Raw genomic sequence first — 144,163 nt, forward strand, 5'->3', positions numbered from 1 at the left:
ATAATTATTTAATATATAGGATAGTTACATATTAGCCATTAACTATAATAAAATTTATTATAATTAATTACATAATATAATTTGAGGATCACTCTCATATAATTGTAGTTTCATGTACAATCCTGCCTTATTGTTTGGCAGTTACGACTGCTAAATAAAATCAATTTAAAAAGGGTTAGAAAAAGACAAAAAGTGTTTTTTGTTTTTTTTCACTGATTTCCAAATCTCAGTTATGTCTGTTTCTAAATAGTTTAAATATATGAGAGATCCAATCGGCATCAATAATAAATCTGAGGCACAAAAGTCAAATTTCCACTGCTTTTGTGTTCAGGGCAGGGCGAGCAGTATCTCAAATTAAAAAAATTAATTGAATCGAATTGGTTTGGAAATTTGATTTAATTTTTTATATATTTCAGTTCGATTTGATTTTTAATTTTAAAAATTTTGATTATTTCGATTTGATTTGATTTTAATAAAAAAATTGAAAAAAATTAAATCGAACCGATTAGTAATAATAATATATTTTTTTAATAATATAGAGAAATTAAATTATATTAAAATTAAAATATTTTAATTAAATTTTAAAATATTAAAAATAAAGTGTAAAAAATAAAAAAATTATTAAAAATCGAAACTGATCAAATCGAACCGAATCGAATCAAACCGGTTTGGTTTGATTCGATTTCTGACCAAAATCGGTTCGATTCGATTTTCATAAATATTAAAATTTTAATTTTTGGTTTATTTGGTTCGGTTCGATTTTGAACCGAACCGACCGAATGCTCACCCCTAATTTTGGGTAGAGAGAAATTAGTGTATGATCATGATTTTAGACAGACAGTCTTGCATAGAATGACCAGTAAACACAAATAAAAATACACCTTATAAATAAATAAGTAAAGTTTAAAATGATTAAACTACTAATTTGTAGTATTTTTTAAAGAAAATAACTATTTGATATAAATATTTTATTTTTATTTTAATATATAATTTCTTTTGTACGAGTGTTGATGAAGTTGGTTTTGATTAGTTGGATGGGATTAGAATTTTGAAATTTTCTATTCCACCACTGATCACAACTACCGATTTCGGAAGGGGGATGACTTGAAAGGGAAAATGACGATTAAACTAATGATATTCATATATAATTAGACAACTTTAAAAAAAAAATTTTTTTAAAAAGTTAAGTTGCCTCTAAATAGAGTGATTTCGCTGATAAATCCAATTTGGAATACTCATTTTTCTAATTCCCTATATATTGTTGGACATAAATCAGTTTCACAACTAACCTTTGACCCACAAGCTAACAGTTAAGGAAGGTGGTAGATAAGCAGATTCCTACATCTTCCATATTTTCTTGACAAAATGTACTCATGCCGTGAAGAATTCATTCTTCACACAACTATTAAGGTTCTCCAACTTTGTTGGGCCACATGCATACCTACTCCTTCAAAAGAAACTCACCCAACTTTTCTCAATTTCCATATATAGAAGATGATAAAATTATTTTATAATTTAATTTATTAGTATTGAAATCGTTTTTAGAATTATAAAATCTAAAATAAAATAATGTGGATAACTTTTATAAAAATTCTTATCTTAAATCTAAAGGCACTATATTATGATTTTTCCTAATAATGTTGTCCCAATGAAAATTATCATTTACTTTATAATATTCAACAAATCTTATTTATTACTGGTATATTTCTCTTGCAACGATTGTATTCTTTTAAATTAGATTTATTATGTATCAAGAGAGAAAACATGTGTGATTTATATTTAAAATAGATTAATTTATAATACCTGTTTTTTAACAATTCAAACACGCGCACACGCGAATTGTAATAAAATTATAACATAAGTTAAAACTATGGTAATTAGTTCACGATACACTTATCTTTTTATCCATAATAAATTAAGTCTACAAAAAAAATCCACTTACATATGCTTGATTCAAAGCAAGTAATGACAAGAGAATAATAAAAAAAAGGCATATATGAGAAGTCATCACTAGGTCAATGAATAGTCAAGATTTCACCTTGCTTCTCACCTTAGGTAAATTTAGTGTTGGATGAGAGAAATCAAACTTGAATTTGACAATTTAACTTCCCATCTTGGATTTGTATTTGGAAGCAAATATCAAAGGGATTTGGTTAAATATCATCTTTCACATTATTGAAATAATAATATATAGAAATTGATGATGGCTCCATGCGCTCGAACCTTGATAAAGCTCATATTAGAAAGATTAGATTTAAATTCGATTAAAATTCAAAGCGCGACTTTATACCTTATATAAGTTTGGAGTCTATTCAGGCTCTAACCCAGAATATTTATTAGCACACGTGGAATAATAAATTCTATAATGTCCGAAATCGCATTCAAGTTGTATCAAATGAAATTAAATGACCACCTAATAAAAGTAAATAATGCAGTAACTCCTTACACACGATTAGTGTTAATATGACAGAAAAGTACTAATATAGAATGATGATTATACGTCAGAAAAAATTTAAAGGAAAAGAAAAATAAAAGGAAACTAAAGAAATAAACAAACCAAACTTATAAAAAATATGCTATAAGCCTAATCTATTATTAGATCTCATAGGGTAAAATCATTTTCATAATGAAGCAACAACTTAGTTGATTTTTTGAATTAGTCATTACCCACATAAGCTAATTTAATTTAGAGTAATCAATTGCATTTGGTATGGGCAATCACATCCAAAAATGTGTTTAATATTTTTCAAAGATTCCAAAATGATCATTACCATCATAATTTCAAGTTGTTATAAACACAACATTTCAACAAATGGCCTGAGATTGGACACATTACCATCTGAGTTAGATAAGCTTGTCCCACTATTTGAAGAACTTGATTCTGTCTGGAGCGGCAGAATAATTTTTCTAACAGTAATATTATTCTCAATTTCCATTGTTTATACCCCAACAATCTTTCAGATTTAAAAACATAATTAAGAATAGACAGATGTAACTAAATATTTCATAATCATGGCTAATTCACATAACTTCTTATTCAAACCAGCCAACTGAAACAGGTTAACAAGAGTAGTAATTATATCATCAATTATTATTAAATTACCTGTTTCAAGCAAGGCATCTAATGAGTAACAACAAATAATTTTTTCATAAATTTTAATTTTAAAAATATCTCGTAACACATCTAAACTATTTAAAAATAAAATTAAAATAACATCGCAATCCTAATTAAAATAAAGGTGAATTTTGTAAAATTTTTTAAGAATAATTTGAATCCAAAGAGGAAAATTTTTTCAGGGTAGAAAATATAGACTGAATTTTAATTTCAAAAATTGTATTTATGTTTTTTTTTTTTTTTCCAATAACACTTCATACAATTGAAATAATTTTGCTATCTGCAAAAATATTTTTCTTCAACTGGGCCTGAGCCCAAAGGGACATGGAAAGAAGTTGCATAGAGGGGTTAGCAATTCTTGGGCCATGGTTATCCAGAATTTCCTCACCCAGAAAATGGACTGTGGGCGGCATGAATATTCTCGACTCAGAGTGCAGCCCATTAAAAGACTGGTTTAGAGATATGTATAGTTTAACGGTGGATGATGTTCAGTGGAGGATATGATCTAGATTATAGATCAACCGGGCCCCATAAGATCAACACTCTCAAGCCTGGCCCCACACCACTACCACTAAGGAACAAAAACAGAAACAACATCAGTCAAAGAGTGACCCACCAATCTTCCTTTATATGTCATCGCATACGTCACTGATCCCGGATCCTTTCTCCCCTTCCACGATTTTTTTTGGCCTAGCACACGTCGCTTGGATAAATAAGACATATTTAAAATTCGGATAAGACATATTTTAAAATTTTATAATGGCTAAAATTGGATTCCTCTAGCATTATTAATTTATATTTTTTATAATTTTTATTTATTTTATTTTTCACACATATTAAAAAAATTATTTTTTATTAATTTTTTAATTATATTTATATTAAAATATTAAATTTTATTAAATATTAAAATATATTTTAAAAATAAAATAAAGTTATAATAGTTATATATTATTATAATATAAAAAATAAATAATAATTTTAAAATAAGTTGATAAAATATAAAAATTTAATCGTTGTTGTGATTAATTAATTAACTATCACAGTCATTGTCTGTTTTCATTTGAAAAACTAGAAGCTCCTTTAAGATTTCATCTCTTTTTCTAATTTCTATATAAGATATGGTTATTGAATTCTATTTTGGTTTTTAGCTTGCCGTCATATGTTATGTAGTGTGACGTATCAATTACAAAACTTTTCTTTTTCATGAAAAAAAAATTATGAATGATGAGTGGAGATTTTTTAAAATTTCAATTACTATGAAATTTTAAAAATAATCAAAATATGGGAAAGACCTCTTTTACGAAAAGTGATGGAAAATATTTTCACATTAATACTTGAACAAACAATGCATGATCTGAATACTTTCAAATCAAATCAGCTAAATTTTATAAGATTTCATAAACTAATTTGAATACGTTAAGCATTTCGATAATAATGAAAAAAAGAGAAAACACCAATCCTTCACAAATATTACAAGTAGAATAAATAACAAGATAGAGATTAACTCATGATAATACATAAAAAATAGAGACACGTATACATAGGATAGGTAAAGTTTCTATAAGTCGGACAATTCGATCTAAACAGTAGAAAAGTTCAAACAATGGAATATAAAAATCAAACTTCCAACTCTATTTCACTTATGTCCGAAATATCCAAACTGATCATTTCAAGATTCATACCACAAACGAGATAATTGAACACAAAAATAGTCGACCTCAATAACCAGAAGGAACTTGCCTTTATATAGGTCAGATAAGTCGAGCATAAACTTGACGAAATCAGGGCAAGACACCGACCTCTCACGCGATGATCAACCCTTTTAGCCCTCTCAGAGATATTAAATGCATGTGTGGAAAGATTGTCCAGCTATCTGACACACCTGCCAAAAGGTGCGAGTTAGGCCTATTCCATAATTATGAGCCGCCTGACACACCTGTCAAAAAATACGGGAGAAACGGTTATGCATTAATTAGTCTATTGTTAGTCGTCTGACATACTTGCCGCAACACGTCACCATTCGATCTGATGGGACATAGAGTAAAAAATTCGAGTGTTCACGTCTAGACACCTCTGAATCTCATGCCATCAATTTATAAAAATATTTCTCTTATTGATTAAAATATAATCAATTATGATGTTCTGAGATTGGAATAGGGTTTATAGTGGTTGTGTAAATTTAATCCATGAGAATGGTCTCTTTTTCCTTTTATTCTTCTTACATGCTAGTGACGTCTAACGGACTCTCTGCTACAGTGACACCCGTCTCTGTCGAGCAGGCCCGTACGTACAATAGCGTCAGTTTCCTTACCTATGTCAGGTGGCCATTTAATTTTTTCCAGTACGCATGCGAGTGGGGCTGCGAGGGGACTAGGCCTGCTTGTTCCTCACTACGTCCCATCATCAGGCCCGCTTCCTTCTTACCGGGCTTGGGCTCGCGGGCGACCTAGCCTGCCATGCATGTTGGGCCTATGGGCCCAAACTTAAGCTGTTAGGTAGGTCTGTCTAGGGGCGTTTCGACCTTTGAGCCTAATTTGCTTTCGTGGATCCTGACTCGACCCTGGTGGATACGAGACCCAACGATTATCAAATTAGATTATGAATTTTGAAAAAAAAAAAACCTTTAAAAAAAATCGCGATATCAACATGTACCCTTAATAAATAAGGCTAAGGACCCATTAACTAATGCTTAATTTTGCTTTTTTTACATTTTATCAATATCAGAATCTATATTTCATTCTCTATAAGTCTTCAATTGACATATTTATAAATTTACCTGTTAATTGTTACTTCCAATATTGAATTTAATTAATAAGGTATATTGAAATAAATAATTTTCTTCTGAAAATTACAGGGTTAAATAGTATCAATACCTACTTACAAATACTTTAAAGCATCCTCAATTAAATTTGTATATATAAGTAGGTATTAGGAGGTCCAATTATTTTACACCTAAGTTTAATTTAGGATTATAATGAAGTTGAGGTGGAGTGGCTTGATGCCCATATTTCATTTTTATATATTGTTTAAATATATAAATATTTGCAGTCAGTGACGAAATTATTTAGTTTTTATATTAATTCTTATATTATGAAAAAATTTATTAGTTAAAGTTTTAATTTAAAAAATACATTAAAACAGTTTTAACATTTTAAAAAATTTATTAATTAATTTTTTTATTAATTTTAATTATTTTATTATTTAATTTTTATAATTTAAAAAAAATTCTTAATTGATCCATTGTTTTTTTAAAAATTAATTAATTAATTTTTTATACTATTTATTGATTAAAATTAATAAAATGACTAATTAATAATTTTTTAAAATATAAATATTTAATATATTTTTTAAAATTATAATATAAGAAATAAATACTCAATTTTCCAAACAAATATTTGCATAGAGATGCATGTTTCACAGATAAAACAAACATTCTTATCCTAAAAACAAGATAGAAGATCATAAAAATAATCAGATGGCTCGGACAATGCTATCATTGCAGATGATTCATAAATTCATTTTTCTTTTTAAAAAGAAAGAAAACACGAATACCTATAGAAAAATAATTCTAGTGGGTATTGCTAAGATGACAAGAAGAACCATCAAAGTCTGAAATTGGGTATTCAGAATGCTCATATATCTATATTTAGCTTAACACACTAAAAAGGTTAAAAAGATTACATTTAAAAAAAAAAAGAAAGTAAGATAAACATACCGCATTTTCCTTTGTGCTTGATATCGGTTACAACCCTTTCTCTCTCCAATCAATTGATTCAGGAACATCGCCGCCAACAAAATCAAGCGTCTGTGGATTGGGCCGGTGATGGTCAAGATTCTCAGGGACTAAGCAGCAGTTGAAAGCATTGAACTCATCGTCGGCAAGATCACAAAAGCCATTAAGAGCAACGGTGTAAGAAGAATTGCCCTTGCTATTATGTCTCATGACGAAGTCATAGCTTTCCTGGAAGATCTTAAGTCTATATAGCTTTCCCTGTAAAGAAGCATATGTCTTGCCATGTTGCGAGCACCAAGTTTCAAATAGCTGGAGATGTGGGAAGAAACTAGTCACTATTTCAAACTAGTCAACTAAAAAATTTTGTATTTTATTAAATCAAATTGATTTTATTTAAATTTAAATTTATTCATAAATTAAATTTAATTAACTGAACTTATCAAAATTCAAATGTAATTATATATTTACTTTTATATAATAGTGTTAATAAATTAATTTTTTAAATTAATTTTTTTTTAAAATGAAAATGAATTTTTTTTAAATAAAAATCAAAAATTAAAATCTCTTATTTATTTTAATGCACTAATTATAAAGTTTAAAATTTTTTAAATTTATTTTAATACATGTTAATGCGAAAATTTAAATTCTTTTAAAAGTGGTTTTTTTGCTATAAAATAATTCTTATTGATTAATTGTTTAATGGTCAAGGATCGATTTATTTGTGAAAATAATTTATTTTTATTGTTTTTTTTTCGTCGAGGGTAAAATATCTCGTTAAAATGGAAAGAGTACAGTTTAGATCATTTTCCATTTCCTCCTGGCCTGTGCCAAGTGTGATGTTTTATTAAGTTTAATAATTTTTTAAATAATATAATTTGAGTTAATAAAAAATAATATATTTGATAATTTTTATAATTTTTATTTTTTAATGTCAAATTTAAATTAATTAAGAAAAAAATAGTTAATACTTACAATTTTAAGTTGATAATAATTTTATAAATATAAAAACACCAAAAAATTTTATAATTTTCTTATTTAAAATTATAGTTTCTATTTTTTTTAATAATTTCAACTGTTTTTAATTTAATATAAATTTAAAAAATCCTTTTATTTTTTATTTTTAAGTATATATAATTTGTAAAATATATTTAAAAACTTTATTTGTAAACACAAATTACACAGTCAGCAAAGCGTGTGATACAACGTGACCATAAGCGAGTGACTTGATTTTTTACTTGCTGATGTGACACGTGTAACATTTTTGGAGACACGAATGTAAAGTGGCTTCATCTTCTTCAAGTATCTCTGCTTTGTGCCTTTCAAAAACCATTTCTCATCTGAAGTAGCGGTGGAAACTTCCTCTGTATTATTTTGCTTCTGTGAGTACTGGTGCTTTACTGATCTCGCTAGTGAAGAGAGAAACTATAGGAACCATCTCCTCGACCTAATTTGACAGTGAAGAACTTGCTCTATTTGGTCGCTTCCTCTCCTTTCTCCGTTGTTGCAGTTTCGAAGTAGGAGAAGTGGTATATTCATTAACCTCAATTGCTTTGTCACGCTGCATTCATTTTTCAGTTCTTGAACCCCAATATGCATACTTTTAACTTGGTGACTGATTTCAAGAAAGAAACATAGAATTGAGGCTTCGAATTAGGCTCTTAAGACATTAAGAACAAGGAATGGAGAACTGAGACTTGTAGCATGCTTATGATGATCTGAGATCCAGAGAAAATAGGATTCACAATGGTTGGATAAGTTTAGGTGAGGAGAAGGTGCCCTCTCCCCTTTATTCACTTCTTTTTTGTCTGTTAGTGACGCCTAACAGCTCCTCAGCTATTGTGTTATCTGTCTCTGTCATACAGGACCGTATGTACGGAACTGTCAGACGCTCTCTCTATGCCAGGCGGCCATTTAATTCTCCCGGTGCGCGTGTAGACAGGGCTGCGAGGTGACTGGGTCTGCTGTCCTTTCTCCTGTCACGTTCTAGGGCCGAGCTTGGTGTTGAAAGGACTGAAGCCCACGGGAGGCCCGACTTCAAGGTTGGGTGGTCCAGATCGGCTCATTGAAGAGGCTCCAGGACCTTTGGATCAGGACCGCTATCATGGGCCAGGCTTTATACCGGGGTGGTGAAGTCTAGCGGTCATCAATTGCCCCTTTACCTTCTCAGTCCTTTTACCTTCCCGTCAGTTATTACATAAATGATGAGGGGATAAATATCGAGAATCATTATGACTGCGCGGCCCGAGGACTGTTTCCCTTAAAACATCTCTTCTTCTCTCTTCTTCTCTTTGTTATTTCGAAATTCGAATTCTCTCAGTCTTTCCGAAACTCTCACTCTTCTCTGCTCTCTGCGCGTATTGCTAACTCTGTCCTCCTGCCCCGCCGTTTTCAAGGTACGTTCTTCATTCATCCATGGATAGCCCAAAAATCCCTAATGTCATTAATCAAGAGTCCAGTGTCACGCCATCCACCCTGAAAAATTTCTTTTCTTGGGAGTATTTGGATACCCCCCTTTTTCATATCCGGACTCCCTCCCGGAATGAGAGGATTGTTCTTCCCGATCCTCCTCCCTCTAGTCTAATCGACCCACAGAGGGACCTTAGTTTGGTCTTTTTTGTCAAACAAAGAGAGTATGATTTAACCTTTCCCTTCTCTCCTTTTTTCCTCGAGGTCTTCCGGTATTTCGGGATAATCCCTCGGATGTTGGCTCCTAATTCCATTTTGTTTATGTGCTCCTTCGAGTCTGTCTGCCTGAGCTGGGGGTTTACACACACAGCGCGTCTGTTTGTCACTTTCTTCCGGTTAGTTAGGGCGAGTAAGGGCTTTTATTATTTTGCCCCTCGCGGAGGATTATCCATCTTTTCGGGTCACAAGGACTCGATAAAAGGCTGGGTAGAGGGGTTCGCAGTGGTGGAGCTGAAGAAGGACTCCGGGCTATCTTGAGAGGTGGAGCTCTCCTGGGAGGATATCCCTCTAGGCTGCAACAATCTACCCCAACTAAGCCTTTCCAAGCAGGTTGAATACCTTCGACTGACTTCTGTTGAGAAGAAGTATGATGTCGAAAAGTGTATATTTGTGTCCAGTCTCCAAGACTGCCGGAAAGCGGGTATTTTGCTTCCTTTAGCTGTTTTGCCTTTCTTTGTGATTTTCCTTGAATGTTTTTCTAATTCATCTTGGTTTTGGATTTTTTGTAGCTTCCCAAGTACCTATGGATCAGATCAAGCCCTCGAAGAACTTTACCTTATCTCGGGAGAGTATGAACGCCGCCCTGGATGCCTTCCGAGCTGGGCGTTCGGTGGGCGAGGCTACTCAGGAGGTGGCTCAGGTCATTTCCTCTAGGTCGGGGGGCCGATCTGCTGCCCCAGCTCTAGCCCCATCTCGGGCGCCTAAGCCGAGCTCCAAAGGCGCACACTCGAGGGCTTCCAAGCCTTCTAGTCAAAGCAAGGCCAGGGCTGCCTCTCGAGCTCCTGCAATTTCCAAGTCCAGACAATCTTCAGCGCCAACCTCACCAGAGCTTGCTATTATCAAAGAACAATCCGAGGTCGTGCTGCCTGCAAGGGCCGAGGTCACTCCTGCTTCCCCTGACGCTCCTCCAAAGGGTGCTGAGGCCCTCCCCTCTGAAGGTGTGATATCCGGGGATAGAGGGGCGGTTGCCCTGGCTAGCGGGGTTGTTCCCGCCATGAAGGATGGAGCAGCGCCCATTGGTGGAGTTATTTCAAAAGGTGAGGCCAAGTCCAGACTAGCTCCTGCTGCTTCTCGTCCCCTGGAGGCCGCCGCTGGCAAACAAGTCCTTCCTTTCGATGCTCCTGCTGCAGCTCCTGTCCCTAAGAGGGCTCACGTGTCGAAATGGCCAGCTCCAGCTCTGCCCCCTCTCGAGAAGGGGAAAACTCCAGTGGTGCCACTACTCTCTGCTCCGGACAACGAGGTTTTGAAAGCAGAAGACATTACCCATCAATCCCCCGCTAGCGCTGTTGTCGAAATACTGAGAGAGCGGATGTTTGGTGGGGATACTGATGCTTCAAACCCTCGTCTTCTGGCTCTTACTGGGCTCCTGGCGAGCTCTACCAAGGAGCAGGTGGCGCTTCGCTCCCGTACTCGAGAGCAGCTCGGTGATACTGTCAGAGAGATGCTCCTGATGGTAATTTATGTTTGTCCCTTTTCTGTTTTTAATTTATTTCTATCTTCCTTCGTCTTCTGACTTCACTGATTCTCCTTCTTGCCAGGCGATGGGCATTTTCATGGAGATTGACGCCCGGGATCGTTCTCTCAGGGACTCTATGGACCGCCGGATTGAAGAGGCGCGCCTTGAAGAGAATCTGTCTGCCACCAGTGATGCCCGGGGCAATCTTGTGGCGGCCCAGGAGCACTCAAAATCCCTGCAGGCGGAATTGTCCTATACCCTGGATGCTCTCAAGAGAGCTGAAGGGAGGGCGGCTGCGGCACAAATTTGCCACGATGAAGCTTTAAAGCAGCTGTCCTCCCTGGAGGAGATCCGGCAGGAGAAAGACGAGGCCGTGAGACAGAGGGATGAGGTCTGGTATCAGCATTAATCGCTGAAGGCAGATTATGAGGGGGTTCAGGCCCTCTACGGCACTGTTATGGCTCAAAGAGATGAGGCCTTGGCTCGGATGGTTGTGCTCGAGCAGGAGTTGGGCAAGCGTGCTGACAATGTTACAGACCTGACCCTGGCAGTAGATGCATCCAAACTTCAAAACCAGTATCTCTGCCAGGAAATCGAGGCTCTAAAAAAGAGGTGTTCAGCCCTGCTCGAGGATGCCAAGCATGTTGAAGACAGAGTCCAGTTGGCGTGTGAGGAGCGCCTGCAGGAATACAAGGGGTCTGCAGAGCTGAAAGTAGAGATCGATCAGGCCTGTGAAGATCGTCTCCAACGCTATAAGGATTCCCCCGAGCTGAAAGCCAGGATAGAGGAGGCCTGTGAGGCGCGGCTTGCGGACTTCAAAGCTTCAGATGAGCTGAAGCACGAGATATGGAGCAGGGGCTTCTGCATGTTCGCGTTCGGGTTTAATCGAGGCCTGAGAGAAGCCAGGGCTGCTCCTTCTACCCCATTAGGTCAACTCCGAGCCCCCGAAGTAGATTCAGACGGCGAAGAGGTAGTCTATGGGGAGGATGAAAATCCTCTTCCCAAAGGGGCTTCTCGCACTGCCACTGGACCTCTAGAAGAGGATGCTGAGCTAGGGGAGGAAGACGAGCAAGAAGGCAGCCAGTTTGCAGAAGATGATGCCAGGCCTCAAGGGGAAGATGTTGGGCCCTAAGGAGGGGAAGTAGTGCCCTTCGTGGGCTCTGAGGGGCCAGAGCAAGAGGGTGCTGGGCTCCCTAAGGGTGGTAGTGTAGATGATAGTGTAATTAGCGATGTAAGTCCTTTACGGATAATTTTTTCTCCTATAATTGTAGATGATTAGGTGGAGTTGTAACTTTCTTTCTTTTTAATTAATGATACATAGCTCTGTTTTTATTTATACTTGAATTATTTTTATTGCATTTACTTTTTCTAATTCTACAGAGCTGCTCATCTTATTAAAAGTCTAACTGCTAAAGGCCTAATTTGCTTAATCTGTCAATCTGTTAAGGATAAAAAACTTTTAAGCCGGATAAAAAACTTTTAAGCCAGATATTTATTCTATAATTTTCCAAGGAAATCAGCCACATTAAACTGACCAGCCCGGTTACCAATTTTCTCGTCCTCGAGTTAATCTGGGCTGAAACTCTAGCAATTGATTGAACTTCTAACTTATGAATTTTCTAACCTTGGGAAAGCATTCCTGTTTTTATCTTGTCGGTTTATCAAGGACGCAAACTCAGACGCATAATTTTTGTATAACCAAAGCAAGTTAGGTAATGTACCTTCTTAGAATGATGAACCCGTCTTTTTGGATTTGTTTTCTGTTCTGTGTTGAGTGGATTTAAGTTTGCGGCATTGTTCGTCTGTTTATGCCTTTGATTTGGCCCTTGGTTTAAGGGGATAGACTTGAAATTTGTTGGGCTCCCTGAGTTTGGCTCTCTTTCCGCTTGGTTTTTCCCAGCTTAGATTTGTATATCGTAGTTTGGGATTCAACCTTCATTGTCCTGAGTCAGATTCGGGGCACTTTTGGCCTTACTGTTGCTTCATCCTTTGGGGTGTCGGGGTCGCTTAGGGAGCCCGGTCTCCTACTTTACTGGGGTCCCTTAGCAAAGTTCAGGCTTTTTTGGCCTACCTCACTAAGGTCTTAAACTAGATTCAGGCTCTATGGCCTTACTGTCACTTCATCATCTCAGCCGGTTTTATGGTGCCGGAGGCGCTTGGGGAGCCCGGTCACCTACCTCACTAAGGTCTTGAACTAGATTCAGGCTCTATGGCCTTACTGTCGCTTTATCATCTCAGCCGGTTTTATGGTGCCGGGGGCACTTGGGGAGCCCGGTCACCTACCTCACTGAGGTTTTGAACTAGATTCAGGCTCTATGGCCTTACTGTCGCTTCATCATCTCAGTCGGTTTTATGGTGCCGGGGGCGCTTGGGGAGCCCGGTCACCTACCTCACTAAGGTCTTGAACTAGATTCAGGCTCTATGGCCTTACTGTCACTTCATCATCTCAGCCGATTTTATGGTGCCGGGGGCGCTTGGGGAGTCCGGTCACCTACCTCACTGAGGTCTTGAACTTTCGCACCTATTTTCTTTTTCTTTTTCCTTTTAAAGAGGGCGAAAATAATAATGGCAAACAACATAATTTGATAATGATACTTATTTTATTTGCATTTTTCAAAATACAACCGTTCTTTTACATTTGTTGGAATTTTAAGGGAAGTACCTCTTCAAGTGCTGGATATTCCAAGCATGAGGCTCTGGGTTCCCCTACATATCCTCAATCCGATACACCCCTGGTTTGACCACTTTGATTATTGTGAATGGGCCCTCCCAGGTTGTTGCCAGCTTTCCCACGGCAGCTCTTTTTTCCAGTGGCTTCCAGGTTTCTCAATGCTAGGTCTCCCACCTTTAGATTCCTTTCCCTGACTCGTTGGTTGTAGTAACGAGCTGCCCTCTGTTGATATGCGGCCGTGCGGACTTGAGCTTCTTCTCTTATTTCTTCCAGGGCATCTAAGTTACTTCTCAACTTATCGTCGTTGGTGCTCTCGCTATTGAATTGGACTCAATGGGTAGGGATTTGCAGCTCTATTGGAACTACTGCTTCGGTGCCAAACGCAAGTGCGAAAGGTGTCTCTTTGGTTGATGTCCTGGGTGCCGTTCTGAAGGCCCACAGGATGCCGTTGAGCTCGTCTATCCAATTTCCCTTCGCCCCATCTAATCGCTTCTTCAGGCCCTGGAGAATAGCTCTGTTGGTGACTTCTGTTTGACCGTTGGTTTGGGGATGGGCCACTGAGGAGAATTTATGCCATATGCCCATGTTTCTTGTGAACTCCTTAAAAGCATTGCAGTCGAACTGCCTGCCATTATCTGATATGAGCACCCTCGGTATGCCGAACCTGCATATAATGTTCCCCCAGACAAAATCTATCATTTTTCTGGCTGTGATTGTAGGGACTGCCTCTGCCTCTGGCCACTTTGAAAAGTACTCCACACCTACTATTACGAACACCTACTATTACGAACTTCTTTGTCCCGTGGTCTTGGGGAAAGGCCCCAGGATGTCTATGCCCCACTATGAGAACGGCCACGGGCTGGATATACTAGATTGAGGTGTGGCCGGGATATTGATGGCGTTGGCAAACCTTTGGCATACATCACATCTTTGTACGAACTCCTCGGCCTCCTTTTTGACGGTGGGCCAGTAGTACCCCTGCCTGAAGACTTTGTTTGCCAATGTTCCTGCCCCCTCATGGGCCCCACAGATTCCCTGATGTATTTATTCTATCACCCTTGTAGCTTCTTCTGGGCTCAAGCATCGGAGCCATGGGCTAGACTTCCCTCTTCTGTACAGGGTCCCTCTCACTGCTTGGTAATTAGCAGCTCGGGCTGCAATTTTCCTTGCCTCGGCTTTGTCTTTGGGGAGCTTTCCCTTCTCCAAATATTTCAGGTACGGAGTCATCCAGTTCTGAGCTTCTTCGACTTCCATCACGGTATTGGCTTTATCGAAGGCAGGAATGTTAATGTGTTGTATGTACACCTCATCTGGGAGCTGCTCCAACTCTTCTCTGGTCAATCGGCTTAGCATGTCTGCCTCCTCGTTTTCTTCCCGAGGTATTCTCTGGTATTTTACCATGATCCCTTGGTTCTTGAGTTTGGCCTCTATAGCTTTTGCTTTCATTAAATAGTTCTGCATGGTCGGATCTCTCGCCTGGTATGCCCCCTTTATCTGATTGATCACTAGCTGGGAGTCGCTATTTACCTCGAGGTCAGTTGTCCCTACCTCCATTGTAATCAGCATCCCGTTGATTAGGGCCTCATATTCTGCCGTGTTATTGGAGGCATTGAATTCCAGGCGTAAGGCATAACAAACTTTAAACTCTTCCGGTCCCTTCAGTGTTATCCCTGCACCGCTGCCCCCAACCCTGGATGCCCCGTCCACATATAACTTCCAGCTGAATTCTCGTGGGGGCTGCCTTTCTCTTTCACTCTCTATTGTTTCGGCAGGTGTCTCATCCAGTTCTAATTTTTTTTCGCTGAAAGAGCATTCTGCTATAAAGTCAACGAGAGCTTGAGATTTTATAGTGGTCCGAGGTCGGTATTCTAAGCAGTAAGGGTTAATCTCGATGGACCAAGCAAGCATCCGACTTGAAGTTTCTGGTCTGTGGAGGATCTTCTTCAATGGCTGGTCTGTCATCACTACTCCTTGATGGCTTTCTAGATAAACCCTGAACTTTCTGACCTCTAGTAACAGGGCATACGCTATTTTTTCGATGTTCAAATATCTAGTCTCAGCATCTTTGAGCACCTTACTGACATAGAAAACCGGCTCTGCTCTCCTTCTTCCACTCTCACCAGTACGGCGCTGACAGTTTGTTCTGAGGCTGATAAGTAGATTAAAAGTTCTTGCCCTTCCCTCGGACTACTAAGCACATGTGGAGAACTGAGATAGGCTTTGAGCTCTTTGAAAGCTTCTCGACAGTCCTCAGTCCATTCGAAATTCAGAACTTTCCTCAACTTTCTGAAAAACGGCAAGCATCTCTCTGACGACCTCGACATGAAGCGATTGAGCGCTACCACCCTTCCAGTAAGTCTCTGGACGTCCCTCACACAGGTCAGCTCGAGCATTTTTCAGGATGGCTTTCACCTTTTCGGGATTAGGCTCGATGCCTTTTCCACTCACCAAGCACACTTTGCTGGATTCAGCCTCATTCTATATTGTTCCAATACCTCGAACACCTCCCTCAAGTCTATCAAGTGTTGCTGAAAGGTTGGGCTTTTCACCACCATGTCGTCCACGTACACTTCGACATTCCTACCAATCTGGTCTTTGAAGATTTTATTCATTAGTCGCTGGTATGTCGCCCCGGCATTCTTTAGCCTAAAAGGCATGGCTTTATAACAATAGGTCCCATCTTCTGTTATGAACGAGGTCTTCTCCTCATCCGACCTGTTCATTGGAATTTGGTGATAACCCGACATTGCATCCATAGACGACATATAATCAAAACCGGCTGTAGAATCGACCATTTTATTAATATCAAGGATGGGATAACAATCTTTGGGGCATGCTTGGTTGAGGTCAGTAAAATCTATACACATCCTATATTTGCCATTGGCTTTTTTGACTAATACAGGATTTGCTAGCCATTGTGGGTACATTACTTCCCTGATAAACCCTGCTTCCTCAAGCTTTTGTACCTACTCTCTAGTGGCTTGCTGCTTCTCTCTTCCCACCACTCTCTTCTTTTGTTTTATCGGCTTGACTTCTGGGAGGACGTTCAACTTATGAGTCATCACCTCAGGGTCTATCCCAGGCATGTCAGACGGCTTCCAGGCGAAGCTTGATGCATGACCTCGGATCAGGGCTATTACTTCAGTTTTCTGCTCTTCAGTTAGGCCGGCATTAAGACTGAAAACCTTATCTGTCTCTACTTCTGATAAGGGAAAAGTTTTCAGCTCTCCAACCGGTTCTGTTTTGGCTTCTTTCTTCTCATCTCGGACCTCCAGGACTTCCGAGTCAAATTTTTCCCCTACTGAGCTCGGTTCTGATACTGTGGCCAGGTATACCGCTCTCGCCTCTTCTTGGCATCCTCTGACCACTCCCACTCCCACTCCTGCTTCAGTTGGGAACTTCATAGCCAGGTACCTTATGCTGGTCACCACCTCAAAATCGTATAGGACCGGCCTTCCCAGTATGGCGTTGTAATTTAGGGGAAGCTTTACTACCAAGAACACTACATAGTGAGTTCTAGCTAGAGGGGCTTCCCCGAGGGTCAGGGCCAACTTCACCTTTCCTTCCACAGGTACGGGGACTCCTCCTATCCCCTTCACCGGGGCCTGATCCCGAACCAGCTGCTCCTCAGGGATCCCCATTTGCTGGAAAACCCTGTACAATAATAAGTTCACCTTGCTTCCATCGTCCACCAGGATTTTCCTGACTCGGAAATTATGAATGATGGCCTCAACAACAAGAGCGTCATCGTGCGGCATCTGAACACCGAGGGCATCTTCCAAGGAGAAAGAGATGGTCATCGGGGAATGTTCTACTACTTGCATGACTTCAGTACTGCAGCCTTCCCCATCTCGCCCTTTTTTTTCTCCCTCTCCTGCTCATCCGACCTCCAGTCCCTCCGACTATCATATTGATGGTTCCACTGGAACCGTCATTCACTGGTCCTGTCCCTGGTCTCCGAGGTCTTTCTGCAATAGGGTTTTGCTGAGACCTTTCTCCTTCTGGTTTCTTCACAAAGTTTCGCAAGTGCCTCCTTTTAATCAGCCTTTCGATCTCACTGATCAGCTGGTAGCAGTTATTAGTGTCATGGCCGTGTGTACGATGGTATTGGCAGTATTTGTCAAGATCTCCCTGGCTTGCTTCAGCCCTCATTGGTTTCGGCCATTGGAGGAATTCTTTGTTTTGGACCACCATGAGCACCTCGGCTCGGGAGGCGGTGAGAGGGGTCAGGGTCTCCGGAACTCATGGAGGAAATGGTCTTTGGTCTGGAATTCGAGGGGGGAGTAGTCTTTGGTCCCTTCGGTCCCAAGGTTGTCTATACGCCTCAGGCCTTTTGTTTTGCCTTTTTTCGTGCCTTTCCGGCTTCCTTTCCTTTGGGTCTTTCCCCTTGTTTGCCACTTTTTTGGCGAACCTGCTCGTCACTAAGGCATCATCCTGCCTTATGTACTTTTCCGCCCTTTTCATCAGTTCCGCCAGCGAGGTGGGGGGCTTTCTACTTAACGAGCCAAAAAACTATGGGGAGGTCATCCCTTTCTGCATGGCTTCTACTGCTCTGCTTTCGTCCAACTTGGGAATCTGCAGGGCCTCCATATTGAAACGGGCTACATACTCCCTTAGCGATTCATTTCTTCCCTGCCTGACTGTTTCCAAATAGCTGGTTTTCCTGTCAGCTAGCACTCCGGCTATGAACCGGCTAATTCATTCATTTCAGTTATTTCACAAGAAGAAAAAGACGAAAACAAGGGATCTGTTGAATTTCAAATAGTAAGTTTCACTAATAAGATACGAAGACTTACTTCACATTTTGTAAGCGAAGAAATATACCATCCTTTTGTATCTATAACCGAATAAAAACATTGGATTGATTAATGATAAATTGTATTTAACAAAATTTTGAATTATTAACAAAGTAAAGATTTTTGTGTATACCAAATTAAAATGAACTGACATTATTTTATTTAATACATTTTTTATTATTACTGATCGATAAAAAATATGAAGACGTTGGCTAAATCTCCAAAACTTCTAATACTTCCGGCCTCCAGGCTGTTGAACCACGCCCATGCTGGCCCCGTGAGCGTCGTTGGGAATACCTTGCACATCAAGGCATCCGATAGGGTCTGCAGCTCCATGAAGGTCTTGTAGTTAAGGACATGCTCCCTTGGGTTTCCAGCTCCGTCGTATGCTGCCATAAGTGGCATCATGAACTTTTTGGGGATGGTCTCTTGCTGCACCCATCTTGAGAACCGCGAGGATGCAGGCAAGAGGGTCTGACTACGATCTTTTGCTCCCAACTCGACCAGGAGCTATTCTCTCATCTTCTGCAGTTTCTGATCTACACCCTCTTCTTCTTGCCTAGGTCTCTTCCCCACGCGACATTCCTCCTTCCATTCATCGTCCTCCGTTCTCCTGGCAGTTCTAGCAGAGTAACTGTCTGCCTCGTCATTTTCTATCAACTCCCTCACCCTTCTTCCGTGAACTATGGCTTCCGGTTCTTCTTCTTCACCAACTCTTCTGCCTCTTTCTCCAGTTTCTTTGCTGTTTGTTTGAGGATGGTTGAAGGTAGGCTGGGGTTCATTGGTTCGGGGCTCTTCTACCACAGACAACACGTTCGCTGGGATATTGAGGCCCCTCCGCTGCATTATCTGTCCTAGCCAATGAGCGGTGTTTTGTAGTTGAAGGGCCATGGCTTGGAGGTCCTGGTTGGATAAGGTAGCTCCGAGCACATTCCCTGCCGAGTTCGGTGATGGGTTAAAAGGGATTGGTGGTTGGTTGTTGGGAGTTGTGGGACTAGAAAAAGAGAACTGTTGTCCCTCCTGGGCAGAGCTCAGGTCATTGGGGGTATTAGCAATGTTGTGTTCGTTATGGTTGGCCATTTGTGGATCTCAGTGGGTTTTGTAAGAGTGAAACTCCGGCAATGAAAAGATTTCCTTCGCTTCCCACAGACGGCGCCAGTTGATGATCTGAGATCCAGAGAAAATAGGGTTCACAATGGTTGGGTAAGCTTAGGTGAGGAGAAGGTGCCCTCTCCCCTTTATTCCTTTCCTTTTTGTCTGTTAGCGACGCCTAACGGCCCCTCAGTTACAGTGTCATCTGCCTCTATCATACAGGCCCGTACGTACGGAACTGTCAGACGCCCTCTCCATGCCAGACAACCATTTAATTCCCCCCGGCGTGCGTGTAGACAGGGCTGCGAGGTGACTGGGCCTGCTGTTCTTTCTCCTATCACGTTCCAGGGCCGAGCTTGGTGTTGAAAGGACTGAAGCCCACGAGAGGTCCGACCTCAAGGTTGGGTGGTCCAGACCGACTCGTTGAAGAGGCCCCAGGACCTCTGGATCAGGACCGCTATCATGGGCCATACTTTATACCGGGGTGGTGAAGCCAAGCGGTCATCAGCTTCCATCCCAATTTGTGATTTATCCAAACACCTCTTTCAATTTTTTTCTTGCCCATGTTGAATCATTTTGGAGTGTATATGGCAAAAATGGACTAGCCAGAGCTAAACAAAAGAATTAAATTCTCCGCTTTATATTCCCTTGATTCGCTTCCAAATCTTAATTAACCTCCGATGTTGGCATTCTCACTTCAGCAATTGCTTCCATTGAAAAACCTTCCAAAACTTTAAAAGGAAAAAGCACGTGTGGAGAGAGAGAAGCTGAGAGCCTATCAAAGAAACCATAAAGCCAACTTCTTACGATGGCTACAAAGTTTAGGTTCGGTTCTTGTTTGAAATGCTTCTCATGTGCATGTGGCTTATAGTAACCTCAACTCCTTCATCCATAGTGTCCCTGAAAGAACCAACAAAATAGGAACTTTACAGCTCGACGACAAAACCAAAAGCTATTTGATGAAAGTTGATTGAGCTAACCTTAAGGTGGAAGCTTTCTGAAATGCCTCCATCAATGGGATAGATAGTGCCTTGAAAAGGTCAGACTCAAATGCATGAATCACTAATTGAAAAAGAGGACATGTTTGGTTAGACTGAAGCCACAAGTCGATGCAAAGGACATGCAACTGAGCGGTGCAATGGTAGTGGTGATGCTCAATGGAATTTCAATGGATCAATAGGTAAGCATGGAATAATCTGATTAAGCAGAAGTAGTTGTTCATGGAATAATTTGATTAAGCAAAAGTGAGTTGTTTTTTAGGTATAGTGCCATATTAGATTATTTTTTAAACATTTGGCATAAAAGACACATCACAGCGTGTGCATTACACATATAATTTAAATAAATTAAGGTGTTTGGTGGGTCACGATATTAATTTATGAGTGTGAGGGGTAAAAATCTAATAGTTTAGACGTTTAAGTATAAAAGAAATATGCTAATATTGACAGTGAAATAACCGTAGGAATTCAACTCAATCGGTTAAAAATAGTGAATAAAAAAGAGTGAAAAGTTGTAAAAGAGATAAAGGAATAACTAGTGGGAAGCTAATTCAATCGGATAAAAGTAGCAAGAAAAAACAAAGAGTGAAAAGTTGTAAAGGAGAAAAAGGTCATTGGTGCTCAAGGATTTAGTTTGTTTTTCATATGATTTATAATTTTCTTTCGGTTGCTTTGCTTTCTCTTTAATACTTTTATTTTATTTTCATATAAGAGCGATATCTCATTTTTTCGTGATTGTCTCTTATTACAAAGAGCGTGATGGTTTTTATTGTGTTTTGTTTTGTTTCTTTCTTTTAATTTCTCTTTTAGGTCTTTAACGGTTTCTGAAATGAGTTTTTCACTGCAAATTTATTTTGAGAGTCGATGATTTTGATATATATTTTTTTAAAAAATTTTATTAATGCAATGTCTACAACATGAGACCGCATCGATATGTCAATGGCTCGTGGTTGGCTGAGTCTCAGCATCGTCTCCTCTTTCCGCGATTAATTTTCTTTTGAACTTTCCTATCTGTTCATGAGAGCTTTCTTCTCTATTTTGGCACATGCATGACTGGTTCTTCAGTTCTTATTGTATTTTACTGTGGAAAGCAGTGTTGGATCATTTGTTGTGCGTTGTTTTGGCGGACGTGGTTACTCTATTTTTCGATGACGGTGGCGGTGGGCAGTGCTCTGGTAAAATGGTACATTGGGGTAGGGTGTGTTGGTTGGTTAGTTGGCTGAGCTGTGCTTCTGGATTTTGGATTTTGGATTTTGGGTTCTGCAAGTTTATGCCTTTTAGGTTGTAAGCCTAAGGGCTTTTGGGGTGGGGTGTGAATTGTCATATAGATTATATTGGGATGATGATGTATTTAGTTTCTTGGGTTGGACTTAACTCTCTTTAGCTCTATGTCTAGTCCGTCTGACCATGCAAAATGTAATATACTGCATTGTTAAAAAATATATATATATATATTTAGTGGGAGAGAGAGAAAGAGAGCGCGTGGAACTCGTGCAAAGCATTCAATAGAAAAGGTAATGAATGGAAGACAGCTGCCGGCTAGGCCAGTCTATTAGGTTGACTTGTTGACTCCTCTTTCCCTTCTCCACTGCTCACAAACAGATTAGCCTTTGGACCGTTTTCATAAAAGTAAACAAATAACATAACATAACATAAACTATTTTGTTTTCTTTTTAATTCATCCGTTACATAATTTTTACTTAATTTACTTTTTCATATATATTAAAGAATAATTTTTTAATTATATTTATTTTAAATAAATAAATTTTTTAAACATGCATTTAAAAAATAATAATTAATAAAAAGTTATTTAAAAATAAAATAAAATAATATAATAGTTATTTATATATTATTATAATATAAAAAAGAATGACATAGTGAGGATGAGAGCAAGAGGAAGTGGGGTAGGGGGCAATACCAAGTGTGTTAGTAAAGTTGTAACTGCCTTTTAAGCATTATGATTTAATTACGAATTCACATGTGAACTAACAACAAAGCCATCTTCTCTTTCTTTCTTCTGTGGCTCTGTGTGCTGCTGCTGCTTTCTATTCTATATAAGCCCACCTTCCACTCGCCTCTCGCACTCAACACAACACAACCTAGCTATTATGAAGCAAAACTCTCTTGTGTTGCTCATCTTCCTCAGTTTTCTTCTTCTTTCCTCGACTTCTGCTCGTATCCTACCACCTAAACAAGGTAACTTTTAGTTTTCTTTCCTTACTTCTCAGCTCGCTCTCTCTCTCTCTCTCTATCTATCTATCTATCCATCTCTTTATCTATACATATGTGTGTGTAAGCAGTGGAACTTTGATCTAATGATTGATGCATGCTACAGTTGGAAAAGAGAGAAGGGGTCATGGGATTACTCAGTTACCAGGAACTTCATTCACAGAGAAAAAGGATGATGTTTCCCATGTAAGAATATGTTTCTTCTTTACTTTAATTTTTTTTGTTTTCAAATTTCTTTTTGATTTGGTGAATATATTAATATCTTTTTCCTATTTTGCTTGTTAATTTTTATTATCAGCTCATGGGGTCAGAGGTAGATGAATGTGTAGAAGGAGATGAAGAATGCTTCCAAAGAAGGATGGTAGCAGAGGCTCACTTGGATTACATCTACACCCAACACCATAACAAGCCATAACTATAACTATATGTCTACATACATGAAACAAATATCGAATCATAATTTGTAAAAAGTATTACACCATATATAGTTTGAGATACCAATATTATATATGCAGCTAAGCTCATACCCTCCTTGTAACAGAAGAAAAGTTGTTAAATGAATATCCTTTTTCCGGATGAATACAAACTAATTTAGTTGTTGATTCTGTCATTTATGCGTTTCAATTTGTAATAATTTCCATAATAAATTTCAAGTTCCACCTCCCAAAGCCTGACAAAAAGGGGGGCAAAAGTAAGGGAATACAAGAGCGCTATTAAACTAGCAGAGGAAACATCATACAATATAAAATAAGTATCCTATATAAAATTAAAAATATATATATCAAACTCTTCAAAAACACACGAAAAATCTTTCCTGAAATCATCACATGGACACATGTGAATTCCATAATCAACATGTATTTTTGTGTAATAGCAACATCTGAAAATGATCAATGGTGTGAAAAACTTCAAACCCCCTCCACTTTTTTCTTCCTGATGTGCACTTTACAGAAGTTCCACGAGTAAATCCAAATTCTTGACAGATTGAAAGCAATTTAGAAAGCCGACCTTATTTTTGCCCACCCTAATTTCTAATCAATATCAGACGACCCTTCCAAGTTTCAACACTCAAAAGGGTTCATGATTTGATCGATTGATTTGTCCCCACGGTGGGACCATTCTATCAATTCATCTTCAATTCAGAATTGTTTGTTGGACTTCCGCACAGAACCCAAAAGGATCTTTTATGCCCATAGAGTTCTAAATTCAATTGCCTTGTGATCAGATTCAAAGCTAATCATCCTGTTCTTTTTGTCCAAGTTGAATATTAAATTCAAACGGTTTAAAAAACCCAGATCAATAGAACAATACCCAGAAACAATTCTAATGTTCAGGGAAAAAAATTACACCAAGAGGCAGGTAAGGACAAAGCAATTTTCATAGAGAAAAAATGCATACCACATTATTGTCTCAAGCGACCCATAGAAGAAATGATGCAGTAAATAATGCAGTAAATAGCCATACCGGATTTACAAAAGGGAATGGTAAAAGAAACAAGAAAATAGAATATAAGGCAGCAGCTTCATTCATATTCTAGTAATTTGATCAAAGCGAATTGCAAAGCTGAATGAGAAACTGTTTGCCTTTTGTTGCTGACATCGGATGATGGTATTGAGTGCAGAATGCAGACCCGCTTCCATAAATTAAAAAAGACAAACAACACAGCCACGTTAGTGAAGAAAGTTTAGGTGTGAAGTTAAACCATCTGGCATCTATATGTATTTCTATTGGAATATGAAAATCAGGGAGGAAAGGATTTAAAAAATACAAAAACAAGCAGGAATATTACAACGGCACTCAGCACCACTTTGATGCACTATAAAATTAGCATCATATGCCCATTCATAAAACTCATGTATGGTAAACATGAAATTCCTCGAGTCAGCTTCTACCTGCCGATCAGTCACCGTGTCTCATTTTCAAATTTGAGACGTTATCCATCCTTGTTCTACCAACAAAAACAAAGTAAGAGATTCCGTCAATCATCCAGCAGAACACATTAACGAGTCCAAATAGGAAAAACAAGGACAGAACAAATGCTGGACATGGAATCACTTCAATAGTGATAATATCAGTAGCAATTTAACATTATGATACTGATAGTAAAGAATTTTACGCCTGCTAGCAGGGGTTGTCTTGATACAACATTTGAAACCAACTGGATCAGAATAGGGACATGAATATAGTGTATATTCTAATGACCCAAAAAAGATATATATGGTGTATAGAATTTTTTTAAAATGGTGTGCAATCCTATCACAAATCAGAATTTAGTGATGGGAGGGAGTAGGCGCACAGACCAAACCTAAAAAGAGAAAACAATGAATTGATAGAGTGACTTCTGCCAGACTCGGAAAGTAACAGAAATTATGTTAAGTGAAGCAAGTGCTTCCAACATTACATTGTAAGTCTAAAATGAAATGCGATTAAAAAAGAACCTTAGTATTCATTCCAATTATGGTTTTGCCAATCAATCACCCTGATCAAAACTTTGCACAGGCATTGTGCTCAATATCGGAACAGCTAAACCATTGAACCATCAAATTTAAGCACAATAAGCAAAACCACATAAAATGCAAAATTACAGAATGAGAGAGAAGAATCACAGGGTATCAGAGAATGACCCAAATGCTATCTAGCAGGTAGGAGAAAACAAATTTTATGTCTAATCTTTCAAAAGACACAGGTATTAGATGTTTGCAAGGCCAGACTTGCTAAGACTACAAAGCTTCTTTAGAGATGAAGTGCCTTACCATTTCATTATCACTAGCAAGTCGTAAATCATAAACTGAACTTTCTGATATACAGTTCACATGCACAATGGGACCCTCAACATTCTCACTAGTAGTTCCTATCCTGCCATCCCTCAAGGTAAGTGACAAGTGCATTGCTGCTTTAAACATCCATTTCTTCCTTTCATGACTATAGTAATCTTCAAACAGCTCACCACACAAAACACATAGACATTGATCTCCGTCTGCAGGAACCATAGGTTCATTCTCATCCATTGTCCTCACCAACTCATCAGTGAAAACAGAAGACTCAATTCTAAGTGGTAGCTCTGTTTTTCCAGTAACCCAGTCCCCTGAACATGCATACCATCTCCTTGTAACCTTATTTCTACCATCTGGTTCTGACTTCCTCCAAGTGTACCACTCCAAGTGCCTATCAAGCCTTTCTTTAAGCTTGAGTTTTAGTCCACATACGCTGCATTGATGCAGAAGATCATCAAAGAGTGAACAAATCACAAGAGGATGTAATACTCGAATTATATCTGATTTGAACTCCAATCCTATAAGAGTTCTTATCTCTGCTGAAGTGGATTGGGGCAACACAACAGACTTTATAGCATCAGGCACAGGCAATAAAACTTCATCATCGGTGGATGAATGGGGAATGACAGAGGAAACTGGAAGAGAAGTTGATGTGTTGCTAGAGTTGGTAATGCTTGGGTTCTTTGACTCTGATTGAGTAGGCATATGAGGAGGTAAGGAAGATGATGTCTCCGACTTCGATGCTGATATCAAACCCTTGGCAATTAATGAGCTCAAAAGGTTTGATATTGGATCATCTACCTTATTCACTGCACTTGAAGTTTGAACAGATGAAGGTGGAGAACCAGGAGGCTGCTCTACTTTCCTCTGAGAAATATTTGAGGTGACTGATGTGACATCAAGTGACAGAGGACCTGATGGGGATGTAATCCTTGGCCAAGAAGATGTAATTTGGGAAGGAGAAGCTCCACTTGGAAGAGGAGGATGAATTTTCGAGTCAACTGGATTTTGCCCGTTATCCTGAGAACTTTTGTTAGTGAAGCCAACAGTGGTTATATTGGAGAGAATTCCACTACTCATAACGGCAGCCAACAAACTACTCGTGCTTGACTCGCCTGAAACTTCTGCACTAAGTGGAGTTGAATGATCTGGTGCAGAACTTCCCAGTGTTGATGGAGTAAGAATTTTGGAAACTAGACCAGAAGGTTCAACTCGTTTGGAGTCTGCTTGTCGTGGCTGCAAAATAGGATGCCGGCGGCTCCGCTGAAAAGAAGGTAGTGAAGGAGATGATGATGGCAAGTCTTCAGGCTGCAGTTTTTGCAAGTTGCCAAGCTGAACATTTGACTGCAGCAAATTCACTGACAAATGATGTGCCTTATAATCAGGACGAGAAAGGTCTTGCTCCATGGAATTTTGCAATTGATGGTGTGAGCGCGCTGGAAATGAAGGTGCAGGTGGATTGCCAAACCTAGATACAACCTCATGTGCATCTTCCTGTTTCCTAAGTTGATTCTCAAACTCCTGCACAGGTGTAAAAGAAAGAAAAAAAAAATTCATAACAAGGTCTTGCATTGCATCAGCCAAAATTCACAAACTGTTGGGAAGAAAAATCTGTTTCAATAATTACAAAATTAGGTTGCCTTGTGAACACTGCAGCGATATCAGTTAAGAAATTCTCGTAGCAATATTTACCAAAAAATTTCATTTCTATTTTCCTCTTCCAGCATATGCACAAATGATAATCCAATTAATCCAATCAAGGCATAAGTGCAAAGTATCAAAAGTCAGCTAAGAATCTTAGGTTCCTAATCATTTGGCCTTACCATTTTCTTTGCATCATCAGCTGTCCAAAGCTCTTTCCTGGACTTATTAGAAAGATTAACTGCATCCTGATCTGATAACCTAGAGTGCATATTCCACATAAACTCCTCTTCCTCGGTGTTTTTCCAGCTATCCAACACAGCACTGCTGCTTTTACTTGTAACGCCCTGTGTTGGCTGTCGATGCAAATCAACATTAGCAGCCTTTCTCATTGAGAAATTTGGAAATCCATGCTTCATACTGAAACCATTTGTTTGGCCAACTATTGTTTCTGTGACACTGTTGCCAGCTCCATACTGAGCTTTTTCATATCCTTGTTCAGCAACCTTTCTACTGATTCTTCCAATACCCGAGCCTGAGTTCCTTGAAATGTCAGAAGTATGCTCAAGATCTCCATACATTGCATTGATTTTCTTCTCATGAACAGGTTCATTTGGTGTTTCTCTATGAAAACGTTGAATGTTCTGAAAATTAACTATATTATGAGCCAAAGACAAACAGAAATAGCAGCATGAATTCTATCAAATTAAGGGGAAGTGGGAAAGCTTCACTTGCATGTATTTTAACAGGAGGATCTACCAATGAGCGTCCAGGACCAATACCAGCTACTCTTTCCGGTCTTTCCAGACTTTCCGCATCCTCAGTTGAGTTGGTTATAGGAACAGTCAAGTCATTAGCAAGTCCTTTTGCCTTCATCCCATAGAAACAAGCAGGAAAGACAACAAGCAGGATAAACATCCAGTATAAATACGACAGTTTTCTTTCAAATACAGAGAATTAATCAGTCGCTCATAATTTTTACTGGAATATCAGCATCAGAATATATCACAGGCACAAACATCATTAGCAGCAATAAATTTTTATTGGAATCGGCATCAGGGTATATCATAGGCACAAACATAAAAGCAGCAAAAGCGAACCAATGTAAAATCAGCATAAAAATTTCAAAAACTTGGTGAATTTCTTATAAAATTGTTACAAATATGATTGATAAATATCCTTATTAGTTGGAACCTACAGGCTAGAGTAACTAACTGGAAGGCATCAAATAGTTTACTATAGCCACTGAGACATGTCCAAAAGGTAAAAGGAAAAAACTATCAAATTGGTTGGTGAATTCCACTGACCCTGCCTGATTGCTGAAGACTCTGTATTTCCAAATACTTGGGGTTAACATGAATGCTATGTTGTGGGTGCCTTGACTGTGAATCAGGCCTAGATGTTGCAGTACCAGAAGATGAACCATTTGCTGCAGAAGCAAAGCCAAGTTCCTTCTCAATCATCTGAAGTGACAGAGGAGGGAACACTCCTTTCCAAGTTCCAAAAAGATGTCGCATACTCAAATGCACAGAAGGATCTACCTGTCTATACACCTTGCAGAATACCTATAGTGCAGAAAGAACTACAAAATAATGCCATTTGGAAAAGCATGCATATAGCATCAGAAGAACATAGGTTGAGTAATCATAATGACAAAGAAACGATCTGTATTTAGCAGGAGATATGAACTAGGATGGTGAATGCACAAACATAAAAAAGATTGTAAACTAAAAAATTTGACACAACTTTCTGGTATTAAATATCTATGACATAGCAGTCTCAAGTATTCTTGTGATTAACACTTCTTTTAAATCACATATCAAATTATCAAAAGGACATGCCTACGTAATAAGATGTGACACATGACAAAAGGCTAACCTGAGGTAGTCTGGCAGCAAAGTATTTAATGTAATCTCTCCCAATGTTCTTTACAATGCAATCTAAAAGATACAGTGATGGCAGCTTTTGTTCACTGGGAACCTGCAAGTTATTTTTATGATCAGATATGATATGAAGAGACAGAGTTACACAGCATGAATTATGGCGTAGAACCAACCAGAAGGGAGAAAATGGCTCTTTAGGTTCATTTACTCAAAGCATGTACAAGAAGTTCAATGCAACTGCGGATACCATCCATACTTTTTTTTCCTTTACATTACTAGAGTGACATTAAAGAACAGGAATGCCTCCAGAAAGATGATAATATAACCAACAAAGGACGAATGAAGTTCTGAATTCTGACGGTAAGGGCACCTGTATTCATTAATAAGAACCTAAGCTTTCATTATTCTATAAAAAGTTTCAAGCAGAATCCAACTCCAGACTAGTTAGGTAAATTGAAACATTCCTCCACTTCTGTTTTATCCAATTCCAGTTCTGTTGTATTTCTTGCTACACCTTAACTAGATTACTGAATAACAACTCCTCCCAAAAATTTGGCTTCCCTGCAGGACTATATCAAAGTCTCACCCACTTCAGCAGAGCTCTAATAAATATTAAATCCTCACATAATAATAAAAAAAGGTTTATAATGCATTTTCAATATATCTATTACGGACTATTGCATTCAACTCAAAGGAATAAGACCAACGTCTTATGTATATTTTAATAAAAATGCACAAGGGTATATGTGGCTGCAAACCAAACAATTTTTTTTACAACGTCCATCTTTTCACCGGAAGCTGGCTTTCTTTGCATGTAAACTTCAATAAACCTGTATGGACTGCTCAATTTCAACTCCAGAACATATTTTATGGAAACGAGTTGCGCACAGATAACGAACTTTATTGGCTAAATAGTAGTTGAAGGGATCTCTATAACCCGAAGTTGGACGGTTGGCAATCCAATGAGACGACTGGTTTAATTCGCGTCTAAGGTATCACCCCATGTTAACGCTTAAGATAATTCTCATAACACATTAGAAAAATGCAAGGTTGTATCATAAGAAGTTGTCATTAATCTGTAATTACAAGGTCACCGTTATTCTTCTTTTGGATCTATAGAATAATTGCACTTTACAATCGATTCAAACAACAATCGGGCGCCATAACCAAAAGAAACAAAACTGGGGATCACCTCAAGGATGTTAGCGCAGACAGTAGCAGCAATCGCCTTCGCTGCATGGAGATTCTCGCCAGCAATTATAGTCAAGTTACTGATTATCGGCTTTGAATTGAAAGTGAGCTCTGACAGAGCTGCCTTGTACCGGCTCACGAGCTCCTGATATTGCTGTGGTTGTGGCTGGTACGCACCGGTACGGCTCGAATTATTGCTCCCCGATTCTCTATCACTGGTATCCCTATACCTCGCAGCAGAAGACGGTGCTGGCACTGCTGTAGCTGGCCTCCGACTCTGAGGGAAAGGGCGAGCGTCAATGTTTGTTTGCTCCTCAGCCAGTCGAGGCTTCTTCAAGCCCGGTTCTCTTGATCTATCGAAGGATCTACGAGTATTCTCCATTTCCATTAGAGTACCAAAAAAAAAAAACCCTAACACCTCCAAATCCCCAATCTACTATCTATTACATGGCAGAGACCATCAAAATTGAAACCCATACAATTTATTAAAATAAAAAAAGAGAATGACAATACAAGGATTTTACAATTACAAGCTTATAACAAGCTGAAACAAAAATAAGAAAAAGATAAAACCCTAGCCCTAATCTGTATAGAAAATTAAGCCACTAGAAGAATTAGCTATTGTACATATAGAAAGAAAAAACAAAATTGAAAAATAGCGTGCTGGGAAAAATCGATACACAGAAAGAGAGAAAGAGAATGGTAGGGGAACAGAGAGTGAAAGCTTCTTTCAAACGAATGGCGCCCTTTTATTCCAGCAAAATGCTCAGGTTGTTTTTTTTATTAATCCCTAAGGTACGCAGAATTCATGCATGAATCCACGGATTATATTTTTAAAAATTTATTAATTAATTTCTCAATTAATTTTATTATTAAATATTTTATTTTTAATTTTTATAATTTTAAAAATATTATTAATTAATTTTTTATATTAAATTTAATAATTAAAATTAATGAGAATTAATTAATAATTTTTTTAAAATATTAAAAAGTCTCGATTTATTTTTTAAACTTAAAAAATTAATTAGTAAATTTTTTTATATTATAAAAATTAAAGAATAAGTTTTTGGACCGATTCAGTTGCTTAATCAAAACCCGATACTTGTTTGATATCGATTTTTATCATGGTGTGTCATGGTGGGTGGGGTGGAAGACTTGAGAAGTTGTCGATTTTCACGTAAATTAAGATTTTTGGATGTGATAAATTTTTAAAAAAATTTTAATTGAAAATAACTTTTTTGTGACTGTTTTCTTTGATATCATGCATTAATTTTTTAAAAATTAAATTTGGGAGATTTTGATATTTATTATTATTTTATTTTACTTTATTTTAAAAAATCCATTTCATTAAAAACACAATAGTATTGATTTTATTTAAATTTATTTTGTAAAATAATTTCTTTCAAATTAAAATAGAAGATTTTATATTTTTACGTTATTTGTCCAAACATACGAATATGACTTTGATTTTATAATACGATTTGTTTTAATAGATCTCTTAATTACATTTATGATTTTTTAAAAGTTTTTTAAAAGATACGCATTATAAATTAATTTTTTAAAATTTCACGTTAATTATGAATAAATATATATGTAAATTTATATACTAATAAGAGTCTTATTAAAATTACATGATTTATGCAAGGTAGAACTAGGAAAGAGTACTGATAGAGCATGGATCTGATCTATGCAGGTTTAGGAAAACTTGAACCTTACTAGTTTGAACCATGCATATCTTATTTGTAATTGTTATTTTTGTAATTTTATTGATAATATTAAATTTATAATTATTATTCTACTAAAATAAATTATATTTTAAATATTTTTATTTTATTTAAACATAAACGGAATAAGAATCGTCATATATAATATTTTTTATATATTTTTAAATTAAATTATATATTTAATATGTATAAAAATTATTATTTAATTTTTATAGTATATAGATATTTACTGGTTGAGAATTCAGTTTTAAAAAATATATTAAAATATTTTTTATATTTAAAATAATTTATTCATTAATATTAACCGTTAAATATTATAAAAAAAAATTTAAAATATTTTTTATACAGATAAATTAATTAATAATTTTTTAAAAAATTTTAAAAATTAATAATAAATTTTTTAAAATTATAGTGATTATATAATAAAATATTTAATGATAAAATTAACAGAATGATTAGACATTAATAATATTTTAATATATTTTTTAAAATTAAAAAAATTTTTAGAATTATAAAAATTAAATAATAATTTTTTTAAATATAATTATTAAATTATTAAATGTATTTTTGAGACCTCGATGAAATAAAGGAAATCTATTAAATTTTTTAGTTTAAAATCTTTTACATTTAATTTATTCACATCACAAATATAATTATATATATATATAAATATTCACATCATAATTTTTATTTATTTTTTTAAATTATTTTAAAATTACTATTTATTTTTTATAATATAATAATATATAAATTAAATATAATTAAATAATCAATAAAAAATTATATTTTTAATATATAAAAAATAAAATAAATAAAAATTATGTCACATATATTATAATAAATTTTCAGTAAGTGAACTTTACTTTTACCGGCCAGAAGTTATAATTCACTTTTTTGTCTTTTATAAAAACATCCTTGACTATTAATCATCATTATTAATAAATGTTAAGTTTTGATCATTTTATCCATTTTTTTAATTATATTTCAGAATATTTTATTAGTTCATCTTTAAATTAATAGCAATTTAATCTTTAAATTTTATTATTATTATCGTTTTCCTCTTTATCTATTTTTAAAAAATATAATAAAATATCATTTATTACATTAAAATATCCAATAAAATAAAATTAACCTAACAATAAAAGCATTTGAATAAATTTAAAAAATCTCAAATTCTATTTTTCTATTTTTCATTTAAAAAAATAAATATCTAATGAAATAAAAACTTAAAAATATAATTAATGAGCTTTTAAATTAATGGCATTACCCTGAAACTTCTTTATAATTACGCGTCACGCGAGGAACGAAGAAAAAATTGCAAGAATGTGCTACCAGAAATACTGAGCAAGAGCTGATTATGTTAGAGATGTAGTCATTAATACATAATAGAAATAATACCTCAAGGGAGAAAGTAAGAAGAAATAGTACAGCCAAATAAGCTTCCTCCCCTATCAACTATGCCCTCCATTCTCCAAGATCAAACAGAGTAAAGGGTATATGATCCCTAGAAATTAAGGTATCCCCTATGAAATCTGACTAATGCATTAGTAACTGCAGCCCAAAATTTGGCACTTCAGTTTTGGCTGAGCGACAGATTCAGAAACCTCCAATTCAGCCAAAACACTTGCTCTGCTCCAAAAACTACTTCATGGCAAGAATTTGTTAACATCTGCAATAAGCCAATAAGTAAATATATTCAGTACTTGGAACACAGGTTGCTGAGGCAATGCTAACAGCAGAAGACTTGGATGTTAGCAAACACAGCATCACATAGCAGCACCATAGCTTTCACAACTTTTCTGCACATTCAGTACTTCATAGAGCAGCTGACCAAGAAAATATGTCCATATAGTCCTAAGATGTGTGCAACAATTTAAGAACATGAAGATGTTGTAAATACTTCAGAGAGTACATTTAATATGACACCTCAGATTTTTTCCAAGTTGGATCATGCGTAAATCTAATTGATAATGCATAAATTAAAGAGTCACTAAGTCGTCTCTCTCTCTCTCTCTCTCTCTCTCTTAACTAATAAAACACTAAGTCGCCTCTCTCTCTCTCTCTCACAAAATTACTAGTCATTTTTGCACGAGGAGAACAACTACGCCTGCTTGAGGTTCTTCCATTTCAAAGGATCATTTTCACATTTGGGGAAAGCTCATTTTATTGTTAAATTTTTGCTCTACAAAGAAGCTAAACATCACATCCAAGCTCCTTCAGTGGCTCTGCAAAGATCATAACCATATCTGCCAGCATAATTAGAGAAAAGATGTGTAGAAGACAGGATGGACGTGTAGACAGATGCAGTAGGCAACAACCCAACACTTCAGCGATAGTCCTCGTCCACTTATTGATGCCACTAATTAAAACAAGAAATCCACAGAATAAGAGTAACTATCAAAACTTACCAGAAGCATTCATGCCAGGACATCTAGAATACAGCACCAACCCAACAGGAGTATGATGCTCCATCCCAATGATTGCACCTGCAATGTTTATAACTCAAAAAGCATATATTAGCAAGAACTGCAAATCTGAAAAACTATTCACATAATTCAATCCATTGGCATAAACTAGAGGCATAAAATTGGCTGATAAATAAAGCTCATTGATCCCAAGAAAAAAATGAAACTTGAAAATCTAGAAAGAATAGAAGTTGGTATTCAAACAAATAATATGCACGTAATGTCCAACTGATAGACCCTATATAGAACGAATAATATGCACGCAATGTCCAACTGATAGACCCTATATAAGTGATAATCCACAAAGCCACCATGTGTTGATGCGAATGAAGCCCTATGGATCTATGTTCTTTGATTTATCATATTTTGGCTGGCCAGCATGACTCTCAGGTCCATCAACAGGGTTTTCATCTGCCGGCCACTTATGAGCACCTGAACTTCCTGCTACCTGTGCCAAACCTAAATCCCAGATATCTGAGAAACCACCAGTTAGTCCTATCTTTGGCACATCATAGTTGGCCAGATTACTCCATAACTCTTGGCTAGAACTACACATACCAGCTTGGTTCTCAAATTCCATGCTCCATACATCCTCTTGTTTTACAATGCTGTCAATCCCAGTAGATGAGAATTCTGGAAAATTCTTCCGAACTGCCAAATCCTCGAGGAAAGGAGCGAAATATTCTGGAGCAACTTCTTGTTCTGTATAGGCAACATTCTCTCCTTTAATTTGGGGATCTTCATTTCCCATGTTTAATGTGCCTTCTTGAAACTTCTCCGGGTTTTTGAAAAGTCCTTGCATCATTGCTAGTTCATCTGATATGGCAAACTCATCAGGCAAAACATTCTCAATTTGAAAAGCCACGCCTTCAGCATCTTGGCCCATTTCTACAATCTCTTGTAAGATGTAGCCAGGAGATTGGTCAACAGGTGCAGGGTTTACAGCTGGCACTACAATGGAAGATGAAACGTTTATACACTTGGGTCTGTACTTCCCAGTCTGCCCTTCCATAGGTGATTCAGATTGACCAGGCTCATGTTGCTTGTGCTTGACAAACTTCCTCTTCATCCTTGATGAACCAATACCTCGCTGTTGCTTATTTTGCCTAAGGAAGACCAAGAACGCTGGATTCTGGAACAACTTTGCCAGGAAAGAAATCATCTGCTTCTGCCTCTGCTCTGCTTTCTGAAGCCTTTGTTTCACTGCTTCTATATGATGAGTAGATCCATGAAGCTGCTGCTGTAGTTCTACAACCTCTCGCATCATCATTCTCCTCTCTTTCCTCAATCTTTCTACCTCACTTTCCAGCTCTGACTTTCTTGCTTCAGTAGAAGGTCCAGTGTAGTAGCTACCCACCTGCTGGGATTGGGGTGACTTGCGCCTCTGTATATTCTTCAACAGATGCCTCTCACCTCGACGGAAAGCTTTGTTGGCAAATTCCCACTTATCAGTATCAATCTTGTGGAATCCCTGAATACATTGTCCAAAGTTCTTCAAGAATGAATGGGCAAAAAAACAGAAGTCCATAAAACGAAGTATAGATGCATTTGATTCAAATAATAAATTTGTGCCTCATGCAAGGAAACCTGAAGCTGTCACTTTCATAAACAAAAGAGCTACCATGCATTAGTTGGATGGCACAGAACTGGATTTTCATAACAAGCAGAAAAATAGAAGAGTTTAAACAAACAGCCAGAGCATTAAGTTCTACCTGCGCAAGATGTAACTAACCACTCCAATGTACACGCTCAGAGGGGAAGTATGTCCTTTTCGTTGGCACTATGAAGATCAAACCCTTAAAGCGGAACCCGTCTTAAATCTACCATATTCATTTCATAATAGAATCCAAGCATACAAGCCTAACCCATTGGTGATTATTCTTTTAACATACAATTCTAAAGGTAACCTCCGGTGACCATTACAATTTGCTCGGATAGAAATCAACCTCATTACAATTACATGGAAAATTACAAGAAAATTAACCTACACAACAACAAAAGTTTACAAAATTCCATATTTCCAATGCAAAATGATACATTTCAATACATTCAATTAGAGCCCCTCCACAGCGTAGTACTGACAAAATTATCACACGTAGAGGATACAGCAATCAAAGGTCAGCAACCTCAGATATGAATTTACATTGCCAGAACGTTAGTACAATTTTCCTCAGCTACATCTACAGTGGTGAACAAATGTTAGATATAATTACAATTTAACCATCAACTGACAAAAATAAATATTTCCATAGAAGGTTAACAAAAAGAATACAAGAGAAGAAACAAATATCCAAGCAAGCAAAGAACACTACAGCTAATGGAGGCTGTTGTGGTACTGCAATACCCACATAAGTATTGAGTTGCCGGACAAAACTGGAGAAATTGTTGTGCTTGAAATTCCGAGGCAGTATGACTCTAGCGAACTCCACCGGGTCCCAAACCACGAAGCTCTCCCCTGTGTTTCCCCACGAGATAATCGGGTCCAGCGACTGATCATTCACGAGATCATAAGTTTTAGAGAGAAATGGCGGTATTGGATTTTCCTGTAACATCGCAAGAGGCTGAGGCACTCCAATGTTCTCCTCCGAGTCATCAACTGTACCTCCTCCATAAGATGGTCCATTAGAAGCTGATTCAGATATAGGATTTGCTTCAAATTCATACATCTCTGAAAGAGAATAAACTGATTGTTCTATGACAGAAAATGCTCCAAATTCAAAAGGAAATGACGCAGATAAAGGAGACCCACAGTAGTTAATATCCTCCATACTCAACGACCCAGGTGGGAACAGTTGAGAACCCATCAATGGTTGTAACAAAGACGACTTGGTGTTCGTCTCCGGCTCCGATGGATAAGATGAATGGGGAAGTTGATGAGGCGATTTTGGGAAATTTTCGTTTTCTGGGTTCATTTATTCAGGTACGATACAAGGATCAACGTGTACTGGTTCACGTTTCGAAAGAGAGGAGGAGACAACGTAAGGTTTGGACGGTGGAAAATGTGGGGCTAAAAGGGGGATTTTAAAGGTTTCGCCGACAAACTGTTTGAGAAAAAATCTCAGAAGAGGCGGTGAAAGATGGAGTCTTCGTCGGTCACGGCCATAATTTTGGGTAGCCATTTGGAGTTTCTCAGGACGGGTGGGGTTCACTGCAACTGTTAGAGACTAGAGAGTGCCTGCTCGAGCTAAAAACTGGTACTTTCCTGACAGTTACACCCGTTGCATGAGATAATAATTTGCGGTTCACACAGATGAAGAGACAAGTGGACCCACTTGAGAAAGTAGATATTTATTTATTCTATAATTTTTGTAATTAAATCATATTGTATTTAATTTTAAATTAATTTAATTTTAAAAAAGTATCATTTAATTCATATAAATGATAAAATTAATTAACTGTGTATGTTTTAAAAAGAAATTAAATTAATTCAAATGTTTTACTTTAATTTCTTTTAAAAGTAATTTTATTTTGTTATATTCTAAATTATGAGTTACTTTTAGTTTTAATATATTTTTATTTCATAGATATATATATTAAAAGTAAAATATTAACTTAATCATAATTGCATAATTAATAAATATAAATGAAAAGTTTATTAAAAAGTTAAACAAATTTTATTGTTTAAATTATAGTAATTACATATTTTAATTTTATAAAATAATTAAAATATCTTAATAATAATTTATTCGGTAACAGTAATACTTAGTGGCTAAGATAAGTCACTGACCATAAGATTTTAACGAGTCATGTCCAAATTTTAATGAGTCATGTCGAAAGATTATGGCCACGCAATGGCTCCCTGGTTATAGCTGGCTGTTTGGGCTAAGATAATTATTTAGTTTATTTCAATTTGCTCAGTTTTATATGATAATAAAAATAGTTTATTATATACAATGCGTTAAGAACTTAGCATAGAGTGAAAAACTAAGAGAATTGATGTAGAAAACTGATTGATATTATTAAATGAGAAATAGCTTTCAAATAGGCAAACAAAACAATTAAATCAGAGAAATACAAGGAGCACTGCTAAGCACTACTGCATAATCAGATGTGCATAAAATAAATGAATAAATCCCTACAAACTAGGATATATTCTAACTGAATTCTGACTCATTATTCAACAAACCCTCCTTTAAACTAATGTTTGCAAACATCCAGTTTAAGTGAAAGTTTGATCAACTGAACACACTCCTAGAAGTCCTCTCAACTTCACAAATACTGCTTGCTTAAGTGGCTTTGTCATAATGTCAGCTACTTGATCTTCACTCCTGCAAAATAATAAATCAACTGTACTATCATTGCAGAGATCACGCAAAAAATGGTAACGAACATCTATATGTTTGCTCCTGCCGTGCAGAACAGGGTTTTTTGAAATCTTGATAGCTGAAACATTATCACAGAACACTTTTGTTGGACCTTGCTGCTGGCATTGAAGCATCTCTAGCAACCTTCTCAACCAAATGACTTGACAAGAACATGTTGCTGCTGAAATGAATTCAGCTTCTGTGGTGGACAAAGTAACAATTTGTTGTTTCTTTGAAGACCACGAAATAGCTCCTGAACTCATTATAAAAACAAAACCCGATGTACTTTTCCAATCATCAACATCTCCTGCATAATTGCTATCACAAAAGCCAAACAAATTTTCTTTTACTCCCCTTTTATAAATAATTCCAAAATCAACCGTTCCTCTCAAATAACGGAGAATTCTTTTTGCCGCTAACAAATGTGATTTAGTCGGGTTCTCCATATAGCGACTTATCATACTAACACCATGCATGATGTCAGGTCTTGTTGAGGTTAAATACATTAGACTCCCTACCATTTGCTTGTAAAGAGTTGCATTTATTTTTTTCCCTTCATCATTTCTCCTCAACTTCAAGCCACATTCAACGGGGGTAAAAATTGCGTTGCTGTAATACCCGGCTAGATTCCGGCATCGGAATCCCTACCTTCCGGCGGAATCTCCGTTGGAATATGGAATTTTGATGATGCCAGAGTCTTCTAGAGGGGTAAAATGTGATTTCTAAAATGATTTTTACTGATTTCATGGTTTTAAATGAAAAAGAAGTGAGTTTTGAAAAGAAAAGACTAAGGAGGTTTTTGCCAGGTTCGGCCGCCGAACCTCAAGTTCGGCCGCCGAACCTCAAGTTCGGCCGCCGAACATGGGGGTGTTTTGCATGCACGTTAGGCCGCCGAAGGAGGTTTGGCTGGCCACCTATAAAAGCCCCTTAGACCGAAAATGGGCGAGTTTTCTCCCCATTCTCGAGCTCAGGTGTGTTCATGTCCTCCTTTGGTCATTTTCATGTTTTCTCTTCATCTCCTTCATATTTTTATGAGTTCCATGGTTGTTTTGAAGATTTTTCAAGCTTAGATCGAGTTTTGGAAGCTTGGAGACCCAAGGAGTAGTTTCCTCCCATCTCCAAGTTAGAGCTCGCACAGACCCTCGATCTTCAAGAGGTAAGTGTGGATCTATGCTTTCTTTTACGTTTCATGAAGTTTTAAGTGAGTTTTAAGAGGTTTTGATGGTTGAGCATGGGTAGATATGCATGTTAGGGTTTATGTGGGTTTTATGCCCAATGTATGATAATGTATGTTCATGTGATGTTTGTGTTGGGGTTTAAGCTAGTTTTCAAGCCCCTTGAGCATATGGGAGAGAGTATGCATGATTGGGAGAGAGTATGTGAGGTTTGGTTTGTTTTGATGGTTTTGGCCTATGTGGGTCATAAACTATCTATGTATGCTTTAGATGTTGTTTTTGGGAGTTTAAGCTTGTTTGAGCTCCCTTGTGCATGGTTAAGGATGTATGCATGTGTTTGAGAAGTTGGGTGCTTGTTTTGGGGTGTATGGAAGGTTTGGGAGGCTTGAAATGCACAAAGGCTGAGTTCTGGATGAACTCAGGTTCGGCCGCCGAAGGTGGTTTCGGCCGCCGAAGGTGGTTTCGGCCGCCGAACCTGCCAGAGGACGCATGGATTGGCCGCCTAACCTTGCCCCCGAAAGTTGAGTTTTGGCTTGAAAGCAGACTTTCGACCGCCGAAGGTAATGTTCGGCCGCCGAAAGTGCCTGACTTTCGTCTCTGGAGAGAGAGTTCGGCCGCCAAAGGTGCCGCCGAACCTGCCTGACTTTCGTCTCTGGAAGGGACCTTCGGCCGCCGAAAGTGCCCTGTCCAGCCTTTTCTTGGGTGTTTTCTATGCATGTTTAAGTAATGCTTTAGGGGGTTTTTGGGGAGTTGTTTATGAGTTGTTTAGAGTATGTTTGGCACCTCACTAGAGTCCACCTGTGTAGGATTGGACCCGAGGAACCGAGGTGTTTAGCAGTGTTAGCTGCTTCAGAGTTTGTCCAGAGCTAGCCAGAGGTGAGTGGAACTAACCCTTATGTTTTAAATCAAATGTTTTCAGCATGTTCAAGCATGTTCATGCATCATGAATACCATGTTATGCAATAGGTTGTTTGCATTAGAATTCACGAATATGATGCATTGCATAATACGATGATAATGATGTGGATGGATACTGGATGATCCTCTAGCCCTCAGTATGTTATGACATGATGTGGAATGATATGATATGGCATGTACGATATGATATGAGATGAGAAGTCCAGGTGTGGCCGTATCGCCCCTGGCATAGAGCATGAGAAGTCCAGGTGTGGCCGTATCGCCCCTGGCATAGAGTATGTGAAGTCCAGGCGTGGCCGTATCGCCCCTGGCATAGAGTATTGTTGACTTGTTATGGTACGAGATTGATATGTAGAGGGCTATTGGTGACAGATTCATCCTTGAAGTGATATATTTGTGATGTGACGCATTCCATGATAGCATATGTTAAAAATGAACTGTTTTCTTTTATGGTTTCTGCTCACTGGGCTTTTTAGCTCACCCCTCTCCCCTAACCCCAGGCTTGCAGGGTCAGAGGTAGTTCAGGAAGACGACAAGATATGGTCATGGTCAGGACATGTAATAGAATAGCAGTGGACATGATGTAATGTAAAGTTATGTAAGGATGTAAAAGAGTTATATTGTAATATGACTTTATGTTATATGTTCAGAGTTATAGTATTGTGCTTGGCCCGAGTTGGATAATCCCCTTGTACATGAGTTTTATTTTATGTTGTTTCATGTGATGGACCGAGTTTGACATAGGGTATGCTGACCCTAAGGGTTCTATGAGTTCAGTCATAGTGCATACACAGGTCAAACGGGTTAAAGAAAAAGTTTACAGTTTTATGTTTTAAAGTTTATGCTTATGTTTGATCATGTTTGGGATTATACCAGATGTACAGGACATATGTTAGGCTTGCTACGGGTCCCGGCGGCCTTAAGCCGATCTGGATCCTAGCGCCGGTAGCGGTCCGGATTTCCGGGTCGTTACAGTTGCAATCCTTCATTTTGAACGTGTCCAAAATCTCAAGAGCATATTTTTTTTGTGAAATAAAAATACCAACAGATGACTGCTTAACTTCAATACCAAGGAAAAAATGCATTAACCCCAAATCAGACATTTCAAATTCATTCATCATTTTCCGTTTAAAATCTTCAACCATTCCTTCATCATTCCCGGTATAAATAAGGTCATCAACATAAAGACACAAAATGAGCATTTTTCCATTTTCTAGCTTTAAAAATAGAGTGTGTTCATGAGGACATTTATGAAAACCTTCTTTCGCCAAATAAGAGTCTATACGGCTATACCAGGCTCTAAGTGTCTGCTTTAGACCGTATAAAGCCTTTTTGAGTTTATATACCTTGTCCTCCTCGCCTTTCCACACATACCCAAGAGGTTGATCGACATATACCTCTTCTTTCAATTCGCCGTGTAAGAAAGCGGACTTCACATCTAATTGATAAATGAACCAAAAGTTTTGAGCAGCCATGGCTAAGACTAGCCGAATTGTGTCAAGCCTTGCAACAGAAGCAAACACCTCCTTGTAATCAACTCCAAATTCTTGATTGTATCCCTTCACGACAAGGCGAGCTTTATATTTGTCAACTCCACCATCTTTGTTCAACTTTGTTTTATAAATCCATGTAATACCCGGCTAGACTCCGGTATCGAAATTCCTACCGTCCGGTGGAAACTCGGATGTCGGAGGCCTCTAGTAGGGTAGAAACATGTTTTCATAAAATGTTTTAAAGTATTTCATGGTTTTAAGTATGAAAATTTAATGAGTTTTACATGAAAAGTCTTTGGAGGAAAACCCAGGTTCGGCCGCCGAAAGTCAAGTTCGGCCGCCGAACGTACATGCGTTTTGGAGGCACGTTAGGCCCCCGAAAGCATGAGTGAGGGCAGTCCAGGTTCGGCCGCCGAAAGTCAAGTTCGGCCGCCGAACATTGCATGGATGCGGAGGCACATTCGGCCCCCGAACGTGGCCTGGCCAGCCACCTATAAAAGGGGCACTTAGCCGAAATGGGCGAGCTTTCTCCCATTTTCGGCCACAGCTAGCTTCCGACCGCCCTCTTCCAAATCTAGTGTTCTTCCTTCAAATCCCCACCATTTTTCTTGAGTTTTAAGCTTGCATTGAAGGTTTTGAACTTTTGAAACAAGTTTTGGAGCTTTGGGAACTCAGGAGCTCACTTTCTTGGATCTCCAAGTTTAGGTCGTCTCTCTCTCGATCTTCAAGAGGTAAGAGCCGATCTTAAGCTCAATGCATGTTTTAAGTAAGTTTTAAGTGATTTTATGGGGTAGAATGGCAAGTATAGGGTTGTATGAGTTTTTAAGCAAATGTTAGGTTTTATGTGATTTTTGAACAATGTGGCATGTTTGAGTATGCTTGAAGTGTTGTAGTTGGGGTATTTGTTTGTTTGAGGCCCCTAGGAGCTTGTATGCATGTTTTGGTTGAGGTTATGCATGATTTGAGAGTTGGGAGGCGAAAATGCACAAAGGAGCCAAGTTTCTGCCCTTTTGCGGAAACCAGGTTCGGCAGCCGAAGGCACTTTCGGCCGCCGAACATGGCTGGGGAGGCAGGCCTTTCGGCTGCCGAAGTTGCCCCCGAAAAGAGACTTTCGTCTCTGTCTGGGAGTTTCGGCCGCCGAAGGTGCCGCCGAACCTGTCTGACTTTCGGCTCTGGAGGGACTTTCGGCCGCCGAACCTGCCGCCGAAAGTGCCCTGTTCAGCCATTTCTTGCATGTTTTTATGTGATGTTTTCCCGATGTTTTAGGGGGTTTTTGGGGAGTATATTAGAGTTATGTTTATGTATGTTTGGTCCCTCATTGGAGTCCACCTGTGTAGGTTCGGACCCGAGGAACCGAGGACCCCAGCAGTGAGCCAGCTGCTACAGAGTTTGTCAGAGCTAGCCAGAGGTGAGTGGAATAAACCTTAAGTTTTAAAATAAATGAAATATGAATTTTGAGCATGATCCATGCATCATGAATGCCATGAGATATAGTAGGTTGTTGCATTAGTATTCACGAATATGTTGCATTGCATTTATGATGATGATGTGGATTGGTTATTGGATGATCCTTTAGTCCTCATATGATATGATGATGTTATGGCATGATATGGTATGGAAGTCCAGGTTGTACCCATTCTACGTCCCTGGCACGATGTAAGAGAAAGTCCAGGTTGTACCCATTCTACGTCCCTGGCACAGTTGGACTGTATGATATGTTATGTTAAGAGAAAGACCGGTTGTACCCATTCTACGTCCCGGCACAGTTGGACTATGTAGAGGACTATAGGTGACAATACCATCCGAGATGTGATTTGTTGTGATGTGTTGCATTCCATGAAAGCATGAAATTTTAATATATTGTTTCCACTATTCTGCTCACTGGGCTTTGTAGCTCACCCCTCTCCCCTAACCCCAGATGTGCAGGTACAGGGTAGACCAGAAGGTTAGCCAGAGTTTTTGAAGTATGTTGATGTAATAGTTAGATTGTGGACATGACAATTGTATTATGATGTAATGTAGGAGATTACAGTATGTTATATAATGAGGCATTTTGAGGTTATAGATGTGCTTGACCCTATGAGTATTGTAATCCCTTGTTGATGCATGATCTTAGATATTTATGATATAGATGTAAGCCAACTCATCTCATGTTGTATCGCCCGTTGGGGCATTAATGAGATCCCACAGAGGGATCATGATTATGATCATGACTATGTACATGTATGTTCAGGTTGAGTTGGATGTTTAAAAGAAAAGTTTAAAATTTTTATGCATGTTGTTGATCATGTATGGGATTATACAGGTTTACAGATTATATGTCAGGCTTGCTACGGGTCCCGGCGGCCTTAAGTCGACCCGGATCCTAGCGCCGGTAGCGGTCCGATTTTCGGGTCGTTACAATCCATTTCACCCCAATGGACTTTTGCCCTTTCGGAAGCTCTACCAAATCCCAAGTGTTGTTTTTCTCTATTGATTTTATCTCCTCATCCATAGTATGTTGCCATTTTGAATCTTTAATAGCATCATGAAATGTGAGGGGATCACAATCTGCAAAAAAAAACAAAATGAGCAAGTGAATCGTCATCCGATAGTTCACCTCCACTTACATAATCTTCCATCCAGGTTGGTCTCCTTCTAGTACGGGGCTGGTCAACAATTACAGCAGTAGAAGTGTCAACGGAATGCTGTAATTGTTGCTCCATTGAAGAAATTTCTTGCTGCACCGAATTTTCTTCAATTTCATCAAAGCTTATAGGTGTAGGTGTGAGTTGCTGCTTTTTATCACTCCAATTCCAAGCATTCTCCTCATCAAATACTACATCTCTGCTAATCACAATTTTATTAGTGAGAGGATTAAACAATTTATATGCTTTGAAATTTTCACTTACACCCATAAAAATACATTTTTCACTTTTATCATCCAGTTTCTTCCTTTTCTCATCTGGAACATGTGCATATGCAATGCATCCGAAAACTCTAAAGTGATCAACAGATGGTTTTCACCCATTGAAAGCTTCCTCCGGTGTCATGTTCCGAACAGCAAAAGTTGGACTTCTATTCAACACATGAACAGCCCAATTTACAGCTTCTGGCCAAAAAGTTTTTGGAACATTCCCTTTGTTAGTAAGCTTCTCACCACATTAAGAACTGTTATGTTCTTGCGTTCGGATACACCATTCTGCTGAGGTGTAAATGCTGCTGTGAGTTCCCTTCGAATGCCATTTTCAACACAAAAACTTTCAAATTCTTTGGAGCAATACTCTCAACCACGGTCCGTTCGAAGCGTTTTGATTGACTTCTCTGTTTCATTTTCAACTCGTGCTTTGAAATTTTTGAACACATCAAGAGCTTCGGATTTTTTCTGCAAAAAATAAACCCAGATTTTCGGGTGAAATCATCAATAAAAGTTATCAAGTACCTTTTACCTCCATTTGAAGTGGGTTTAATTAGACCGCAAATGTCTGAATGCAGCAGCTCTAGCACTTTCTTTGCTCTCCATGACTGGCCTTTTGGAAATTGTGAGCGAGGTTGTTTGCTAACAATACACTCTTCACAAACTTCAGCAGGAATATTAATTTGAGGAAGGCCTGTCACCATATTTCTGTTTTGCAGAGTTTTTAAGCCACTGAAATTCAAATGACCATAACGAAAATGCCATAGCCATGAAGGATCTTTTATTCTAGCAATTAAGCATGTTTCAACATCTTGAATCTTTAATGGAAATAGTCTATTTGAACTCATCTTAATGCTAGCAATTACTCCCCTTTTTGGGTCATATATCTCACAAATTTTATTACAAAAGGTTAATTCATAACCCGTTTCCTGTAACTGTCCAACACTCAACAAGTTACACTTCAAGTTAGGAGCATAATAAACATCCGAAATTATCTCAGTAAAGCCATTCAACATTTTGATAGAGATATCACCTTTACCCATCACATTTACAATGGACTTATCACCAAAACTCACAGTAGTAAAAAAATCTTCATTTAAATTTAAAAAGGAAGACTTACTACCGCTCATGTGATTACTGCAAGCTGAATCCACATACCAAACATCAGATGGTGTTCCTTGGTCCGCTTGATAAGCCATCAACAGCATTTCGGTTTCAGTTTCAGCAACAAAATTTGACTTGTCTTCTGTTCTTTTGTCTTCTGGCAATTTTGTGCGACACTTGGAACGATAATGCCCATATTTATGACACCTGAAGCATTCAATATTAGACTTATCACGGGGCTCACCTTTGCTTTGCGCTTGATCGGATTGGAAATTCTGCCGATTTCCTCTCCCTCTGCCTCTGCCTCTCCCTCTTCCTCTCCCTCTGCCTCTCCCCCTTGAATTCGAGAAAGAAGAGGGAAGAGTTGAGGCCTTCAAAGCTAACTCTTCAATATTTGAACTTCTGTTCATCTTTTGCTCATGCACCAATAACGAGCTTTGCAATTCATCAATAGATAAAGAATCTATGTCCTTTGATTCTTCAATTGAGCAAACAATATAGTCGAATTTGGGCGTCAGAGAACGTAATATCTTTTCCACAATAGTTATATCTTCTATTTTCTCACCAATAAATCGCATCTTGTTGCATATTTCCATGGTTCTAGCAAAATAGCTGGTAACGGATTCACCGTCTCTCATCTGCAGAGTTTCAAAATCTCTCCTCAAAGTTTGAAGCTGTGCTCGCTTAACTCTGGCTGAGCCTGCATATTTTTTCTTCATAGAATCCCATATATCCTTGGAAGTATCTTTGCAAAGAATTGTTTCCAGGATAGAACGCTCAATAGATTGAAAAAGGTAATTTTTTGCCTTCAAATCTTTGAGCTTTGTAGCTTCAAAATCTGTCTTTTGAGCATCTGTTAATGTTTCTCCTGCTGCTGGAGCGCCGACTCCGTTTTCGACTATCGCCCAGTAATCTTTGGAACGCAAGAAGTTCTCCATTAACATGCTCCAATGGTCATAGTAACCAACAAAACGTGGGATTGCTGCTTGCACAAAATTTGACTCTGCAGCCATGGAAATAATAGCTGCTGCTCTCTCTCTTTTTTTTCACGTGTTTAACTCTCTACAACTATTTTTAGCTCTGATACCACTGTTAAGAACTTAGCATAGAGTGAAAAACTAAGAGAATTGATGTAGAAAACTGATTGATATTATTGAATGAGAAATAACCTTTAAATAGGCGAATAAAACAACTAAATCAGAGAAATAAAAGGAGCACTACTAAGCACTACTGCATAATCAGATGTGCAGAAAATAAATGAATAAATTCCTACAAACTAGAACATATTCTAACTGAATTCTGACTCATTATTCAACAGAATGTTGGGTTTATAATGATGGTAACTTCTTCAAATAATTTTTAAATTTTATTTAACATTTATTTTAATTTACTATATATTACGGCATTTATAATTAAAATTTTGTTATTGCAGCATTTAAATACTTTTTTTTTTTGCATAATGTAAAGGAATTATTTGTTAAATTTAAACTAAATTTTAAATTGCACTCCAAGGCTTAACCTGGTGGAAAGTGCATCCTGTAGCCTTGAAAGGTCTAAGATTCGACTCCCCCAACCCCTATTTCAAAAAAAAAAAAAACTAAATTTAAATCATTTCATAAACTAATTCACCAAAGAAAATATCTAAAATTCTGATAATAAATGCATTATTTTATTTTAATTTAATGTGAGATTCAACACATTTTTATAAAATATTTAAGATTAAATTGAACGGTAAAATATTTAATGACTTTTCAATATAATAAAAATTTATAATATTATATTAAATTTATAACAGTTTTAATTGATTAAAAAATTAGCTTGAGTAAAGGGTGTTTAAAATTTTTATTGGAGGATATTACTGTATTAAACCCTACATCCATTTGGATAGAGATGTATCTTTTATAAGAATTTTAAAATCTCTTTTTTAGCTCATTTTTTAGATAAATTAGACTGATCAAATTTAATATTATTTATTATTAATTTTATATTATTAATGGAAGAAATGCTATAATATAATTATATCTTTAGCAATAAATAAACGTATTACAAAATTTTTCATATTACTAATGCAAAATTAACAATAAATAACTCTATTTAATGAATTTTACTAAGTGCAATATTGCACTTGTCAAAAAAAATAAAGTAATAATAAATTTATTAATTTATTAAAATATAGTTTATCTCTTTTAATTATTTTTTTAATAAAAAAAAGTAAATTTTACTAAACTTTATGAACTATAACTTATAAATACAATCAGGAGGTGAGAAAAAAATTTCAATCAGACTCAGACTCGGAATATCATGGCTAGTTCGAGCAAGCGCATGAGTTACACTATTAGCACATTTATGAATAAAGTTAATAGAAATAGAATTCATCTTGGAAATAAAAAGACTTATAATAAAAAAAACTACCAAATGATGACAAATCCTAATAATTAAGATCAGTTATAGCTCCAATCAAAAGTTGATTGTATGACTCACAATAATCGAATACCAACCACCATTCTTAAGTCAGGTTAAAATCTTTCTAAAAATCATGATCTCAGCCGTAGAAACATCAAAATTACCAAGAATTTCTTATTGACATACTACAATAAACTCACTATTTCCTTCCCTTAAGACACAGCCCACTCCTATAGCCAGATATAAATATAATGCAATATCAACATTTAGTTTAAAATTTTCAATATGTGACTTTTTTTATTGGATGTAATCCGGAGTATTAACAAACCAATTTTGAAGAAGAGAATTTACACGCTTAATCACAATACAAGGTGAACACATTTTCTGCTTTCATACCACATCGTTTTTATTCTCTCGTAAAATTCAAATTATCATAAACATCATGTGTAAAGTAGAAATATAAATTGAATTGCATACCCGAACCAACCAATTACTAAATGATTATATGTGAGTTTATAATGTGTAAAGTAGAAATATAAACTGAATTGCATACCTGAACAAACCAATCACTAAATGACTGCATGTGAAAAAGAGCCAATCAAATTCAGTCATTATCTAACTATCACGAGTAAAAAAATAAATAATCATAGCATATATTATTGTTTTAAATATTAAAGTAATTTGATAATAATAATAATAATAATAATAATAATAATAATAATAATAATAATAAAATATCTTAAAAAACTATAAAATAATTATAATATTTAGTGAAGAAAATAGTAGTGTATAACTTATTGTAAATAATTTTAACTATAAATATATTAAATTACTTTCATTTCCAATTATAGATATATCAGTATTGTATAAATTTAATAATATATGTCCTACGACCTACGAATTATATATTTTAAAAAAATTAAAGATATGAGATATTGTGAAATAGCAATTAATTTTAAACTAAAATAATATTTTGATAATAATAATGATAATAATATAAAATTATTGTAATTTAAATCGCTTTTGGTAAAATTTTAAATTGGAATTAAATACGCATTACCCTAACTGCCATGGCCTGTGATGCAACTTACCTAAAAAATGCAGAACTGAAATTATTTCCTTAAAGAGAATTGTTTTGTCTTTTTCCATGACATCAGCATGTGACATCCACCTACGCTCGTCGCTCTATGCTCTCAAATCTAAGCCAAAATACATCGTCTACGCCCGAAATTCTTGTTTGTTTTTTTTAGTGACAAATTAGTTTAATGCCATCGTTTAATATTTGTTTGATATTATAATTACAATTATTATCAAGTATTTTTAAATATATTAATTAATTAATATTAGAAATTCTATAAAAAAATTATTAATTATTAATATATATAAATATTAAAAAAAAACAGTATGAAAAACTATACGATGATACCGTTATAAATACAATATTTTAGATCAAAAAATATTTAGTAGTTTCTTGAGGATTTACTTTTATATTTATGATCCACCTTTGTTCATATATTTTATATTCATTAATTTGTCATATCATAAATAAATTTTCATTTAATATATAATCTTTCACCGATATTTTTTTTCTTCTTAAAAATAGTGATTAATTTAAAATTTTAACTAAAATTATTTTTAATTAATGCAAAATTTATTATATTTTTTAAAATCTATGAAGTAGAGTGATACAAAATTATATATCAAGATATAAACTCACAAAAATATAGAGATATAATTTAAAAAAATAACTCAGTCAAATTAATTCAACTCTAAAATAAAATAAAATAAAATAAAATAAAATATACTGAATCAAACATTTTTCGTCCGAAGATGAAGAGTGTCGATATCGTTCTCTTCTCAAATGCCTGACTCTTCTTTAGCTACCATTGTCTTTCTCTTTCGCCCTCTCTCTTAAACTTTTTAAATTTAAATTGAAACCATTCAATTTAATTTTTATTAATTTATTATTTAAAATAGTATTTAATTTTAAAATTTTATCTATTTAAGAGAATGAGAGATTGAGATATTAAATATGATAGTTTCAAAAATTCAACTATAATTTTTAATTCTAAATCTTATATATTCAAAATTAAATTGATAAAAATATTTTTTCATATCCCCTCATTTAATTTTAGAACTTTACTAAATATCACTTCATTATTTAAATAAATTATTTACTGAATCTAAAAATTATTTCCATCTTTTTAATAAAATATTTATTTATTTTAACTTATTTTATATTATAATTAAAATATATTTGATATAAGTATAGTCATAATGAGTTAATAGTTGATCAACTTCCGAATAATAATATCTGGTAATTTTAATTTGAATTTTTTTTTCAACTTATGAGACTTTATCTCTTACTTTTACCATATTATTCTTTTAGAATCTATTATTATAAAATTTTCATTTTAAAAAAACTATTTATATTTATAAAATAAATATAAATGTAAGTCCAATTAAATGAATAAATCCAAATAAATTCAACTTAAATTTTTAAACAAAATTAAGTCTATACGATTATTAAGAGCCACATAAATTATCATCTAGTATAATATTATTTATTTAATAATAAATATCTTTTATTTGATAAAGCTTCATTTTTATAATTGTAAAAATTATTTATCATATTTATATATATTTTTTAAATTTTAATGTTAATTAAAATAACATTTTATTATTAAAAAATAATATTATATTATATTAAAACTTATTTAAAATAAAAAATAGAGACATAATTAACTCAAAATTTTAAATTGATCTTATTTGGATCTTCAGTAAAATTATATAGACTTAATTTTAGACTTATTTCCAAATAAATATAGATATTATAAACATAATTACATTTCTTTTGAAGGATAAAAATAACAATATTTATTATATATATTACATAATAATTATTAATTTTACATATATTTTAAAATGCAATTATTCAGTGAACAGGACTAGACAATTTAATACATAATTAATGCATTTTTAGTTTTAAAAAAAGAACTAGATAGTAAATTTATTTATTTTTTTTAAGTATATATCCTACACAGCGTTCCAGGCCTTCTCTTCTGACAGATTTTTAGGATAATTCAAACAACCAAATTAAGAATGAGCACTAACAGAAATTTTAAACTGCTATTCATCTTTCCAACAATTTGATGGTATCTACATTAGAATAGATTTACTTTTGGCAGCAGCAACTATGTTAAAGAAAAAGTTGAAGTTAGAAAGGTGCGCCTGAGAGTATCAAAAAATACCACTCTTCCATAAGTAATGGCATTTCTGCATGACCAGTTGGAGGTTTGATCAACAGCCTTAAAGATTCCATGATATTGGTAAAGGAAGGCCGCTTCCAAGTCTCACTGCAGCAAAGACACTTGCATTGACAAAAATGTCATGAGGCAAATCCTGTAATCAGTTGTTATAGAGTTAAAAACTTGAACAAACTTTGCCCAGCAAGCCTCAATTATGATGGCAACTTGAGGATTTAAATCCCGTGGAATATCAAGTCTCTTGCCTTTAAATCCAACAGCGGCTACAACCTAAAATTGCAAACAAGTAAGCAGGTATGAATTGATAAATTATAATAAATATAAAGAGAAGGGTATTTCAAAAGACAAGAAAATTCTCATTTAAAGTGCCAACATATATAATGTCAGCCATAATATATATATATAGCATCCATTTTCCAACCAGTGTAGATGAGCAATCAATCAGTTCTGTTCAAATTGAACAGATTCAATCAACCCAAATAGACTGAACCTTCCTAAATTCTAAACCAAACTGCAGTAATTCGGTTTTGATGCAAGAGTAGAACAATGCACATAAATTAATCTCCACAGAACCCAAAGTCTTTGCCCAATTTATATAAAAATCCCATTCTGGCAATCAATGAAAATTTGAAATAAAAAACTTCAATAGCAAACAATCTATTATCTCATCAACAAAACAAGTTTCAACAGAACAAAAAATTACAAAGAAAAAAAATCAGATTGCTTTGTAAGAAGGGCCAAAGAAAAGAATTGATGCTCATTGCTAACAGCATGACTATGAGATGAGGGCCGACTGAGGAAGGATGAAGAGTGAAGAGGCAGCACTCGAGACATTGTTCTGGCATCTAATCTGTCTTGCTTCATATGTCTACCCCCACCTTTGTTTGCCTCCATGGGCTTCAATACCTTCTTGAGTTCCTCGTAGAACTTGTCTTGAAATTCAGGCCCAGGATGTGGTTGCTACGGCTCTGAGAGAGATTTAATTGCCTTTGCTTGATGAAAAAGAGAGAGCGAAAATGAAGGAAAAGGTGAGAGAATAAAGTCTCATTGATCTGGTCAGTGTATGTTTGGTTGGTGAGGAAGTAAGAGGGGAAGAGAAGGAAGAGGAAGATGAAACTTGAAGGAACAAAGAAAAGAGAGAATTACTACTTGGTCTCTATAGTATGGAGAAACTCACTAGTTATTCCATCGATTTTGAAAAATGCATTAAAACGTTTCTAACATTTTAAAAAAATATACTAGTTAGTCCCTTCGTTAGTTTTAACTATTAAATATTACAAAAAAATCTAAAATGCCCCTAATATAGAAAGACTAATTAATAAACTTTTTAAAAATTTGAGAGACCAACTAATAAGTTTTTCAAAACCATTGGGACTAAATAGTAAAATATTTAACGGACAAATTAATAAAGGGATTAATTAATAGATTTTTTAAAATGTCAGGAACGTTTTAATGTATTTTTCAATATTGATGGATTAACGGTAAGTTTTCTTATACCATAGGAATTAAGTAGTATTTTTTCCTTAAAAAAAGGCTGGAATGTAGAGTGAGGCAGAGAATGGAGAAGGGCAGACATGAATTAGAGAGGGAAAGAACCTCTAATAACCCTAAATTAAACTTCAACAACGACAATGTTTCATGAAATAGGTTCTTTTTTATTTTTACAAATCAAACTGAATTAAATAGATAAAAACATCTATCTATCTATCTATCTATTAAACAATCTATCTATCCACATATATATATATACAAGCATGTTTCTCTATATTATGCTACATAGGATATTACAAGTTTATGCAAGGGGTAACTTCATTAAAAGATATACTTACTTTGATTACGCCATATAGGATTATAATTTATTTCACACTTGGACACAAAAGGCCAAGCCTTTGTGGTTTTTCACGATTATAGCATCGCCTTTTAATTTTCGACAACAAATTGAAAATTAAAAATTATAAAAAATTATCTATAATCATGAAAAAGTGCAAAGATTTTGCCTTCTTTATCCAATAATTTTCGACATATTTTCGACAACAAACTTGATTTTACAGATTAGCTGTTATAGTGAAAAAAATTGAAAGAATGAGCTTTGTTGTACAAAATTAAAAGGTGAAGCTATAATCATGAAAAAGTGCAAAGATTTTTCCTTCTTTATCCAATACGCCTTCATATAATTATGCGTAACAAACATAAGTAATTAGGGTACCATGAAAGCATTTATAAGTTTATTCATCATTACTTAAAATTTTGAATAAGAATAACGATAATGGACCCCCAATTTCTTAATAGGATATTTAGGTGTGATCAAACAATAGTGCTTTATACCAAATTCTTCTCAAGAAAGCTTTAGCATAGGGAGTCCTGCAAATTGGAGTCATTTCAAATGGAAACAGCTTTTCATTGTCTCAACCAGTACAGCTCCACTCTTTTACAACAATTTCATAAAATAAATTTTTTTAAAATAATTTCTCCCACCCTTTTGCATAAGCTAAATTGGAGGGGAAGAAAACACCTATTTGTGTTTCATACTTCAAGTTCAATAATACAAACTTCAGAAAACAAACCTGTGCAGGATTTAAATTGTTCCATGGTTGTTGCAGTGTTGCAAGCTCCCACAATATCACACCAAAACTGAACACGTCCGACTTTTCATTTGACGGTCCATCGCGGAGAACTTCTGGTGCCATCCACTCAGGCTGGAAGAGATATTATTAAGCTTATATTCCAATAAATAGTGTTGCCACCACAAAATAAAGACCCAGTCAGGTTGCTAATTTTAACAGCACTTACAGTCCCTGCTGCTGACTTTGATGAAAGAAATGTGTTTGCTTTCAGACGAGATAGCCCGAAATCACAAACCTAAATAAAGGAGAAAGCATGAGCAAAGGAGAACGGAAGGAAACCAATTAGTACAAAATGACAACTGTGTGAAGGGACCAGGGGAGGAGGTGGCGAAGTCGACATTTGCGTGCACAAGAGAGAGATTGGAAACCCTACATACAGATTACAGAAGACAACAGATGAAATATATTTGGGCGCTTAACTGCATCCTCTTGGATTATACAAAGTTTAGATATTACTTAAATGGTGAAGAATTTTGGAATGAATTTTTAATTTTATTCAATTGAATTGATCTCCACAATTTGAGTATTTATACACAAATAATCAACCTAAATTAAGAATATTTACAATAAAAATAAAACCCTTACAATCAAGCCGTCAACAATAGGTTTGGAACAGGTGTGGATTTAGTACATCAGGAAGTTACTACTTGGACGTTTGAAAAATCTTGATACATAAATTACTATTAAATACACAATAATATATTTTTGTAGCATTATGATTTATGAATAAACTTTTTGGAGTATTACATCAGATGAAAATTGACTTAAATACTTATATAGAAGTACTAGGTTAAAAAAAATTTACCAACTATAACTTAGAAAATTTAATGGTTTTAGAGGGGTCTGGATACTTGAAATAGGTTCAGCTAACTAAACTAGATTCAATAATGGGTAAAGCAGATCAACGGATAATATACCCTGTTAACATATTAGCCACAAACACAAGCTTTCACAGTTATATTGTTCCAAATGAGATGCTAAAAATATATTTTCTCCAAATAGAATTGGTCAACAGATGTACACTGGTGTTACAATAACAATGGATCCATTTGCCATTATTGTTACAGCTGCAGTTGAAATAAATACTTTGTTAAATATATTAGATATAGCATATTAAAAATTGAAAAAAAATAAATTGATATGATTTAGCTGTGAGAACACTAACACAATGTTTGAATGGAGCATATAGGAATCTTTTAAAGATACTGTAATAGTGGATAAAGTATCAAAGCCTCCTCAACTCCCTAATTTGGTCGGTTGAAAAGTTCGGCTTAAAACTTTTGAAGCCTCCAAAAACTCTTATCTCCCTCAAAACTTTTCTCCCAAACAGACATATTAATTTAAGAACTCATTACCTTTCCTACAAAAACTTCCTTCCAAACATATTGTAAAATATCCACACAGTTTTTCTCATACAGTTTTTTCAATAGCATCTAAAATGGTACTTTCTGAGAAGTTCTTTTTTTTAGTCTGAAACTTGATGCCAAACAAGGCTAATATCCACTCTCCAACCCCACTAAACAGATTCAATCAGGAACAGTCAAGCTTACATAGGGTATGGCCAATATAATGTACCACATACACAAGGCAGCCAATTAAACTGAACATGACGGCTATAATTGGGCAAAGCCACCAAGAATCAAGTAAAATACATAAGGTGAGAACATCAGCAGTGTACACCAGACGTTATTAAATTCAGATTTCTCTCAAATGAATAGTTTCAACTTAGCAAGGCTTCATGTCCAACAAATGAAATTGATGACTGTAGGAGGGAATCATGAAAACTCATTCCTACTCATCAATAAACTGGAAATTAGTAACCTGTTTGCTCAAATATAAGGAGTTATTAGTCCTACCTTCACTGTATATTTTTTGTCAACCAATAGATTTGGAGACTTTAGTTCTCTATGAACAATTGGAGGATTGCGTTTGTGAAGATAACTCATACCCTTTGCCTGAGAAAAGCAATAGCACCTCAATTAGCCTGATATAAATCATGATTTTAGCCAATAGCAAGCTGAAAACAAAAGGAAAAGGGAAATTTTTTTTCCCTTAAAAGAAAAAAGAAATTTCCATATGCATACCACTTCATAGGCCATACTTAACCGGCGCCCTTCATCCAATACCTCTCTTACACCAGACTTATGCAAAAGTCTATACAAGCTACCTCTACAGTGAAAACCCAAGAATTCAGTTTCTTTTAACTTCTTAAAGAAATAAACATAGGCACATATGAATAGACACAATAAATTAAGCCTTAATCCCCAAATTAGACAGAAGTATTTCAAAAATAATAAGCAAATACTTCCAACACATTTCACATTATAAAAGAAATAGAGAAAGCAGGGGTATTTCCAAGCAGACAATGAAGGACCTTGATAAATATTCTGTCACTATGGATAAGTTTGGTGGCTGAGTAACCGCACCCATGAAAAGAACTATGTTTGGATGTCGTAAGCGTTTCATTATTGCAACCTAACAAATAGAGGACAAGAAACTAAACAAATCAAATCAAATTAAAACCAAGAAGAGCAATCTCAAAACTCTGGCCAGCACATACCTCCCTTAAAAATTCCTTGATGCGTTCAGTATCAAAATCTTGCTCTACAAGAATTTTCACAGCAACTTCCTATAAATGATGAAAATACTTTTAGAAACATACAACATATATGTAAGGAGACAGAAGAAACAGGAGGAGAAAAGATATTAACACCAAATCTACTTTTTAAACACAGATATGGTTGAATTCTAAAGTTCCAGTCAACAAAACACCAAAAATAAATTCAAAACAGACTTCAAAAGAACTGATTTAAGGGAAAACAGTGGAAAACAAAAATCCAAATACAGACATATGCATGCACAAGCATATTTTTACCCACACCTCCATACATTGGTGAGGATACACAGAGAAACTTTGCTGCCACAAAGTACAAAAATTGGGAAAAAAGGCACCTCCTTGCAAAAATAACAATTTAATAAGTTAATGATTAATTAGATATCAAAGCTACATCAGTTTCGGAGTGAACAATTAGAGTAGGGTCTACATTATTGTCTGAACAAGTAGCATTAATTAAATATCACATACTATAGTGGATATTGTGAAGTAAAATGCAGGATAACCATACACGTGTTACTTTCTGCTCGGCGTCATTAAGGTATTAATATTCATTTGGACATGGATCTAACCAAAACTAAAACCACTCCAATTAAGTTTCTCAGCCAAAGCTACAAAAGCTTATACATCCATATAACTTCAGAAAGCCATTAAATTATCAAGTAAATTACTGGTTAAATAAGTCACAATTCCACATTCACACAAATGATCACAAAAATTATTATAATTGCACAGTTCAGAATTCCAGAATAAGAAATTAGAATGCTTTAAATTCTGCACCATTGATATGGTAACAGAAATATGCACAATTATAAAGCTTACCGAGCCATGCCAATCCGCACGGTAAACAGTTCCAAATGAACCTGACAATAGACAATGCATCCTTCAGTACAGTAGAACAACCTCCAATGCATTATAGAAAGATAGAAAATAATCCGTCTGAGCTATTAATGTTGTGTTTTCCCTCCAAAATGTGGCACAGATATGAGTGAAAATACCTGCTCCAATTCTCTCCTTCAGAACAAGATCACTCCATGGAATGTCCAAATCTTCCACATTAAGTGAAAGCTCATTACTAGTTTTATTAGAAACCAGTTGACCACCTTCAGAAAACCTTGAAATTTTACTAGTATCCACTCTGTGTTAGCCAATGCAAGAACTGGTTGAACATCTTTATGCCCCATAGTTGGGATGTGCTTTAAATGGATGGCATCTTTCACCCCGTTTGTTGACTGTTTAACATTCTGGGAAGGATTATATGGTCCAAAAATTTGAACACTTCCATCTTGGGCAATTGTTCGATCAACTTTCACTTGTAGAGGTAACTGAGTAATTTCACTACCATTGGTTGGGATTTGCAAAAGGTTATTTTTATCTGCATTTGTTCTCTCATTTTGCTTAGGATACATAGAGAATTTAGGAGCTTCTTCATCAAGAACGGTAGCTGCCGTAACAATAGTCAACAGCACATAAAGAACATTATAAACATGATTGATATCAAAATACAGGTCTAATAAACAAGACAGCCACATCAACAAGGAATCAAACATTAATAAAGGGCAAAAGATAATTAAGCTGCAACTCAGCTTGGAATTTTTTGTCTACTTGAGCAAAACATTTATGCATCAGTTGATGTCTCATTATTAGTAGCAGCCGCACCCACAACTTTTCATCTCAATTTTACAGAGGGGTATGAACTTCAAAATAAGCAGATTTCACTTGTCTAAAGGAAAGTATCAGCCAATGTATCTAAATTTTTCATTAGCAATGTAAACCACAAAAATAAGCAGATTTCACCTTTTTCCAAAGGATTTCAATAATTAGCTTTTGTATTACAGATGGAGGCAGAAATCTAGAAAAGTTATTGCATTTTCATCAAGTCTTTAACATTGTAAATGAGTTAAAAAAAAAAATCACACCGGATAACATAGAGAAGCTCCAGATCCAAAGGATCAAAGAACAGAGAACAGTGCATAATCATTCCAAGTATAACACACAAATAAATAACATATACCAAGTATCATCTGTCATGATTACATGACAAGTGCAAGATAACACAATTGCCCTTCACCACGACTACAAAGAATAAATCAATATCACACATTCATGAACGAGATAATCATCCCAATTTCAGTTAATATGAAATCAACAAGAATTATGTTCAATCAGCTAAAATATCAGTACCTCCATGAAATAGAGGGTTATATGAAACAACATAAAAGCGCACACAAACATATACCAGCAAGCAGCAGGTAAATTGTACTCCACAATAAATTCTAATACAAGCTTAGGGGAGGCGTTAATATACATAAATTTACATTTAATAGGGTAACTTCGAAATTATATGTATTCATTTAAAAAAAAAAGAGAATGCTAGCTTGACATCTTCTACTATCTCTTTGTTTAGTAATGATTTCCAAAATAACGAAATACTTTGGGATAACCAAAAAAGCAAAGAATGGCTAATGATTTCAAAATTGAGGGAAAAATGTGGGATGTTATAAATAAGTAGACATTCTCATAAAAAATGATCATTTATCAGACTCCAAGCACAGAATTCGAATAAAAGTAACCATTTCATGCAATAAATTCAATTTGCCATAAAGACATATAATATAGGCAATTGCTAATATGAATGACATGGTCAACACTGCAAGATAAGCAGCTCATTAGAGAGAGAGACTTGAGAGACTGCATTCAAAATGTAAAATGACAATATCCACTCTCCTGAGACAAGTCATAGCAACAGGAACGTGCATACTTATATAAAAGTGGTTTTTAGCATTACCTGCCAAAGCATCATCGAAGACAAGATTACGTGATTGGCTATCTGAAAAGTACTGTTTGGCAAAAGACCTGAAATCAACAGTAGGTTTATTTGATTTCATTCGGGGAAAGTGCAATGGTGAAGAAATTGTGATGGAAGAAGAGCCATTGAGCAGTGAATCAGGCTCACATAAACAACCTGGCTTCCCTACCAAGTCAACTAGATACCCCTGAAATGAAAAAAAAAAAAGTATATTAATTGAAAGATGTTGCTCAAGTATTGCTGCGTAAAAGGGAAAAATTAATACACCTTTATTTCTGATCCCTTATAAAAACCATAATAAAAAAATCTAGTCCCTTAATTTATTATTTCTTACTAATAAACTGAAATTATAAGTTTAAAAAAATGTAAATAATAAACTGTCATTTTATTTTAGAATTAATAACTTTGACTTGTTTATAAATTCAGATACACGCTCTCTTACTTCTATAATGTTGTAATTGGGTTTTAATGCATTTTACTTTTTGTAAAGATAAAAAAAAGAGTTTCTATTTGCAATATTGGGGCAATCCCTAGTTGCGTAGGTAAGCCCAAGTGGTGCCAGGCCACATACAGTTTTTTGGCGCCGGCCCATCATGAATGTGTCTAATGGCTTCCAGCAAACTTTCCCTACTTAGTGGTTTGCACAGATGGTAATCCATTCCTGCGTTCCTCATCTTCTCCCATTCTTCACCTGAAGTATGCGCTGTTAATGCTACAATGGGTATGTGAATGTTGTAAGACCTCTCTTCCTCCCTTATTTGTCTTGTTGCTTCATAACCATTCATCACTGGCATCTGGAGGAATATTGGTATGCAATTCAAATTATAAGCACTCGATTCACTTTGATTGTATGTGTGGTAATAGCTGTAGCTTCAAAGAGAAGAAAATTATAGTGTTTACCTCACAGTCCATTAGTATATAATCATATGGAGGATAAGGAGAAGTGGAGTAAGCTTCATGTTTCCTTTGTTCTTGTAAACCAAGAAGGACTAGTTGTACAGCTTCCTCTCCATTTTGACAAAGCTCAACAGATGCACCGAGTCTCGATAGATTAACCATGGCCACATTACGTAAAAATGAATTATCTTCAGCAACCATGAATCTCAACCCACTCAAGGGTTTATCATTGCTTTGGTTACCATGAAATTCTTCTACTTTCTCTTCTTCTTGTTCTACTTCCATCTCTGAAGATCCAACTGAATATCTTCTGGCTAGATAATGTCTTTGTTTCCTGTGTTTTCCCCTCCTTGAGCTGCCTTCTCCAAGCGGAAGCGAGTGTCCATAATATTGCAAAGTTGATGATCTTTTTCGGCTACGAGAATGCATTGCTAATGAAGTTCCGGGATCTCTAACAAATTTTCCACCATGATATGTAAATTCTCTCTTGGTTTTGGCCGATGGAACTCTATGGTGCAAGGTACTCCCAAATTCTGGTAAAAGTTTAATTACCTGATACAAGCGAGACCCATGAAAAGGTTTCAGCAAAATGTCATCGTCTGGATGGATCATGTCCTCTTCAAGGCTTCCAGGGTTGATGCTACGGGAGGTTGGTTTATCTAACCAGACAACTTTGCAATAAGATCTTCGAAGGCCTCTTCTAAATTCAGTTACAGCTCCATAGAGTTCTTGAAATGGTCCAGCACTAGTATCAATAACGAGCAATATAAAGCTTCGAGAATGTCTAAAATTGCCTCCACCTCTTTGAGAAGGTAGTCTTTCTTCTATACCATCCAAGGCACTTAAAGGAACATCTTTTGATTTGCTACTAGAAATTTCACTCCTGGAACCAAAATCTGATCTTTCTGAAGATTTGTAAGGTGAAACATTCTGCTCAGATTTTATCTTTGTTAATGTAGAATGAAGGCATTCCCATTTTCTCACAACCGATGCTTCTATTCCCAAGCTCTCCATAAACTTGTGTACAATTCTTCGCCTCTCAGCAGTTTGAATCATGAGAACAACATGGGATCCTTCAGTCTTGGGACTAGAACTAAGTTTCGACAGTCGAGGACTGAAGCCACAGATTTTAAGTTTAGGAGTAGAAACTGAATAATACTGATGTGCGTTACAAAATCCAGTCTCAATATCACACATTGTATTACTGGTTGAAGGACTCCCAGCTGATGCAATAAGGAAAGTGTTGAACCTGAAGCAAGTTCCCTTCTCTCTGTTCTCTTTATCCACAATTTTTATATCTCCACCCATCAAACGTACCTAAGACAGATTTAGATGTTAGATATCAATATGTATCCAAATTGGATAAAAAAGACTAAGCACAAAATTGATTCAAAATTTTGCTTAGGCCCTGCAATATAACGTACCAAAGACTGAACTATTCCAAGTCCTAGGCCAGTGCCTCCTTGCCCAAGTGTTGTTTCTTTAACTTGAACAAAATTTTCAAAGACCGATCTTTGTTTCTCCTTAGGAATTCCTTTACCTGTGTCATCCACCTCAAGCACAAACTCCATACAATTTGGATTTTGCTTCACTGAATTCATGGCTTCCACCTCATTATCTTCTTTGTTTTCAGTAAACCTGCAAGAAAGGTGTTTCCAGAAACCATTCCGATTGGAAGCAATTATATTGTTTTCTATACCAGGCTTTCGGGCCCATGCTCGAACTAATACATGCCCTTCAGAAGTAAACTTAACAGCATTGCTGAGTAAATTGCAAAGGACTTGTCTCAACTTTCCCCTATCTCCTTTTACTTGGGAAAATTTAAGAATAGATCCATCACAGGGATCTAGCACAACATCTACACCTTTTCTCATACCCACAGGATGAAACAAATCTACTACATCTTCAAGAAGGTGGGCTAAATCAAATTCTTCTGAATCAACCTGCATCTTTCCAGCTTCCATCTTGCTCGTATCGAGAATAGAATTCAATAAACCTGAACATGTAATGTTTAATACTATATCAAGGAGATTTCTAAAAGAATCCATCAATATATAATGGTGCTTTCAGTGAACTTACCTACTAGGTCCTTTGCACAACCGTCCATTTGATGTAAATTTGTTTCTAATTCAGAACCTGGACAAGCTTCTTCACAGCTTATCTCTATCAATCCAGTAATACCTGCTAGGGCAGCACGAATATCATGGCTAGCTCTAGCAAAGGCTAGACTCTTGTTCATGCTCTTTCTCTCTGCTTGTTGAGTTGCTTCCATTTGTTTTATCAATGCTGAACACAAGTATATCTCTCTGGTTGCAGCCCTAACCATCAACAATACAAAACTAAGTATAGAGATGAAGACTGCAGCTATCATTACCATCAATAGAATGAGAGCAATTTTGGTGATCCTATGAACGTTACTTGCAAATCCATTATATGGGAAAGCCAATGCATATACCTGAAATCCAAATACTATAGTGTTAGGCATATGCTTGTAACAATGGTAATAATAACTCTTTCCATGCATATACAATGCATTTAAATTTCTTTAATGTTTGTTGCCCGCTTTGATTATTATGCTTTCATGAGAAAGAAATTAAATCTTTTATGCCATCTAAAGAACAAAAAAAAATTCACATGCCAACAAGTTAAATGTTAGAGAGTATCAGAAGAATTATACTTTGGTAATTAATATCCAGTATCATGTTACATTTAGAGAGAGTATTGCATAATTACAGTTAAATTCATTTTAATAGAAGCTTATAGGAGTGATTAAGTTACACATCAAAACAAATAGTTAATGAAAAAATTGTTATTTACTCTGTGTAATATATGTAAACTTAATAGGTAGTTTCTCAATTTTAAAAAATACATTAAAACATCTTATAAAAAATCTACTAATTAGTTTCTCTGTTAAATTTAACCTTTAAATATTTTAGAAAATTCTAAAATGCTCTCATTAAGTAAGGACTAATTAGTAAACACTTTTCCAAAACTAAGGGACCAACTAATAATTTTTTTCCATATATAGGGACTAAATAGCATAACACTTAATGGTTTAAAACTAACAAAAATATTAATTAAATAATAGTAAATTTCCTGTAGTTAATTTAATGTTATAATCAACCATTTATAGTTTGTCTTTTAAATTTCCTACATATCCAATGTAGAAAAAAACTGGTTATCTTTTGAAGAAATGAATCATACCGATTGCACTCCCACAATTTGAAGCCGAGAACAGAAAATTCTATACTTCATCTCCCCGATATTCAAAATTGAAGGTCTTAGCACCCCATTGTTGGGCACGCAAGAAACATCTCCAACAATAATTTGATCTCCATTAGGCTTAAATAAATTGAAGGAAACTGATTTTCCAATTACCACAATTTGAGTGTTTGGCAACCCATTTGCAAGCACTTCCCCATTTTGTGCAGCCAAGTACAGGCTTCCGCCATAAAGATCAATATCCATGAAGAAACTGATGAGTGCTTTTACTGGAAACCCTAAGGAGATAACACCTTGTCCATGTATAGTAACTGAATTAAGCAAGAGAAGATCATGGGCAGTGTTCCAACCATTTCCTAACGAGGCATATCCATTAGAACTTGCTAAAGCTTCTTGAATCCAGCTTGCATTAGCCAAAATGTTAAACCAGGATTCAGAGGCATCTCCATATAGCCTTCCTGTGTCTGTGTCTACAGGTTGCTTATAGCAAGTGTATTTGACTGGCTCGTTTGTGAAACTTGAATTGGAAGAAGCTGTAGAGTTAGAGTACATTGCAAATGTCTGGTTACCTTCGACATAGTACGCAAAAATGTTTCCTTCCAATCCAATATATGAAATCTGCGATATGTGAGGAATTATTGAAATTGTTTGAAATAATATTGGAGTAACCTGCATGCAATGGAAAAATTGAAAAATTTTAAAACAATTTTTCTTGTTGGAATTAGGTCATGAATCCTTGGTGAAAGAAAATAGATACAAGATACTGAACCTTATTTTGGAGGTCAAACTGCGAGAGATCACTTCCATTGAGAGATGAACTCAAAATTCTTGCTAAATTTGCTGCAGACGAGTTTATTGGCTGCAACAGTTTAGCTGTATTTTCTATTTGAAATAGCAATCCAGAGCGTAATATGTTAGCGTTCAAATCAACTTTTTCTTTCATGTGCTGAACGATCTTGTACCAACTTGGGATCACTATACATGGAAGAAGCAACGCGCTAATTGCCTGCATGCAAGAAATTGAAAACGAACAAAGAAAAAATAACAGAAAAGCTTAATTAGTAAATATATATATATACACATACACAAACAGGAGTCAATATTAGTTCAGAGCAGTAGAGATCACCAGAAGGATGAAGATGAAAAGCTGGGATGCAATGAGTGAGCTGAACTTCATTGGATCTTCTTGTTGTGATCAAACAATGCCAAATCTTCTTCTTTTCCTTCTTCATTTGTGGAAAGCATAGCAATGAATATCAGTAGATGAGTAGTGCATTCCTTCACATGCATGATAATAGGAGAAAATCTCTCTTTGCAACCTCAAAGAAGTTAATTTGTTTGATGGGCATAAAATTTATCAACTATTTTACTGGGAAGTTAAATCTAATTGCCTTTTTTTCTTTTCATTTTTCCAATTATGTTTAGGAAAGTTAAATTAAGAATCCAGAAAATTTATTGATTCTAATTTTCAGTTTTTTATTACTATTCACAAAAAACTCGCTAAAACTTCCATCAATAAAAATTAAAGTTTCAACGGTCCCTATCTTATTCGTCACTAAAATATTAGTCAATACAAAGTGGGATCAGTATTCTAATACCTTATGATTTTGTAACTAATTTCATTAGTTAAAAGTTTGCGCTTGACGAAATAGCAGACACCCAAGCGTAAATTCCCAATGGCAATGTCACATTAGTTATTTTATCAATGTGAATTTTTCTTCAAGTTGCTTTCTTTCCCATTAACTTTTTGGGCAAAACGGTTGCTTAAATATTAACATGGCAACAAAACAAGAAAATCTCACACTAGACCCATCAATCTTAAAAATGTTTGGTATTTGGATAATATATCTATGAATGATTTGACCAATTATAAATAATTGGCCATAAAAACAAGTAAATCAAAATGATTCGTAAATGATGAATGGATAATAAAAAAATTCATTTATTTCTATTATGAAATGATCATAAAAATTGAGTATTTGAGTATTCAACTTCCTTAATGATTTCGTCTAGAAAGGAAATGAGTTTTAGATGTATACATAGGAAAAGGCATGTAGAGCAAAAAATGCAAGCACCATTTGAAGAGGAATTATTTTACCTATTTACAAAATTTTCTATTCTATCCGACTAGTTCTAAGTTCAAGTCCCACACAACCCGTTGTAATTATCATATCAAAATCACATGAAATTCTATATTCAAAAAAATTCTGATGAATTTAGATAGATAAGATCATAATGAGATCTCCATGAATGTTGGTATTGGTTGATATGGCTAAATAAGTCATATTATACTGATGAATAATAAGCCCTCAATTATCTATTTCGATTTATAGAGAATTTGTATGTTTGGAGTTCCTAATGATTAAATAAACCAAGATTTTATCCCAACTGTAATCGTTTTTTTGTAACAACTCGATCCAAACTGATTCGAATAATTTTTAGACCCATTTTGCACTTGAGCCATTTTCTCGCAAGCCCACTAACTCCGCTCTGATACCAATTATAACAACCTGACCCAAACTAATCCAAATAACTTTTGTACACATTTTTCACTTGGTCCAAAATGATTAACCCAAAATTATTTAGTAGTTTTTAAGCTAACATTTATTATTACCAACTTAATTGGTAATTTGCCGATGTGGGAATCTTTCCCACATCAAGTTGCTACATATTACATTTCTGTAACTGGATAACCAACACTGAAAATGTCTTTACATTGTATGGTTTGGTAATCCCTACTTTATAGACTGCACACTTCTATATTTATTATTGCTTTCATCACTGCTCCCCCAATAAATATTAATGGTATTTTTGAACCTGTTTTTAGATCTCTACTTTATGCAAATAATATTATTTCTAGTATTATTATTCCTACTTCTGCAGCTATAGGTTGGCATTTTAACTCAATTTGGGTCTATTGATGAATGGTTATACAAAGACAATGCTTATGAACTAATTGTTCAACACTTTTAACTTAGTGTAGCTTGTTACATGGGTCGTGAGTGGGAACTTAATTTTCGACTAAGTATGTGTCCTTGGATTTTTGTTGCATATTCAGCTCATGTTGCAACTGCTATTATGGTTTTCTTGATCTATCCAATTGGTTAGGGAAGCTTTTCTAATAGCATGCCCCTAGGAACCTTTAATATTTTCAACTTTATAATTGTATTCTAGGCTGAGCACAACATCCTTATGCACCCATTTCACATATTAGGCGTAATTGGTGTATATGACAACTCCAATAAATCTGCTAATGAAAGTTATAGATTCAGTTAAAGAGGAAAAAAAAAACTTATAATATTGTAGCTGCTCATGGTTATTTTGGCCGATTGAACTTTCAATATATTTCAACAACTCTCATTCTTTACATTTTTTCCTAGTTGCTTGGCCTACGGTAGATATTTAGTTTACTATTTTAGATATTAGCATTATGTCTTTTAACCTAAATGATTTTAATTTCAACCATAGCCACTTGCTCAAAATCATAACGATAAATTATTATTTAATCATTATGTCTTTGTCCTATTATATGAATACTCACTGATATGAATGGCATGAACATGGAAATTTAATTGGATTGAACTTCTTGCACATTCTTTATTAGTTCTTGCAAGTGTTTTCCAACCTCATAATTTTGTCGTCCTCTTCTATTTTCTTCATGACGACTAGCGTGGTTTGGCTATTCCAATTGCACATTGGAAGACTTGAGTAAGACGATCCTCTGGCCAATTTGAGCCACCACTCGAACCAGAATGTTTTATATTTTTTTAGCTTAAAAAAATGAAGAATTTATTCCTATCTACACATGAGAGTTCCCAAATATTGATGATGTGATTCTCCTATTTATCTTCTGAGGTTGGGAAACTAACAACTATGTGACTGAGTTGTTGTTATAATGCTGTGGAAATTAAAGGTTGAATCTCATCATTATGATTTTGTCGTTCAATATTTTCTTGCCAAATGGTGTTACATTAGATTATTTTGGAACATATTCTTTTATGAAGATGAATATAAAGTTTAATCTCTGAATTTTGGTGTTTATATTTGGAATGGAATTGCAAAATTTTTCATATTACATGCATCTATCAGTTATGTTTTGAACCTTCTGCCTGCAGAATGCACATTCCACAGGCAGAAGGCAGCAGACCTGCAGAATGCATTCTGCAGACAGAAACTTTTATATATAGTTTATGTATTTATTTTAGTTAAAATAATTTAAAAAGTAATTTAATTTGTTAAAATATTGAAACAAAATATGATTAAAAATAGTAGTTGTTAAAATGAGTATAATTAATCCAATTCAATCATCCTAGTTCCATGATTTTCCTAAATCTGCATGTAAATAATTTTGAATCTCCTAAAAAGTTCAGGCTGGAAAGAAAACAATAAATTATTCTAAATTTTCTCAAACTCTTCATATTCTACAAATAAAGTCATAATCAGAAGAAAAAGAGCAAGAATAGATCACCAAATCAAAATCAAAATCCTAAAATTCAATGAGAAATCTGATTAGAAAGAAAACTAACCTGTAAGTGACAGCAGCAAAGGAACGAGAGCTTCTAAACCAGGCTGGAAATCACAGCAACAATTGGAAGGGCTTCACAATCCAGTTGCCGGCAGCAAACTAATCAGCAACGGAATGAGTTTCCCATAATTGGCCAGAGTTTATTCTTTAGAACTAGTTTGATATGGTAAACCAGCAATGGAGGAGTTGCTCCAGTAACCCAGAATCGACCTCCAGCAACTGGAAGAGGACCTCCAATCAGACTGGCAATGGCAACTAAGCAACAATGGCAGACTCTCCCTAAACGCACAGTCGATTTCTTTGGAACGAGAAACTTAAATCACGCCAGCAATTGGAATGGAGAATTCTACCTAACAAAATTGGAGACAATCATATTTGGAAACCGAGTATTGATTCTGATATGGAAGTTACTAGAAAAAAATGCATACCAAGAAACAATTCTAATGTTCAGGGAAAAAAATTACACCAAGAGGCAGGTAAGGACAAAGCAATTTTCATAGAGAAAGCATACCACATTATTGTCTCAAGCGACCCATAGAAAAAATGATGCAGTAAATAATGCAGTAAATAGCCATGCCGGATTTACAAAAGGGAAATGGAAAAAGAAACAAGAAAATAGAATATAAAAGGCAGCAGCTTCATTCATATTCGAGTAATTTGATCAAAGCGAATTGCAAAGCTGAATGAGAAACTTAAAAAGACAAACAACACAGCCACATTAGTGAAGAAAGTTGAGGTGTAAAGTTAAACTATCTGGCATCTATATGTATTTCTATTGGAATATGAAAATCAGGGAGGAAAGGATTTAAAAAATACAAAAACAAGCAGTAATATTGCAACGGCACTCAGCACCACTTTGATGCACTATAAAATTAGCATCATATGCCCATTCGCAAAACTCATGTATGGTAAACCTGAAATTCCTCGAGTCAGCTTCTACCTGCCAATCAGTCACGGTGTCTCATTTTCAAATTTGAGACGTTATCCATCCTTGTCCTACCAACAAAAAAAAAAGTAAGAGATTCCGTCAATCATCCAGAAGAACACATTAACGAGTCCAAAATAGGAAAAACAAGGACAGAATAAATACTGGACATGGAATCACTTTAATAGTGATAATATCAGTAGTAATTTAACATTATGATACTGATAGTAAAGAATTTTACGCCTGCTAGCAGGAGTTGTCTTGATACAACATTTGAAACCAACTGGATCAGAATAGGGACATGAATATAGTGTATATTCTAATGACCCAAAAAAGATATATATGGTGTATAGAATATTTTAAAAATGGTATGCAATCCTATCACAAATCAGAATTTAGTGATGGGAGTAGGCGCACAGAGCAAACCTAAAAAGAGAAAACAATGATGGTGTGATCATCACCGTCTGATTCTGAATAAGGGTCATGTCGATCACACGGAGGGCAGTCTGGGGAGTTGTAAAACTGGGGAGCTTCTTTGAATTGTTGAGGAACGGCGGAGGCATTGGCGGCGAAAGTGAGGGAGAAGAGGAGGAGTATAAGAGTTGGGAGTGTTAACTCTAAGCATTGGAGAGTTTTGGTTTTGCAGTGAAGAAGAGAAGAGGATTGTGAAGTGTTTTGGTTTTTATCATGGGGATGAGGCTAAAGAGACTCGTTATTGAGAGAGTAAACACAGGGTTTCGATTTAGTTTTTCTTATTATATAAAGGTAGAGGGCGGATGGGCTGCAGGGGAGCTTTGGTCAGGATTCACAAAGGGGTGAGCAATGCCCCGAATAAATAGAGAATAGAAATTTTATTATTTATAAAAATTAAATCAAATTAATTTTAATTAAATGTGGAATTGAATGAAATTAATTTAATTCAATTTAGTATAATTATTTAAATTTTTAATAAATTTTTTATTTTTTATTATTTATTTTTAATATTTTAAAATTTAATTAAAATATTTTAATTTTAATACAATATAATCTTTTATATTGTTAAAAATAATATATTATTATCACTAATTATTTTAATTTAATTTTTTAATTAAAATTAAACCAAATTGAAATAATTAAAATTTTTAAAATTAAAAATTAAAATAAATAAAAAATTAAATTAAATTTTAAATTAATCCAATTTAATGAATTTTTTTAATTTAAACTAAATATTCCTCGTCCTAACATTGCTTGGAATTATAGAGGGTGGAGCCTTTTTAATTTTTTGGCAAATGGGTATATACGGAAAATTATTACAATGGGTGGATTCCTTTTTATAATTTAAATTATAAAATTAACTTTTTATTGAGTAAAAATACTTATATTTTCTATTTGTTTTGAAACTTTTAAGAGAATTTAACAATGAAAAATATTTTTTGAATAGAAAAATATTAAACCATCTTTAAAAAAAAGTGACTTTTTCTTCTCAACAAAGAAAATTATTTTCTTACACTTCAAAAATATTATTAATACCATTATTTATAGTTTTATTGATATCTTTAATTTTTTAAATTAAAATAAAAAATAGAAAATAAATTATTCTGTTGGAAAATTTTTTCATCCAAAATATTTTAAATATAAAATATATTTGCAAATACAATTTATTTTTTACAAAAAAATAGAAATTAAATTATTTTTAATTTCAATATTAATTATTAAATTTAGAATTATTTTTACACTCCGTTTATTCGTAAAAAATAATTTATTTATAAAAAATATTTTTTTGTAAAAATATTTTCTAGATAAATAATTTTTTTATTCTTTTATTATAGTTTAAAAAATAAAAATTATTAATAAATTTATAAGTAATAGTGTTAATAAGGTTTATAAGTATAGAAAATGATTTTTTTTTCTTTTTAAAATTGAAGATCATTTAGTAAAGGTCAAATTTTTAAAAAATAAGTATCTTTTATTTCTAATAAAAAATATTTTTTATTAATTAAGTTTTTTTGAATACATTGAAATTTGACATATGAAAAAAAATATAATAAACAGAGACTTAATCACCATTTGTTTTTTTTTTACCCCAATATCACCATTTAATTGAAGAGACAGAAATCTGTAACGCAGAGTTTTTAACACTACTTTTAACTAAGAGTAAAACATTGATGTAATGATTAATAATTGAAAAAAAAAAAGAATTGTTAAAACGAAAATGGGAGGGGAAACTAATTATTCTAATTATACGAAAAAGAAGATAAATTAAAAATAAAAGAATGTTAATTGATGGTTCATGGTCTAAGACGATCTATACTTCCATTTCAAATGAGTTAACCGTCCCTTTCTGAGAAAACTAAGCTTAAGCAACCAACTTTAAAAAAAATTCATGCTTTAAACCCAAGTCTTTATTTCATTTCTAGGTTTCATATATATATTCATTAATTAGTATAAACTATTATCAATTTTCCATTCAACTACAAAATACTTATTTAAACTAAATTTATATATATCCATAATATAAATAAATAATAAAATCCGTTAAAATGGACATAATTATAAACTAATTAATTGATAGAAAGTTATTAAAAATTACCTTAATAAAATTTTATAATCTATATATATACCCACTTATTCTAATAAAAAAAATATTATAATGAAATTATTCAATTATTCTTCATTTTATTACAAAATCCACATAAAATCTTTATATTTAAATTACAAATTCATATAAATTCGATCTACCACGAATTGCTGCACAATTGAACCTTTCACTGCCGGCCAACCTAGATTTTTGTATCACAGAAATATCTGCATTGTCTTGGCTTGTCGTTATTTGTTTGAACCTAAAACTGCTTGTGTATCTGTAAAATTTAGCCAAAAATATCCCACGCCAATCGGGTAAACCTTATTCTAAAATATGTATATATATATATAATTATATTATTTTGGACCTAGTTGAACAATTCTAAAAGTTAAAGGATTAAATAGTAATTCTATTTAAGACGCGTCACATGCCACATTGTCGACTGAGCCGATGATTGATGAAGCAGCACTTTACTGATGCATGAAATAACTAAACTCAAGAGTACTTCTGAAATTTTTTTGTAGGTGATAAATAATTTTAAATAAATAGTATATACAATTTGCTTAATTTTTAAAATATTTAATTTAAAAATAAATCATTTTAATTAAATTCAATAATTTATTTGTAGTTTCCAACTATTGAAACATTGATTAGCTTCAACTCCAAATGCGTGCCGTGAAACAGCACAAAAATTGGGCTCTCCATGTCTGTGAATAACCAGAGAGTCCTACGTTATCCGCTCAAGTAACTCAATCCCTCACTCTTCGCGTCTATGAAGAGAAAAACACCAACTTCTTATTTTGTCTGCGAAAAAAATTACACCAAAAGGCAGGTAAGGACAAAGCAATTTTCATAGAGAAAAAATGCATACCATATTATTGTCTCAAGCGACCCATAGAAGAAATGATGCAGTAAATAGCCGTGCCGGATTTACAAAAGGGAAATGGAAAAAGAAACAAGAAAATAGAATATAAGGCAGCAGCTTCATTCATATTCGAGTAATTTGATCAAAGCGAATTGCAAAGCTGAATGAGAAACTGTTTGCCTTTTGTTGCTGACATCGGATGATGGTATTGAGTGCAGAATGCAGACCCGCTTCCATAAATTAAAAAAGACAAACAACACAGCCACATTAGTGAAGAAAGTTTAGGTGTAAAGTTAAACTATCTGGTATCTATATGTATTTCTATTGGAATATGAAAATCAGGGAGGAAAGGATTTAAAAAATACAAAAACAAGCAGGAATATTACAACGGCACTCAGCACCACTTTGATGCACTATAAAATTAGCATCATATGCCCATTCATAAAACTCATGTATGGTAAACCTGAAACTCCTCGAGTCAGCTTCTACCTGCCAATCAGTCACGGTGTCTCGTTTTCAAATTTGAGACGTTATCCATCCTTGTCCGACCAACAAAAACAAAGTAAGAGATTCCGTCAATCATCCAGCAGAACACATTAACGAGTCCAAAATAGGAAAAACAAGGACAGAACATATGCAGGACATGGAATCACTTTAATAGTGATAATATCAGTAGTAATTTAACATTATGATTCTGATAGTAAAGAATTTTACGCCTGCTAGCAGGAGTTGTCTTGATACAACATTTGAAACCAACTGGATCAGAATAGGGACATGAATATAGTGTATATTCTAATGACCCAAAAAAGATATATATGGTGTATAGAATTTTTTTTAAAATGGTATGCAATCCTATCACAAATCAGAATTTAGTGATGGGACTAGGCGCACAGAGCAAACCTAAAAACAGAAAACAATGAATTGATAGAGTGACTTCTGCCAGACTCGGAAAGTAACAGAAGTTATGTTAAGTGAAGCAAGTGCTTCCAAGATTACATTGTAAGTCTAAAATGAAATGCGATTAAAACAAAACCTTAGTATTCATTCCAATTATGGTTTTGCTAATCAATCACGCTGATCAAAACTTTGCACAGGCATCGTGCTCAATATCGGAACAGCTAAACCATTGAACCATCAAATTTAAGCACAATAAGCAAAACCACATAAAATGTCAAAATAACAGAATGAGAGAGAAGAATCACAGGGTATCAGAGAATGACCCAAATGCTATCTAGCAGGTAGGAGAAAACAAATTTTATGTCTAATCTTTCAAAAGACACAGGTATTAGATGTTTGCAAGACCGGACTTGCTAAGACTACAAAGCTTCTTTAGAGATGAAGTGCCTTACCATTTCATTATCACTAGCAAGTCCTAAATCATAAACTGAACTTTCTGATATACAGTTCACATGCACAATGGGACCCTCAGCATTCTCACTAGTAGTTCCTATCCTGCCATCCCTCAAGGTAAGTGACAAGTGCATTGCTGCTTTAAACATCCATTTCTTCCTTTCATGACTATAGTAATCTTCAAACAGCTCACCACACAAAACACATAGACATTGATCTCCGTCTGCAGGAACCATAGGTTCATTCTCATCCATTGTCCTCACCAACTCATCAGTGAAAACAGAAGACTCAATTCTAAGTGGTAGCTCTGTTTTTCCAGTAACCCAGTCCCCTGAACATGCATACCATCTCCTTGTAACCTTATTTCTACCATCTGGTTCTGACTTCCTCCAAGTGTGCCACTCCAAGTGCCTATCAAGCCTTTCTTTAAGCTTGAGTTTTAGTCCACATACGCTGCACTGATGCGGAAGATCATCAAAGAGTGAACAAATCACAAGAGGATGTAATACTCGAATTATATCTGATTTGAACTCCAATCCTATAAGAGTTCTTATCTCTGCTGAAGTGGATTGGGGCAACACAACAGACTTTTTAGCATCAGGCACATGCAATAAAACTTCATCTTTGGTGGATGAATGGGGAATGACAGAGGAAACTGGAAGAGAAGAAGTTGATGTGTTGCTAGAGTTGGTAATGCTTGGGTTCTTTGTCTCTGATTGAGTAGGCATCTGAGGAGGTAAGGAAGATGATGTCTCCGACTTCGATGCTGATATCAAACCCTTGGCAATTAATGAGCTCCAAAGGTTTGATATTGGATCATCTACCTTATTCACTGCACTTGAAGTCTGAACATATGAAGGTGGAGAACCAGGAGGCTGCTCTACTTTCCTCTGAGAAATATTTGAGGTGACTGATGTGACATCAAGTGACAGAGGACCTGATGGGGATGTAACCCTTGGCCAAGAAGATGTAATTTGGGAAGGAGAAGTTCCACTTGAAAGAGGAGGATGAATTTTCGAGTCAACTGGATTTTGCCCGTTATCCTGAGAACTTTTGTTAGCGAAGCCAACAGTGGTTATATTGGAGAGAATTCCACTACTCATAACGGCAGCCAACAAACCACTCGTGCTTGACTCGCCTGAAACTTCTGCACTAAGTGGAGTTGAATGACCTGGTGCAGAACTTCCCAGTGTTGGAGTAAGAATTTTGGAAACTAGACCAGAAGGTTCAACTCGTTTGGAGTCTGCTTGTCGTGGCTGCAAAATAGGATGCCGGCAGCTCCGCTGAAAAGAAGGTAGTGAAGGAGATGATGATGGCAAGTCTTCAGGCTGCAGTTTTTGCAAGTTGCCAAGCTGAACATTTGACTGCAGCACATTCACTGACAAATGATGTGCCTTGTAATCAGGACGAGAAAGGTCTTGCTCCATGGAATTTTGCAATTGTTGGTGTGAGCGCGCTGGAAATGAAGGTGCAGGTGGATTGCCAAACCTAGATACAACCTCATGTGCATCTTCCTGTTTCCTAAGTTGATACTCAAACTCCTGCACAGGAATAAAAGAAAGAAAAAAAAAAAAAAACAAAAAAAATTCATAACAAGGTCTTGCATTGCATCAGCAAAATTCACAAACTGTTGGGAAGAAAAATCTGTTTGAATAATTACAAAATTAGGTTGCCTTGTGGACACTGCAGCGATCTCAGTTATGAAATTCTCATAGCAATATTTACCAAAAAATTTCATTTCTATTTTCCTCTTCCAGCATATGCACAAATGATAATCCAATTAATCCAATCAAGGCATAAGTGCAAAGTATCAAAAGTCAGTTAAGAATCTTAGGTTCCTAATCATTTGGCCTTACCATTTTCTTTCCATCATCACATGTCCAAAGTTCTTTCTTGGACTTATTAGAAAGATTAACTGCATCCTGATCTGATAACCTAGAGTGCATATTCCACATAAACTCCTCTTCCTCGGTGTTTTTCCAGCTATCCGACACAGCACTGCTGCTTTTACTTGTAACGCTCTGTGTTGGCTGTCGATGCAAATCAACATTAGCAGCCTTTCTCATTGAGAAATTTGGAAATCCATGCTTCATACTGAAACCATTTGTTTGGTCAACTATTGTTTCGGTGACACTGTTGCCAGCTCCATACTGAGGTTTTTCATATCCTTGTTCAGCAACCTTTCTACTGATTCTTCCAATACCTGAGCCTGAGTTCCTTGAAATGTCAGAAGTATGCTCAAGATCTCCATACATTGCATTGATTTTCTTCTCATGAACAGGTTCATTTGGTGTTTCTCTATGAGAACGTTGAATGTTCTGAAAATTAACTATATTATGAGCCAAAGACAAACAGAAATAGCAGCATGAATTCTATCAAATTAAGGGGACGTGGGAAAGCTTCACTTGCATGTATTTTAACAGGAGGATCTACCAATAAGCGTCCAGGACCAATACCAGCTACTCTTTCCGGTCTTTCCAGACTTTCCGCATCCTCAGTTGAGTTGGTTATAGGAACAGTCAAGTCATTAGCAAGTCCTTTTGCCTTCATCCCATAGAAACAAGCAGGAAAGACAACAAGCAGGATAAACATCCAGTATAAATACAACAGTTTTCTCTTTCAAATACAGAGAATTAATCAGTCGCTCATAATTTTTACTGGAATATCAGCATCAGAATATATCACAGGCACAAACATCATTAGCAGCAATAAATTTTTATTGGAATCGGCATCAGGGTATATCATAGGCACAAACATAAAAGCAGCAAAAGCGAACCAATGTAAAATCAGCATAAAAATTTCAAAAACTTTGTGAATTTCTTATAAAATTGTTACAAATATGATTGATAAATATCCTTATTAGTTGGAACCTACAGGCTAGAGTAACTAACTGGAAGGCATCAAATAGTTTACTATAGCCACTGAGACATGTCCAAAAGGTAAAAGGAAAAAACTATCAAATTGGTTGGTGAATTCCACTGACCCTGCCTGATTGCTGAAGACTCTGTATTTCCAAATACTTGGGGTTAACATGAATTCTATGTTGTCGGTGCCTTGACTGTGAATCAGGCTTAGAAGTTGCAGTACCAGAAGATGAACCATTTGCTGCAGAAGCAAAGCCAAGTTCCTTCTCAATCATCTGAAGTGACAGAGGAGGGAACACTCCTTTCCAAGTTCCAAAAAGATGTCGCATACTCAAATGCACAGAAGGATCTACCTGTCTATACACCTTGCAGAATACCTATAGTGCAGAAAGAACTACAAAATAATGCCATTTGGAAAAGCATGCATATAGCATCAGAAGAACATAGGTTGAGTAATCCTAATGACAAAGAAACGATCTGTATTTAGCAGGAGATATGAACTAGGATGGTGAATGCACAAACATAAAAAATATTGTAAACTAAAAAATTTGACACAACTTTCTGGTATTAAATTTCTATGACATAGCAGTCTCAAGTATTCTTGTGATTAACACTTCTTTTAAATCACATATCAAATTATCAAAAGGACATGTCTACGTAATAAGATGTGACACATGACAAAAGGCTAACCTGAGGTAGTCTGGCAGCAAAGTATTTAATGTAATCTCTCCCAATGTTCTTTACAATGCAATCTAAAAGATATAGTGATGGCAGCTTTTGCTCACTGGGAACCTGCAAGTTATTTTTATGATCAGATATGATATGAAGAGACAGAGTTACACAGCATGAATGATGGCGTAGAACCAACCAGAAGGGAGAAAATGGCTCTTTAGGTTCATTTACTTAAAGCATGTACAAGAAGTTCAATGCAACTGCGGATACCATCCATACTTTTTTTTTCCTTTACATTACTAGAGTGACATTAAAGAACAGGAATGCCTCCAGAAAGATGAAAATATAACCAACAAAGGACGAATGAAGTTCTGAATTCTGATGGTAAGGGCACCTGTATTCATTAATAAGAACCTAAGCTTTCATTATTCTATAAAAAGTTTCAAGCAGAATCCAACTCCAGACTAGTTAGGTAAATTGAAACATTCCTCCACTTCTGTTTTATCCAATTCCAGTTCTGTTGTATTTCTTGCTACACCTTAACTAGATTACTGAATAACAACTCCTCCCAAAAATTTGGCTTCCCTGCAGGACTATATCAAAGTCTCACCCATTTCAGCAGAGCTCTAATAAATATTAAATCCTCACATAATAATTAAAAAAGGTTTATAATGCATTTTCAATATATCTATTACGGACTATTGCATTCAACTCAAAGGAATAAGACCAACGTCTTATGTATATTTTAATAAAAATGCACAAGGGTATATGTGGCTGCAAACCAAACAATTTTTTTTTACAACGTCCATCTTTTCACCGGAAGCTGGCTTTCTTTGCATGTAAACTTCAATAAACCTGTATGGACTGCTCAATTTCAACTCCAGAACATATTTTATGGAAACGAGTTGCGCACAGATAACGAACTTTATTGGCTAAATAGTAGTTGAAGGGATCTCTATAACCCGAAGTTGGACGGTTGGCAATCCAATGAGACGACTGGTATAATTCGCGTCTAAGGTATCACCCCATGTTAACGCTTAAGATAATTCTCATAACACATTAGAAAAATACAAAAGGTTGTATCATAAGAAGTTGTCATTAATCTGTAATTACAAGGTCACCATTATTCTTCTTTTGGATCTATAGAATAATTGCACTTTACAATCGATTCAAACAACAATCGGGCGCCATAACCAAAAGAAACAAAACTGGGGATCACCTCAAGGATGTTAGCGCAGACAGTAGCAGCAATCGCCTTCGCTGCATGGAGATTCTCGCCAGCAATTATAGTCAAGTTACTGATTATCGGCTTTGAATTGAAATTGAGCTCTGACAGAGCTGTCTTGTACCGGCTCACGAGATCCTGATATTGCTGTGGTTGTGGCTGGTACGCACCGGTACGGCTCGAAATATTGCTCCCCGATTCTCTATCACTGGTAGCCCTATACCTCGCAGCAGAAGACGTTGCTGGCACTGCTGTAGCTGGCCTCCGACTCTGAGGGAAATGGCGAGAGTCAATGTTTGTTTGCTCCTCAGACAGTCGAGGCTTCTTCAAGCCCGGTTCTCTTGATCTATCGAAGGATCTACGAGTATTCTCCATTTCCATTAGAGTACCCAAAACCCTAACACCTAGTTCCAAATCCCCAATCTACTATCTACCATCAAAATTGAAACCCATACAATTTATTAAAATAAAAAAAGAGAATGACAATACAAGGATTTTACAATTACAAGCTTATAACAAGCTGAAAAAAAATAAGAAAAAGATAAAAACCCTAGCCCTAATCTGTATAGAAAATTAAGCTACTAGAAGAATTAGCTATTGTACATAGAGAAAGAAAACAAAACTGAAAAATAGCGTGCTGGGAAAAATCGATACACAGAGAAAGAGAAGGAAAGGGTAGGGGAACAGAGAGTGAAAGCTTTTTTCAAACGAATGGCGTCCTTTTATTCCAGCAAAATGCTCGGGTTGTTTTTTTTTTATCCCTAAGGTACGAAGAATTCATGCATGAATCCACGTATTTTAAAAAATGCATTGTGACTTATATTTAAAAATTTTATTGATTAATTTTATTATTAAATATTTTATTTTTAATTTTTATAATTTTAAAAATATTATTAATTATTTTTTAAAAATTTATTAATTAATTCTCTATATTAAATTTAATAATTAAAATTAATGAAAAAATAATTAATAATTTTTTTAAAATATTAAAAATATCTTAATTTTTTTTTTAAAATTAAAAAAAATAATATTATAAAAACTAAATAATAACTTTTTGGATGGTTTTTAGTTGCTTAATCAAAACCTGATACTTATTTGATATCGATTTTTATCATCTTGTGTCAGTGGGTGGAGTGGGAGACTTGAGAAGTTGTCGATTTTCACGTAAATTAAGATTTTTGGATGTGATAAATTTTTTAAAAAAAGTTTAATTGAAAATGTCTTTTTGTGACTGTTTTCTTTGATATCATGCATTAATGTTTTAAAAATTAAATTTGGGAGATTTTGATATTTATTATTATTATTTTATTTTACTTTATTTTAAAAAATCCATTTCATTAAAAACACACTACTATTGATTTTATTCGATTTTTTTTTTAAATTATTTCTTTCAAATTAAGATATAAGATTTTATTTTTACATTATTTTTCCAAACATACGAATATGACTCTGGTTTTATAGTATGGTTTTTTGTAATATATCTTTTAATCACATTTATGATTTTGCAGAAGTTTTTTGAGGATATGTATTATAAATTAATTTTTTAAAATTTCACATTAATTAATTGTGAATGAGTATATATGTAAATTTATATACTAATAAGAATCTTATTAAAATTACATGATTTTAACTTGATCTTAGTAGTTATAATTCATAAAATAAATTAAACAAAAAAGCAGCGGTTGAAAATTTCAGCATTTACATATGACAAGAAATTAGCTCCACTTGTAGGTTGTAAACCTTTCATTGGTTTCTTGGAGAAGGATTTGGAAGTACAAAAACATTTGAAGGAGGTTACGCTTGATTTTCTCTGCAAGCTTTTGCACTTTCAGTGTACAACTCTATCAAATTTTTTAGTTTAAAATCTTTTATATTTAATATTTTAAAATAAATATAATTAAAAATCAATAAAATAATATTATAATTTTTCATATATAAAAAAATAAAATAAATAAAAATTATAGGACGTCTATTATAATAAAATTTCAGTAAGTGAACTTTACTTTTCCCGGTTAGAAGTTATAATTCACTTTTTTGTCATTTATAAAAACATCTTTATAATTACGCGTCAAGCGTGGAACCAAAAAAAAAATAGCAAGAATGTGCTACCAGAAATACTGAGCCTTCACGTTAAATTAACTAGGATTAACAAGAGCTGATTATGTTAGAGATGTAGTCATTAATACATAATAGAAATAATACCTCAAGGGAGAAAGTATGAAGAATTAGTACAGCCAAATAAGCTTCCTCCCCTATCAACTATGCCCTCCATTCTCCAAGATCAAACAGAGTAAAGGGTATATGATCCCTAGAAATTAAGGTATCCCCTATGAAATCTGACTAATGCATTAGTAACTGCAGCCCAAAATTTGGCACTTCAGTGTTGGCTGAGCGACAGATTCAGAAACCTCCAATTCAGCCAAAACACTTGCTCTGCTCCAAAAACTACTTCATGGCAAGAATTTGTTAACATCTGCAATAAGCCAATAAGTAAATATATTCAGTACTTGGAACACAGGTTGCTGAGGCAATGCTAACAGCAGAAGACTTGGATGTTAGCAAACACAGCATCACATAGCAGCACCATAACTTTCACAACTTTTCTGCACATTCAGTACTTCATAGAGCAACTGACCGAGAAAATATGTCCATACGCTCCTAAGACGTGTGCAACAATTTAAGAACATGAAGATGTTGTAAATACTTCAGAGAGTACATTTGATATGACACCTCAGATTTTTTCTAAGTTGGATCATGCGTAAATCTAATTGATAATGCATAAATTAAACAGTCACTAACTCGTCTCTCTTAACTAATAATCCACTACGTTTTCGTCATACCATTTTCAAATGCGATGCTCACCCTTTTTCTAAAGCTATTCTCTCTCTCTCCCCGTCTGTCTCTAATCAAATCATCCACGGAATCCAGAAGTTGTTGATGTTTGCCTACACTACACTAGCAAAATTACTAGTAATTTTTGCACAGGAGAGCCTGATTGAGGTTCTTCCATTTCAAAGGATCATTTTCACATTTGAGGAAAGCTCATTTTATTGTTCTATTTTTGCTCTACAAAGAAGCTAAACATCACATCCAAGCTCCTTCAGTGGCTCTACAAAGATCATAACCATATCTGCCAGCATAATTAGAGAAAAGATGGGTAGAAGACAGAATGGCCGTGTAGACAGATGCAGTAGGCAACAACCCAACACTTCAGCGGCATAGATCATAGTCCTCGTCCACTTATTGATGCCACTAATTAAAACAAGAAATCCACAGAATAAGAGTAACTATCAAAACTTACCAGAAGCATTCATGCCAGGACATCTAGAATACAGCACCAACCCAACAGGAGTATGATGCTCCATCCCAATGATTGCACCTGCAATGTTTATAACTCAAAAAGCATATATTAGCAAGAACTGCAAATCTGAAAAACTATTCACATAATTCAATCCATTGACATAAACTAGATGCATAAAATTGGCTGATAAATAAAGCTCATTGATCCCAAGAAAAAAATGAAACCTGAAAATCTAGAAAGAATAGAAGTTGGTATTCAAACAAATAATATGCACGTAATGTCCAACTGATAGACCCTATATAGAACGAATAATAACAAGGCTAATATCCACTCTCCAACCCCACTAAACAGATTCAATCAGGAACAGTCAAGCTTACACAGCGTATGGCCAATATAATGTACCACATACACAAGGCAGCCAATTAAACTGAACATGATCGCTATAATTGGGCAAAGCCACCAAGAATCAAGTAAAATACACAAGGTGAGAACAACAGTAGCGTACACTAGACGTTATTAAATTCAGATTTCTCTCAAATGAATAGTTTCAACTTAGCAAGCTTCATGTCCAACAAATGAAATTCATGACTGTAGGAGGGAATGAAGAAAACTCATTCCCACTCATCAATAAACTGGAAATTAGTAACCTGTTTGTTCAAATATAAGGAGTTATTAGTCCTACCTTCATTGTATATTTTTGTCAACCAATAGATTTGAAGATTTTAGATCTCTATGAACAATTGGAGGAATGCGTTTGTGAAGACAATTCATACCCTTTGCCTGAGAAAAGCAATAGCACCTCAATTAGCCTGATATAAATCATGATTTTAGCCAATAGCGAGCTGAAAACAAAAGAAAAGGGGAAACTTTTTTTCCTTAAAAGAAAAAAGAAATTTCCATATCCATACCACATCATAGGCCATACATAACCGGCACCATTCATCCAATACCTCTCTTGCACCAGACTTATGCAAAAGCCCCTATACAAGCTACCTCTACTGTGAAAACCCAAGAATTCATTTTCTTTTAACTTCTTAAAGAAAAAAACATAGGCACATACGAATAGACACAATAAATTAAGCCTTAATACCAAATTAGACAGAAGTATTTCAAAAATAATAAGCAAATACTTCCAACACATTCCACACTATAAAAGAAATAGAGAAAGGGTATTTCCAAGCAGACAATGATGAACCTTGATAAATATTCTGTCACTATGGATAAGTTTGGTGGCTGAGTAACCGCACCCATGAAAAGAACTATGTTTGGATGTCGAAAGAGTTTCATTATTGCAACCTAACAAATAGAGGAAAAGAAACTAAACAAATCAAATCAAATTAAAACCAAGAAGAGCAATCTCAAAACTCTGGCCAACACATACCTCCCTTAAAAATTCCTTGATGCGTTCAGTATCAAAATCTTGCTCCATGAGAATTTTCACAGCAACTTCCTATAAATGGTGAAAATTTTATTAGAAACATACAACATATATGTAAGGAGACAGAAGAAACAGGATGAGAAAAGATATTAACACCAAATCTACTTTTTAAACACAGATATAGTTGAATTCTAAAGTTCCCGTCAACAAAACACCAAAAATAAATTCAGAACAGAGTTCAAAAGAACTGATTTAAGGGAAAACAGTGGAAAACGAAAAATCCAAATATAGACATTTGCATGCACAAGCGTATTTTTACCCACACCTCTATACAGTGGTGAAGCTACATAGAGAAACTTTGCTGCCTCAAAGTACAAAAATTGGGAAAAAAGGCACCTCCTTGCAAAACTGACAATTTAATAAGTTAATGATTAATTTGATATCAAAGGTACATCAGTTTCGAAGTGAACAGTTAGAGCAGGGTCTACATTATTGTCTGAACAAGTAGCATTAATTAAATATCACATACTATAGTGGATATTGTAAAGTAAAGTGCAGGATAACCATACACATCTTATTTGAACTTTCCGCTCAGCGTCATTAAGGTATTAATATTCATTTGGACATGGATCTGACCAAAACTAAAACCACTCCAATTAAGATTCTCAGCCAAAGCTACAAAAGCTTATGCATCCATATAACTTCAGAAAGCCATTAAATTATCAAGTAAATTACTGCTTAAATAAGTCACAATTCCACATTCACAAAAATGATCACAAAAATCATTATAATTGCACAGTTCAGAATTCTAGAATAAGAAATTAGAATGCTTTAAATTCTGCACCATTGATACATGGTAACTGAAATATGCACAATTATAAAGCTTACTGAGCCATGCCAATCCGCATGGTGAACAGTTCCAAATGAACCTGACAATAGACAATGCATCCTTCAGCACAGTAGAACATCTTTATGCCCCATAGATGGGATGTGCTTTAAATGGATGGTATCTTTCACCACGTTTGTTGACTGTTTAACATTCTGGGAAGGATTATATGGTCTAAAATTTTGAACACTTCCATTTTGGTCAATTGTTCCATCAACTTTCACTTGTAGAGGTAACTGAGTAATTTCACTACCATTGGTTGGGATTTGCACAAGGTTATTTTTATCTCCATTTGTTCTCTCATTTTGCTTAGGATACATAGGGAATTTAGGAGCTTCTTCATCAGAAACAGTAGCTGCAGTAACAATAGTCAACAGAACATAAAGAACAGTATAATTATGATTGATATCAAAATACAGGTCTAATAAACAAGACAGCCACATCAACAAGGAATCAAGCATTAATAAAGGGCAAAAGATAATTAAGCTGCAACTCAGCTTGGAATTTTTTCTGTCTACTTGAGCAAAACATTAATGCATAAATTGATGTCTCATTATTAGTAGCAGCCACACCCACAACTTTTCATCTCAATTTGACAGAGGGATATGAACTTCAAAATAAGCAGATTTCACTTGTCTAAAGGAAAGTATAAACTGATGTATCTCAATTTTTCATTAGCAATGTAAACTACAAAAATAAGCAGATTTCACCTTTTTTCAAAGGATTTCAATAATTAGATTGTGTATTACAGATGGAGGCAGAAATCTAGAAAAGTTTAGTGCATATTTGCATCAAGTCTTTAACATTGTAAATGAGTTAAAAAAAATCATATTGGATAACATAGAGAAGCTCCAGAGCCAAAGAGATCGAAGTACAGAGAACAGTGCATAATCATTCCAAAACACACAAATAAATAACATATACCAAGTATCGTCTGTCATGACTACATGACAAGTGCAAGATGACAAAATTGCCCTTCACCGAGACTACAAAGAATAAATCAATATCACATGTTCATGAACGAGATAATCATCCCAATTCCGGTTAATATGAAATCAACAAGAATTATGTTCAATCAACTAAAATATGATTACCACCATGAAATAGAGGATTATATGTAACAACATAAAAGCGCACACAAATATATACCAGCATGCAGCAGGTAAATTGTACTCCGCAATAAATTCTAATACAAGCTTAGGGGAAGCGTCAATTAATATACATAAATTTACATGTAATACTGCAACTTTGAAATTATATGTATTCATTTTTTTTTAAAAAAAAAAACAATGAGAATGCTAGCTTGACATGTTCTACTATCTCTTTCTTTAGTAATGATTTCCAAAATAACAAAATATTTTGGGATAACCAAAAAAGCAAAGAATGGCTAATGATTTCAAAATTGAAGGAAAAATATGGGACGTTATAAATAAGTAGACATTCTCATAAAAAATTATCATTTATCAGACTCCAAGCACAGAATTCAAATAAAAGTAACCATTTCATGCAATAAATTCAATTTGCCATAAAGGCATATAATATAGGCAATTGTTAATATGAATGACATGGTCAACACTGCAAGATAAGCAACTCATTAGAGAGAGGGACTTGAGAGACTGCATTCAAAAGGTAAAATGACAGTATACACTCTCCTGAGACAAGTCATAGCAACAGAAACGCGCATGCTTACATAAAAATGGTTTTTAGCATTCCCTGCAAAAGCATCATCGAAGACAAGATTAAGTGATTGGCTATCTGAGAAGTACTGTTTGGCAAAAGACCTGAAATCAACAGTAGGTTTATTTGATTTCATTCGGGGAAAGCGCAATGGTGAAGAAATTGTGATGAAAGAAGGACCATTGAGCAGTGAATCAGGCTCACATAAACAACCTGGCTTCCCTACCAAGTCAACTAGATACTCCCTGAAATGAAAAAAAAATGTATATTAATTGAAAGATGTTGCTCAAGTATTGCTGCGTAAAAGGGAAAAATTAATACACCTTTATTTCTGATCCCTTGTAAAAAACAATAATAAAAAAATCTAGTCCCTTAGTTTATTATTTTTTACTAATAAACTGAAATTATAACTTTAAAAAAAAATGTAATAAATAAACTGTCATTTCATTTTTAGAATTTATAACTTTATTTGACTTGTTTATAAATTCAGACACAGTGACACTCTCTTACTTCTACAATGTTGTAACTGGGTTTTAATGCATTTCACTTTTTGTAAAGAAAAAAAAAAAGAGTTTCTATTTGCAATATTGGGGCAATCCCTAGTTGCGTAGGTAAGCCCAAGTGGTGCCGGGCCACATACAATTTTCTGGGCCACTTGGGGCCGGTCCATCATGAATGTGTCTAATGGCTTCAAGCAAACTTTCCCTCCTTAGTGGTTTGCACAAATGGTAATCCATTCCTGCGTTCCTCATCTTCTCCCAATCTTCGCCTGAAGTATGCGCCGTTAATGCAACTATCGGTATGTGAATGTTGTAAGATCTCTCTTCCTCCCTTATTTGTCTTGTTGCTTCATACCCATTCATCACTGGCATCTGTTAGGAGGAATATTGGCGTGCAATACAAATTATAAGCACTCGAATCACTTTGATTGTATGTGTGGTAATAGTTGTAGCTTCAAAGAGAAGAAAATTATAGTGTTTACCTCGCAGTCCATTAGTATATAATCATATGGACAATAAGGAGAAGTGGAGTAAGCTTCATGTTTCCTTTGTTCTTGTAAACCAAGAAGAACTAGTTGTAGAGCTTCCTCCCCATTTTGACAAAGCTCAACAGATGCACCGAGTCTCGAAAGATTAATCATGGCCACATTACGTAAAAATGAATTATCTTCAGCAACCATGAATCTCAACCCACTCAAGGGTTTATCATTGCTTTGGTTACAATGAAATTCTTCTACTTTCTCTTCTTCTTGTTTTACTTCTATCTCTGAAGATCCAACTGAATATCTTCTGGCTAGATAATGTCTTGGTTTCCTGTGTTTTCCCCTCCTTGAGCTGCCTTCTCCAAGCGGAAGCGAGTGTCCATAATATTGCACAGTTGATGATCTTTTTCGGCTACGAGAATGCATTGTTGATGATGTTCCGGGATCTCTAACAAATTTTCCACCATGATATGTAAATTCTCCCTTGGTTATGGCCGATGAAACTCTATGGTGCATGGTACCCCCAAATTCTGGTAAAAGTTTAATTGCCTGAAACAAGCGAGACCCATGAAAAGGTTTCAGCAAAATGTCATCATGTGGATGGATCATGTACTCTTCAAGGCTTCCAGGGTTGATGCTACGGGAGGTTGGTTTATCTAACCAGACAACTTTGCAATAACATCTGCGAAGGCCTCTTCTAAATTCAGTTACAGCTCCATAGAGTTCTTGAAATGGTCCAGCACTAGTATCAATGACAAGCAATATAAAGCTTGGAGAACGTCTAAAATTGCCTGCACTTCTTTGAGAAGGTAGTCTTTCTTCTATACCATCCAAGGCACTTAAAGGAACATCTTTTGATGTGCTACTAGAAATTTCACTTCTGGAACCAAAATCTGATCTTTCTGAAGAATTGTAAGGTGAAACATTTTGCTCAGATTTTATCTTTGTTAATGCAGAATGAAGCCATTCCCATTTTCTCACAACCGATGCTTCTATCCCCAAGCTCTCCATAAACTTGTGTACAATTCTTCGCCTCTCAGCAGTTTGAATCATGAGAACAACATGGGATCTTTCAGTCTTAGGACTAGAACCAAGTTTCGACAGCCAAGGACTGGAGCCCCAGATTTTAAGTCTAGGAGTAGAAACTGAATACTGATGTGTGTTACAAAATCCAGTTTCAATATCACCCATTGTATTACTGGTTGAACGACTCCCAGCTGATGCAATAAGGAAAGTGTTGAACCTGAAGCAAGTTCCCTTCTCTCTGTTCTCTTTATCCACAATTTTTATATCTCCACCCATCAAACGTACCTAAGACAGATTTAGATGTTAGATATCAACATGTATCCAAATTGGATAAAAAAGACTATGCAGGAAATTGATTCAAAATTTTGATTAGGCCCTACAATATAACGTACCAAAGACTGAACTATTCCGAGTCCTAGGCCAGTGCCTCCTTGCCCAAGTGTTGTTTCTTTAACTTGAACAAAATTTTCAAAGACTGATCTTTGTTTCTCCTTAGGAATTCCTTTACCTGTGTCATCCACCTCAAACACAAACTCCATACAATTTGGATTTTGCTTCACTGAATTCATGGCTTCCACATCATTATCTTCTTTGTTTTCAGTAAACTTGCAAGAAAGGTGTTTCCAGAAACCATTCCGATTGGAAGCAATTATCTTGTTTTCTATACCAGGCTTTCGTGCCCATGCTCGAACTAACACATGCCCTTCAGAAGTAAACTTAACAGCATTGCTGAGTAAATTGCAAAGGACTTGTCTGAGCTTTCCCCTATCTCCTTTTACTTGAGAAAATTTAAGAACAGTTCCATCATAGGGATCTAACACAACATCCACACCACTTCTCATACCCACAGGATGAAACAAATCTACTACATCTTCAAGAAGGTGGGCTAAATCAAATTCCTCTGAATCAACCTGCATCTTTCCGGCTTCCATCTTGCTCGTATCGAGAATAGAATTCAATAAATCTGAACATGTAATGTTTAACACTATATCAAGGAGATTTCTAAAAGAATCCATCAATATATAATAGTGCTTTCAGTGAACTTACCTACTAGGTCCTTTGCACAATCGTCCATTTGATGTAAATTTATTTCTAATTCAGAACCTGGACAAGCTTCTTCATAGCTCATCTCTATCAATCCAGTAATGCCTGCTAGGGCAGCACGAATATCATGGCTAGCTCTAGCAAAGGCAAGACTCTTGTTCATGCTCTTTCTCTCTGCTTGTTGAGTTGCTTCCATTTGTTTTATCAATGCTGAACACAAGTATATCTCTCTGGTTGCAGCCCTAACCATCAACAATACAAAACTAAGTATAGAGATGAAGACTGCAGCTATCATTACCATCAATAGAATGAGAGCAATTTTGGTGCTCCTATGAACGTTACTTGCAAATCCATTATATGGGAAAGCCAATGCATATACCTGAAATCCAAATACTATAGTGTTAGACATATGCTTGTAACAATGGTAATAATAACTTTTTCCATGCATATGCAACGCATTTAGATTTCTTTAATGTCTGTTACCCGCTTTGATTATTATGCTTTCATGAGAAAGAAAAATCTTTTATGCCATCTAAAGAACAAAAAAAAATTCACATGCTAACAACTTAAATGTTAGAGAGTGTAAGACGAATTATACTTTGATAATTAATATCTAGTATCATGTTAAATTTAGAGAGAGTATTGCATAAGTTACAGTTAAATTCATTTTAATAGAAGCTTATAGGAGTGATTAAGTTACACATCAAAACAAATAGTTAATGGAAAAATTATTATTTGGTCGTAAACTTAATAGGTAGTCTCTCAATTGAAAAAAATACATTAGAACGTCTTAAAGTTTTAAAAAGTCTACTAATTAGTTTCTCTCTGTTAATTTTAGCCTTTAAATATTTTAGAAAATTCTAAAATACTCTCATTACGTAAGAACTAATTAGTAAATATTTTTCTAAAACTAAGGGACCAACTAATAATTTTTTTTTCCATATAAAGGGACTAAACGATATAATATTTAATGGTTAAAACTAACAAAAATATTAATTAATTAATTAAAAGTAAATTTTCTGTAGTTAATTTAATGTTATAATCAACCATTTACAGTTTGTCTTTTAAATTTCCTACATATCCAATGTAGAAAAAAAAAACTAGTAATCTTTTGAAGAAATGAATCATACCGATTGCACTCCCACAATTTGAAGCGGAGAACAGAAAACTCTATACTTCGTCTCCCCAATGTTCAAAATTGAAGGTCTTAGCACGCCATTGTTGGGCACACAGGAAACATCTCCAACAATAATTTGATCTCCATTCGGCTTAAATAAACTGAAGAAAACTGATTTTCCAATTACCACAATTTCAGTGTTTGGTAACCCATTTGCAAGCACTTCCCCATTTTGTGCAACCAAGTATAAGCTTCCACCATAAAGATCAATATCCAAGAAGAAACTGATGAGTGCTTTTACTGGAAACCCTAAGGAGATAACACCTTGTCCATGTATAGTAATTGAATTAAGAAAGAGAAGATCATGGGCAGTGTTCCAACCATTTCCTAACGAGGCATATCCATTAGAACTTGCTAAAGCTTCTTGAATCCAGCTTGCATTAGCCAAAATGTTAAACCAAGATTCAGAGGCATCTCCATATAGCCTTCCTGTGTCTGTGTCTACAGGTTGCTTATAGCAAGTGTATTTCATTGGCTTGTTTGTGGAACTTGAATTGGAAGAAGCTGTAGAGTTAGAGTACATTGCAAAAGTCTGGTTACCTTCAACATAGTACGCAAAAATGTTTCCTTCCAATCCAATATATGAAATCTGCGATATGTGAGGAATTATTGAAATTGTTTGAAATAATATTGGAGCAACCTGCATGCAATGGAAAAATTGAAAAATTTTAAAATATTCTTTCTTGTTGGGATTAGGTGATGAATCCTTGGTGAAAGGAAATAGATAGAAGATACTGAACCTTATTTTGGAGGTCAAACTGCGAGAGATCACTTCCATTGAGAGATGAACTCAAAGTTCTTGCTAAATTTGCTGTAGACGAGTTTATTGGCAGCAACAGTTTAGCTGTATTTTCGATTTGAAATAACAATCCAGAGCGTAACATGCTAGCGTTCAAATCAACTTTTTCTTTCATATGCTGAACGATCTTATACCAACTTGGGATCACTATACATGGAAGAAGCAACGCTCCAATTGCCTGCATGCAAGAAATTGAAAACAAACAAAGAAGAAGAATAGAAAAGCTTAATTAGTAAAGATATATATATACACATACACAAACAGGAGTGAATATTAGTTCAGAGCAGTAGAGATCACCAGAAGGATGAAGATGAAAAGCTGGGATGCAATGAGTGAGCTGAACTTCATTGGATCTTCTAGTTGTGATCAAACAAGGCCAAATCTTCTTCTTCTCCTTCTTCTTCATTTGCGGAAAGCATAGGAATGAATATCAGTAGATGAGTAGTGCATTTCTTCACATGCATGATGATAGGAGAAAATCTCTCTTTGTGACCTCAAAGAAGTTAATTTCTTTGATGGGCATGAAATTTATCAACTACTTTACAGGGAAGTCAAATCTAATTGCCTTTTTTTCTTTTCATTTTCCAATTATATTTAGGACCTTTAAATCAAGAATCCAGAAAATTTACTGATTCTAATTTTCAGTTTTCTATTACTATTCACAAAAAACTCACAAAAACTTCCGTCAATAAAAATTAAAGTTTCAACGGTAATTAATTATATGGGAGAGCTTTTAATGACAATATAATATATACTCATGCCTATTTTACTCATCACTAAATAATTAGTCAATACAATGTGGGATAAGTATTTTTACCGATGAAAAAACTTCACGACTAATACCTTATGATTTTGTCGCTAATTTCATCAGTTAAAAGTTTGCGCTTGACGAAATAGCCTACACCTACGCGCAAATTCGATGGCAATGTCACGTCTATTATTTTATCAATGTGAATTTTTCTTCACGTTGCTTTCTTTCCCATTAACTTTTTATTCAAAACAGTTGCTTAAATATTAACACAGTAATAAAACAAGAAAATCTGACACTAGACCCATCAATTCTAAGAATGTTTGGTATTTGGATAATTATTCTATGAATGATTTGACCAATTATAAATAATTGGCTATAAAAACAAGTAAATCGAAATGATTCGTAAATGATGAATGGATAATAAAAAAATTCATTTATTCCTATTATGCAATGATCATAAAAATTGAGTATTTGAGTATTCAACTTCGTTAATGATTTCGTCTAGAAAGGAAATTGAGTTTTAGATGTATACATAGGAAAAGCCATGCAAAGCAAAAAATGCAAGCACCATTTGAAGAGGAATTCTTTTACCTATTTAAGAAAATTTATATTATATCCGACTAGTTCTAAGTTCGAGTCCCACACAACCCGTTATAATTATCATATCAAAATCAGATGAAATTCTATATTCAAAAAAATTCTGATGAAAGTCATCAAACTGATCAATAATAAGCCCTCAATTATCTATTTTGGTTTATAGAGAATTTGTATGTTTGGAGTTCCTAATGATTAAATAAACCAAGGTTTTATCTCAACTGTAATCGTTTTTCGTAACAAGTCGATCCAAACTGACTCAAATAATTTTTAAACCTATTTTGCACTCGAGTCATTTTCTCTTAAGCCCACTAGCTCCGCTCTATACCAATTCTAACAATCCGGCCTAAACTAATCCAAATAACTTTTGGACCCATTTTCCACTTGGTCCAAAATAATTAACTCAAATTATATAGTAGTTTTTAAGCTAAGATTCATATATTACCAACTTAATTGGTAATTTGCCGACGTGGGAATCTTTCTCACATCAAGTTGCTAGTTATTACATTTCTGTAACTGGATAACCAACACTGAAAACGCCTTCTACATTGTATGGTTTGGTATTTTGATGATCCCTACTTTATAGACCGCACAACTTCTATATTTATTATTGCATTCATTAATGCTCCCCCGATAAACATTAATGGTATTCGTGAACCTGTTTTTAGATCTCTACTTTATGCAAATAATATTATTTCTAGTATTATTATTCCTACTTCTGCTTCTGCAGCTATAGGTTGGCATTTTTACTCAATCTAGGTCTGTTGATGAATGGTTATACAATGACGATCCTTAAGAACTAATTGTTCAATTCTTTTTACTTAGTGTAGCTTGTTACATAGGTGGTGAGTGGCAACTTAATTTTTGACTGAGTATGTGTCCTTGGATTTTTGTTGCATATTCAGCTCGTGTTGCAACTACTATTATTGTTTTCTTGATCTATCCAATTGGCTAGGGAAGTTTTTCTTATAGTATGCCTCTAGGAAGCTTTGGTATTTTCAACTTTAGGATTGTATTCTAGACTGAGCACAACATCCTTATACACCCATTTCACATATCAGGCGTAATTACACCAACTTCTTATTCAGTGCTATGCATCGTTCCTTGATAACCTCTAGTTTGATAAAGGAAACCACATAAAATAAATCCGCTAATGAAAGTTACAGATTCAGTTAAAGAGGAAAAAACTTATAATATCATAGCTGCTCATGGTTATTTTGGCCGATTGAACTTCCAATATATTTCAACAACTCTCATTCTTTACATTTTTTCCTAGTTGCTTGGCCTATAGTAGGTATTTAGTTTACTATTTTCGATATTAGCATTATGTCTTTTAGCCTAAATGATTTTGATTTCAACCATAGCCACTTGCTCAAAATCATAACAATAAATTATTATTTAATCATCATGCCTTTGTCCCATTATATGACTACTCACTGATATGAATGGCATGAACAGAGAAATTTAATTGGATTGAACTTCTTGCACATTCTTTATTAGTTCTTGCAAGTGTTTTCCATCCTCATAAATTTTCTTCGTGACCAACTTGCATGGTTTGGATATTCCAATTGCACATTGGAAGACTTGAGTAAGACGATCATTTGCCCAATTTGAACAACCACTCAAACCAGAATGTTTTATGTTTTTTTAGCAAAAAAAATGAAGAATTATTCCTGTCTACACTTGACAATTCCCAAATATTGATGATGTGATTCTCCTATTTATTTTCTGAGGTTGGGAAACTAACAACTATGTGACTGAGTTGTTATAATGCTGTGGAAATTAAAGGTTGAATCTCATCATTATGATTTTGTCGTTCAATGTTTTTCTTGCCAAATGGTGTTACATTAGATTATTTTGGAACATATTCTTTTATGAACATGAATATAAAGTTTAATCTCTGAATTTTTGGTGTTTATATCTGGAATGGAATTGCAAAATTTTTCATATTACCCGCATCCATTAGTTATGTTTTGAACCTTCTGCCCGCTGAATGCACATTTTGCAGGCAGAAGGTAGCAGACCTGCAGAAGAAACTTTTATATGTAGTTTATGTATTTATTTTAGTTAAAATAATTTAAAAAGTAATTTAATTTGTTAAAATATTGAAACAACATATGATTAAATATAGTAGTTGTTAAAATGAGTATAATTAATCCAATTCAATCATCCTAGTTCCATGATTTGCCTAAATTTGCATGTAAATAATTTTGAATCTCCAGTTCAGGCTGGAAAGAAAACAATAAATTATTCTAAATCTTCTCAAACTCTTCATATTCTACAAATAAAGCCACAATCAGAAGAAAAAGAGCAAGAATAGAACACCAAATCCAAATCAAAATACTGGAATTCAATGAGAAATCTGATTAGAAAGAAAACTAACCTGTAAGTGACAGCAGCAAAGGAACGAGAGCTACTAATCCGGGCTGGAAATCACGGCAACAATTGGAAGGGCTTCACAATCCAGTCGCTGGCAGCAAACTAATCAGCAATGGAACGAGTTTCCCGTAATTGCTAGACTTGATTCAAGTTTGATATGGTAAACCAGCAATGGAGAAGTTGCTCCCGTAACCTAGACTCGATCGGCAGCAACCGGAAGGGGACCTCCAATCAGACAGGAAAACACGGTAGCAATTGGAAGGCCGCGACCGGCAGTGGCAATTAAGCAACAATGGCAGACTCCTCCCTAAACGCAGAGTCGATTTCTTTGGAACGAGAAACTTAAATCACGCCAGCAATTGGAATGGAGAATACTACCTAACAAAATTGGAGACCATCATATTTGGAAACAGAGTATCTATTCTGATATGGAAGTTACTGGAAAAAATGTTAGATACAATTACAATTTAACCATCAATTGAAAAAAAATAAATATTTCCATAGAAGGTTAACAAAAAGAATACAAGAGAAGGAACAAATATCCAAGCAAGTAAAGAACACTGCAGCTAATGGAGGCTGTTGTGGTACTGCAATACCCACATAAGTATTGAGTTGCCGGACAAAACTGGAGAAATTGTTGTGCTTGAAATTCCGAGGCAGTATGACTCTAGCAAACTCCACCGGGTCCCAAACCACGAAGCTCTCCCCTGTGTTTCCCCACGAGATAATCTGGTCCAGCGACTGATCATTCACGAGATCATGAGTTTTCGAGAGAAATGGCGGTATTGGATTCTCCTGTAAGCTCGCAAGAGGCTGAGGCACTCCAATGTTCTCCTCCGATCATCAACTGTACCTCCTCCATAAGAAGGTCCATTAGGAGCTGATTCAGATGTAGGATTTGCTTCAAATTCATACATCAGAGAATAAACTGATTGTCCTATGACAGAAAATGCTCCAAATTCAAAAGGAAATGACGAAGATAAAGGAGACCCACAGTAGCTAATATCCTCCATACTCAACGACCCAAGTGGGAACAGTTGAGAACCCATCAATGGTTGTAACAAAGACGTCTTGGTGTTCGTCTCCGGCTCCGGCTCCGATGGATAAGATGAATGGGGAAGTTGATGAGGCGATTTTGGGAACTTTTCGTCTTCTGGGTTCATTTATTAAGGTACGATACAAGGATCAACGTGTACTGGTTCACAGTCCGAAAGAGAGGAGGAAACAAGGTAAGGTTTGGACGGTGGGAAATGTGGGGCTAAAAGGAAAATTTTAAAAGTTTCGCGGACAAACTGTTTGAGAAAAAATCTCAGAAGAGGCGGTGAAAGATGGAGTCTTCGTCGGCCACGGCCATAATTTTGGATAGCCATTTAGAGTTTCTCAGGACGGGTTGCATAAGATAATGATTTGTGGATCAGACAGAAGAGGAGACAACTTGAGAAGGTAGATATTTATTTATTCTACAATTTTTTAATTAAATCATATTGCATTTAATTTTAAATTAATTTAATTTTAAAAAATTATTATTTAATTCATGTAAATGATAAAATTAATTAACGGTGTATGTTTTAAAAAGAAATTAAATTAATTCAAATGTTTTACTTTAATTTCTTTTAAAAGTAATTTTATTTTGTTATATTCTAAACTATGAGTTACTTTTAGTTTTAATATAAATATATTTTTATTTCATAGATATATATATTAAAAATAAAATATTAACTTAATAATAATTGCATAATTAATAAATATAAATGAAAAGTTTATTAAAAAGTTAAACAAAATTTATTGTTTAAACTATATTAATTACCATTTTCTTATTTTTTAAAATAATTAAAATATTTTAATAATAATTTAATCGGTGACAGTAATTACTTGGTGGCTAAGCTAAGTCAGTGACCAGTAAAATTTTAACGAGTCATGTCAAAAGATAATGGCCAGACAATGGCTCCCTGGTTGTAGCCTGGCTGTTTGGGCTATGATATTTATTTAGTTTATTGCAATTTGCTCAGTTTTATATAATAATAAACTTAGTTTATTATATATAATGTTGGATTATAATGATTGTAACGTCTTCAAATAATTTTTAAATGTTAGTTTTGTTAGTATAGTTAATCGAGTTCGGGTAACGGGTATCCGATTATCTAATCCCGAACCCTACCCGAATCCGAGACGGGTAAAATTTTTCAAATCCGAATTCGCCCAAATTCATTTTGTAAAAATTCAAATCCGTCCTAATAGGGTTTGGGCGAATCTGGTACCCGTGAAAACCCGTCCGCCTGCCATCCCTAATTTAAATACTTACTTTTTTTTTGCATAAAGTAAGTTTTTCTTTTTTACTCGTGGATAAGGCAGTAATTAAATTATCTAAATTGTAATGAATGTCAGTGTAATTTTATGCTTATTAAAATTTATTAAATAAAATTATTTATTAAATTTAGCTCAAAACTGTATTAAACTGGAAAATATTTAATAACTCTCTAATATAATAAAAATCTATAATAATATATTAAATTTGAATCAAATTTAATTGATTTCAAAAATTAATTTAAACTAGTGTTTAAAATTTTCATAGGCAGTATATTACTGGTAAATTTGATATTGATTTGAAATAGAAATAAGGTATTTTTTATAAGAATTTTAAATTTTTTTTAAACTACTGTTTTAAATAAATTAGAGCGAATAAAATTTAATATTATTTATTATTAATTTTATATTGATAAAGTAATAAATTTTATAATATGATCATATCCTATGTTAAAATTAGCAATAAATAAACGTATTACAAAATTTTTCATATTGCTAATGCAAAATTAACAACAAATATCTCTATTTAATGAATTTTACTTAATAACTGAATTAAAATTATATAAAAAAATAAACTAAAATCATATTAAATTTCTATTGAATTACAAATCAAGTTTATATTTAAATATATTATATACCTCAAATATAATTATATATACAAGTAATTACAATGATAATATATACTATGTTATATTACATTGTGCATAACTTATTGTAAATAATTTTAATTATAAATATATTAAATTATTTTCATTTCCAATTATAAATATATCAGTATTGTATAAACTTAATAATATGTGTCCTACAACCTACGAATTATACATATTTAAAAAAAAATTAAAGATATGATATATTGTGAAATAGCAATTAATTTTAAACTGAAATAATATTTTGATAATAATAATAATATAAAATTATTATAATTTAAATCAATTTTGATAAAATTTTAAATTAGAATTAAATGCCCCATGGCCTGTGATGCAACTTACCTAAAAACATGCAGAACTGAAATTATTTCCTTAAAAAGAATTGTTTTGTCTTTTTCCATGAGATCAGCATACGATATCCACCTACGCTCTTCGCTTTGTGCTCTCAAATCTAAGCCAAAATACATCATCTACGCCCGAAATTTTTGTTATTTTTTTCCTAGTGAGAAATTAGTTTAATGCCGTCGTTTAATATTTTTTTTGATGTTATTATTATAAATATAATTATTATCAAGTATTTTTAAATATATTAATTAATTAAAATTATAAATTCTATAAAATATTATTTATTATTAATATATATAAATATTAGAAAAAGCAGTATGAAAAACTATACGATAATACCGTTATTCAATGTAAAGTACAGAAATAATAAATACAATATTTTATATATATGATCCATCTTCATTCATATATTTTATATTCATTAGGTTGGAGGATTCGAATCTGAGATCTATCAGGTTTTTATTCGGATGCACTTACCACCAGACTAACTCTGTGAGTGCATATTTATTAATTTATTATATCATAAATAAATTTCCATTTAACATATAATTATTCATATTCGTAGTAAGGTAATTTATTTTTTTTAAATACCGATTAATTTAAGATTTTTTTTTAAATTGGGATTAATCTAAGACTTTAACTGAAACTATTTTTAATTAATGTAGAATTTATTATATTTTATAAGGTCATCTCTAATCTTATGCACCATTTTTTACACTATTTTAATGATTTGCATTAAAATGGTGCAATATTATCTCCAACCTTCTGTACCAATTTTAACACAAAAAAGAATATTCTATTTATATTTTTCTCTCTCTTTAATATTATATTATTTATTTTTTTTTAATTTTATTTATATATTTCACTCAAAAAATTCATATAATTTTATATATTCACCCTAAATATTTATATATTTATATTTTCATCCAATATTTAAATATTTAATTATTTTATAAATAAACTTAATTGAAAATATATACATATAAAAAATTAAACTTAATGAAAATATATATAAATTTTAAATTATATTATAATTTAAAAAAATAGAAAAAAAATTTTTTAATTATATTATAAATAAAATAAAAAATAAAAAATAGCGCTGCTACAGTGTCACGCCACACCGTAACGAGCGTCAAAGTTCCGTTGAATTTTGGTGCAGCATTGGAGGACGGTCTCCAACGCCTAAAAACTATTATCTAAAACATATTACAATAGACAAATAAAAAAAAACGTATGCAAGAAACCACAACCTCTTAACCAACTAATAAATACCATAAGCAAATAAAAAACTTGCATCAATTGAGAAGGGAATCCCTGAAATAGAAGGTCCATCCATGATATTTCAGTCTAGTTTAACCATGGAGCTATCCAGTGGAATCAAATCAAAGACCCCACACCAATTATCACTAATCTCAACATTCCAATAATCACCGTAACATAACGAGTCAAAATTCTCTAACAAAACAAATCCCTCGACAAATACAAACCAAAAAAACTCTTCACAAATATAACGTACATAAAATAGAAAATAAAAATAAAGAAACAAAATAAACTGAGTCAAACAGTTTGTGCCTGAAGGCAAAGAATGCCAACATCCTTCTCTTCTCCAATATCCGACCCTTCTCTAGCTATGATCGCCTTTCTCTCTTGCTCTCTCTCTCAAGCTCTTCAAGTTTAAATTAAAACTATTTAATTTAACTTTTATTAGTTTATTATTTTAAAGTTTTATCTCTTTTAAGAGAATGAGAAATTGAGATATTAAATTTGATAGTTTCAAAAATTCAACTATAATTATATAAAGTTAATTCTAAATCTTATATATTTATAATTAAATTGACAAAAATATTTTTTCATATCCCCTCATTTGATTTTAGAATTTTACTAAATATCACTACATTATTTAAATAAATTATTTACTGAATCTAAAAATTATTTCCATCTTTTTAATAAAATATTTACTTATTTATTTATTTTAACTTATTTTATATTATAATTGAAATATATTTGATATATATAATCACAATGAACTGATAATTGATCAACTTCGAAACAATAATATTTGGCATTTTAAATTTTAAATTTTTTTCTCATCAGCGTATAACTTATAAGACTTTATCTCTTATTTTGACTATATTATTTTTTTAGTATCTGTTATATAAAATTTTTATATTAACATAAATTTTAATATATTAATAAACTATTTATAATATGTGATAAAAAAACTATTTAAATTTATAAAATAAATACAAATATAAATCCAATTAAATTTATATATCTTTACTCAAAAATCAAATAAATTCAATTTAAACTTTTAACAAATTAAGTCTCCACAATTATTAAGAACCACAGAAGCTATCATCTAGTATAACATTATTTATATAATAATAAATATTTTTTATTTGATAAAACTTCATTTTTATAATTTTAAAAATTATTTATATCTATATATTTTTTAAAATTTTAATATTAATTAAAATATTAATTTTTTATATTTTAAATTATTAAAATAATATTTTATTATTAAAAAATAATACTATATTATATTAAAATTTATTTAAAATTACAAATACAGAGATATAATTAACTCAAAATTTTAAATTGATCTTTTTTAGCTCTTCAATAAAATTATACGGACATTATTTTATACTTGTTTTCAAGTAAATATAGATATTAAAAAAATAATTATATTTCTTTTAAAGGATAAAAATAATAATATTAATAATATATATATAAATAAATATATACATATATATAACATAATAAATTATTAATTTTACACGTATTTTAATAATACATAAATTATATAATATATATCCTTATTCATCATTTTACTACGAACCAAATTATTTGTTTCAATTGCAATTAACAATTAGCCAAACCAAAAGCGACTTAGTCCTATCATTTTAAAACATAACCAATCAGTTTTGCAATTTAAAAATGCAATTATTCAGTGAATAGGACTAGACAATTTAATACATAATTAATGTGTTTTCAGTTTTAAAAAAAGAACTAGATAGTATTTTTTTTTTTTTTTAAAGTATATATCCTACACAGCGTTCCACATCTCAAAGTAAAACAAATCTCCCTGTTTCTCCATATAACTTCGCAGAATGAAATTCTATGAAAAACAAATTAAGATAATCAACTGAAGTCAATTATTATCACTGCAACAAGGTAATCACTAAAAAATTTAAAAACGGGAGTGGGACATAACTCCTGCTGCATTACCGTTCAGGAACTCTTTGTTACTTACAATGGCAATTCAACGGTATTTCACCTGCAAAAATAGATTTGAGCACGCCTTCTCTTTCGGCAGATTCTTCATCACTAGTATGCATCAAGGGGGAAATTTTTGACCTGATCAGCAATTCAATACTTTTCATAACTTGCACAATTGGTTCTTGCGAAACACATGGTAGTCTGGTGTGCAGTGCCAGGAAGCTGCTTCTCACTAAGCTAGTTCCAGTTACAAAATTACATACAAAATTATGAGAGAAAACTTTATACAACTTTCCCATCACAGTAAACAATATTTTTTTGGCAGCAGAGGAAGGGTAATGCAAGTATTGGTGCAATTCCTGAGGTTGAGCTAAAAATTAGAATTCTCAATTGGCAAGGAGAACAGACAAGTACAACAGGGATTCTGCAATGAAAATAGAAAAAAAAAAAAAAAAAAGGCAAGCATCAGAATTTTGGAGCTAAGCACATAGATATATAAGAACTTCGCTTGACTCATGAAAGTAACATGCAGGGAGATGTCACTTAACAGATGCTATACATGGGTATGCTTTGTGCATCGCTTGTGATCCTAAATTGCCAAGATTTCTAGGATAATTCAAACATCAAAACTAAGAATGAACACTAACAAAAAATTTAAACTGCTATTCATCTTTCCAACAATTTGATGGTATCTACATTAGAATAGATTTACTTTTGGCAGCAGCAACTATGTTAAAGAAAAGTTGAAGTTAGAAAGGTGCACCTGAGAGTATCAAAAAATACCACTCTTCCATTTGTCAAATGTCAAAAGAATGTTCATCTGTGTACAAAAGAAGACTTCACTGGTGTTCAACCTTACTCAGGTAAGTAATGGCATTTCTGCATGACCAGTTGGAGGTGTCGGAGGTTTGATCAACAGCCTTAAAGATTCCATGATATTTGTAAAGGAAGGCCGCTTCCAAGGCTCACTGCAACAAAGACACTTGCATTAACAAAAATGTCATGAGGCAAATCCTGTAATCAGTTGTTATAGAGTTAAAAACATGAACAAACTTTGCCCAGCAAGCCTCAATCATGATGGCAACTTGAGGATTTAAATCCCGTGGAATATCAAGTCTCTTGCCTTTAAATCCAACAGCGGCTACAACCTAAATTGCAAACAAGTAAGCAGGTATGAATTGATAAATTATAATAAATATAAAGAGAATGGTATTGCAAAAGACAAGAAAATTCTTATTTAAATTATAATAATGTTGGCCATAATATATATATAACATCCATTTTCCAAACAGTATAGATGAGCAATCAATCAGTTCTGTTCAAATTGAACAGATTCAATCAAACCAAATAGACTGAACCTTCCTAAATTCTAAGCCAAACTGCAGTAATTCGGTTTTGATGCAAGAGTAGAACAATGCACATAAATTAATCCCCACAGAACCCAAAGTCTTTGCCCAATTTATATAAAAATCTCATTCTGGCAGTCAATGAAAAATTGAAATAAAAAACTTCAATAGCAAACAATCTATTATCTCATCAACAAAACAAGTTTCAACAGAACAAAAAATTACAAAGAAAAAAAAATCAGATTGCTTTGTAAGAAGGGCCAAAGAAGAAGAATTGATGGTCATTGCTAACAGCATGACTATGAGATAAGGGCTGACTGAGGAAGGATGAAGAGTGAAGAGGCAGCAGCAGAGACATTGTTCTGGCATCTAATCTGTCTTGCTTCATATGTCTACCCCCACCTTTGTTTGCCTCCACGAGCTTCAATCACTTCTTGAGTTCCTTGTAGAACTTGTCTTGAAATTCAGTCCAGGATGTGGTTGCTAAGGCTCTGAGAGAGATCTAATTGTCTTTGCTTGATGAAAAAGAAAGAGGAAAATGAAGGAAAAGGTGAGAGAATAAAGTCTCATTGATCTGGTCAGTGTATGTTCACTTGGTGAGGAAGTAAGAGGGGAAGAGAAGGAAGAAGAAGAAGAAACGTGAAGGAACAAAGAAAAGGGAGAATTATTACTTAGTCTCTATGGTATGGAAGAAGAAACATGAAGGAACAAAGAATAGGGAGAATTATTACTTAGTCTCTATGGTATGGAGAAACTCACTAGTTAGTCTATCGATTTTGAAAAATGCATTAAAATGTTGTTGACGTTTTAAAAAAGTCTACTAGATAGTCACTCCGTTAGTTTTAACCATTAAATATTATAAAAAAGTCTAAAATGTCTTTGATACAGAGATATTAATTAATAAACTTCTTAAAACTCTGAGAGACTAACTAATAAATTTTCAAAACCACAGGGAATTAAATGGAGAGATTAACTAGTAGACTTTTTAAAATGCTAGAAACGTTTTAATGCATTTTTCAATATCGAGGAACTAACTAGTAAGTTTTCCCATACCATATAGAGTAAGTAGTAATTTTCCTAAAGAAAAAAGGGCTGGAATGTAGAGTGAGGTAGAGAATGGAGAAAGGCAGACATGACTTAGAGAAGGAAAGAACCTCTAATAACCCTAAATTAAACTTAAACAACAACAGTGTTTCATGAAATAGGTTCTTTTTTATTTTTAAAAATCAAACTGAATTAAATAGATAAAAACATCTATCTATCTATCTATCTATTAAACAATCCATCTATCCACACACATACATATAGGCATGTTTCTCTATATTATGCTACATAGGATATTACAAGTTTATGCAAGGGGTAACTTCATTAAAAGATATACTTACTTTGATTATGCCATATAGGATTATAATTTATTTCACACTTGGACAAAAAAGGCTAAGCCTTTGCGGTTTTTCACGATTATAGCATCGTCTTTTAATTTTCGACAACAAATTCAAAATTAAAATTATAAAAGAAAATCTATGTGGACATAACACGTTGCTTTGATCAAAATTGATTTTAGAGATTAGCTGTTATAGTGAAAAAAATTGAAAGAATGAGCTTTATAGTACAAAATTAAAAGGTGAAGCTATAATCATGAAAAAGTCCAAAAATTTTGCCTTTTCTATCCAACAGGCCTTTATATAATTATGCGTAACAAACATAAGTAATTAGGGTACCATGAAAGCATTTATAAGTTTATTCATCATTACTTAAAATTTTTAATAAGAATAACGATAATGGACCCCCAATTTCTTAATAGGATATTTAGGTTTCATCAAACAATAGTGCTTTATACCAAATTCTTCCCAAGAAAGCTTTAGCATAGGGAGTCCTGCAAATTGGAGTCATTTCAAATGGAAACAGCTTTCCATTGTCTCAACCTACTCACTACTTGGACAGCTCCACTCTTTTGCAACAATTTCATAAAATAAATTTTTCTAAAATAATTTCTCCCACCCTTTTGCATGAGCTAAGAGGGGAAGAAAACACCTATTTGTGTTTCATACTTCAAATTCAATAATACAAACTTCAGAAAACAAACCTGTGCAGGATTTAAATTGCTCCATGGTTGTTGCAGTGTTGCAAGCTCCCACAATATGACACCAAAACTGTACACGTCTGACTTTTCATTTGACGGTTCATCACGGAGAACTTCTGGTGCCATCCACTCAGGCTGAAAGAGATATTATTAAGCTTATATTCCAATAAATAGTGTAGCCACCTCAAAATAAAGACCCAGTCAGGTTGCTGATTTTAAAAGCACTTACAGTCCCTGCTGCTGACTTTGATGAAAGAAATGTGTTTGCTTTCAGACGAGATAGCCCGAAATCACAAACCTAAATAAAGGAGAAAGCACGAGCAAAGGAGAAATGGAAGGAAACCAATTAGTACAAAATGACAACTGTGTGAAGGGACCAGGGGAGGAGGTGGTGAAGGCGCCATTTGCATGCGTAGGAGAGAGATTGGAAACGCTACATACAGATTACAGAAGGCAACACAGATCAAATATATTTGGGCGCTTAACTGCACTTTCTTGGATTATACAAAGTTTAGATATTACTTGATAGGTTTGGAACAGTTGTGCATTTAGTACATCAGGTAGTTACTACTTGGACGTATGAAAAATCATGATACATAAATTACTAGTGAATACACAATTATGTATTTTTGTAGCATTATGATTTTTGAATCAACTTTTTGGAGTATTACATCAGATAAAAAGGGACTTAAATACTTATATAGAAGTACTAAGTTAAAAAAAATTACTAACTATAACTTAGAAAATTTAATGGTTTTGGATGTGCCTGGATACTTAAACTAGGTTCAGCTAACTAAACTAGATTCAAGAATGGGTAAAGCAAATCAGTGGATAGTATACCCTGTTAACATACTAGCCACAAACACAAGCTTACACAGTTATATTGTTCCAAATGAGATGCTAAAAATATATTTTCTCCAAATAGAATTGGTCAACAGATGGACACTGGTGTTACAATAACAATGGATCCATTTGCCATTATTGTTACAGCTGCAGTTGAAATAAATACTTTGTTAAATATATTAGATATAGCATATTAAAAATTGAAAAAAAATAAATTGATATGATTTAGCTGTGAGAACACTAACACAATGTTTGAATGGAGCATATAGGAATCTTTTAAAGATACTGTAATAGTGGATAAAGTATCAAAGCCTCCTCAACTCCCTAATTTGGTCGGTTGAAAAGTTCGGCTTAAAACTTTCGAAGCCTCCAAAAACTCTTATCTCCCTCAAAACTTTTCTCCCAAACAGACATATTAATTTAAGAACTCATTATCTTTCCTCCAAAAACTTCCTTCCAAACATATTGTAAAACATATTGTAAAATATCCAAACAGTTTTTCTCATACTGTTTTTTCAATAGCATCTAAAATGGTACTTTCTGAGAAGTTCTTTTTTTTAGTCTGAAACTTGATGCCAAACAAGGCCAATATCCACTCTCCAACCCCACTAAACAGATTCAATCAGGAACAGTCAAGTTTACATAGGGTATGGCCAATATAATGTACCACATACACAAGGCAGCCAATTAAACTGAACATGATCGCTGTAATTGGGCAAAGCCACCAAGAATCAAGTAAAACACACAAGGTGAGAACAATGCTAGTGTTCACCAGACTTTATTAAATTCAGATTTCTCTCAAATGAATAGTTTCAACTTAGCAAGGCTTCATGTCCAACAAATGAAATTCATGACTGTAGGAGGGAATGATGAGAACTCATTCCTACTCATCAATAAACTGGAAATTAGTAACCTGTTTGTTCAAATATAAGGAGTTATTAGTCCTACCTTCACTGTATATTTTTTGTCAACCAATAGATTTGGAGATTTTAGATCTCTATGAACAATTGGAGGATTGCGTTTGTGAAGATAATTCATACCCTTTGCCTGAGAAAAGCAATAGCACCTCAATTAGCTTGATATAAACCATGATTTTAGCCAATAGCAAGCTGAAAAGAAAAGAAAAGGGGAAATTTTTTTTTTTCTCTGAAAAGAAAAAAGAAATTTCCATATGCATACCACATCATAGGCCATACTTAACCGGCGCCGTTCATCCAATACCTCTCTTGCACCAGACTTATGCAAAAGCCTATACAAGCTACCTCTACAGTGAAAACCCAAGAATTCAGTTTCTTTTAACTTCTTAAAGAAATAAACATTCTTTTAACTTCATAAAGAAATAAACATAGGCACATAAGGCACAATAAATTATGCCTTAATATCAAATTAGACAGAAGTATTTCAAAAATAATAAGCAAATACTTCCAACACATTCCACATTATAAAAGAAATAGAGAAAGCAGGGGTATTTCCAAGCAGACGATGAAGAACCTTGACAAGTATTCTGTCACTATGGATAAGTTTGGTGGCTGAGTAACCGCACCCATGAAAAGAACTATGTTTGGATGTCGTAAGCGTTTCATTATTGCAACCTAACAAATAGAGGACAAGAAACTAAACAAATCAAATCAAATTTAAAACCAAGAAGAGCAATACCAAAACACTGGCCAACACATACCTCCCTTAAAAATTCCTTGATGCGTTCAGTATCAAAATCTTGCTCCATGAGAATTTTCACAGCAACTTCCTATAAATGATGAAAATATTTTTAGAAACATACAACATATATGTAAGGAGACAGAAGAAACAGGAGGAGAAAATATATTAACACCAAATCTACTTTTTAAACACAGATATAGTTGAATTCTAAAGTTCCAATCAACAAAATACCAAAAATAAATTCAGAACAGAGTTCAAAAGAACTGATTTAAGGGCAAACAGTGGAAAACGAAAATCCAAATACAGACATATGCATGCACAAGCATATTTTTACCCACACCTCAATAAAGTGGTGAGGATACACAGAGAAACTTTGCTGCCACAAAGTACAAAAATTGGGAAAAAAGGCACCTCCTTGCAAAAATGACAGTTTAATAAGTTAATGATTAATTAGATATCAAAGGTACATCAGTTTCGGAGTGAACAATTAGAGTAGGGTCTACTTTATTGTCTGAACAAGTAGCATTAATTAAATATCACATACAATAGTGGATATTGTGAAGTAAAATGCAGGATAACCATACACGTGTTATTTGAACTTTTTGCTCAGCGTCATTAAGGTATTAATATTCATTTGGACATGGATCTTACCAAAACTAAAACCACTCCAATATTCCAGCCAAAGCTACAAAAGCTTATACATCCACATAACTTTAGAAAGCCATTAAATTATCAAGTAAATTACTGCTTAAATAAGTCACAATTCCATATTCACACAAATGACCACAAAAATTATTATAATTGCACAGTTCAGAATTCCAGAATAAGAAATTAGAATGCTTTAAATTCTGCACCATTGATACAAGGTAACAGAAATATGCACAATTATAAAGCTTACCGAGCCATGCCAATCTGCACGGTGAACAGTTCCAAATGAACCTGACAATAGACAATGCATCCTTCAGTACAGTAGAACAGCCTCCAATGCATTATAGAAAGAAAGAAAATAATCTGTCCGAGCTATTAATGCTGTGTTTTCCCTCCAAGATGTGGCACAGATATGAGTGGAAATACCTGCTCCAATTCTCTCCTTCAGAACAAGATCACTCCATGGAATGTCCAAATCTTCCACATCAAGTGAAAGCTCATTACTAGTTTTATTAGAAACCAGTTGACCACCTTCAGAAAACCTTGAAATTTTACTAGTATCCACTCTCTGGTTAGCCAATGCTAGAACTGGTTGCACATCTCTATGCCCCACAGTTGGGATGTGCTTTAAATGGATGGCATCTTTCACCACGTTTGTTGACTGTTTAACATTCTGGGAAGGATTATATGGTCTAAAATTTTGAGCACTTCCATCTTGGGCAATTGTTCGATCAACTTTCACTTGTAGAGGTAACTGAGTAATTTCACTACCATTGGTTGGGATTTGCACAAGGTTATTTTTATCTGCATTTGTTCTCTCATTTTGCTTAGGATACATAGAGAATTTAGGAGCTTCTTCATCAAGAACAGTAGCTGCAGTAACAATAGTCAAGAGCACATGAAGAACATTATAAACATGATTGATATCAAAATACAGGTCTAATAAACAAGACAGCCACATCAACAAAGAATCAAACATTAATAAAGAGCAAAAGATAATTAAGCTGCAACTCAGCTTGGAATTTTTTCTGTCTACTTGAACACAACACTAATGCATCAATTGATGTCTCATTATTAGTAGCAGCCACACCCACAACTTTTCATCTCAATTTTATAGAGGGATATGAACTTCAAAATAAGCATATGTCACTTGTCTAAAGGAAAGTATCAACCAATGTATCTCAATTTTTCATTAGCAATGTAAACTACAAAAGCATATTTCACCTTTTTCCAAATGATTTCAATAATTAGATTGTGTATTACAGATGGAGGCAGAAATCTAGAAAAGTTTAATGCATATTTTCATCAAGTCTTTGACATTGTGAATGAGTTAAAAAAAAAAATCATACTGGATAACGTAGAGAAGTTCCAGAGCCAAAGAGATCAAAGAACAGAGAACAGTGCATAATCATTCCAAGTATAACACACAAATAAATAACATATACCAAGTATCATCTGTCATGACTACATGACAAGTGCCAGATGACAAAATTGCCCTTCACCAAGACTACAAAGAATAAATCAATATCACATATTCATGAACAAGATAATCATCCCAATTTCAGTTAATATGAAATCAACAAGAATTATGTTCAATCAGCTAAGATATTAGTACCACCATGAAATAGAGGATTATATGTAACAACATAAAAGCACACACAAATATATACCAGCAAGCAGCACGTAAATTGTACTCCGCAATAAATTCTAATACAAGCTTAGGGGAGGCATCAATTAATATACATAAATTTATATGTAATAGGATAACTTTGAAATTATGTATCCATTTTAAAGAAAAAAAAAAAAAAACAATGAGAATGCTAGCTGGACATCTTCTACTATCTCTTTGTTTAGTAATGATTTCCAAAATAACAACATACTTTGGGATAACCAAAAAATGGCTAATGATTTCAAAATTGAAGGAAAAATATGGGACATTATAAATAAGTAGACATTCTCGTAAAAAATGATCATTTATCAGACTCCAAGTACAGAATTCGAATAAAAGTAACCATTTCATGCAATAAATTCAATTTGCCATAAAGGCATATAATATAGGCAATTGCTAATATGAATGACATGGTCAACACTGCAAGATAATCAGCTCATTAGAGAGAGAGACTTGAGAGACTGCATTCAAAAGGTAAAATGACAGTATCCACTCTCCTGAGACAAGTCATAGCAACAGGAACGTGCATACTTATATAAAAATGGTTTTTAGCATTACCTCCCAAAGCATCATCGAAGACAAGATTAAGTGATTGGCTATCTGAAAAGTACTGTTTGGCAAAAGACCTGAAATCAACAGTAGGTTTATTTGATTTCATTCGGGGAAAGCGCAATGGTGAAGAAATTGTGATGGAAGAAGGGCCATTGAGCAGTGAATCAGGCTCACATAAACAACCTGGCTTCCCTACCAAGTCAACTAGATACTCCCTGAAATGAAAAAAAAAAGTATATTAATTGAAAGATGTTGCTCAGGTATTGCTGCATAAAAGGAAAAAATGAAGTCTAGAATACAGCTATTTCTAAAAAATACAACAATGTAGAAAATAGTACTTGACTAATATGGTTCGGCGGAAAACAAAAAGGATGGGCACAGGAAACAAAGAACCATAATAGAAGATATCCCCAAGAGCCCCAAAATATATTAATTTAGAGAGCTTGCATTCAGATTTTCAAATTGTGTAAAACAACCATCAAGTGTTTAATTCTATTGTATTTACCGATAAAATACACTTGACAATTTTCTCCTGTGCTCTAAGGATTAACATGATCAGAGTTTCAAAAGATATTCAGCTTAAATGCCACACTACAAGATAATGCTGCACACCTCAAGATGCCACTTATATTAAATTCAAGAGTTGTCTGTTCTTTTATCTCTCAAGACAACCAAAGAAAAATATTGCAACATATATAGGACGTCAGTACTTTTGACCAAGCGTAGTGTACTGTAAATAGCTAGATCACACATAAATTAAATGAGCCTACATCAGCTAATATTCATATTCTAGTATACATTATAAACAGACCATGAGAACCTACAAGACTACCTGTCAAGCCCAAATCGCACAAGACAAGAGGAAGCATCATCTCTATTACAGTATTTGCAGCCTCTTGCAATTCGACATGGCAAATCAATTGTGTCTGCAAGCACCTACACAGGTTTCATGTAGTGAACATAAATCCCTTTCTCCTTCCGAAGAGAAGTTACAAAATATGTATAGAGATCTTGTTATACTTAAAGATGAATTATAAAATATTGCAACTCCTTGAGTTGCAAGAGAAATTCAGCATATGAAATCAGGACCATGCAGTATTGAGACCTTACCTTGAATAATAATGCTCGATGCCTGCATTGACCAATAGACAGGCTGCCTATAGGAACCACAATGGATCCCAAGCAATCTTTTAGATCAGCACTACATTCCCTCCAGATGGAGATTAAATCATCTTCTGCTGCATTGGTTGAACCCCTTATGATGACAATAAAACTTCATTAACAATGGATTATAGGGAGAGAAATAGATTTTTGGTTAAATAAGAAGTAGGACTCACCCCATGCGATTGCAAACAAGCTTTGCCAACTGATCAACTACCTCTTTTGTAGTTATACAGTTGCAAGAAATGCTGTGGACCCTATTTTGGAGTTCCTTCAAGCTTGGATCACTTCGTCTATCTATTAAAACCACTTCCAACGAAGGATCACCACTAGTATCAGCAGACTTTAATGACTCGATAGAGGGAATACGACCATTCTCTTGCAAATCAGTGCACACAGTCCACACATATGGATCCATTCCATGAATTTGGTAAAACCCATCAGGAATTTTGTCAAAGTATGATAAGCAACCATTCACCTGATGCACAAAGAAACTAATGAGGTGAGTTTGCAACCACAAAGAGTCAAAGGCCAACAAGAAATGTAGATGAATGACATTTACCATACGTACTGTATTACAATTAGATTGAAAGAAAAAACAGAAAGTGAGAAAGGACTCGGAATACATGAGCTCTCCATTTTCTAAGCTCAACAAACGGACACATAAGGTATTAATAAAGTAGGAAAATTCCAACATTTTGCACACTCTATTAAGCTATTCAAAGCTGGATGACATTTTGACGGCCATATATCAATCTGAACATCCAGGTCATCAGTGATGCACCATTGTTCACAACATGTGGAACATGTCATTGAAGCAATAGAGAGAGAGAAAGAAGAAATCCCTGGATACAAAGTCAAACTAGTAGCCTCTATCAAAGAGACTATATGATATTGAGGTAAAAGCTGGAAGCTGCTTTTTTGGAAAAAAACACCCTCTTTGATGCTATTGAACAAAGTAAGTTGAAAAAATTGTTTTACTGTTTCAATGTTACTATGATTATAATATGTTGAATTTAAATTAAATCAAATGTTAATGGTCTCTAATAAACATATTCAAGATCATGTTTCCTAAATTGCAGCTCAGAAAACAATGCCATACAACCCAGAGTCCATGGAAACTGGAACATAAATTTACCTCTACCCCTTTATGACATGATAAGAACTGATAGTTAATGATTGAGGAAACTTCTCTATCTCCTCCATATTGCTAGTAACAAGCAGAGAATAAGAGAGACCATGATGATGGCCCTGATCCATCTAAGTCGATCATTTTCAAAAGAATGCCAACGACAAGCACGTGATAAGAGAAGGATGGATAACACTAGCACTAAAGTAAGAGTCCTAGGTATTGAGAGGAAAAAATAAAGAGGAGGAGGAGGAGGAGGATCTATGTAGAAAGAATGCCGTTTTCATGATTACATGATCAACAAGCTTTTGCCCAATATTTTTCACACACACACATATGATAACACTCAATAAAGGTCCTATGTGTCTAGCAAACACAATAACATAAACATTAAGTGGCAGTCCAAAACGAGATCTATTAGTGCTATAACAAGATTTTTGCAGACTGACCATTGAAAAGTTGTGCTCTTTAACAACACCAAGTGCAAAAGACACTTATGGGCTCTCTTCTTAAATCAAAATTGCTTTTGTTATTTCAGAAGTATCTCTTTGATTATGGATAACATTATTTTCTTTTATGAGTTCCTTTCCAAAATTGAATAAGCTTTTCTAGTCAAACTTCATAGAAGGATTTTTTTTTAATATGATTTCAAGTTGTTTTATACATATAATTTCATGTGTTCCTTAAACTATTATGCCTTTGTATACAAGAAGATCAAAATTATAAAGGAAAAACCTAAACAAGCTACATTGTTGGCTCTTACAACTAATAAGAACACACTTATATGTGTATAACAATTAAAATAATTGTTAAAAAAAACATAGCTTTTTCTCTCACTATCCCTTCCTCCCTTAAATATGCTTATGAAACCTTTCTTACCTATAAAGTGCCATGTTAGCAATGTGGCATGGAGCCCTCCAAATTTGAATTTAATTGACACAAATTTGCAAGATTGTATTAATTGGGGAAAAAAGCATTAGTTATAATTGCAAATTTAAGCACAATTTTGTTTTTTTTTCTTTTAGCATTAAGCTTTAAAATGTACACCTTTAGTTTCCCCTAAACAAAACCCATTTCTAAGACTTTGAGATCCTCATCATGGAATTTCAGTTATAAACCACCAGGCTGTAGTAGGGAGGTTAATATTCTTTTTTTTATCCAATGGCCAAAAGATATCTATCATTAATAGGATAGTTCCATAAGGTTTTAATTAATTCTATTTATCCGGTATGAAAAGGAATTCATAAAACCAAAATATATTAGTGAATACTGATTCAATGCAAATACTTCCAGAAAACAAAAGATTACTTTGATTTAGTTCAAGAAGCATCTATTTTGTCCATTTACAAGTTCAAAAAATATGTTGCTCTAGCATTAATAAATCTCTTTCTAGCAAAAATTGCCACCCTAAACATGCAGGATTCACCCTACCAAACAATATGGTTTACGAACCCACCACACAAGCTCAACAACCAGCATCCATTAATAGCTTTTGCTCAGGACCAACCACTAGAATTGTTTTTAGTACAAACAGAATTTCCAGCTTTATTAAGTTTGACAATTAGGTATCAATGCTTTTTCTTTTCTTGTGGCTTTGGTTAACAGAAAATTGAACTTTCTCTTGTCAACATCCCTTCATCAACTTCAGCGGTAAAACTACCATCACCCTTGTATCAACTCAAGTTAACCACACTCAACATGCCTTTGACATATTCCAATCATGCAATCATATGCATCATCTTCCATCCCAAGTCCCAACAGCAGAAACATCCAAAATCTGAGATCATTCTCCCATAAATTCCAAACACCAGGACCCAATAATACGTCATATCCTATGATGAAATTTTAGATTCCAACAATCATGTTTATTGAACATGCATTGCGTGAAAATTCATCATTTAAATTAGATTTTCGATGATAAAGAAATTACTCCATCTACAAACTAAGCATTCTATACCTATAATAAATAAATGTCCTGGCACTAGTATTGGACAGTTAAATTACACTACCTGAAAATATCAAATTTTCTATTGCATTCTAAGCTTTTTCCAATTAGATTAGCAATCCAAATGACTGAAGCATACATGCCAAGGCAATATATTCCCATATCCCCGCATGCACACACCAAAACACACGTATTGCACATGACAAATAAGCATCAGAAATCCTACCCAAAACCGATGCGACAGCGCCTCAGGCGAGTTGGAGCTAGTCGACAGCAACGCGGATTCATCAGGCATCGGATCCAAAAAATTTGGATCATCGGCACAAGTCGCCTCTGAGGACAACCTCAAGGCCAACGCCAACTGCAATTGGTAACTCTCCTCCGTCTGCTGCGCCCAGCTCTTCCCAGATGATCCAGTACCCATCCCTGTAATCACCGCAGCATCCACCGCTCTCACTCTCATCAAATTCCCATCCTCGTGCATATATCCATAAGTCTCAATCTCATTCCCCCCAGTCGTTGACTGCGTCGGGGCATAACACTCTCCAGACAACGAACTCTCACCGAAACTACTCCCGCTTGATTGTCTTTGCAACCCGATCGACGAGTACATATTCAGATTACCAATCCGATTACTATTTGCTTGCTGATTTACTCTGTGATCACCGCTAGAATCCCAATCGAAGCCTCTATCTGGCTTTACTTTGCTGCTCTTGGATTCACTGGAATTAGACGGGTCGTAGTATGGTGGTGGTGGTGGCGCCGCGAGCAGCTGCTCATCGGGGTACTGACTAAGAAGCGTGTAATTGGATCTTCGAGCGGGCATTTCCATGGAGACCTTTAGTTGAAAAATTTCTGAGCTCAAAAAAGCATAAAAACCCTAAATACTTCTTCCATATTTGAAGTCTGGTAGAGGTGAGCTGAACTTGGTTTGTTTAGTTTTCTTCCTTTTTTTTCCTTTCTCTCTCTAGACCAGAATTTTGGTTTTTTTTTTTTTTCTTACCGCTCTCTTTCTCTCTCTAGAATTCCATTGTCGGACACAGAAGGAAGGCGATGCGGACCGTGCGGTTTTTATTCGAGGGCGCAAATTGTAATATTCCCGGAATTATTATAGGAGGAAGGAAATAAATTACGGCGTGTCACTTTTTCGGGCCCCTGCCATAACCCGATGGCTCGTTTACACGTAGGCCCCGAAGTGCTGCTGATTGGGATTTCTCAAAGTGTCTTACAGTGATTTAGGGTCAATAAAAATTTAAACACGTATATAAAATAAATTTTACAAATAAATAAGTTAATTTTAAAATAATTAATATCAAACTATTTTAACAAAAATTATATTTCATCTATATGTTTTTAGTAATTCATTACTTTTTTAGATGTCAATATGATATGACCGTTTAAATATAATTTATCTTAATCGGTCTGCCATTTTCTATGGTGTTGATCGATATGCGAAATGCGGTTATACGATTTTAGTTTCTATTTGTGAAATTGAACATAAATTTTATATGATTTTTATTTTTTTTGGGTCATAATTCGTATAGTTTTCGGTTCTTTAATTTCAATATGATTTCGTACAAATTTTAAATAAATTTATATCATTTTTTATAAAAAAAAATTTACTATTTAGTTTTAAAGTTGTTATTAATATAAGTTAAATTTCAATTATTTACAATATATATATATATAACTAATATATTATTTTATACTGTTTCACAAAAAATATTTTTTATATTTTTTAATAGTTAGAGCACTAAAATTTTTTTGATTAAATAAAAAGGTAAGTAACATAATTTTTTTTAAAAAAAGTTATTTTTCATATTTTAAAATTTTTATTAAAATTATTATATATAAATTTATTAATAAATTTTATTTTTTAAATTAAAATTAAAATTAAATAATAAAAATAGATTATCTCATTAAAAAATATTTTCTAAATATAAATTATTTTCTATAAATAAATGAACTCTTAAACCATAAAATCTCCAAAATATTAGGAGGTACTTACAATATTATTTAGGATTTCATTAGTGATAAACAATTTAATCAAGCAAACTTTGTTTTTTGTTTTAGCTGCATATAAATAATATAAATATATATATATGTAAAACCTTCAAAATAGTTTTATAATGATGTACCTTCTAATCTAATAAAAATGCTTAAAAACGTGTCTCGTGGTATAGCATTTTTTCTGTTTTTTTTATTAAAAAGTTAACATACCATCTTACAAATAAATGTTATTTCGAATTATTTTATGCAAACTTTATATTTTTCTCGTTTTCTTTATGATGAATTTGATAAATAAGTTCATCAGATTCATGTGGACAATTATCATGACAATAAGTGAGTTTATCTTATAATCAAGTGTCTATATCATTATTTCGTGATGGGTTGGGCATTAGAACATATTAAGAAATAAATTCTGCCTTTCTAGCGAAATTAAAGGAGTTTATAATGCTAGAGCGGGCGTATAATGGAGGAAGGGATGCCCTTTAGGTTAAAATTTTATGGAAAAATATGCACCTTATGCGTCAAATTTTGCTATGTTTGTGTCAAAACCTCATGCTTCTATGCTATGGTGGGGTTTAACTTGTAGTAGGGACTTATTTCAACGAAGTTCTTATATGGAGGTTGGTAATGGTCATTTAATTAAGTTTTTGGAATGATGTATATAGTTGGGTGATTCTCCATTAATAGGTCATGCTCTTATTGCGGTTTCGGTTCATCTATATCAATTAATGATAACTCAAGTGTAGTAGAGGATGTCTCGGTGTTGGAATTTGATCTCTCCTTATCTTTCGACATCTTTTTGCCTCCAATTAAAAGCTGTGGAGGTGAGTCTCATATTTTAGATCATGATCAGATAGCGTGGAGAGGTACTTCTTCTGGTAATTTCTTTGTGATGTATGCATTTTTTATGCAGAAAGACATAGTTTTGAATTAATAAGATAAAGTTTGGGGATGCATTTGCAAGTCTAAAGTTGCTCAGAAAGTTTAGTGTTTTCTCTAACTCTTCCAGCTTGGTAAGTTGATGAAAAAAATGGAGAGAGTGAAAAGGTTTTACTACTAATCCATCGTGTTCATTGTGTTCGGGTGTCATGGAAGGCCAAACTCATAATTTTATGGAGTGTTGTTAACAGTCGGTTGTCGAAACCGGTCAAAAATAATCTTTCCGGTTATCAACAATATTACTACTGCAGATAGTGGTAAAGGATCGAATCCACAGAAAATTGAAAACTTACCTATCTTCCTTAACAAGACCAAGAGAATTAACTGAAAGCAAATAACTGAAAGAGAAGTAAACTGAAACGAGATAAACTGAAAGTAAAATGGGGGGTTTTGAGATTGATTCAAGAGATCTAAAACTGAAAGCAATAAGAGAAGACAAATAATTAAAATAAAAGAAATCAAGAATGAGAGAGATCTAGTTGAAGAATTGGATCCACTTCAGTTGTTGGGATTGATCATTGAAACTTATGTTCTTTTGATTAATTCAATAGATTAGTTATGAAGATGGAAGACGCTTCTCACCACCATGTCTCTCCTTAATCATAAACCAATTAGGGAACGTCCTCTAATTAATTACTAATCAACAAGTTGCCAAGGAACGTCCTTGGGTCTCAGGCAACAAACAACTGTCAATTGCATTAAGAAATAGAGAGATCCAATCCTAGCTACCCAAACGCATGAGATATTGCTAGATTATGCAACTTTCTTAGTTTTTACACCAAGTGTTCTTATGTTTGAACAATCCAAGCAATTACGGACTTAAAACTATTCAAACTAACAATATATTACCTTGCAATCAAGAATCAACTGGCCACATTGATCAAAATAGCAAAGCAATATTGGAATCAAGCATAAAATTGCACAAATATTGAATAACCAAAAGATGAACAATATATGATCAAGTCTCCCAATCCATAAAACAACCAAAGTATCACCTAATCTTCAACTAGAATAAAAGGTTTCAGCCACTCATGGCTGAAACAAAAACCAAAAATAAAGAAAGAGATGAAGAAGAGATGGTGCCACTTGCAATCCCGTAGGTGTGTCCAAGGGAGAGTAGAAAAAGCATGGGGAGGCTCCTTATGTGTCTTTTTATAGTTGAAAGTGTTGCCCTAGGTCCTTACCTGCTGCCCGAGTTGTGTCTGAAAAGGAAGGAGGCGCGCGGCAAGGCTTTCAGAAGGAAGGAGGTGCGCGGCTTGTCTTCAGAATAGGTGTGGCGCGCGACTAGGGTTTGCAGAAGAGAAGAGGTGTTGTCCTAACTTTCCTTTTTAGGTGGAGCCTTCTTTTGAATTTCAAATTTTGAATACTGAATGCATGAGAGGCAAGTGCATTTTCTTGAGATCTGGCTTCCTAAATAGGAAGAATTGACTACTAAGGTGTCTGCACATCTTTAAACAAGGAAAGAAAGATCTGCAATTTGAATTTCAAATAATCTGCTGACTGCGCTTTCCTTATCTGTTTTTGCTTCTGCACTTTACTTATTTGACACTTTCCTTATTTGAAACTTTTCATATTTGAAACTTTCCATATTTGGCACTTTTTGGCAGTTTTAAGAGCATTTTCATCAGATTGTCTCTTTACACCTATTTTCTGCAAAATAAGATTAAAACCACAAAATTAGGCAGAAAAAGTGTAAATGAACATCAATAATATCATGATAAAATGGTCTAAATTATGGTCTATCAAATACCCCCACACCTAGCCTTTTGCTTGTCCTTAAGCAAATAAACATAGTCAAATAAGCTCTCTTTGCTACTTGATCCTTATTTCCACTTAAGCTCTTACTCTAGACCCCTATTTTGAATCATTGCAGTGAAATATATGCATCAAGGTTACTCACCTTCTTTCCTTGTTTCCCTTTACTTACCATGGCTAGGATTTGTTTTCCTCAAGAGAGAGATTACACATGCACATATTATTTGTTCAATTAAGACTCTTTCTAGCTTTCAGAGTGATTTGCCCTTACCTTGAAGTACTTATTCAGCTTTTTGCACTTTAATCTTGCTTGAAAAAGTCACCAACCTTTTGACGTGAAGGTACATATTTGTGATACCCACCCCCAGTTACTCAGTTGGTCACCTGTTCAAGTGGCTACTAGCTCTGTTCATAGTCTTTCAACCATTTGAACAGTTTTCAATTTGTGCTTATGAAGTCTAGGCCTTTGCCGAATTTTCTTTCTCAATGATTTGGGCAAATCAACACCAATTGCTAAAACAAGTCATATTAAGTTCATTTACACAACTTTCAATTCATTCTCTCTAATGAGTGTCATCAATATGTTTTTCACCATGGCAAGCTCAAAGATTCAATTCAAAAGGCAATTCTCAAACATGAATACAACTCACTGCAATTGATTCAACTTAAGTTTAAAGAGTCATCACATCAATGGAATCATGGAAAGAAAGCTCATCCAACATAGTCTATGAGTTTGAGTAGAGCAAATCAAGGCAAAAAGAAAAACTGTGGCTAAAAGTGTGTGTTAGTGAAAGCAAAAATGAAAAAAATGAAAAAATTCAAACTGTGGCTAGCTATTCTCATGCAAAATTGAAAGAAGAAAGACTGAAAGAAGAAAATGAAAAACTGAAAGACTGAAAGGAAAAGAAAACGCATAACTGAAAGAAAAACTGATTCAGAGATATGCACCCCCACACCTAATTCATGCATTGTCCTCAATGTATAAGAAACATAAAAGAGCAAAGGAAACTGAGTACTCCCCTGGTGTGGTTGTGAGGTGCCATCCACTAGATCAATGCTCAAGTAATTGGAGGAGGAAAAAGGGTCCCAACTACATTATGTAAAAAGTGTAGCACTCCTTTTGATTTGGTCATAACCCATCCTATTTCTTTTATGCACTCATGAAGTAACATGATTAGCTTCTCCTCTTTCAGATGAGGTGTGCCTCTAGCCCTTATGTTTGCATTTTTGAGATAATTGGGCAGCACTTTGAACTCCAATTCATGTTTCTCCATAGGTAGCTACAATTTGGTACTGAATTCAGGCAAAACAAATTCTACCTTATCCGGTGATTTGGGTAGGCATTAATCCGCATGCTTCTTTGGTTTGGGTGCTTGGGCTACCATTTGTTCCTTGTGAGCATGGGTGTTTGTGTTGGATCTATGGCTGAATTGGTTTCAGTTTCCTCCTTATGCGCAAGATTGGTCTGCAGTGGAAGGCTGGAAGGAGTTTCATTCGATGGAAGCTGAAGAGGTGCGACTGGAAGTGTTGCAGGACTGTCCTGCGCAAGGCCTGTCTGAAATGGGAGAATGGTGGGATCGTCCTGAAGAGGTGCGATTGAGCTTCCTTCATTCTGTGCATGGCTGTAGTCCACCTGTTGGATGCAACAACCATTTTCTTTCAATTCTGACTCTTTCTGGCTCTCTTCCCTGCAAAAATCATTGTTCAGAATATCATCTTGATTTATATAAAAAACATCATTGCTCAAACAATCAATGATATCTAAACTATCAACAGGTTCTGTTTGACCAGTTTGTTTGCACAAACAGTTTTCTGGTTGTGTTTCTTCAGCAGTTTGTTCTTGTACTTGTGAGCTTTCACCATTAGCCTTGGCATCTTGAAACTCTTCCTCTCTTCTTAACATGATTGCATTTAATGAGGTGGCCATTGTTCCCATCTGTTGTTGGAGACTTTGCACAGAAATTGCCAATGCCTCTACCATTTCTTCAAAGTGCTGGTTGGAACTTGGAGGTGCTTCTTGGGCTTAATTTCCTTGATAATTTTGGTAGTCGTTAGCCCATGTATAACTAAAGTCTGGATAGTCTCCCCAACCTGGATTGTATGTATTATAGTATGGATCATGTCTAGGCTGGCTATTGAATTCTTCAAATGCATGTCTGGGCTGACTATTGAATCCTCCAAATCCATATACTTGCTGAGTATTGAATCTTTCAAACGCATGTACTGGTTGGTCATACTCATAAAGTGTAGGACATTGATTAGTTGTGTGTCCCACACATGCACAGATCCTACATGGCCTTAGTGGCTAAAATTGTTGAGCTCGACCTATAACATAGCTTTTCACAACAGAGGTGAGTTCATAAAGTTGAGAATAGAGAGTAGATGTACTTACATCATCCATGAATCAGTTCTGCGATGGCATGCTCTTCTTGTGAAGGTTCGGTGCGATTCAGGGGCTTCAGAAAGTTGGTCTGCAATGGTGGCTTCTTCAAAGGCGGATTCGGTGGTGCTTTGTTCCTGATTTGGTCCTGAAAGAAAAATAGATTAGTTGAATCAATTCCCCGGCAACGGCGCCAATTTTTGACAGTCAGTTGTCGAAACTGGTAAAAAATAATCTTTTCGGTTATCAACAATATTACTACTGCAGATAGTGGTAAAGGATCGAATCCACAGAGAATTGAAAACTTACCTATCTTCCTTAACAAGACCAAGAGAATTAACTGAAAGCAAATAACTGAAAGACAAGTAAACTGAAACGAGATAAACTGAAAGCAAATAAACTGAAAGTAAAATGGGGGGGTTTTGAGATTGATTCAAGAGATCTAAAACTGAAAGCAATAAAAGAAGACAAATAATTAAAATAAAAGAAATCAAGAGTGAGAGAGATCTAGTTGAAGAATTGGATCCACTTTAATTGTTGGGATTGATCATTGAAACTTATGTTCTTTGGATTAATTCAATAGATTAGTTATGGAGATGGAAGATGCTTCTCACCACCATATCTCTCCTTAATCATAAACCAATTAGGGAACGTCCTCTAATTAATTACTAATCAACAAGTTTCCAAGGAACGTCCTTGGGCCTCAGGCAACAAACAACTGTCAATTGCATTAAGAAATAGAGAGATCTAATCCTAGCTATGTAACGACCCGGAAACCGGACCGCTACCGGCGCTAGGATTCAGGTCGGCTTAAGGCCGCCGGAACCCGTAGCAAGCCAAACATACATCCTGTGAACCTGTTCAATCCCATACATGAACCAAAACATACATAAAAATTAAAACTTTTCTTTCATTCAAACATTTCTTTACCCAGCCTAGCCTGTGCATGCATAATCATAACATAAACCCCTCATTGGAGTTCTCAACAAATACTCCAATGGGGTACATAACATATATCAGGCTTGGGTTACATAAACATCATAAAACATTTATCTCATGTATTTAAGGGATTACAACAGACTCTAGTCAAGCACACTATAAAACTTACATTACATTACATACTTTTACATTATGAATAAACCATGTCCACAGCTATGCTATTACATAACCTTCTCTTACTCTTCTGACTCCTCTATCTACACGGAACCTGCAAGACTGGGGTTAGGGGAGAGGGGTGAGCTAAAAAGCCCAGTGAGCAAAAGTAAAAACATGATATTAATTCCTCCATTTTTAGGTATTTTATTCTTCATTTTATTATATTAACATTTGCTTTAATTCCACACTTTTTAGGTATATTATTGTTCATTTTATTATTAACATTAAATAACATAACTTTTACTTTACATGCTTTCATGAAATGCAACACATCACATTTAATCACATAAAGGATGGTATTGTCACCATTAGTCCTCACATCTCCAAGTGCCAGGGGCGTAGAATGGGCCTCGCTGGTCTTTCTCTTACATAACATACATAACATAACATTCCAAAGTGCCAGGGGCGTAGAATGGGCCTCGCTGGTCTTTCTCTTACATAGTGCCAGGGGCGTAGAATGGGCCTCACTGGTCTTCCATAACATATCATCATAACATAACATTAGAGGACTATGGATCACCCAATAACCATCCACATCAACATCAAATTATGCAATGCAACATATTCGTGAATTTCTAATGCAAACATCCTGAAACATCGCATGGCATTAATGATGCATGAGTATGCTATCAGATTCATTCATTTGTTCATTTATTCTTTACTTAAAAACTTAGGGAAAGATCCCACTCACCTGGTGACCGAAGCTTTAACGACGGACTCTGAAAGACTATCTCACAACCGGGGGTCACGGGTCCTCGGGTCCGAACCTACACAGGTGGACTCGAATGAGGCACCAAACAACAAGAACATAACTCTAAACATACCCCCAAAAACCTCCTAAAAACACCTCAAAACATCCCTAGAAAACATGCAAGAAAAGGCTGGGAAGGGCACTTTCGGCGGCACCTTCGGCGGCCGGAAGTCCCTCCAGAGCCGAAAGTCAGGCAGGTTCGGCGGCACCTTCGGCGGCCGAAACTCCCAGACAGAGACGAAACTCATGCATGTTCGGCGGCACCTTCGGCGGCCGAAAGTCTCGGACAGAGCCGAAACTTCAACTTTCGGGGGCAGGCTTCGGCAGCCTAAAGCTGCCTCCCAAGCTGGTTCGGCGGCCGAAACTCCCTTCGGCTGCCGAACCTGGTTTCTGCCAAAGGGCAGAAACTTGGTTCCTCTTGCCTCCAAGTTCCCCAAACTTCCTAATCATGCATAAAACTCTTCTATAACACTCATACACAAGCATGCAAGCTCCTAGGGGCCTCCAACAAGCTTAAACCCCAACTACAACACACAAGCAAGCCACATTGCACATAAACACACATTAAAACCATGGATTTTTCATAAAAACCCATCAAGCCTACTCATGCATTTCTACCCCAAAAACTTGCATAAAACTTACTTAAAACACATATAGAACTAGAGATCGGCTCTTACCTCTTGAAGATCGAGAGAGAAACGATCCTAGCTCGAAGATGAGGAGATTCGAGTTCTTGAACTTCAAAGCTCCAAAACTTGCTTAAACTTTAAAACTCTTCAAAAACAAGATATAACTTGTTAAGATCTAAAGGATTTGAGGGAAAACACTTAAAATGACCATAGGAGGGCTAAAGCTTACCGTCGGCCGAAATGGGAGAGAAAACCTCGCCTGTTTCGGTCACGGGGTCTCTTATAGGGCTGGTTCTGCCACCTTTCGGCGGCCTAACGTGCCCCCACACCTCATGCATGTTCGGCGGCCGAACATGAGGTTCGGCGGCCGAACCTTGAGTCTTTCAAACAAGGCTTTCGGAGGCCTAAGGCGCTCCCAAAACCCCACCATGTTCGGCGGCCGAACTTAACTTTCGGCGGCCGAACCTGGCAAAGCCTCCTTGGTCTATTTCATTCAAAAACTCAATTTCCTTTTTGCTTAAAAAAACATAAAATACATTAAAAACATTTTATAAAACATGGTTTTACCCTTCTAGAAGTTTCCGACATCCGAGATTCCACCGGACGGTAGGAATTCCAATACCGGAGTCTAGCCGGGTATTACATTCTTCCCCCCTTAAGAACATTCGTCCCCGAATGTTCACCAAACAACACATAACATGGCAAACATATAACATACACATAAGGCACAACAACACATAGGGATCTAACCTTAAAAGAGCTGAGGGTACTGCTGGAGCATAGACTCCCGTGTCTCCCAAGTGCACTCTTCCAAGTTGTGGTGGTTCCACAGGACTTTCACCATCGGGATTTCCTTGTTTCTTAACTTTCTGATCTGCGTGTCAATGATCCGTACCGGCTGTTCAACATAGGTGAGATCCTCTTGGACCTCCACATCAGGCTCACTAAGAACCTTGCTCGGATCTGACACAAACTTCCTCAACATCGAAACATGGAAAACCGGATGGATTCTTGCCATTGAAGCAGGTAAATCCAGCTTGTAGGACACACTCCCAATCTTTTGCAAGATTTCAAAGGGTCCGATGTATCGTGGGGCTAGTTTACCTTTCTTCCCGAAGCGAACCACTCCCTTCATTGGAGACACTTTAAGCAATACCAGATCCCCCTCCTGAAACTCTAACTGCCTTCTGCGGATGTCTGCATAACTCCTCTGTCTGCTTGCAGCAGTCTTGATTCTTTCTCTGATTATGGGTACCACCCTGCTGGTAATCTCTACTAGCTCAGGCCCTGCCAAGGCCTTCTCTCCAACTTCCTCCCAGCAAACAGGTGATCTGCACTTCCTTCCGTACAAAGCCTCATATGGAGCCATCCCGATGCTAGCATGATGGCTGTTATTGTAGGCAAACTCCACCAAAGGTAGATGCTGCCTCCAAGAACCGCCAAAGTCCAGCACACACATTCTGAGCATATCCTCGATAGTCTGGATGGTCCTTTCTGACTGTCCATCAGTCTGGGGGTGGAAGGCAGTACTGAAATCCAACCTAGTACCCATGGCATTCTGTAGACTCCGCCAAAACCTGGAGGTGAACTGGGGCCCTCTATCCGACACTATAGAAATGGGAACCCCATGCAGCCTGACGATCTCGTCCACATACACCTGCGCCAACTTGTCCACAGAATAGCCACTCCTGACAGGAATGAAGTGAGCAGATTTGGTGAGTCTGTCCACAATCACCCATATGGAGTCCACTCTGTTGGACGCCGCTGGTAACCCTACTACGAAGTCCATAGCTATGTTTTCCCATTTCCATTCTGGAATAGGTAGCGGGTTAAGCATTCCAGCTGGCTTCTGATGTTCTAGCTTCACCCTCTGACACACTTCGCAGGCTGACACGAACTGTGCCACTTCTTTCTTCATTGCTGGCCACCAATAAACTTTCTTCAAATCTTGATACATCTTGGTGGCTCCGGGGTGAATGCTGTATCTTGCATTATGAGCCTCTCTCATAATGTCTCCTTTTAGCCCTATGTCGTCTGGTACACATAATCGACTCCCATAGCGGAGGATCCCTTTACTGTCGAATCTGAACTCACTATCATTGCCTGACTGAACCGTCCTGGCAATCTTCACTAACTCGGGGTCCTCATGCTGTTTCTGAGCAACTTGCTCAAGGAACACGGGTGTCACTTTCATCTGAGCCAACAAGGCACCTGTACCCGACAACTCTAACTGCAGCCCTTCTTCGATGAGCTTGTAGAACTCCTTTACTACTGGTCTTCGTTCTGCTGTGATGTGGGATAGACTGCCGAGTGATTTCCGGCTTAAGGCATCAGCTACAACATTAGCCTTACCCGGATGATACTGGATTTTGCAATCGTAGTCACTGAGCAGTTCTACCCATCTTCTCTGTCTCAAATTCAGATCTCTTTGACTCAGGATGTGCTGCAGGCTCTTATGATCTGTAAAGATCTCACATTTTACCCCATAGAGGTAGTGCCTCCACATCTTGAGTGCAAAGATTACCGCTGCCATCTCAAGGTCATGTGTGGGGTAATTCAACTCATGCTTCTTCAGCTGCCTAGAAGCATAAGCAATCACCCTCTCATTCTGCATCAGTACACAACCCAGTCCCACACGGGATGCATCACAAAAGACTGTAAAGTCCTCCTCACCAGATGGCAGAGCTAAAACTGGTGCTGAAGTCAACCTCTTCTTAAGTTCTTCAAAACTCTCTTCGCACTGGTCGGTCCACAGAAATTTCTGATTCTTCCTGGTTAACCTGGTCAGAGGAGCTGCTATCTTTGAGAAGTCCTGAACGAACCTCCTGTAGTAACCTGCCAAACCCAAGAAACTTCTAATCTCTGTCACTGAAGTGGGTCTAGGCCAGTTAGCCACAGTTTCTGTCTTCTTGGGATCCACCTCAATACCATTTTCTGACACAACATGCCCCAAGAACGAAATGCTCCTCAGCCAGAACTCACATTTAGAGAACTTGGCATACAAGCCATGTTCCCTCAAAGTCTGCAAGACCAACCGCAGATGATGGGCATGCTCTTCTGCATTCCTGGAATACACTAAGATATCATCTATGAAGACAATAACGAAGTGATCCAGGTATTGGCTAAATACTCTGTTCATGAGATCCATGAATGCTGCAGGGGCGTTTGTTAACCCGAACGGCATTACTAGGAACTCATAGTGCCCATATCTGGTCCTGAAAGCTGTCTTCGGCACGTCTTCACCTCTGATCCTCAGCTGATGATACCCAGATCTCAGATCTATCTTGGAAAAACAACCTGCTCCTGCTAGCTGGTCGAATAGATCGTCGATCCTAGGCAACGGGTACTTGTTCTTGGTAGTGACCTTGTTCAACTGTCTGTAGTCGATACAAAGTCTAAGGGATCCATCCTTCTTTTTCACGAACAACACTGGAGCACCCCAAGGTGAGGTACTCGGTCGGATGAAACCCTTGTCTACCAGCTCTTGCAACTGTTCTTTAAGCTCCTTCAGCTCTGCTGGCGCCATCCTGTAGGGAGGGATAGAGATCGGTCTGGTTCCTGGCATCAATTCTATCTCGAACTCTATCTCCCTAGGAGGCGGTAAACCTGGCAGTTCGTCTGGGAAAACATCTAAGAACTCTCTAACCACAGGCACTGAGGCGGGCTCTCTGACATCTCTGTCTAGCTCTCTCACATGAGCTAGATAACCCTGACAACCCCTCCTGAGCAGCCTACGAGCCTGTAGGGCTGATATCAAACCTCTAGGTGTACTCCCCCTGTCTCCTCTAAAGACAACCTCTGACCCATCCTGACCTCTGAACTTAACTACCTTGTCTCTGCAATCCAAGGTAGCACCATGGGTAGATAGCCAATCCATCCCTAGAATGACGTCAAAATCTGTCAAGTCTAGAACCACTAGGTCGGCGGATAGGCATCTTCCCTCTATGAAAACTGGACTGCACTGGCAGACTGACTCTGCCACTGACGGGTCACACTTGGGTCCACTGACCCATAGGGGACACTCTAACCCAGAGACCATCAAACCCAACCTCTCGACCGCTCTCGGAGAAACAAAAGAATGGGATGCACCCGGGTCCATTAAGGCATAAGCATCTGAACAACCAATGATGATATTACCTGACACCACGGTGTTGGATGCGTTTGCCTCCTGCTGGGTCATAGTGAAGATCCGTGCTGGAGCTGACGGACCTTCCCCTCTGTAAGCTGATGAAGAAGAGGCTGACCCTCTCCCTCGGCCTCTGCCACTGGCCTGTGTCGCGGCTGAAGCTGCTGGCTGTGCCACACTACCCGAAGTAGTCTGCTGGGGCCGTGCCATAGGAACTGCTCTAGGACACTCCATGGACATGTGTCCCTCCTGCCCACACCTGTAGCAGGCTGTTGTCCCAAAACGGCATACCCCTCTGTGTAGCTTACCACACCGTGCACACACTGCATTATCAGCACCAGAGCTTGAGCCACTTCCTAGTCCCAGACCTGATTTGATCTTGCTCCAGAACTTACTCTTCTTTGGTTTCTTAGTGGTACTGCTCCACTTCTTACTAGCTGAACTCAAGGATGAAGGGTCTATCCTTCCCCCACCTGGGGTCTTAGAACCTGAAGGCTGTGTCACTGACTGTTTAACAGTCCCCTCGATGATTGCACTAGCCTCCATTCTCCTGGCCATGTCTACAATGGTATGGAAACTTTCTCTATCAGCTGACTGAACCAAGGAGGAATACCTGGAATGGAGCCTCATGATATACCTCCTTGACTTCTTCGAATCTGTGTCCAGATGTTGCCCAGCAAACGGCAATAACTCTAAGAATCTATCGGTGTACTCATCGACACCCATCTCATCTGTCTGTTTCAGCTGTTCAAACTCAATCATCTTCAGCTCCCTTGAACTGTCAGGGAAAGCCCATCCTGCGAACTCATTCGCAAACTCCTCCCATGAAAGACTGTCCACCCTTGGTTTCACATAGCCCTTGAACCATTCACGGGCCTTTTTGCATTTCAGGGTGAAACCAGCCATCTGAATGGCTCTGCTGTCATCAGCACCTATCTCATCTGTAATTGTTTTGACCTTCTCCAGGTATACGAACGGATCATCACCTGTATCAAACTGGGGAGCACCCAACTTCATATAGTCGGTCATCTTGGCCTTGCTCCCTCCAGATGAGGTAGGTTGAGGTCTTTGGGTTTCTGGAACTGTGGGTTCTGCTGGTGGTGGAGGTGCGACATCCCCTGGGATAGGGTTTGCCGTGCCTGGATGGAAGGATGGAGGTGGGTACATAGGGTACTGTGGATACTGTGGGTAGAAAGGTGGATATGGCATGTGAGAAGGGTAAGGATTAAAACTGGGGTAATCCGATGTACTTCCCATCGAATACCCGGGGTATGGTGAAAAAGGTGGGTACTGGGGTGGAGGAACAAACCCCGAGGCCTGAGTGCCTCCCTGTGACTCACCCATGCCTTCTTCTGGCAAGTTTACACCAAGGTTACCATCCCTCCTCTGCTCCACATCCATCTCTACTTCTTCATCAACTGACATCCTTTCTTGAACTGTACCCCTTACTGATCTGCTTCTACCCAGATCCAAAGACCTTCTAGGGTCCCTCACTGTTCTGTCCCTGTTGGACCTGCTTGACATTGCCCTTGGCAATGCTGGAGGACGGGCGCTCGTGCCCTCATCCTCCGATGGTACTCTAGTCAATCTAGCTGATCGACGAGTTCCTCGCATTCTGTTTACTGAAAAACAGCACAGATAACAAAACATTAGCATCAGATGGTTCATGTGGAAACACATGAACCCACATCATATACACATCATCTTCATAGCATAACGCATGGCATACATACTTGCATTCGAGACAGGACTCTACATCCTATCCTAGTGGACATGATTTCCTATTGTGCTTGACCTTTCTATCACATCTATGAGCCCAACACTCTAGGTCCGACCATATGAACCTAGGGCTCTGATACCATTCTGTAACGACCCGGAAACCGGACCGCTACCGGCGCTAGGATTCAGGTCGGCTTAAGGCCGCCGGAACCCGTAGCAAGCCAAACATACATCCTGTGAACCTGTTCAATCCCATACATGAACCAAAACATACATAAAAATTAAAACTTTTCTTTCATTCAAACATTTCTTTACCCAGCCTAGCCTGTGCATGCATAATCATAACATAAACCCCTCATTGGAGTTCTCAACAAATACTCCAATGGGGTACATAACATATATCAGGCTTGGGTTACATAAACATCATAAAACATTTATCTCATGTATTTAAGGGATTACAACAGACTCTAGTCAAGCACACTATAAAACTTACATTACATTACATTACATACTTTTACATTATGAATAAACCATGTCCACAGCTATGCTATTACATAACCTTCTCTTACTCTTCTGACTCCTCTATCTACACGGAACCTGCAAGACTGGGGTTAGGGGAGAGGGGTGAGCTAAAAAGCCCAGTGAGCAAAAGTAAAAACATGATATTAATTCCTCCATTTTTAGGTATTTTATTCTTCATTTTATTATATTAACATTTGCTTTAATTCCACACTTTTTAGGTATATTATTGTTCATTTTATTATTAACATTAAATAACATAACTTTTACTTTACATGCTTTCATGAAATGCAACACATCACATTTAATCACATAAAGGATGGTATTGTCACCATTAGTCCTCACATCTCCAAGTGCCAGGGGCGTAGAATGGGCCTCGCTGGTCTTTCTCTTACATAACATACATAACATAACATTCCAAAATGCCAGGGGCGTAGAATGGGCCTCGCTGGTCTTTCTCTTACATAGTGCCAGGGGCGTAGAATGGGCCTCACTGGTCTTCCATAACATATCATCATAACATAACATTAGAGGACTATGGATCACCCAATAACCATCCACATCAACATCAAATTATGCAATGCAACATATTCGTGAATTTCTAATGCAAACATCCTGAAACATCGCATGGCATTAATGATGCATGAGTATGCTATCAGATTCATTCATTTGTTCATTTATTCTTTACTTAAAAACTTAGGGAAAGATCCCACTCACCTGGTGACCGAAGCTTTAACGACGGACTCTGAAAGACTATCTCACAACCGGGGGTCACGGGTCCTCGGGTCCGAACCTACACAGGTGGACTCGAATGAGGCACCAAACAACAAGAACATAACTCTAAACATACCCCCAAAAACCTCCTAAAAACACCTCAAAACATCCCTAGAAAACATGCAAGAAAAGGCTGGGAAGGGCACTTTCGGCGGCACCTTCGGCGGCCGGAAGTCCCTCCAGAGCCGAAAGTCAGGCAGGTTCGGCGGCACCTTCGGCGGCCGAAACTCCCAGACAGAGACGAAACTCATGCATGTTCGGCGGCACCTTCGGCGGCCGAAAGTCTCGGACAGAGCCGAAACTTCAACTTTCGGGGGCAGGCTTCGGCAGCCTAAAGCTGCCTCCCAAGCTGGTTCGGCGGCCGAAACTCCCTTCGGCTGCCGAACCTGGTTTCTGCCAAAGGGCAGAAACTTGGTTCCTCTTGCCTCCAAGTTCCCCAAACTTCCTAATCATGCATAAAACTCTTCTATAACACTCATACACAAGCATGCAAGCTCCTAGGGGTCTCCAACAAGCTTAAACCCCAACTACAACACACAAGCAAGCCACATTGCACATAAATACACATTAAAACCATGGATTTTTCATAAAAACTCATCAAGCCTACTCATGCATTTCTACCCCAAAAACTTGCATAAAACTTACTTAAAACACATATAGAACTAGAGATCGGCTCTTACCTCTTGAAGATCGAGAGAGAAACGATCCTAGCTCGAAGATGAGGAGATTCGAGTTCTTGAACTTCAAAGCTCCAAAACTTGCTTAAACTTTAAAACTCTTCAAAAACAAGATGTAACTTGTTAAGATCTAAAGGATTTGAGGGAAAACACTTAAAATGACCATAGGAGGGCTAAAGCTTACCGTCGGCCGAAATGGGAGAGAAAACCTCGCCTGTTTCGGTCACGGGGTCTCTTATAGGGCTGGTTCTGCCACCTTTCGGCGGCCTAACGTGCCCCCACACCTCATGCATGTTCGGCGGCCGAACATGAGGTTCGGCGGCCGAACCTTGAGTCTTTCAAACAAGGCTTTCGGAGGCCTAAGGCGCTCCCAAAACCCCACCATGTTCGGCGGCCGAACTTAACTTTCGGCGGCCGAACCTGGCAAAGCCTCCTTGGTCTATTTCATTCAAAAACTCAATTTCCTTTTTGCTTAAAAAAAACATAAAATACATTAAAAACATTTTATAAAACATGGTTTTACCCTTCTAGAAGTTTCCGACATCCGAGATTCCACCGGACGGTAGGAATTCCAATACCGGAGTCTAGCCGGGTATTACAAGCTACCCAAACGCATGAGATGTTGCTAGATTATGCAACTTTCTTAGTTTTTACACCAAGTGTTCTTATGTTTTAACAATCCAAGCAATTACGGACTTAAAACTATTCAAACTAACAATATATTACCTTGCAATCAAGAATCAACTGGCCACATTAATCAAAATAGCAAAGCAATATTGGAATCAAGCATAAAATTGCACAAATATTGAATAACCAAAAGATGAACAATATATGATCAAGTCTCCCAATCCATTAAACAACCAAAGTATCACATAATTTTCAACTATAATAAAAGGTTTCAGCCACTCATGGTTGAAACAAAAACCAAAAATAAAGAAAGAGATGAAGAAGAGATGGTGCCACTTGCAATCCTGTAGGTGTGTCCAAGGGAGAGTAGAAAAAGCATGGGGAGGCTTCTTATGTATCTTTTTATAGTTGAAAGTGTTGCCCTAGGTCCTTACTTGCTGCCCAAGTTGTGTCTGAAAAGGAAGGAGGCGTGCGGCAAGGCTTTCAGAAGGAAGGAGGTGCGCGGCTTGTCTTCAGAATAGGTGTGGCGCGCTGCTAGGTTTTGCAGAAGAGAAGAGGTGCTGTCCAAACTTTCCTTTTTAGGTGGAGCCTTCTTTTGAATTTCAAATATTGAATACTGAATGCATGAGAGGCAAGTGCATCTTCTTGAGATCTCGCTTCCTGAATAGGAAGAATTGACTGCTGAGGTGTCTGCACATCTTTAAACAAGGAAAGAAAGATCTGCAATTTGAATTTCAAATAATCTGCTGACTGCGCTTTCCTTATCTGTTTTTGCTTCTGCACTTTCCTTATTTGACACTTTCCATATTTGAAACTTTCCATATTTGGCACTTTTTGGCAGTTTTAAGAGCATTTTCAACAGATTGTCTCTTTACACCTATTTTCTGCAAAATAAGATTAAAACCACAAAATTAGACAGAAAAAATGTAAATGAACATCAATAATATCATGATGAAATGGTCTAAATTATGCTCTATTAGTTGTAGAACTATAGAGGTATAAAATATTATTTAGAATTGTGATTCTCTGCAGTCGGGTTTTACCCAGTACCATGTTTGCAATTTTCCTCGTATCAATTTTTATATTTAACTTTATGGAATATGTGGAATTAGCATAATGAATTAATCTTCATATGAATTGACCACTCTTTGAAGAGTACATTTCATATGCTTAGAACTGCTTTGCATGTTAATGTCGTTGTTTGAAGTAGACAATGTGTGTTTCTAGGAGTGTAATCGAATCGAGCCGAACCGAGTTTTGTAAAGTTCAGGCTCGTTTATTAAAAAATTTTATAAGCTCGAGTTCGAGCTCGATTCAAAAATTAAATATTATAATCGAGTTCAATTCGAGATCGACTCGTGAAAAACTCGATTAAACTAATAACGAGTCTAATTGAAATTCAAGCTCGAAAACTCGATTAAAAATCTCGTTTAAACTAATAACAAGTCTAATTTAAGCTTGAACTCAAAAACTCGACTAAAAAACTCGTTAATAAAGTTTAATTAATTTACAATTTTAAATATTAAAATTTTAAACTAAAAACTCAAAAGATTTACTAAATTCTACTGTATTCAAATTCTTAATTTAAAATATAATAGAAAGTGAAATTTTTATTTATAGAGGAGTTTTACCTCTTCATCTCTATAAGTTTTTGATGTGGAATAGGGGATATTGTTTCAGTAACTTTAAATACGTCATCTATAAAATAACGCATAATAATTTTACAAAAGTGGATTTATGGTTTAATTGTTAATGAAATGTAATTTTTCAAAAATTTTGGGTCATGTTGCCAACAATAACAAATGGTTATTTTTTTTTATTATTTAGATTTTAATATTTAAATTTTTTATTTTTTTATTATTTAAATTTTAATATTTATTTAATTATTTATAACATCAAATAATATTTATTATTCAAATATTAATTATAAATTTTTAATTAATTATATAAAATATATTTAATATAAAATTTACTATATAATACTAAATTTAATAATTATTTATTTAAATATTTATATTATATAAAAAATTAATTAAAATATATATAATAAATATATAAATTTATATATAAACTGTCTATACTGTAAAAAAATTTTTTTTAAATTATATAATTTTAATTAAATTTGTATAATTTTATTATTAATATCGATAGATATTTTTATATAAAGTTTATTAATATATTATCATTGAATATTCATATGTTATCATTTCATTATTCATATATCATTATTTATTTTTATTTAAATATATAATTTATATTAAATTATTTTATTATATAAAAAATATTATACATATAATATAAATATAAAATATTACATAAAATAAATATATTAATATAAGTATAACCAATTTAAATTATATAATTATATATATACATTATACTCAAATTTTATCAATAAAATCATATTAATTTATATTTAAATTATATAAAAATTTTAATTTATAGTGAATAATATTAAGTAAAAAAAATTATACAAATACATATATATAAAAATATATAAAAGTAATAATAATAATAATAATAGTTTATTAAGAAATTTAATAGTTTAAAAAGAGTATCTAATTATAAAGACATATAATGAAATATTAATAATATAATTATATAATTAAGGGATAAAAATATAAAAATTAACCATATATATGATAAATATATTAAGTGGCAAGATGTAATCCAATCAAACTGAGTCTTTTAACGAGCATGCTCGATGAACATCTTAATGAATATGTTCACGAGTCTTTTTAATGAGCCTATTCACGAGTTTCTTAACGAATCTGTTTACGAGTATCTTAACGAGGTAGCTCACGAATCTTAACGAGTCGAATACTACGAAACTCAAATTTGGCTCGTTTAATAAACGAGCCTAAAAATTAAACTTGAGCTCGGCTCGTTTAGAAATCGAATCGAGTCTAATCGATTTTTTATTCAATCGAGTCTCGAATAGCTCACGAATAATTTAGTTCGTTTAAAGTTCTACGTGTTTATGAGTAGAACACTCATTAATGTTTCTTGGATTTCACTCACGAGAATTGTTTCAAGGGGTAACCCAAGTTACAGTGGTAGGATAGGATGACGTGTTGAGAGATAATAGAGGATTTTGGTTGACTAGATTTATTGTTAGACCGAGTGTTTATAACTCAGCATAGGCTGAATTAAATACTATTTTATATGTTCTATATATGACTTACGATTATGCAATAGGGAAACTACAGATTGAGGTTAATTTTAAAGGAGTTTTGGATTTGTTGCAGTTTTCTGCAGAAGAGGTTAAGCTGTGGTTTTTCAATATGCTTGTGGAGAGTTGTTTTCGCAGCCTGGATAGATAGTTATGCTACATTGTTTGTATCTCCTCGTGTCATCTCTCCCTAACTTTGTTTAGATTTTTTTTTTGTTTCTATACCTCATTTGTATAAAAAAAATTATCTAAATTCTTCAAATTTGAATTACTAAATTTCATTTAATAGAGGAAAAAAAGAAAGAAAAGATAACCATCCAAAAAATTTATACGTTAGTTAAGGATTTTAAGTTTATTTATATAAAAAATAATATAAAATAAATTATTAATAATTTTGATAAGCATATTTATATTTATTATTTCACAGATACATCTCAAATACTTTAACGAATAATGTAAAATATTTTATTAATCAATGTATTCAAAATATTAAATTTTAATTATATATTTTTTTACTTTTTTCTCTAAAATCACTATGTTTTTATTGCACATTTAAATATATTTTTATGTTTTAAAATTATATTAATATATGTTATAATAATTATATTCACTGAAAATTTTATTTTCTAAAACATTTCTTATAATTTTATTAATAATATTTTAAAACTATCACATAGCACATTTGTTTATTGATATATTTTAGTAATTTTAAAAATAATATAAATAAATAATAATCAACTTATTTTAAATTTTTAAATCTAAATATTATATATTTTGATACCAACACATTTTACTTTCACCACGGCTCATATAAAATACTTTACAAAGTGATGATCTGAGATCCAATAGAATATGGTTTTACAAGGGTTTTGTATTACTGAATAAGGCCTTAGTTTCCTGAGGAGGGGACTCCTCTTTTATACATTGTCTTGCTTGTTGGTGACGTGTAAAGGTCTCTCCAGGATTGGGCCACGCGTCTTTGCCATGCGGATTCGGAGGTACTAGGGTATCAGCCGCCTGCTCCATGCGTAACGGCCTCTGACTCTCCTCGTGCGTACGTTCGAGCGGATCTGCCAGGTTGTCTGGTGAATATTATTCCGGATCCTGGGCTGGGCTGAGAGTTGGGCCGGGTGCTAAGCCTGAGTGAAGAGAGGTCGAGCCCGGCCTTGAAGGTTGGATGAGCCAGGCTTGTTATGTATATCAGGTGCATGGGCCTCTACGTCATGGGCCTTGGGCTGTGGTTAAGCCCCTGGTCTGGGGTGAAGGAATCCAGCGGTCATCAATTGCCCCTTCACCTTCTCGGCAGTTATTGCTCCAACTGCCGAGGGGGTGAATACCAAGAACTATTATGATCGCGTCTGTTCGGGTTCAGGTGCCTTAATAACATCCTTTCATCTTTCAGTCGTTGCGCAGTTTCTGAATTCTATCTGTTCTTTCCTCTTTCTGTCTTTTCTCTATTCTTCTTGTCCTCTTTCTTGTCACCATTATCTGGACATCTCCTTTCTTTCCTTTTCTGTGAATATCTTTTAGAAATCTGACACCATTAGCTTAGGGTCTAGTGTAGCTCTGCCCCGTGCTAAGTCCTCAGGCTCCGAGTATATATCAGCGCCAGCTTTTCTTCATTTTTGAGCCTTCTGTTGAAGCGAGAAATTCTTGTTGTATCTGTGGCAGGTCTATCCGACGCCTTCTTCAAACAGATTGCCTTGTGCCCCAGAGGTTTGCCTTGATTGTGCTCTTATCATCTTAAGGGAGAACTGTTTCAGACTTGTCCCTGTTTTGAAACTTTTTGCAGTTCCTGAGATAAAAATGGGTCAGTTCAAAATTCTTGGAAATTCGATGTTACCTCTAAGGCGTCTGGATGGTGCATTGAAGATCCCTCGGGTATGGCAGTCGAAGGGTGGGACCATTCGGCAAGCTGCTGAAACTGCTTTACCCAGGTCGTCTGGCCGGCCTCCTCCTCTGCTTGTTGTCCGGGCTCCAGAGAAGTTCTGGGCTGTTGAGGGGTTCGCTCTAACTTCGCCTTTTTCCGCAGAGAAACAGGGAATTTCCTCGATGCTCCTGTTGTCCTCTTTTGATATAAATGGGAGTGGCGCCGGCGCTCAGTTTGTTGTTCTTTTTGATGTGAAGTACCAGTATTATTATTCCCTTTGGTGTGAAGTACCAGTATTACGTGAGGCTGGGATCTGCTGCACTCAGTCAGGTCTCCAGCGATTTCTTCGAATGTGTACTTCGCGATCTCTTCGGGGCCATAGCCTCGAAGACTTATGTTTTTCATGTGTGGTGCACGGCCGGCATACAATATCTGAGCTTGTTCGAATGTACCGTGCATCACATTTGGGTAACCGGACGTTTGCCCAGGGGGACAGTGAGAAATGCTTATGGGAATCAACTTGTTCAGTTCCCCTATAATAGCGGGACAGATCTTGGCCTTTTCTGCCAAACTCACATTCCGAGCTGTGAGAATTCCTCCGGGCTGAAGACCGGAGTAGTAGGATAGGTGATAACGGTGTAATCATAGATGATGATGTATCTGGATATGTAAATCCTTTAAGGATAGTCTTTCATCCCGTAGTGTAGGCCTTTGTAACGTGCTGTAATGTACTTTTCTTTTAATGAAGTTCTTGTTCTGCTCTCATGCTTAAGCTGTTCTTCTTTTATCATGTGTGAAATACTTTAGATTGCTCGCCTTACAATTTTAACCAACTGAGCTCTGTCCTGCTTTTTCCCGAGCTGATCTAACTTATCTGCGAGCTCTGATGAGTTGAACTTCGGATCCACTTAGCCAACTGTGCTTTCAAGTTTCCGAGCTGGACTGTCTGACCGACCTGTGAGCTCGGTCTTTACTTCGATGAATTGAGCCTTGAGTCTCCTTCATCCGACCGGGCTCTCAGGTCAAGTGTTCTGTCTTTGCTTAGTGAAATGAGCTCTGAGTTTCCTTTAGTTGGCCGAGCTCCCAAGTCATGCTGTCCGAGCTGGACTAATCCGACCTCTGAGCTCGGCTTCTGATGAGTTAAACTCTAAGCTCTCAGCTCAGTATGGATCCGAGGTATCCTTGTCGTCTCTTTCCGATCTCGTAACCCTTGTTTTAACAAGTCAAATCTTATATGTATTCTACGTGATGAGTAGGTCTAACCTTTATCATGCTTTCATCTGCTTGCATCTTTGAGTTTTTCCTTCTATTTCCTTGATACTTACCACGGATGTGGTGAAGTGATGAATCTTGTGGGTTAAGTTGTCTTGGCTGGAAATCAGGTCCGAACAAGTTGGGCTTGCCTGGGCTTTTAAGTGATGGGCTATCATTGTGGACCTGGCCCTTGATAGATGTAGACAAGCCCAGCGATCATCCTTTTGCCCCTTTACCGTCTCTCCGGTTATTACTTAACCGTTGAGAGGGTAAACTTCGAGAGCAATTAATGATCGCGCCGCTCCAAGACAAAACTGTTCAGATCAACGTTCCGTCTCATCATTGCCTTTCATTTCGAATTCTTTCTGTCTTCCGAAGAAATTAGCTCTCTTCTGCTCTCTGCCTCCCTGCAACTCCTTCTGCTTTTCTCACCTTATTTCATTTTCAGGTACGCTTCCTTGTTCTTCCATGGCAAGTTTAAAGCTTCCTGATGTTTTTGACCTTGAGTCGCATATTACACCTTCCAACATAACTAATCACATTTCCCGGAGGCTTTTAGATACTCCGTTGTATCTTATTCGAGCACCTCTTCCAAATGAGAGGATAGTTCTTCCTTACCCTCGCCCTCCTGGTTTGGTGGATCCCCAGGAGGTTCGTAGCATAGTGTTTTTCCTGAAGCAGAGAGAATTTGGTCTACCGTTGCCTTTTACCCCTTTCTTTGTTGAGGTCTTTGAATACTTTGGGGTAACTCCTCGAATGTTATCCCCAAATTCCATTTTATTCATGTCCTGTTTCGAGTCTATCTGTCTAGGTTGGGGTTTCGCACCTACGGCCTGTCTGTTTGTCACTTTTTTCCGCCTGGTTAGGGCGAAGCAAAACTTCTATTACTTTTCCCCCCGCCATGGGCTGTCTCTTCTTACGGGCTACAAGGATTCTATAAAGGGATGGGTAGAGAATTTCCTTGTGGCCGAGTTAAAACTAGGGTCCTGCCGATCGTGGGATGTGGACCTAAGGTGGGGGGAGATCTATCCGGGCTGCAACGATCTGCCCGAATTGAGTCTTATTGAGCAGGTCGGGCTGCTTCGACTGACTTCCGTTGAGAGGAAGTATGATGTCGAGAAGTGTATGTTTGCGTCCAACCTTAGGGATATCCGGGACACGGGTATAGTGCTTTGTCCGGCTATTCTGTTTCTTCTTTGCTCATAACATCAGGAAGTATGCTGACTCTTTAAAACTTCGTGTTTCTTGCAGCTTCTGAGGTTAGAATGGATGGCATCAAATTCCCCAAGAATTTTGACCTGTCTCGGGAGAACATGCATGCAATTTTTGACGCCTTTGGGGATGGGCGCTCTGTAACTGAGATTGCTGCAGAGCTGGCTCAGGCCGCTTCCTCCAAGAAGGTCAGCCGACCTCCCGTCAAAGCTTCTTCTCGGACTTCCAAGCCGAGCTCTCGCAGCATCAAATCAGCTCGGCCATCTAGCCATGGTGGGTCGAGCTCAACCTCGACGCCTGCTGAAGGATCTAGATCCGTTCCAGCCTCCTCAGAGGTCGTGGGGGGAACTTCCCTAGCTATTGTGGAGCAGACCCAAGCTACTGAACAAGTGGGGCAGGGTGCCGTCCATTCTACTGAGGGGGTGTTAGGGGGGAAGTTTAAGTCCCCTGTTGAAGACAAGGAGACCTCTGGGACAGGGATGGAGATCATCCTCCTAGAGGATCAAAGCCCAGAGGTTTCTGGTGAAGGTGCCCCTGCCCCTGTGAGGACTGAGCCTGAGAGGTCTGAGGGTGTCCCCTCAAAGACCGGGGGCAAGCGTCCGACCCCTTCCGGAACGCCTGTCCCATCTCCTGCTCGGAAGAAATCCAAGACTGCTGCGGGTCCTTCCCCACCTCTTTCTACCATTGGGAAGGGGAAGGGTGTTTCTTCTGTTCCTTCGTCGTCCCCTACTGACAGCATTCTGGACCTGTCAAGCATTTCCTCTGAGTCTCCGGCCTCTGCTGTTGCCGCACTTCTCCGGGAGCGGATGTTCGGCGGGATAACAGAGGCTTCGGATCCTCGTCTTCTGGCCCTGACTGGTCACTTGGCCAGTTCTACCAAGGAGCAGGTGTCCTTCCAATCTCGCTCTCGTGAGGAGCTCGGATCTACGATTGGAGAAATGCTTCTGATGGTAAGTTATTCTTTCTATTCACCTCTCTTTGAGTTTGCTTTGTTTCTTTTCTTGACAATTGTTCTTCCGTACTAGATGTTAGGCCTGGTTATGGAGGTGAATGCCCGTGACCTCTCTCTCCGGGAGTCCGTGGACCGCCGGATCGAAGAAGCGCGTCGCGATGAAAACCTGACTGCCACCAGCGACGCGAGGGGCCACCTGGCAGCCGCCCGGGAGCAGATCCAGTCTCTCCAGGTGGAGTTACATTCTGCGCTGGAGGCCTCGAAAAGAGCTGAGGACAGAGCGGTTGAGGCGGCAGAGCATAGCAAATCCCTGGAATCAGAGCTGTCTCGTACTCGCAGGGTTCTCCAGGAGTCTGATGAGAGGGCAGCTGAAGTGGAAGCTCGTTGTGTAGAGGTTGTAAAATAGCTGTCCTCTATGACAACGGCCCTTCAGGAGAGGGATGAGGCTGTTGGCCAAAAAGCCGAAGTCCAGCGCCAACATGAGGCCTTAAAGGCTGATTTTGAGGGGCTTCAAGCTCACCTGAATGAGGTGAAGGCTCAGAGGGAAAGTGCCCTAGCCCGGGTGGAGGTCCTTGAGCAGGAATTGGGCACAAGTTCTGAACGTATCAAAGATCTGTCTTCATCGGCTGAAGAGTTCAACCTTCGCCAACAACAGCTGAAAAATGAAGTCAGGGCTTTGGAACGTAAATGTTTAGTCCTGCTTGAGGTGGTAAAGTATGCCGAAGGGAAGGCTCAGCTGAAGCGTGAACAGTATATAGCGGAGTATCAGGAGTCTGAGGAGCTGAAGGTTAAAATTGATCAGGCCTGTGAGGCTCATCTTCAGGACTACAAAGACTCTTCTGAGTTTAAGGAATTTGTAGCTGAGGCTTGTGAAGAACATCTTGATGAGTATAAAGCTTCTGGTGAGATGAAAAAGGCTATCCTTGATAAGGCCTACCGCATGTATGTAACTGGCTACAATCGCAGTTTAAGAGAAGCTAGGCAGGCTCCTGATATTCCTTTGGCCAAGCTTCGTAGGCGCGAAGTGGACTCAGATGGCGAGTCAGTGCTATACGGGGAGGATGATTGTCCTTTGCCCCGAGGAGATTCCCGGAGGAACATAGACCGGTCAGCTGAGTCTTCTTCAGGGGAATTCGAGATAGAGTCGGAGGAGGATGATCCTGATTCTGAGAAAGACGGTCTCCACCTTGGGTCAGAAGTTGCCCCTACTATTAATGTTGAGAGCTCTGGCCCAAGGGACACCGAGCTTCCTTCGGAGGTGGCTGTAAATAGAGATAATGCAGGCGAGGGTGTTCTTACTGATGTAAGTCCCTTAAGGACTATTTATCCTCCTTCCTCGCCGGAGAAATAAATTGTAATAGTCATTAATGAAATATTAGTTTCCTTCTTGTTTTTCATATTTCTTGACATTTATATCTACTCTTCGTATTTGTGATATAAACTACATATTTTCATTTCAGAAGCTCTGAATTAATCTTAAGTTGCGAGCTCAGCTCTCAACTGATAGTATGAGAGATCAAGTTTCGTACCTTTTTACTGACAACTATTATGTCAGTTTTTGGCTTTTAGTCCTTCTTTCTTCGTTGTGACTTCATATATTTGTTTCAGATAAACTTGGTTGAGGCTTTGATTATAGCCTTTTTATCCTCGTAAGGATATCTTCCTTTATGAGTCCTTCTATGGAGGGAGCTCAGCCTTTCTCTTTGGCCTTCGTATCTTGATCCTTTAAGGATATAAGTCTATCCGAGCTGAGAGCTCGGTCTTGGGCCTTTGTGAATATTGGTCCGAGCTGAGAGCTCGACCTTGAGTTTTGTAAGGATATAAGTCTATCCGAGCTGGTAGCTCGGCCCCCCCCCTTTTTTTTTTTTTTTTTTAGCTCTGGGCTCTTCTCTTTCCGAGGTCGGGATTGGATTTTATAAGTTGTTCTGGTGGAGAAATTTTTTATTTCGGGAGGCTCTTAAGTCCTTTACCGACCTATTTTTGTTTCCAGGAGATCTTACGGGATCCTGGTTTTCTTTGAATTTTCGGGACGACCTCGGGGCCTCGCCGGTTGTTTTTGTTTCCAGGAGATCTTACGGGATCCTGGTTTTCTTTGAATTTCCGGGACGACCTCGGTTGTTTTTGTTTTCAGGAGATCTTACGGGATCCTGTTTTTCTTGGAATTTCCGGGACGACCTCGGGGCCTCGCCGGTTGTTAGGAGATCTTACGGGATCCTGATTTTCTTTGAATTTCCGGGACGACCTCGGGGCCTCGCCGGTTGTTTTTGTTTCCAGGAGATCTTACGGGATCCTAGTTTTCTTTGAATTTCCGGGACGACCTCGGGGCCTCGCCGATTGTTTTTGTTTCCAGGAGATCTTACGGGATCCTGGTTTTCTTTGAATTTCCGGGACGACCTCGGGGCCTCGCCGGTTGTTTTTGTTTCCAGGAGATCTTACGGGATCCTGTTTTCTTTGAATTTCCGGGACGACCTCGGGGCCTCGCCGGTTGTTTTTGTTTCCAGGAGATCTTACGGGATCCTGGTTTTCTTTGAATTTCCGGGACGACCTCGGGGCCTCGCCGGTTGTTTGTACAAAATTCAGGCTCATTGGCCTTACTGTCGCTTCGTCATCTCAGTTGGTTTTTGTGCCTAACTGAGGTCTTGTTTGCAAGGGATCTTTCTGAGCCCTGTTCTTTCTTTATCATGAAAAAATGTTTTTCACAAAGATAATCACATTGTATAAACAATTTTTATTCATTTTTGTCAAAATACAATGTTTTTTCTTTACAAATATTTCAAGGAAAATACCTTTTTAAGTGCTGGATGTTCCAAGCGTGGGGCTCGGGGTTTCCTTGCATATCTTCAATTCGGTATACCCCGGGCTTAACCACTTTTGTCACCTTGAATGGACCTTCTCAGGTCGGTGCTAGCTTTCCGGCAGCTGCTCTTTTTCCCG

The 144,163-nt window shown here is 35.7% G+C and overlaps 7 protein-coding genes and 2 pseudogenes across 21 annotated transcripts; 3 read left to right on the forward strand and 6 right to left on the reverse strand.

The window, feature by feature from the left end:
• Positions 1–22,521: 22,521 nt before the first annotated feature.
• Positions 22,522–23,385, forward strand: LOC110607640 (putative phytosulfokines 6). The gene is made up of 3 exons (XM_021746794.2): positions 22,522–22,742; positions 22,882–22,961; positions 23,074–23,385. The coding sequence occupies exons 1-3, from the start codon at positions 22,655–22,657 to the stop codon at positions 23,188–23,190; spliced, it is 285 nt and encodes a 94-aa protein (XP_021602486.2). The 5' UTR covers positions 22,522–22,654; the 3' UTR covers positions 23,191–23,385.
• A 141-nt stretch (positions 23,386–23,526) lies between these two features.
• Positions 23,527–31,049, reverse strand: LOC110607645 (polyadenylation and cleavage factor homolog 4). Of its 5 annotated transcripts, none has more exons than XM_043960195.1 (7): positions 30,266–31,049; positions 29,069–29,170; positions 28,498–28,755; positions 27,950–28,060; positions 27,373–27,834; positions 25,529–27,070; positions 23,527–24,408 (listed from the first exon to the last, which is right to left on the reverse strand). In XM_043960195.1, exons 1-7 carry the CDS (start codon positions 30,650–30,652, stop codon positions 24,298–24,300), a joined length of 2,973 nt encoding a protein of 990 aa, XP_043816130.1. In that variant the 5' UTR covers positions 30,653–31,049; the 3' UTR covers positions 23,527–24,297. The 5 variants fall into 5 exon arrangements, with proteins under 5 accessions (XP_043816130.1, XP_043816129.1, XP_043816133.1 ...); XM_043960194.1 differs by having other exon boundaries at positions 27,926–28,060; XM_043960197.1 differs by lacking the exon at positions 23,527–24,408 and adding an exon at positions 24,432–24,723 and having other exon boundaries at positions 27,926–28,060.
• A 2,268-nt stretch (positions 31,050–33,317) lies between these two features.
• On the reverse strand, positions 33,318–37,683 carry LOC110607902 (heat stress transcription factor A-3-like). 3 transcript variants are annotated; one of them, XM_043959609.1, is made up of 4 exons: positions 36,802–37,683; positions 35,012–35,924; positions 34,397–34,474; positions 33,318–33,657 (listed from the first exon to the last, which is right to left on the reverse strand). In XM_043959609.1, exons 1-4 carry the CDS (start codon positions 37,363–37,365, stop codon positions 33,635–33,637), a joined length of 1,578 nt encoding a protein of 525 aa, XP_043815544.1. In that variant the 5' UTR covers positions 37,366–37,683; the 3' UTR covers positions 33,318–33,634. The 3 variants fall into 3 exon arrangements, with proteins under 3 accessions (XP_043815544.1, XP_043815543.1, XP_043815542.1); XM_043959608.1 differs by having other exon boundaries at positions 34,397–34,927; XM_043959607.1 differs by having other exon boundaries at positions 34,397–35,924; positions 36,802–37,682.
• A 14,161-nt stretch (positions 37,684–51,844) lies between these two features.
• On the reverse strand, positions 51,845–70,411 carry LOC110607896 (histidine kinase CKI1-like). Its single transcript, XM_043959595.1, is given in 21 exon segments — positions 51,845–52,282; positions 54,577–54,708; positions 54,803–54,871; positions 56,493–56,591; positions 56,721–56,805; positions 57,011–57,111; positions 57,197–57,265; positions 58,073–58,113; positions 58,249–58,392; positions 58,395–58,694; positions 60,039–60,236; positions 60,631–60,853; positions 60,960–62,273; positions 62,381–62,952; positions 63,036–63,411; positions 64,161–64,847; positions 64,948–65,184; positions 65,305–65,404; positions 68,705–69,053; positions 69,644–69,699; positions 70,055–70,411. Coding segments are annotated over 18 exon segments (4,881 nt in total). The 5' UTR covers positions 65,356–65,404; positions 68,705–69,053; positions 69,644–69,699; positions 70,055–70,411; the 3' UTR covers positions 51,845–52,099.
• On the forward strand, positions 65,955–67,722 carry LOC122724599 (annotated as a pseudogene).
• A 2,610-nt stretch (positions 70,412–73,021) lies between the features above and the next one.
• On the reverse strand, positions 73,022–79,930 carry LOC110623186 (polyadenylation and cleavage factor homolog 4-like). Of its 4 annotated transcripts, XM_043959602.1 has the most exons (7): positions 79,159–79,929; positions 77,958–78,059; positions 77,387–77,644; positions 76,813–76,947; positions 76,260–76,721; positions 74,403–75,944; positions 73,022–73,592 (listed from the first exon to the last, which is right to left on the reverse strand). In XM_043959602.1, exons 1-7 carry the CDS (start codon positions 79,543–79,545, stop codon positions 73,584–73,586), a joined length of 2,895 nt encoding a protein of 964 aa, XP_043815537.1. In that variant the 5' UTR covers positions 79,546–79,929; the 3' UTR covers positions 73,022–73,583. The 4 variants fall into 4 exon arrangements, with proteins under 4 accessions (XP_043815537.1, XP_043815538.1, XP_043815536.1 ...); XM_043959603.1 differs by lacking the exon at positions 73,022–73,592 and having other exon boundaries at positions 74,263–75,944; positions 76,837–76,947; positions 79,159–79,930; XM_043959601.1 differs by lacking the exon at positions 73,022–73,592 and having other exon boundaries at positions 74,263–75,944.
• A 1,340-nt stretch (positions 79,931–81,270) lies between these two features.
• On the reverse strand, positions 81,271–96,096 carry LOC110607899 (histidine kinase CKI1). Of its 5 annotated transcripts, XM_043959600.1 has the most exons (16): positions 95,759–96,096; positions 95,163–95,536; positions 91,732–91,834; positions 91,376–91,612; positions 90,589–91,275; positions 89,462–89,837; positions 88,807–89,378; positions 87,389–88,699; positions 87,047–87,278; positions 86,611–86,651; positions 86,420–86,510; positions 84,732–85,084; positions 83,847–83,915; positions 83,148–83,245; positions 82,466–82,543; positions 81,271–81,637 (listed from the first exon to the last, which is right to left on the reverse strand). In XM_043959600.1, the coding sequence occupies exons 3-10, from the start codon at positions 91,780–91,782 to the stop codon at positions 86,641–86,643; spliced, it is 3,477 nt and encodes a 1,158-aa protein (XP_043815535.1). In that variant the 5' UTR covers positions 91,783–91,834; positions 95,163–95,536; positions 95,759–96,096; the 3' UTR covers positions 81,271–81,637; positions 82,466–82,543; positions 83,148–83,245; positions 83,847–83,915; positions 84,732–85,084; positions 86,420–86,510; positions 86,611–86,640. The 5 variants fall into 5 exon arrangements, with proteins under 5 accessions (XP_043815535.1, XP_043815534.1, XP_043815533.1 ...); XM_043959599.1 differs by having other exon boundaries at positions 84,732–86,510; XM_043959598.1 differs by lacking the exon at positions 86,420–86,510 and having other exon boundaries at positions 86,511–86,651.
• LOC122724600 lies at positions 91,872–94,219 on the forward strand (annotated as a pseudogene).
• A 5,429-nt stretch (positions 96,097–101,525) lies between the features above and the next one.
• LOC110623506 (serine/threonine-protein kinase CTR1) lies at positions 101,526–115,789 on the reverse strand. Of its 2 annotated transcripts, XM_043959605.1 has the most exons (16): positions 114,935–115,788; positions 111,811–112,112; positions 111,584–111,728; positions 111,306–111,409; positions 110,480–110,688; positions 108,679–109,125; positions 108,503–108,543; positions 107,624–107,692; positions 107,437–107,537; positions 107,125–107,209; positions 106,894–106,992; positions 105,332–105,400; positions 105,106–105,237; positions 102,727–102,821; positions 102,437–102,641; positions 101,526–102,097 (listed from the first exon to the last, which is right to left on the reverse strand). In XM_043959605.1, the coding sequence occupies exons 1-15, from the start codon at positions 115,538–115,540 to the stop codon at positions 102,533–102,535; spliced, it is 2,613 nt and encodes an 870-aa protein (XP_043815540.1). In that variant the 5' UTR covers positions 115,541–115,788; the 3' UTR covers positions 101,526–102,097; positions 102,437–102,532. The 2 variants fall into 2 exon arrangements, with proteins under 2 accessions (XP_043815540.1, XP_043815541.1); XM_043959606.1 differs by lacking the exons at positions 101,526–102,097; positions 102,437–102,641; positions 102,727–102,821 and having other exon boundaries at positions 105,332–105,535; positions 114,935–115,789.
• Between the last annotated feature and the right edge of the window lie 28,374 nt (positions 115,790–144,163).

The sequence above is a fragment of the Manihot esculenta genome, chromosome 9 (assembly GCF_001659605.2).
Source record: "Manihot esculenta cultivar AM560-2 chromosome 9, M.esculenta_v8, whole genome shotgun sequence".
In the NCBI taxonomy this organism is placed as follows: domain Eukaryota; kingdom Viridiplantae; phylum Streptophyta; class Magnoliopsida; order Malpighiales; family Euphorbiaceae; genus Manihot; species Manihot esculenta.

Coding starts and splice junctions, on each gene's coding strand:
- LOC110607902 (XM_043959607.1), bottom strand. CDS start 37,365: ATGAACCCAGAAAACGAAAATTTCCCAAAATCGCCTCATCAACTTCCC. Junction 35,925..36,801: donor TCCGGCAACTCAATACTTAT/GTGGGTATTGCA, acceptor CAATGTATTCAG/GGATTCCACAAGATTGATAC.
- LOC110623186 (XM_043959601.1), bottom strand. CDS start 79,545: ATGGAAATGGAGAATACTCGTAGATCCTTCGATAGATCAAGAGAACCG. Junction 78,060..79,158: donor TCTGCGCTAACATCCTTGAG/GTGATCCCCAGT, acceptor AATAACTTGCAG/GTTCCCAGTGAGCAAAAGCT. Junction 76,948..77,386: donor GTCTTCAGCAATCAGGCAGG/GTCAGTGGAATT, acceptor TATGGGATGAAG/GCAAAAGGACTTGCTAATGA.
- LOC110607640 (XM_021746794.2), top strand. CDS start 22,655: ATGAAGCAAAACTCTCTTGTGTTGCTCATCTTCCTCAGTTTTCTTCTT. Junction 22,743..22,881: donor TATCCTACCACCTAAACAAG/GTAACTTTTAGT, acceptor TGCATGCTACAG/TTGGAAAAGAGAGAAGGGGT. Junction 22,962..23,073: donor AAAAGGATGATGTTTCCCAT/GTAAGAATATGT, acceptor TTTTATTATCAG/CTCATGGGGTCAGAGGTAGA.
- LOC110607899 (XM_043959600.1), bottom strand. CDS start 91,782: ATGAAGTTCAGCTCACTCATTGCATCCCAGCTTTTCATCTTCATCCTT. Junction 91,276..91,375: donor AGTTTGACCTCCAAAATAAG/GTTCAGTATCTT, acceptor CATTGCATGCAG/GTTGCTCCAATATTATTTCA. Junction 89,379..89,461: donor TTGTGCAAAGGACCTAGTAG/GTAAGTTCACTG, acceptor TTACATGTTCAG/ATTTATTGAATTCTATTCTC.
- LOC110623506 (XM_043959605.1), bottom strand. CDS start 115,540: ATGGAAATGCCCGCTCGAAGATCCAATTACACGCTTCTTAGTCAGTAC. Junction 111,410..111,583: donor ATCGAGCATTATTATTCAAG/GTAAGGTCTCAA, acceptor AAACCTGTGTAG/GTGCTTGCAGACACAATTGA. Junction 106,993..107,124: donor TAAGTATGGCCTATGATGTG/GTATGCATATGG, acceptor TGCTTTTCTCAG/GCAAAGGGTATGAATTATCT.
- LOC110607645 (XM_043960194.1), bottom strand. CDS start 30,652: ATGGAAATGGAGAATACTCGTAGATCCTTCGATAGATCAAGAGAACCG. Junction 28,061..28,497: donor GTCTTCAGCAATCAGGCAGG/GTCAGTGGAATT, acceptor TATGGGATGAAG/GCAAAAGGACTTGCTAATGA. Junction 27,071..27,372: donor CTGATGATGCAAAGAAAATG/GTAAGGCCAAAT, acceptor ACACCTGTGCAG/GAGTTTGAGAATCAACTTAG.